The sequence below is a fragment of the Eretmochelys imbricata genome, chromosome 3 (assembly GCF_965152235.1).
Source record: "Eretmochelys imbricata isolate rEreImb1 chromosome 3, rEreImb1.hap1, whole genome shotgun sequence".
NCBI classification, from domain to species: Eukaryota; Metazoa; Chordata; order Testudines; family Cheloniidae; genus Eretmochelys; species Eretmochelys imbricata.
The window spans coordinates 5,918,188-6,040,138 of record NC_135574.1 but is presented as its reverse complement, the minus strand read 5'-3'; the positions used below and the strand labels follow the sequence as shown (position 1 = coordinate 6,040,138).

The following is a 121,951-nucleotide window of genomic DNA, read 5'->3' as shown; positions in this document are numbered from 1 at the left end:
CATCCTGGCTAATAGGTCCATCAATGGCTATCTTCCATGAATCTATCTAGCTCCCTTTTGAATCCCGTTATAGTATTGGCCTTCACAACATCCTCTGGCAAGGAATTCCAGAGGTTGACCATGCGTTGTGTGAAAAATACTTTCTTGTGTTTGTTTTTAAACCTGCTACCTATTAATTTCATTTGGTGGCCCCTTGTTCTTGTATTATGAGAAGGAGTAAATTACACTGCCTTATTTACTTTCTCTATACCACTCATGATTTTATAGACCTCTGTCATGTTCCCCCCTTAGTCGCCTCTTTTCCAAGCTGAAAAGTCCCAGCCTTATTAATCTCTCTTCATACGGCAGCCGTTCCATACCCCTAATAATTTTTGTTGCCCTTTTCTGAACCTGTTTTAATTCCAATATATCTTTTTGTGAGATGGGGTGACCACATCCACACGCAGTATTCAAGATGTGGTCATACCATGGATTTATAGAGAGCCAATATGATATTTTCTGTCTTATTATCTATCCCTTTCCTAATGATTCCCAATATTCTGTTTGCTTTTTGGACTGCCGCTGCACATTGAGTGGATGTTTTCAGAGAACTACCCACAATGACTCCAAGATCTTTCTTGAGTGGGAACAGCTAATTTAGACCCCATCATTTTAGCTGTATAGTTGGGATTATGTTTTCCAGTGTGCATTACTTTGCATTTATCAACATTAATGTGAATTGTCTACAGTGATTCACACCAACTGAAGATTTACGATGCTATTTGCTCTATAGCTATGTTGAGCTATGAGGGGTGAGAGTGTGTGTGTGTATATAAAATGTGTCTATCGGGTGCATATATCTTTGGGGGTGTGTGTGTGTGTGTGTGTGTGTGTGTGTGTGTGTAAACGAGCCATTACTCCATCCATTAAAGGAAATTTAGGTTGATAGTTTTCTGCCTAGTAAGAACTCACTTATCAATAGACACAGCTGGGAAACCCTTATGTCTTTATAGATGTAGTTTTGAAATCCTCACTTCTGTATTGTTTTGTCATTATAGTTCCCACTTTGCTGTTGTTTATTGGCATGGGTCTCTGGTTCTGTGATTGTTTCTGTCTGCTGTATAATTAATTTTGCTGGGTGTAAACTAATTCAGGTGGTGGGATATAATTGGTTAGCTAATCATGTTACAGTATGTTAGGATTGGTTAGTTAAATTTCAGTAGAATGATTGGTTAAGGTATAGCTAAGAATATTACTATATAAATTAGGGGCAAACAGGAAGTAAGTTGGGATTCAAAAATAAGGGAAAAGGAACTTGGATTTAAGCTTGCTGGAAGTTCACCCCAATAAACATTGAATTGTTTTCACCTTTGGACTTCGGGTATTGTTGCTCTCTGTTCATGCGAGAAGGACCAGGCAAGTGGGAGAGTGAAGGAATAAGCTCTCTAAGACTCTGGTCTGGATCATTTATTTCAGATTAAGTTCAAGAGCATGGAAAGAACAAACCAAAGCTCCGGCTTGGTGGCTCCCTGGGTGAAATTAACTTGTCGGCTCTGTCCTCAGCAGAGAGGCTACGGGCTCCATGGGAATGATCCTCTCCCCAAGGGGGGGACAGCTGCTGGGGGGGGGCAGCTTCTGCTACCTCCTGTGCCATACCTCGTTTAGCTTCCAGCACTGACGAGCTCCTTTCACCTGCGCTAGCTCACGTGAAACACTGGCTCTTCCTTACAGTTGTAAGAAACTCTGGTGTGCTAGGAATAGCTGGACCTTCCCTTTGCGGCTTTGACAGGGCAGGGCTCGCCCGCCAGGCCATCCAATGGAAACCAATTTTTGGGCCTGATTAATTCAGTGCTGCCCCACAGGGTTCAGCAGGGGGCAGAGTTCAGCAGGGGGCAGAGTAGGCTCATGTGATCCATCCCACCTTGGACCGACTAGCCATATACAATTTTTTCTCATGAGACAGAACATGAAATTCAATGTGCTAGAGAGAAAGGGGGGGTCATATGGGTGAAATTTAAAGCAAGGGAAGCCAACGTCTGGGAACTCCTAGGCTGCCTCTTCGCTCAGAGGGGTTTGGTCCCCCTCCCGCCCCCCGGTTATTAATGGAATGGAGTAAATCAAACCAGCTGTAAGAAATGGGCTATTGACAGGGTGAAATTCAGCATGTGCAGAAAGATTGAAATGGGATGTAAGAGACGCGGGCAGCTTGTGTGATGGGCCAGCCTCAGGGGGCGTCCTTAAACCCTGAACATCTCGTCTCTGAATAAACTAACAACTGGCGCTTCTGTAGCCCCCTTCACCCTGAAAGCGCCAAGGCATCTTACAAACTGCCTGGATCTGATGACCTCTTGAGGTCCCTACATTTCTATGATTCTTTACCCATTGCTGCCGGATCCAGTGTAAACTGCAGGGGGCGCTTTATGCTCCCTGGGGTTCTCCATGCTCACAAGTGCTCAGGCACTTGGCTCTATTGTTACCCGCACACTCCAGGGCACCCCACCTTTACCCTTCTGTGGGCTCAAGGCGTAACCCACATCCTTTACAAGTTCCCTGGGCTATGGCTGAAAGGCACCCACCCTTACCCAGTTCCTAGGGCTGACAGCCACCCATACACCGTTCTAGGACTCAGGGTGTAAGCTGGTTAATTTAAGTACCCACCCTTACCCAGTTCCTAGATTTGCAGGGCCTTGTACCAGTGAAAGAGCCTTACACAGTAATATCCTTAATCTCTATTTGCTAACAATTACCAACAGAGAATGTACATGCTAGGCATACGATGCTCACCACTCCCAATAAGGCTGATGAACTGTTCCTGGTGGCCAGTCGGGATCAAGTAGTCTGGGGATTCCAGCTTCTGCACAGTATGATTGGCAGGGTGTTGAGGTCTGGCAGCTCCGATCTTGGCTTGCGTCCTGGAGTTAGGTTCCAACATACTTCCTTTTGGACCCCAGTTTATATAGTGAAACTTGAGTCCTGCTTAACCAATAATTTTAAACGAAAGTAGTGCAAAACAGTGTTGTTGTTGTTGGTTGTTTTTTTACCAATCCTAGCTCCATTATGAAACAGGTCTTAAATCAACTAACGTGGTGGGGTCTGGTTGGTTAAAGTCTTGCAAAACTAGTTATGCTATAGACAGAACCAATGAAAGAACCAGACAGAAACGATACAGATAAACAATAGAGAAGTAGGGACCATAAAGGCAAAACAATGGAAGTATAGATTTCATACTCACACTGTTGATAAGTCATTCCTGGCCAGACAGAATGCTATCAAAGTTTTCCCTAAACATCTTAAGATCTGTTTCTTTATGTGGTTAGGATGGGTACTATTAGGACAGGGGACTTCTTAATAGCCTGATATTACATTGTTTTGGTGCAATTTAGATGGAATGTGAGGATGTGACTTTCTGCTTCTTAGGTCGTGGCTACTGCTATCCTAACGTGGCTACAGAAAGGGGCCTCAGACCTTAACTATGAGGCAGAAAATCCAGGAGCAGCAGCATTGCCCTGCTAACACCTCTCTGGGTTGTTGGATCTGGGTTGATAATAAGCAGTCCACAAGCTGGGAGTGGGCTGCAGGAATTCAGCTTGCTCCTCTTCCACTAAAGCTCTTGGGTCAGAGCCATGCAGAGTGTAGGTCAGGATTGGACTGGGTGGGTGTGGAACTTGGGTTTGAATAGGATGCCACTTGGGGAGGATTTATTGAGAAAGCTGGGAAGGGAAGGCACAGCTGATCTGTGCACGGTGAACATAAGAATGGCCATACTGGGTCAGACCAAAGGTCCATATAGCGCAGTATCCTGTCTTGCAACAGTGGCCAATGCCAGGTGCCCCAGAGGGCATGAACAGAACAGGTCATCATCAAGTGATCCTTTCCCTGTCACTTATTCCCAGCTTCTGGCAAACAGAGGCTAGGGACACCATCCCTGTCTCTCCTGGCTAATAGCCATTGATGGACCTATCCTTCATGAACTTATCTAGTTCTTTTTTGAACTCTGTTATAGTGTTGGCCTTTACAGCATCCTCTGGCAAAGAGTTCCATAGGTTGATTGTGCATTGTGTGAAGAAATACTTCCTTTTGTTTGTTTTCAACCTGCTGCCTGTTAATTTCATGTGGTGACCCCGAGTTCTTGTGTTATGAGAAGGAGTAAATAACACTTCCTTATTTACTTCTCCACACCAGTCATGATTCTATAGATCTCTATCATATCCCCCCTTAGTTGTCTCTTTCCCAAGCTTGAAGCAGCCAGATGGTTTAACATCCAAGGGATAAAAGGATCTGCTTAGTTTTTAAAGTGAATTTCATGCTGGTGAAAAGTGCTAGATAGAGAGCCCTGGAGACTGAATCCAATTAATAGGTGCAAGCTGGCAGCGGCTGTGCAAGCTTCTCCTATTGTTGCCCCATCCAAAGTGTCTGACCTGGAGGTCCCACCACTCGAGATGAGGGGGGAGTTCAATCTCCTTATGGTTCTTTGCTTCTCTGCTGGAGGCAGTCATGAAGGTGTTGTTTGCAATACAGACCCTGGTCTGCTAGCTACTGGGCTGAGTCCCACCGAACTCATTTCACCTAGCAGCCACTGAAAAGACACTGTATTGATGCTTTCTGCACCATCTGCTCCATCTGCCGTCAGCAGCAGCTCTCAGGGAGTGAAGAACAGGCATGGTTATAAGTGTTACGGAGCAGAGAAAAGAAACGCTCCGAGCACCCGGAATTCCAAGGGTTTAACTTAACTCCACAATAAGAACCAACTCAGAGCTCCTCAGGACACAAACTAAACCGCATGTGAAACTTCCCATAGAAGTTTGGGTTGAGATTTTCAAACTTGGCTGCCCTCAGCAGGGCACCGGGGAAGTCCTATGGCCTGTGTGATACAGGGGGCTGACCAGATGATCACAATGGTCCCTTCCGGCCTTGGAATCTATGACCCATGTTAATTTAGGCACCTAAATAAATGGCTAGATATTCAGAGCTGATGAGCAGCGGCAGCTCCCACTGTGGGAAGTTAACACCTCTGAAATCAAGTCACTTCATTAGGAGCCTAAACTAACATGGACTGTGATGCCCAACCCAAGTAGGAATATTTTGTCCTTAGTTAAGCTTCTCCTATCCCTTTGGTTTCACCCACTGATTCCGATCAGGACCAGGTGCCAAAATCTGAGAAGGGCCATCTTCTTGGAGCCCGATCCAATCCCCATTAAGGTCAATGGAAGAACATAAGAGCAGCCATACTGGGTCAGACCAAAGGTCCATCGAGCCCAGTATCCTGTTTTCCAACAGTGGCCAGTGCCAGGTGCCCCAGAGGGAATGAACAGAACAGGTCATCATCAAGCGATCCATCTCCTGTCACCCATTCCCAGCTTCTGGCAAACAGAGGCTTGGGACACCATCCCTGCCCATCCTAGCTAGGTCCATCACTGGCTACTATCTGCTATGAACTTATCTGGTTCTTTTTTTATTTCTGTTATAGTCTTGGCCTTCACAACATCCTCTGACAAGGAGTTCCACAGATTGACAGACTGTGTGTTGTGTGGACAAAAATACTTCCCTTGGTTTGTTTTAAACCTGCTACCTATTATTTTCATGTGGTGACCCCTAGTTCTTGAGTTATGAGAAGGAGTAAATAACACTTCCTTATTTACTTTCTCCACACCAGTCATGATTTTATAGACTTCTAATATACCAGTCGTCTCTTTTTCCATGCTGAAAAGTCCCAGTCTTATTAATCTCTCCTCATATGGAAGCCTTTCCATACCCCTAATCATTTGTGTTGCCCTTTTCTGAACCTTTCCCAATTCCAATATATCTCTTTTTGAGATGGGGTGACCACATCTGCACACAGTATTCAAGATGTGGGCATACCATGGATTCATACAAGGGCAATATGATATTTTCTGTCTAATTATCTATCCCTTTCTCAATGAGTCCCAGTATTCTGTTTGCTTTTTTGACGGCCACTGCACATGGAGTGGATGTTTTCAGAGAACTATCCACGATGACTCCAAGATCTTTCTTGAGTGGGAACAGCTCATTTAGACCCCATCATTTTATGTGTATAGTTGGGATTATGCTTTCCAATGTGCATTACTTTGCATTTATAAACCTTGAATTTCATCTGCCATTTTGTTACCCAGTTTTGAGAGATCCTTTTGTAGCTCTTTGCAGTCTGCCTGGGACTTTTCCAGATCATTTATGAATATGTTGAATAGGACTGGTCCCAGTACAGACCCCTGGGGAACACCACTATTTACCTCTCTCCATTCTGAAAACTGACCATTTATACCTACCCTTTGTTTAATATCTTTTAAGCATTTATCAATCCATGAGAGGATCTTCCCTCTTATCCCATGACAGCTTACTTTGCTTAAGAGCCTTTGGTGAGGGACCTTGTCAAAGACTTTCTGAAAATCTAAGTACACTATATCCACTGGATCCCCCTCATCCCCATGCTTGTTGAACCCCCTCAAAGAATTCTAGTAGATTGGTGAGGCAGGATTTCTTAACAAAAAACATGTTGACTCTTCCCCAACAAATTATGTTCACCTATGTGCCTGACAATTTTGTTCTTTACTATAGTTTCAACCAGTTTGCCCGGTACTGAAGTCAGGCTTACCGGGCAAACTGCAGTTGCAGAGGTCACCTTTGGAGCCCTTTTTAAAAATTGCCGGCACATTAACTGTCCTCCAGTTGCCTGGTACAGAAGCTGATTTAAATGACAGGTTACAGACTGCAGTTAGTACTGCAATTTCACATTTGAGTTCCTTCAGAACTCTTGGGTGAATCCCACCTGGTCCTGGTGACTTATTACTGTTTAGTTTATCAATTTGTTCCAAAACCTCCTCTAATGACACCTGACTCTGGGACACTTCCTCAGATTTGTCACCTAAAAAGAACGGCTCAGGTTTGGGAATCTCCCTCACATCCTCAGCTGTGAAGACCGATGCAACGAATTCATTTAATTTTTCCATAATTTCATTTAAATTTTCCTTATCGTCTTCGAATGCTCCTTTGGCATCTCAATCGTCCAGTGGCCCCACTGGTTTCTTTAGCAGGTTTCCTGCTTCTGATGTACTTAAAATTTTTTTTGCTATTACTGTCTGAGTCTTTGGCTAGCTGTTCTTCAAATTCCTTTTTGGCCTTTCAGTTCAAAAACATCTTCCTCAGGATAACATTGAATGTGTACAAAGCAATGGTTATCACCATCACAACATATGGCAGTGAGACATGGCAACTTACCAAGAAAGGTCAGCAAAAGCTGGATGCATTTCATCACAAATGTCTGAGAAGAATATTGGGGAATAACATATAGAGGTAGGAAGACAAAAGAAGTCAGAAAAATGACTGGACAATGCACCTGCTCACAAATCTGCCAAAGAAGACCTCACTGGCTGGGACACGTGCTGAGGATGGAAGAAGAATGCTTACTAAATACCGCCCTCGAATGGGAGCCAGAAAATGCAAGAAGAAAGAGAGGAAGACCTCGAATAATATGGAAATGAACAGTTCTGAATGACATCAAGCACTTCAACATGAAAGGGGAAGATTTGTAGAGAAGGGTAGTTGAAGAGGCAAGGATGGCAAATGTGGGTAGCCCAGTGTGCAGCAAAGCACAGGATGGACTATGGTCTACGGTAATTATATTTTTACATTTCACTTGCCAGAGTTTATGCTCCTTTCTACTTTCCTCACTAGGATTTAACTTCCACTTTTTTTAAAGGGTGCCTTTTTGCTTCTGACTGCTTCTTTTACTTTGTTGTTTAGCCACAGTGACTCTTTTTTGGTTCTCTTACTATGCTTTTCAGTTTGGGGTATACATTTTAGTAGAGCCTCTATTATGGGGTCTTTAAAAAGTTTCCATGCAGCTTCCAGGGATTTCACTTTTGGCTCTGTACCTTTGAATTTCGGTTTAACTAACCTCCTCATTTTTGTGTAGTTCCCCTTTCTGAAGTTAAATGCTACAGTGTTGGGCTCAGCAGGTATTAGCTCCAATTCACTACGGGTTAGATCCTCAGCTGGTGTAAATCAGCCTGTCTGCATTGATTTCAGTGGAGCTATGTCAGTTTACTCCAGCTGGGAATCTGGCCCCTAGGCGCAGAGCCCTTACTAGGCTAGCAAAGAGCCCCCTTAGACTAAGATCAATCATATTGTTGGAGGGCGGTATTCTGGGCTGCATCGATCTAACAGGTCCCCTCCTTTGCTAACTCCCCTGATGCACAATAATAAATGGAGTTAACTGGAAGTTTTCTAATGGAAGGCTTTTCCAAGGGAAACCAGCCTGGTTTCCTCCCAGCTCATCTGCCTTGCCATTGACTGCGGAGCCTGAAGTCAGGGCTCTCAGGACTTCTGGCCCTCCTGCTTCTGCTGGGACTCTTAGGGCTGCCAGGCTTCTGGCTCGCCCACCCGGCAGGTGGCAAGCGATCTGGGCAGCTCGGGGAGCCTTGTCAATTTCATTTAGAAGAGGTCACAATGGCGTTTTTCGAAGTGAACATTTTGTACCCACCTGCCCACTCCCCACTTCTCCCGTTTGATGGGAAGTTTCACAATTGCACGCTTTCATGCCAATGAATTTCATGTTTACTTTCTGAATTTCCCAAGACACGGGAATTCTGGATTCCAGCCAGTACTAATAGCAGGACTTAGTACTGACGCAGGGTGTTTCTTCCAGAGACCTTGAAACTCTTCAGAAATGCGGGAGAACAACATAATCCCCGCTTTGCAACTGAAGAAGATGAAGCAAAGGGAGAGGGCAGGACTTGCCCAAGAGAAGCAGGACAGAGATTGGAATAGAGCCCAGGTCTCTGGTCCTTGATCCTTAAGAGTACAGTAGTAGGCTCTAGATTACCAAAATAGCTGTTCGGCATGGAATGGTGTGTGGAACTGGGGTTGTGTGTGTGTGCTGTTGCCCTCTAGATGCAGACCCAAAGAGGTATCCTGTGTGTGTGTGTGTATCTCTGTCCCTGTGGATGGGGTGCTGTGTGGGGATCCCAGTATCCTAAGGGGAGTCACTGCCCCATGGTTGGGGCTCTGTGCTGTTTTATCTGGTGTCCTGGGGTGGTGCTGTGGCCCTGTGGATGGATGGGTGCTGTGTGTGGGGACCCTGGTGTCCTGGGGGAGTCCCTGTCTTTATGGATAGAGGAGTGCTGTATGTGGATCCCAGGGGGTAGCTGCTGCCCTTGTGGAGGGAGAGGGCTGTGTAGAGGGGATCTCAGTGTCTTGGGGGCTCAGTGACCTGTGAATGGAGGGGTGCTGAGTGTGGGGGACCCCAGTGTCCTGGGTGCTGAATGTGGCCTTGTGGATGGGGGGGCAGTGTGGGGAACCCTGGTGTCCTGGAGGAGTCACTACCCATGTGGATGGGAGGGGGGGTCACTTCATGGGGCTCCCTGGTGGGGAGGGTCTATCATATCCTGCATCCCCGTGGGACTCATTCTTATCTTCCCCATGACAGTGTGTGGCCCTGCCCCACGCTGGCACAGCCCGATGGAGGGGCAACTAGCGGCCTGTAACCTGAACAATTATTACACTTATAAGATTATATATTGGCATGCAACATGCACTGTCAGCTAACAGCTTCTTTTCCAAGAGGCCTACTTAACTGAGAACAGGGAATGTGCTGAAACAAACAGAGAAACATTATTTATACTGACAACGCTAACTGAAATCCTAGGAAAGGATCAATAAGCTTAACACTTAAACAAGTACAGTAAAGTGGATCCCTGCATTTCTCATACTTACAACTTGTGGAGACCGTTGGAAACAATGATAGAAGGGAAAGTAAGTGGTGCCCATCAGAAGAGAGGTCCTGATTCAGTTTACACTGGTTCAGGGACCTGATGAACCTGGGAACTAGGTGGGGTATTTTATACCCTTCCTTATGGCTCTAGTATGGCTATATACCAGATCTGATTGTTTACCTTGATTATAATGAGGTCAATAGCTGCCTCTAGCCATATGTGGCCTTGGGCATGTCCATAATTAAGCTTTGAGCATTAATATTCACTATTTACATTATTTTTAAATAATTCCTATACATAAATGGGGTCTAGCTGCTTAGGTGCTGCATAGCAACCAAATTGCCAAAGCTCCCCCAGTTCTCTTCTTGCAGAACTCCGGGGTACACTGGACCTGTGTGGTTATCGAACCACTCCCACAAGGCCTTGTGGTATCTGACGGGGCTTCCCTTCTTAGGTCAAAAGAACAGGCATCAAGTTTAAAACAAACAAAAGGAAGTATTTCTTTGCACAGACAACCTGTGGAACTCCTTGCCAGGGGATGGTGTGAAGGCCAAAACTATAATAGGGTCAAAAAAAGAAGTAGATACGTCCACAGAGGATAGGTCTATCTATGGCTATCAGCCAAGATGGTCAAGGAGGCAGCCCCCTGCTCTGGGTGTCCCCGAACCTCTGGCTGCCAGAAGCTGGGCCTGGACCACAGGGGGTGGATCACTTGGCCATGGCACATGCTGTTCATTCCCTCTGGGGCACCTGGCATTGGCCCCTGCCAGAAGACCGGGCTCGATGGACCTTTGGTCTGACCTGGTCTGGCCGCTCCTACGTTCTGCCTGCCCTCGGCTGCTGAGCCCCAGCCCCTCCCGCCACCAGCCCAGCAAGCCCCAGCCCCTCCCACCACCAGCCCAGCAAGCCCCATTGCCCCTTACACGCCTCTGCCTCTGTTTCCCCCGCACGCACGTGCCCAGCGAAGGAGCCACGCCCCCTGCCAGGGCTGATACTGCTGTCATGCCCCTGCACCAAGCCACCCACCGGTCACCCTGCGTCCCCACGGGCTCTAGGACCCAGAGGAGCCCGGCCCTCAGGGCAGGGCGGGCGCGCCAGAAGGGGCGTGGCCCGGGAGGGGGCGGGGCCCGGGCAAGGGGCGGGGCCCGAGGCGGTGCACTATGGCAAGGGGCTGAGGGGGTCGCGGCTCGTCAGAGCGGCCCAGGCGGTGGTCATGGCCCTGGCGAGGCGGCTGGTGCTGTTCGACGTGGGCGGGGTGCTCTTCACCCCCAGCCCGCTGGGTTTCTTCGGCCGCTACGAGGCGTCGCTGGCCCTGCCCAGGTAGGCGCTAGCCCCCGCCCGCCCGCGCCGGCTTCTCGGGGTGCCGGGGGAGTGAAGCCCATAGAAATGATGGGTAAATTTTGTGTGTTTTGGGGTCGCCCGCACTGCGTTCTCAGCGCCCCGGCCTTTGCTCCACCGGGCGGAGTGGGTTGGGGGGTGCAGGGCATGTGGGGGGTGCAGGGCACTGTGGTGGCTGGGGTACGTGGAAGGCGTGTGGGGGGAGGTCAGGGAACCCATGTATTTTGGGGGGCGCGTGGGGGGAGGGTCAGGGAACCCGTGTATTTTCAACCCCCCTGCCCCCCAAAATACACGGGTTCCCTGACCCTCCCCCCACACGCTCTTCAACTCCCCAGCCCCCCAAAATATATGGGTTCCCTGACCCTCCCCCCACATGCTCTTCAACCTCCCCGCCCCCCAAGAGCGTGTGGGGGGAGGGTCAGGGAACCTGTGAATTTGGTGGGCGGGGGAGTTGAAGGGCATGTGGGGCGAGGGTCAGGGCACCCATGGAATTTGGGGTGTGGGGGTTGAAGGGCGTATGGGGGAAGGGTCAGGGAACCTGTGTATTTTGGGGGGTGGGGGGGTTGAAGGGCGTGTGGAGGGAGGGTCAGGGCACCCATGGAATTTGGGGTGTGGGGGTTGAAGGGCGTGTGGAGGGAGGGTCAGGGCACCCATGGAATTTGGGGTGTGGGGGTTGAAGGGCGTGTGGAGGGAGGGTCAGGGAACCTGTGTATTTTGGGGGGTGGGGGGTTGCAGGGCATGTCAGAGGAGGTTCAGAATGACCTTGACAAATTGGAGAGTTGGTCTGAAGTCAACAAGCTGAAATTCGATAGAGACGAGCTATGCTTAGGAAGGAAAAATCCAGTGCGGAACTACCAAATGGGGGGTTACTGGCTAGACAGGCCGTACTGCTGAACAGGCTCTGGGGTTATAGTGGGTCACAAGTTCAATGAGAATCATAAACATGATGCAGTGGTAAGCAAGGCTAGTATCATTCTGGAGGGCATATTAAGAGGAATGCCGTGGGTAAGATACAGGAGGTAATGGTCCTGCTCCATTTAGTGTAGGTGAGGCCTCAGTGGGGGTGTCCAGTTCTGGGCACCACCCTTTGGGAGAGACGTGGTCAAATTGGAGTGAGTCTAGAGGAGAGCAACAAAAATGTACCTGACCTGTGAGGAAACATCAAAGCAACTGGGCATGTTTAGTCTGGAAGAAAAGAAAACTGAGGGGGAACCTGATAAGTCTTCAAATATGTTAAGGGCTGTGATAAAGAGAAGAAGTGATTTCTTTTCTGCTGAAGGTAGGACAAGAAGGAATGGGCTTAATCTGCAGCAAGGGAGATTAGGTTAGATATTAGGGGAAAACTTTCTACCTCTGAGGGGAGTTAAGCTCTGGAACAGGCTTCCACGGGAGGTTGTGGAATCCCCGTCATGAGATTACTCTCTAAGAAGAGGTTGGACAATCCCCTGTCATTAACTGTCCAGGTTTACTTGGTCCTGCCTCGGCACAGGGGGCTGGACCTGCTGAGGTCCCTTCCAGCCTGACATTTCTGTGATCCTCTTCCTCTTGGATAGAGCAGCGCAAGGTGCTTGGGTGTGAGAGGCTCCCAATTTCCATATATCTTGACCCGAAGGGCTTTTGTTAAAGAATCAGAATGCTTATATGTCCTGGATGGAGGAGTGCTGGGCACTTTTGGGAGATGGGAAGGGAGTGGTACCTGTTGCATATTAGGGGCCATCTGGTGTTCTACTGGGTCTCCTCCTGGGTGGGAGCCATAGTTTCTGGGTGAGGGCCAATGTGGGATCCTCGTTTGCAGGACTTCATTCCACGTTCAGATCTAGTAATTTAGATTTGTGGCCTAAATCTGTAGCTTTCACGTGAGTCTCAATGTCTGTTCCGCGAAGTGCGGCAGTTCTGAAGTTACAGGTTTGATGTATATGTACATGCCTTATGCTTTTAAGAAAGCCAAATTAATTTATAATGATTGGGGGCAGTTCTAGTGCAGAAAAAGAATGTATGGTTTGAACGAATTCATTTGCCCTCATCTCCTTTTATTAGGGGGTAGCAAAGGGTGCCCTGGCTGCATTTCTAATGTCTGATTGTTAATAAACAAGAAGACTTAAACAAATAGGGGTGGGGGAAATCACACTTCAATTTGGGAGCAACACTGTACTTAGGTTAAGGAGAAAAAGCTGGAAAAGAGTGTGGAAAAAAAACTATAATAAGGGAAACAGCTTTCCAATATAATGAGCCAAACTTGGAGATTATATGGAAATTGCATGTCAGTGAATGGGGCTAACGAAGTTTAGATAGATCTCTCTATTTTTGATTTAAGGCCAGAGGGGACCATTATGACCATCTGGTCTGACCTCCTGCAGAACACAGGCTGTAGAATTTCACTCAGTGATTCTTGCTCTGAGCCCACCTGTTCTTGGTTTGAACTGGCCCCGTGCTCCAGGCTCTCTCTCTCTCTACTACAGGTTTGAATGTGGAATGCTGTGCTGGGAACTGGGTCCCACGTTGTTCACCAGGCCCAGATTGCAGGGACTGCAGCATTGCTAACCCCAGGATTTTGGGATGAGAAAACCCGTGCCCCAGATCCCCAACATGGTGTGTTATGGATACATATCATTCTGATATAGAGTTGCCAGTGTCTGGTTTTCGACCGGAATGCCCGGTCGAAAAGGGACCCCGGCGGCTCCGGTCAGCACTGCTGACCAGGCTATTAAAAGTTTGGTTGGCGGTGCAATGGGGCTATGGCAGGCTCCCTGCAGCTTTCGGAAGCAGCGGCATGTCCCCCCTCCGGCTCCTAGGTGTAGGGGCAGCCAGGGGGCTCCGCGCACTGCCCCCACCCCAAGTGCCAGCTCCGCAGCTCCCATTGGCCAGGAACTGCGCAGACGGGGCCATGCCTCTGCTTAGGAGCTGGAGGGGGGACATGCTGCTGCTTCTGGGAGCTGCCTGAGGTAAGCGCTGCCTGGAGCCTGCACCCCTGACCCCCTCCTGCGACTCAACCCCCTGCCCCAGCCCTGATCCCTTACTGCCCTCCGAACCCCTTGGTCCCAGTCTGTAGCCTCCTACTACACCCCAAACTCCTCATCCCCAGCTCCACCTTGGAGCCTGCACCCCCAGTCGGAGCCCTCACTTCCCCACCCCAGGCCGGAGTCCCCTTCCTCACTCCAAAACCCTCAGCCCCAGCCCAGAGCCCCTCCTGCACTCCAAATCCCTCATCCCTGGCCCCACACCAGAGCCTGCACCCCCAGCTGGAGCCCTCACCCACCCCCTGCACCCAACCCCACTGCCCCAGCTTGAACCTCCTCCTGCACTCTGAACTCCTCATTTCTGGCCTCACCCTGGAATCCGCACCCCCAGCCCAGAGCCCGTACTCCCTCCCACATCCCAATCTACTGCCTCAGCCCAGAGCTCCCTCCTGGACCCCAAACCCCTCATTCCTGGCCCCACCCCAGAGCCCTCACCCCCTCCTGCATCCCAGTCCACTGCTTCAGCCCGGAGCCCCCTCCTGCACTCTGAACTCCTCATTTCTGGCCCGACCCAAGAACCCGCACCCCCAGCTGGAGCCTTCACATCCTCCTGCATCCCAATCCCCTGAGCCAGTGCGATGCAAATGAGCGAGTGAGTGAGGGTGGGGAGAGCGAGCGACAGAGGGAGGGGGAATTGAGTGAATGGGGGACAGGGCCTCGCAGGGGGTGGGGCAAGGGTGTTCGATTTTGTGCTAGTAGAAAGTTCGCAACCCTACTCTGATAAGTAAGCTGGAGAAATGCAGGCTTGGTGGAACTACCATTAGGTGGATACATAATTGATGAAACAACCACGAACAAAGAGTAATGGAATGATGTCGGCTTGGAGGGAGGTCTCAAGTGGGGTTCCATAGGGATCTGTTCTGGGTCCGGTGGTGTTTAACATCTTTATCAGTGACCTGGATGTAGGACTAGAGAGCACACTGATCACGTTTGCAGGTGACACAAAGCGCTTTGGAGGATAGAGCTAAGATTCAGAGGGATCTTGATAAATTGGAGAACTGGGCTATAGACAACACAATGAAATTCAGCAAAGACAAGTGGCAGGTGCTACGCATTGGGAAGAAAAAACAGATGCACAAATACAGGATGGGAGATAACTGGCTCGGCAGCAGCACTGCTGAGAAGGAGCTGGGAGTTGTGATGTATCGCAACCTTAACATGAGGTTTTTTACAACAGCAATGTGATACTGTTGCGCAAAAGAAAAAGAAAAGGCAAATGCAATTTTAAGTTGCATTAACCGAGGCACAGCGCGCAAGTCACAGGAGGTAATAGTACCACTCTCCTCGGTTCTGGTCAGGCCTCAGCTGGAGGACTGTGTCCCGTTTTGGTCACCAATGTCTAGAAAGGATGAAGAGAAACTGGAAAGGATCCAGAGGCGAGCGACAAAGATGATCAAAGGGAGGGAACACAAGCCATGCGAGCAAAGGCTGAAGGATCTGGGCATGTTTAGTTTGCAAAAGAGGAGATTAAGGGGAGACGAGAGTGGTCTTCAAATCCTTGAAAGGCTGCCCTAAAAAGATGGAGAAAAGCTGTTCTCTCTTGCCACAGAGGGCAGGGCGAGAGGCAGGGGGTCAAACTCCAGCAGAGTAGATTTGGATTAAATCTCAGGAAAAACTTCCTCATTGTAAGAACAGCAGGACAATGGAGCAGACGCCTGGGGAGGTCGTGGAAGCTCCTTCACAGGAGGTTTTCAGAAGGAGGCTGGAGCCATTTGCCTTGGCTGGTTTAGACCAGGGGTTGGCAACCTATGGCACGCGTGCCAAACACGGCACGTGAGCCAATTTTTAATGGCACGCTGCTGCCTGCCGGACCCGGGCAGACAGCAGCATGCCACTAAAAATCCTGCCCGGTCCGGCCCGCTCTTCTCTGCCCCCTGCTCTCTTCTTGCAGAGCAGGCAAGCTTCCCCCTTCCCGCGCTGCTCCTCCTCCTCTCCCTCCCTGCGGCCGATCAGCTGACGGCTCTTGCTACAGAGGGGAGAGGTAAAAGCCTAGCTGCAGCCCGCTCTGTGCTCTGGGGACCTTGGGGAAGGGGTTGGAATCAGGGCATATCCCCTCCAGTCCCCTGCTGTGAGCCGCTCTGGGCAGGGGGCTGGGAGCACCCCATCACCCCAGCCCGCACCCCCAGCCCTCTGCCCTGACCCCTGCACCCTCCTCGCGCACCCCCAGCCCTCTGCCCTCACCACTGCACCCCCCCCCCCCACAACCCCAGCCCTGACTCCGGTACTCCCAACACATACCCAGCCCCCTGCCCTGACTCCTGCACCCTCGTCACAACCCCCTCCCCTGACTCCTGCACCCCCCACACATACCCAGCCCCCCCACCCCATGCCCTGACTCTTGCACCCCCCACATCCCCACTCCCACCCTGAGCACCAAACAGGAGCTCCTGCACACCCCCCCACCCCCCACATTCCCACCTGCACCCCTCGCACCAAATGGGAGCTGCCCAGGTAAGCACTCCACACCCCAACCTCCTGCCCCAACTCTGAGCTCCCTCCCTCATTCTAGCTCCTGGCCAGACCCTGCACCCCAACCCGTAGCCTGCTCCTTCACCCCCAGCCCTGTTCTCAGCACACGCCCACCCTCATCTCAGTGCAGAGAGAGGAAGAGAATGGCTAGAACCAGGGAGAAGGTAGGTACCTACTCTATGTGGTCAGGGCCGGGACTCCAGACTGGCAGCAGGCTGAGCGGGGCCGGCAGCCTGGACCCTGGCTGGCAGGAGCCAGCAGACGGAACCCCAGACCAGCAGCAGGCTCAGCCGCTCAGCCCACTGCCGGTCTGGGGTCACAGCTGCCAGCCCCACTCAGCCCGCTGCCGATCAGGGGTTCTGGCTGCCGGCCCCTTGCCAGCCGGGGTTCTGGCCGAGGCCTCACTCAGCCTGCTGCCGGCCTAGGTGAATGGAACCCCAGGCCGGCAACGGTCTGAGCGGGCCGGCGGTGTAAGATCAGCATTTTAGTTTAATTTTAAACGAAGCTTCTTAAACATTTTGAAAACCTTGTTTACATACGACAATAGTTTAGTTATATAATATATAGACTTAGAGAGAGAGAGACCTTCTAAAAAACGTTAAAATGTAGTATTGGCATGCAAAACCTTAAATTAAAGTAAATAAACGAAGACTCGACACACCACTTCTGAAAGGTTGCCGACCCCTGGTTTAGACACAACAAATCCTGCATCTTGGCAGGGGTTAGACTAGATGACCCTTACAGTCCCCTTCTAGCCCTATGATTCTGATACCTGTATAACTATAGAGGTATAACTGGTAACACATTCCTGTGAAATCAAGGTTTCAGACTAAAGCCATGTGATGCTCCATGGCTGTGTGCCCTGCATTGTCCTCTCTCAATAATAAGCTAAATAAAAAGCAATTGTGGAGAGAGTTGGTTGAAATGGGCCAAAAAAATAGATTTTGCTATGCTGTGACTATGGTGGAGTCTGTGGGTTTGAGCTCGTTTCCGCTTGGCTTGACCTTTATTAGTGGACATCTTGCTGTGGAAGGTGGAAAGACTCCTATTTGGGCTGGAGGAAGATCTCTTGGTGATTCTGAAGGCAGGCTTTGGTCCTTAATTAGTGAACTCTTGCTTCACTCTCATTGAGGCTGATGGTTGTGTGCAAGGTGTCAATATCAAGAGAGGGAAAATTGCTCTTGTAGTGAGCCAGCCATTCCCAGTCCCTAGTCAAGCCCAAATTAATGGTTTGCAAATGAACTGTAGCTCTGCAGTTTCTCTTTGAAGTCGGTTTTTGAAGTTTTTTTTGTTGCAGGATGGCTACTTTTAAATCTGTTATTGAGTGTCCAGGGAGATTGAAGTGTTCTCCTACTGGCTTTTGTATGTTACCATTCCTGATGTCTGATTTGTGTCCATTTATCCTTTTACGTAGAGACTGTCTGGTTAGGCCAATGTACATGGCAGAGGGGCATTGCTGGCACATGATGGCGTATATCGCATTGGTAGATGTGCAGGTGAATGAGCCCCTGATAGTGTGGTTGGGTCCTATGATGGTGTTGCTAGAGTTGATATGGGGACAAAGTAGGCAACGGGGTTTGTTACAGGGATTGGTTCCTGGGTTAGTGTTTCTGTGGTGTGTAGTTGCTGGTGAGTGTTTGCTTCAGGTTGGGGGGCTGTCTGTAAGCAAGGACTGGCCTGTCTCCCAAGGTCTGTGAGAGTGAGGGATCATTTTCCAGGATAGGTTGGCTCACTACAAAAGCAATTTTCCCTCTTTTGGTATTGACACCGTCTCATCAATTAATGGGAGTGGATCACATCCACCCTGACTGAATTGGCCTTGTCAGCGCTGGTTCTCCACTTGTATCGTAACTTCCTTCTCTTCATGTGCCAGTGTATTTATGCTTGCAACTGTAATTTTCACTCCATACATCTGAAGAAGTGGAGTTTTTACCCACGAAAGCTTATGCCCAAATAAATCGGTGAGTCTTTAAGGTGCCACTGGACTCCTTGTTGTTTTTGTGGAGACAGGCTAACATGGCTACCCCTCTGATACAGAAATTTGGAGTGGTGACATCACAAACGAGGCCTTCATATATAAATTTCATGTAATTAGTTACTACACAGTACTGTCCATCCATGTTATAGGTTACTCTTACTGCTGGTTGTCACCATCTGGTAAGCTTCACTGGACAGGGGACAGGAGTGGCTAGCTTCTCCTACAAACAACTTACGTACCACATTACGTGTTTCATGATGTCTACTTGTTACCTCCCCTTGTATCTTGAGCCAGGTGCCTTGGGCGAAATATCCCTATTCATCCCTTCTGTCAAACCCTCTTTTCTTGGGTCAGGATGTACCTGTGTTAATCTTCTGGAGTGTGATCCCCCGTATCGGTTGTTGCTTAGGAGTGCCTGTGTTTTGCAACATTAGCAGTGCCCTTGCCAAGGTTGTGTATGGGATAGTAAATTTCTTAGCATCTGCTTTAATCCATGGCCTGACTTTGGTTCATGACATGGCTTGACTTTGCTGACTATGGTTTGGGCCTTAGGTCTTGGACCAGGCCTCGTGCTCCAGGGTGTGTCTCTCTCTCTTCCACACCTTTTATCCCAAAGCTCCCAGCTGCATGTGTATTCATGTGCAGCTGGTGAACGCTTCACTCTCCATTGAATTGTAGCCCAGCTCTTGGGATGAATTTGATAGCCGATTTACAGTGCGCAAACAGTTGGCACAGAAAGAAGACTACTGTATCCAGATGCAATTGCAGGGGGATTTCTGCAGTATGTAATTATATCTGGGTTGTAGTAACCAAACATCTCTTGCAGTAAAATTATGTGTCAGAAGGACAAGATAATGATCTTAACTCGACCTTTGAAATGAAAAGATTGATCATCTCTGATTTGGTCACCGTTCCTTAAAGTAAGACTAAATTGGAAAACGGCATTGCCCTAGAAATAGTACATTTCATTTTGTTTCAAGATTGCGCACAAGTGAATCTTTCTTCGTTCAAGATAACAAAGATCTATCAGTAATGTAATTTTTTCTTTTGTGGTAGAGCTTTTAACATGGTACTTCAAGAATCTCTTTCCTTGGCAAAAAAAATCTTGCCACGTGCATGTTAAGATGCTTCCTTAAAAAGAAGCCTGAGATGCCATCATGCAATAAATTAATAATGGAAGTAGGGGGCATATTCTTGCCAGGCTTCTTTTGCCAGGTTACACACAGAACTTAAACTGTAAAAAGCACCCAGGATTTTTAGTCTGCTATGCAGCAAATGCGCTGTAAAGGCAGAAGATGATGCATAGGAAAGCAGATGAGAGACGAGCTGACCGGAAATATAATCTTGTTAAATACCTGGGAGTAAGTGCATCTTTGGGATCATCACCTGGGAGGAATTTTGCCCCAGTGTCCTAACAGTTAACATAGTTGTGGCTGTCTTCGTTACATGTATAATGATAGGCATTTTTTTCAGGGATTGAAGGGTTAAATTCTCATTACCACTCTTTTATAGGCACCTATCTCTGAGGTATAGGAGGGCTCACAGAGTTCAGTGGGGCTACCCTGGGGCCAGAATGTAGCCCTAAGGGGGTAGGATGCTGTGCTGAAGCAGCTGCGTTGGGCGTAGCTCCTCTTACAGTAGCTGGGCTTATTGCTTGGTATCCATTCTCAGCACAAAAAGAAAAGGAGTACTTGTGGCACCTTAGAGACTAACCAATTTATTTGAGCATGAGCTTTCGTGAGCTACAGCTCACTTCATCGGATTCATTCTCAGCACAGTGTTTTCTTTCCTCACCTCAACAAGGCATCTGCATTTCGGGTGAGAAGAGAGGTCATGGGTTAGGAGCCTGCCTTGGGCACAGCAAGGGAGAAGATGTTAATAAAACCCTTGCTCACTGTTACGCTATCCAGTTCAATGCGGTTTGGGGTTTCAGGACAAGTTACTGCTAGTGACTCCCATTGTAAAAACCACCATCAAAAATATTTTATTCCAGATGCAGAAAAAGCAGGGGGCGAAAAAAGAGTTAAAGCATTTGAAACATGAATTATTGAGACGTTGGTTGTAACAGTGTCCCTTGTTCTCTTTCGCTGTATAAAGTATGGGGGAGAGGGAACTCTGCTTGGCAATCTTTTAGATGGGATTAAAGTTGCTATTAATTGTTCTCTTTTGGAGAAAAGTCTAGTTTTGGTGGGCTGGAGTTGTTAGGAGTCGGCGCCGTTTGCTGTAAGATGAAATGAAACCCACACAAGAGTAGCAAAGATCGCAAACACGGCTTCTGTCTCTGGGGCTGACTCTCACTTGCAGCTTTGCTGCTGGAGAAACGCAGACCCAGCACGTGGTCCAGTCAGCCATCTAATACCTGGCAAACTTATCAGCGTTGGGCCCTTTGAGACGTTGCCTGTTGTGGCCGGTCAGCTCAGACTCAGTGCTGAGGTACAGGCTGGCGTTGTCTTGGTGGCTAAGCCAGGCTCTGATTACACAGAAGGCAAAAAGAGAGGAAAGAGAAGCAATAAGATGGGGAAGAAAAATGACGTATTTTTTTTTGTAGTGTGGGTGGGAGAGAGGGAATAGGAAACATTAGAACCCAAGTCTCATATTATAGATGTTCAGGATTCAGCTGAATCATCTGGAGGTGGTGATGTCATCTGGCTACCCCTCTGGCCTGGCCTGGTCAGGATCCCTTTCAGGATCAGGACAATGAAGGTCCAGTGATGTGATGGTGGATTCTGGGGTCCCAGGAAGAGATGGGGGTGGCAGCCAAGAAGATAGCGCTTGCTCCTTCCAGTCCAGTCATGTACTGACTCCCAGATAAACATGGTCTAAGATGTGGGGGCAACCTCCTTGCATCAAAATTAATCATTAAAACACATTTTGAGGACTTTCATTGTGAACATTTCTACGGTCTTTCAGCTTACCAGGAGCCTTGCAGACCCATTAGCACAGTTCTAACATAAACAGTCCCAGTTTTTACCAATCTGTTGGCCTCTAACTTCTGGTGACTTCTACAGTTTTATGTAACAGGCTGAACTGAATTTTTATGATCATAGACAGCTTCAGAGAACAGGCCTCTGTATCACACAGAGCAGAGGTTCTGGGGTTCCACACCTGAGAAGGGGATCTCTATATACACCATTCAATGTTCTGTTAATACAGGGTTGATCATATTGGTGGCGGGTGCATGGAAGAAGAATCTGTTCGCCCTGTGGTGAAGTAGAATCCACTGGCAGGAGTGTGAAACTTCTGCCCACCTACACCCTAGCAGCCTCTTTGGTTAGTACAGTTGGACATTGAAAATCAAGTTTTCCAGTCAATATAATTACTGGTTAAAAATTGACAGATGCTAAAATTAGTGGGCGGGGGGGTTAACTTTAACTTGTCCTTCTGCGCTGCCCCATAGTTCAGAAATCAATATGTGGGAGCTCTAAATGGAGAGGGTAAGACAGTCCCCCAACCTGAAGCAAATACTCACCAGCAACCACACAACAAAAACACTAACCCAGGGACCTATCCTTGCAACAAAGCCCATTGCCAACTCTGTCCACATATCTATTCAAGGGACATCATCATAGGACCTAATTACATCAGCCACGCCGTTAGAGGCTCGTTCACCTGCACATCTACCAATGTGATATATGCCATCATGTGCTAGCAATGCCCTTCTGCCATGTACATTGGCCAAACTGGGCAATCTCTATGAAAAGAATAAATGGATGCAAATCAGACGTCAAGAATTATAACATTCAAAAACCAGTCGGAGAACACTTCAACCTCCCTGGTCACTCAATTTCAGACCTAAAAGTCGCAATTCTCCAACAAAAAACTTCAAAACCAGACTCCAGCGAGAAACTGCAGATTTGGAATTAATTTGCAAACTGGACACCATTAAATTAGCCTGGAATAAAGACTGGGAGTGGATGGGTCATTGCACAAAGTAAAAATTATTTCCCCTTGCTAATTTTTCCCCTACTGTTACTCACACTTTCTTGCCAACTGTTTGAAATGGGCAATACTGATTTTCACTACAAATGTTTTTTTTTTCTCCTGTTGATAATAGTCCACCTTAATTGATTGGTCCCATTACAGTGTGTATGGCAACACCCATTTTTTCATGTTCTCTGTGTGTATATATATCTTCCTACTGTATTTTCCACTGTATGCATCCGATGAAGTGGGTTTTAGTTCACGAAAGCTTATGCCCAAATACCTTTGTTAGTCTCTAAGGTGCCACAAGTCTTCCTTGTTTTTTTAAGATGATTTTGTTAACTTTGCATTTTTGGACATGGATTTTATATTTTTCATATTATGGTCAGGCCCAGACACCCCAGCTGAGATCATACGCATAGTAGTACAGTCCCTACCCTGACCAGCTCGCAAGCTAAGTAAATAAGACACAGGGTGGGAGAAAGGAAGTATCCCCATTTCACAGATGAGGAACTGGGCTATTGCCGCTGCGTGCTTGGCAGAGCCAGGAATTCAATCTGGATCTCCTGAGCCCCATCCAGTTTCTAAGCTACGAGGACGAGCCATCTTGGTACGACGGGGCTGTCTTTCCTCTCACGGCTTGGCTATGATGATTGTCATCCACGTACTCTCTTGCCCTGTCTGTTTTTCTTGCCCCACCTTTGGGGAAACGAACGAAGTTGAACATGCTGTCAAGTGGCGTCAGCCGTTACTGTGTCTAATCCCTGTTCTGATATCCCTGATCCTGGCAACTTGCACTCCCCTATGGCAGACCAGCAAGTGGCCATAAGAGGCCTTGCCCCAGCACATCTGCAAGAAAGGGAACTGGTGCCAGATGGAGCTGACACTGGAACCTCAGAAATGTCGGAGAGCTGGGTTCTTAGCGGAGGAGACCCCTGAAAATTGAGAATTTTGCGGTGCCCTCTCGTTCAGGCAGGCCTAGCCCCCCTCCACTGTGGTTAATCTTTGCCCACAAATCAAGAGCTGAATGTGCAACGCCCTCCCAGTGTCTGGAGGGTGCAAGCACCAGGCTAAGGCTGTGCTGAGCCATGTGTCCCCACACCGGTTGTGCATGCAGCCGCTGTCGGTGGAAACCCCTCAGCGCCAGGGCTGGAGTCTCATAACACTGGTGGGCAGCGGGGGGCTTGCTCCTGGCTTGGTACCTTGCACTGGGCAGCAGAGTGGATCCTGTGAATGCGTCCTTTCAAAGGGTGTTGCAGCAGCTGTGCAGCATTAGTTAAAACACAGTGGTAAAGCACTGGAATGGGTTACCTAGGGAGGTGGTGGAATCTCCTTCCTTAGAGGTTTTTAAGGCCCAGCTTGACAGAGCCCTGGCTGGGATGATTTAGTTGGGGTTGGTCCTGTTTTGAGCAGGGGCTTGGACTAGGTGATGTCCTGAGGTCCCTTCCAACCCTAATCTTCTATGATCCCTCTTTCCCGGTTGTCTGAGCCGCCCTCAGGTCCTTGCAATTGTGAACGTTTAAATTGAAAAAAATGCTTAGAAACAAACACCAGTGTTATCAATCAAAGTGATCGAAAGGTTAAAATTGGATTCTACCAAGCATATAACAATGGCTCTAATGCAGCAATGCAGCAGCAGAGAACAGAATGCCTCCCGGTGCATTACTTAAAACACCAAGTGTCAACAGCACAAGTCAAAATATGTTAAGTAAATATCCGTAAATCAAACTGTCAGGTCTCCAGCAGGACTTTTTATACTATGCTCGATGGAAATACTTTTCCTCGGTTTGTGTGTGTACCGTGAAATTAACACTTACTGTTTTAAAAAAAAAAAAAAAAAAATCAAACCTTTCCAAGCATAGCCATCTTCAAGGATGTCTAAGGACTTAGTGTGGCCCCTGGAAGAAGAAGGTGAAATGGATCAGGGACCAGGGAAGGAAACATGTCAACAGAGCAGTGACTATTTGGGAGCATTGGAACCTATGTTCTTTGGGTTGCTGGCAACCAGAGTGGACAATACACTAGAAAACATGCTGCAGGGGTTTAGCCTGCGTTGGCAGGGAGCTGGGCTGGCTGCGATCTGATTATTTAAACAGTCTTAAGGTCAGCAACAAACTGGAGCGGCCCCACTTGATCTGTGATGTGACTTACCATTCAAAAGGCCTTTATCCTTTTAGTTCCTCCTGTCACTTCTCCTGTTTCTTTTGATGTGTCAGACTTTCCGTTACCTGCTGGATCCTGGCGAGACGGGAGCCAGGTGTCTGAGAAATTGTTGCTCCAACCCTTGATAGAACAAAGTCTTCCAAAATGGCTGGAGGGGTCGGAAGGATTAAGCTAATGAGGGAAGATTAAATGAACTAATGCAGTTTAAGCTGTGCATTTAGCTGCTGCTAAAGCAGATGGGATTGTGGCACTTTCTTCAGGGGTTTTCAGGGCGTAATCGGGGCCGGGGGGAGGCATTAGTTTGGGTGGGGTAGCTGAACGTCGGCTCCGTAGTCTGACCAGCAAGGCTTTGATGCTGGTGGGCGGCCAGTGGGAGGTGAGGGCATCCAGCATCTCACAGGATTGAGCCTTAAATAGGGGCATTTTTTAAAAGTTCCCTCCCGGCCCTCCGTTGTAGGGGCTGGGTTAGTCATTGGTGTGGATGGGTGCCCTCTCTGAGGTCCTGCTGCTGGGAGCCCCCCCTAAGGGGAGGCGCATTGGATCAGAGGCACTGCAAGAATCCTGCCTCTAGGGCAGTGGTTCTTACCCCGGGGTGCACGCACCCCCTGGGGGTGCAAGACGCCCTTTCTGGGGGTGCGAGACAGGCCAGATTTTTTTTAGAAGGTAAATCATCAAAAACACAAGTTAAGCCCAGGCACGTAAGTACAACTACTTGTTTCATCAAACCTGTGTGTTTATTAACATCATACATTTTTTGGCAATTACTGTAATATACGAATAAAAATATATCTAGGTTTAAAGAACTGACCTACTTCAATGATTTTTGATAAGGGGCGCGAGAGCATATTTTGAGAACCAAAGGGGTGCAGGCTGCAGGAAAGGTTAAGAACCCCTGCTCTAGAGGGTGAAAGTGCCACCCTGTGTGCTGCTGTGAGAGGTGCAGAGAATTGGAAGAGAGAGGACGGTCTAGAGCAGGGGTGGGCAAAGTACGGCCTATGGGCCGCATCTGGCCCATCGGACCTTTTAATCCTGCCCCCGAGCTCCAGTCGGGGAGCGGGATCGGGGGCTTGCCCCAGTCTGCATGGCTTCCAGAAGCAGGAGCATGTCCCCCCTCTGGCTCCTATGTGTAGGGGCAGCCAGGGGGCTCCGCACGCTGCCTCCGCCCAAGCGCCGGCTCTACAGCTGCCATTGGCCAGGAACCATGGCCAATGGGAGCTGCAGGGGTGGCACCTGCGGGTGGGGCAGCACGCAGAGCCTCATGGCCGGCGTCGTGCCTCCACATAGGAGCTGGAGGGGGGACATGCTGCTGCTGCTTCCGGGACCGCTTAAGGTAAGTGCCGCCTGGACCCTGCAACCCTGAGCCTCTCCCCATGCCCCGACCCCAGCCCTGATCCCCCTCCCACTCTCCGAACCCCTCGGTCCCAGCCTGGAACACCCTCCTGCACCACAAACCCCTCATCCCCATCCCCACCCCAGAGCCCGCACCCGCAGCCAGAGCCCTCAGCCCTACACCACCCCCACATCTCAACTACTTGCCCCAGCCCAGAGCCTCCTCCCTCACCCTGAACTCCTCATTTCTGGCCACACCCTGGAGCCCGCACCCCCAGCTGGAGCCCTCTCCCTATCCTGCACCCAACCCCCAATTCTGTGAGCATTCATGGTCTGCCATACAATTTCCATACCCAGATGTGGCCCTCAGGCCAAAAAGTTTGCCCACTCCTGGTCTAGAGGTTAGAGCACCAGCGTGGGCTGTGGGAGACCAGAAATCGATTCCTGCTCTGCCACAGACACCTACTGTGTGACCTTGGCCAGGTCACTTAATCTCTCTCCAGTCTCCATCTGTACAATGGGGTGATAGTGCTTGGTGAGGTGCTGAGGTACTAGGGTAATGAGGCCATAGAAGTATCTAAGATAGTCACAATGAGTAGAGTCCTGCAAATCTGCGGATATCCGCGGACCGTGTTTGCGGATCGGATGCAAATGCAAATTTTGTATCCGCACAGGGCTCTAACGTTGAGGCCCCAATCATGAAACAACTACAGTTAATAATAGATTGCAAAACACTTTACAAAAGGAGGTCACGATCATCCCAATTAAGCAGATGGGGAAACTGAGGCACAGGGAGGTGACGTGAATTTCCCAAGGTTGCCCAGCAGTCCCAGTCTCCTGCTCTGTCCACTAGGCCACGCGCTGCCTCCCAATACAAATCAGTGACGGGATGAAATGAAGCAAAGGGAAAATCTGAGATGAACATCACAAAAGCTTTCCTGACGTAAAATCTGCTAGACCACCAATATCCTTTTAGCAGAAGTGATAGAAGCTTCAGCACCTGAGCTCCAGTTCTGGACCGTACAACGTATGGGAAAGTATTGTGAGCAACACTGCAGTGGCAAGGGATGAGCCAAGCTTATTCTTTGATTTAACTTGACTGTAGTTGCACCAGGGATTAATTTAGCCCACTAGCTTAATAGGTCATTTTCATCTCTAATGTTTGACTTAGAGGCCCTGTGCTCTCAAGTAAGATGACGTCTTTTCTGTAAGTGACTTTCCCTCCCATGCTACAGGGTTTTATTCTGTGGCATGCGGGTCCAATGGGTAGATGGTGCGTAAGGAGAGTAATATGCGGCTTTCTCTCTCAGCACTCTGCAGTGTCAACAGGAGACAAAGGAAAAAACGTTTCCCCCACTTGATGAATCAAAGATCCATGGGGAGTGAGAAGCTTTCTTGGCAGTCCCTCTTTAGAATAGAACTGAACTGCTGAATGCGTTCCGGCCCGTGCATGGACAGCGCTCGGTCCTTGTCTTGCAGGAAGTTGTAACTTGACAGCAGCAGCCTGGAGCCAGTTGCTGCTTGTTCGTTCCTTACTGTAATGTATTCATTCATTTTTAGGAACTTTTTGCAAAATGTCGTTGTTGGAGCAGGCCCCAGTGGTCCCTATGCCAGAGCAATGAGAGGAGAGATCACTGTATCTCAGGTAAGAGATCATCTCAGCTGAGCGCTGAGAGAGTTGAGCAGATGGGCAGGGCACGGCATGTGTTGGACACAAGCTGTGCAGATGTCCTGCCAAGACAAGGTTTCTTCTTGGCTCACATGGTGAAGCTATTGCCTTTGGGCCACGAAGGGGCTAGGTTTGAATCTTGACAGCGGTAACTTTGCACTTTCACGCTTAGCTAGTCTGGCCTCAGGATGGGCTTAAATCTGCTATAGCTTGGCAATTTCACCATGAGAAATAGCCTCCACCAGTGGTAGATTAATTACTTGGCTTATGTCCAATGCTATTTAATTAGATCTAAAACACAATGTACTTGGTTTCTCTATACCTTCGGGCTAAGTGCTTTCATTCCTGCTTCCTGGGGGAGAGGGGTCTTTAATACTAGCTTATTGGTAACCCTTAAACTTCATTAGGAAATAGTTAATGCGGAGCGTGTGTATTGACGGGACTCAGAGTTTTTAGTGACTTCCTCATTTTGTGTTGAGATATAACTTGATCTCCTTTGGGTGATGGGAACTCTGTGTTTTTAAGCTGGTTTCTGAGCTGGAAGAGGATTGCAAGAGGTTTGCTGCCTCCTCAGGGGTTTTGCTCCCGGAGAAGTTCTCCATAGCACAGGTCTTTGAGGATATTATGACACAAGGAAAGCTCAGTACTGCTATTCTGCAAGCTGCAGTAACTCTCAGGAACAATGGTAAGTGATGGCTACTTGCTGTTAGCATTCCTTCCCACCCAGCTATGCTACACCAGTAACCACGTTCAGGTGCGATCCTGGCCCGTTCTTGTTACCAAAGAGTTTCTCTTTGCCTGTGTGGACAGAAAAAATAGGTTCATAGATACACTGAAGGGCCATGTCTCAAGCCTGGTATGTCACTAGATTAAAATGTGGTTAGGAAATGAGCTTACTTCTTGCCACTGTGGACAGAAATTGCTTGGACTAAAACCATGTTTAAACCTGGCTAATGTTTGCAGTGAAGACTAGATCCAGTTTTCTTCCTTCCATAGACCCACTGTATTTGATTGCCAATATTTCTCCAAGGACTCTTTTTAGTGCAGTTAGTCTTTGACTTGCATCTTGAAGGCAATGCAGGCAGAATCTCTGGCTTGCCCATGCTAGCGTTTGTGTGGCTGTCTTGTGGACTTGTACTCCACCCCAATGTTTGTCCCCGACAGTGGTACAGCAACCGTGCTGCAGGCTAACTGGTGGTCACCCCATAGGAGGGTTTGGACCAGCACAGTCCCTCCCGTGTTGGGTGTTGCTCAACCACAATGGAGAATAACCATGTTGAAAAATGGTCTTAGCAACGTTGTTCCCATCTGGATCTCTGCTCTCATTTCCCCCCATTGCCCCAAACTCCATCCTGTTCCTTGTGCTCTTCCCATTCCCCTCACTGACTTTCATTTCCTTCCTGGTCTTTCTGCCATGCTGCCCTCCTCTGCCATCATGCAGGTGGTTCTCTTCCTAATCCCTCCTGAATACTTGCTGCTTCCAGCAATCCGTCCTCTCTCTCATCACTAATAACCCTACACCCTGCCTCCCCTGAACTGATGGCTTGTGTCTCATGTCTCGCTTGGATTGCCATCCGTTCCCAGAGAACGTGTCTCTCAGTAGAGCTCTATTCCCTATAAATGCATAGCTGTGCCTGTTACCTTTCTGACCGTGGCTGTTCATAAGTACATAAGAATGGCAATACTGGGTCAGACCAAAGGTCCATCCAGCCCTGTGTCCTGTCTACCGACAGTGGCCAATGCTAGGTGCCCCCAGAGGGAGTGAACCTAACAGGTAATGATCAAGTGATCTCCTGCCATCCATCTCCACCCTCTGACAAACAGAGGCTAGGGACACCATTCCTTACCCATCCTGGCTAATAGCCATTAATGGACTTAACCTCCATGAATTTATCCAGTTCTCTTTTAAACCCTGTTATAGTCCTAGCCTTCACCACCTCCTCAGGCAAGGAGTTCCACAGGTTGACTGTGCGCTGTGTGAAGAAGAACTTCCTTTTATTTGTTTTAAACTTGCTGCCCATTCATTTAATTTGGTGCCCCCTAGTTCTTGTATTACGGGAACAAGTAAATAACTTTTCCTTTTTCACTTTCTCCACACCACTCATGACTTTATACATCTCTATCATGTCCCCCCTTAGTCTCCTTTTTTCCAAGCTGAAAAGTCCTAGCCTCTTTAATCTCTCCTCACATGGGACCCGTTCTAAACTCCTCATCATTTTAGTTGCCCTTCTCTGAACCTTTTCTAATGCCAGTATATCTTTTTTGAGATGAGGGGACCACATCTGTACGCCGTATTCAAGATGTGGGCGTACCATGGATTTATATAAGGGCAATAAGATACTCTCTGTCTTACTCTCTCTCCCTTTTTTAATGATTCCTAACATCCCGTTTGCTTTTTTGACTGCCGCTGCACGCTGCGTGGACGTCTTCAGAGAACTATCCACGATGACTCCAAGATCTTTCTCCTGATTAGTTGTAGCTAAATTAGCCCCCATCATATTGTATGTATAGTTGGGGTTATTTTTTCCAGTGCATTACTTTTACATAATAATGTTCCATCCCTGGCCCAAATGTATTCTGAATTCCCATGGCGCACCCTTCCTAAAGCGCTGGTTGCCGTTGATCTCTGGCAGCAGCAGATAGCCATCATTCATCAGGAAACCATTCCAAATCCTCTAACCAATGAAATCGTGAGGCTTAGATGCGGCTCTTTATTTTCAAAGTACTTCCCTGATATTTACTTACCACCACTTGACTAATTAGATATTTTCTCTGTGCGTTATTACCAAATAAATCAGGCATGCTGTCACCAAGCCAACAACAATTAACTAAACAGTCTAGCAATCTCTGTAACACTGTGTCGCTTTGGAGGGCATTAACTCCAGAGGAGGGGGAAATTATAGTTACTGTGAGCCTGACCCAAAGCCTGTTGGCTTCAGGGGAAAGAGTCCCACTGACTTAAATAGGCTTTGGATCAGACCTGGTTTTCATTAATCCTGGGAGCAGCTGGATTTATTGGAAACAAACAGAAAAACCCAATCCTCAGTTGGGACTAGGCCAAAGAGACCCGAGCAACCGAACCACCGCCTTAGAAAGAGACTGCATCCAAATCTGCATGGAGCGGCTACCTTAGAGGGACTGTTCGGTCTCCCAAAATGAAGTCCTGCCAATTTCTTCAACCCAGTGGCCAGAAGCAGAAACCTCTGATGGTGGCCAGATTCCATTCTGCCTACCTAAATTCCACCAACAGTCTCACTGGGACATGGGATTTGTCTTCACTTCCTGTCCCAAACTGTTGTATAACAGAAGCGTTGTGCTCTTCATCTAACAACCTACCTGACTTTAAGATGGAACTTGGTAAATTTCTGAACAGGATTACTTGACTGGGTGGTGTTAGAAGGTCTTGATTGTGCACCCTTTGCTCAACAGGGAGTCGTCACTCGAATGGTCCCTCCTGACTTCAGGAGTTAGACACCTTGAATGAGTAGAGCCTCACAAAGTTGGGACCTTCGTTTGTAAAGCTCTTTGAGATCCTCTGTGGTTAAAGTGGACATACAGATGTAAGATGTGTAATTGCTGATAGACAGCTGGGTGATGGAAAGAAAAGGATTCTCCTTAATCGTTCCCAGTCGGAATAGCCCCTCGACCCATTTAATCATCTGTCCCGTTACAGGGTTCAGGACGTGTGTGCTCACAAATAACTGGATAGATGACAGCCCTCACAGACACCTCACAGCTCTCACGCTCTCTCTGCTGAGGAGACATTTTGACCTGGTGATCGAGTCTTGTCGCGTCGGTCTGAAGAAGCCGGACCCTCGAATTTACGAGTATGCACTGGGCGTGCTGAAGGCCAAACCACAGGAGGTGAAGGTGCAACTTGCTTCTAGTTTAGGGACAATGGCAAAGACTGCCCAAAGCGACCCAACTAGACATAGGCATGGGGCCTGGCTTTCAGAAAGTGCTGGGCACACCTGTTGGCTGTGAACCAGGGCTTCTCAAGTTGGGCACCCAAAATCAGTAGACACTGATGTGAAAATCTCTTGGCCCAAATCACTGGGGAATCACAGCAACGTCCCCTTCCCCCCCATTCTCCCCAAAACTCTCCTCTTCCTTGACTGACCCCAGGTTCTGAATCTCTCCTGAATTCAGGTTATTTTTCTGGATGACATTGGAGCTAACTTAAAGCCAGCCCGGGAAATGGGAATAGCCACCATCCTTGTCAAGGACACTGATGCTGCCCTGAAGGAACTGCAGGACCTGTGTGGAATTCAGGTATCTAGTGGCTAAGTGCGATATGCATCTGTGTATTTACTGTCTCCTTCCTCTGGACAGAATACATAGTTCAGAGTTTAGATACCACCAAGCTGGGTGCTGTAGAAATATCCTAACCCTATTGTAGATAGGGACTCCTGCTCTTGCCTAGCGTACTATAATTTAGAGCAAAATTTCCATGGAGTGGCTCTCTTGACCCTGCACTGTACATTGTTTTTCTGAGGGATGCTATAGGTGTGGTTGTGATGCTAATTTTATTCCAAGGCCTGTTTTTGTTCACAGACTCAGAATCCCTCGCATATTGCACCTTTAGGCTGAAATGTCATGGGCTTGTCCTTTCAGGGTTCCGGTCAAATTGAGCCCAGGTCTAGATCACTCCTGACTTGGCAAAAACGAAACCCAGATCAGATGAGGCTGCCCGAAAGTAAAAATCCCCTCATTTCGCCCATCTCTGTTAGAGACAGAGGGCCAAATTGGGCTGTCAGTTATGCCACTGTCAATCCAGAGTAACTCAGTTGTAGTGATGGCGTTACTAACGCTGCTGTCAATCCAGAGTGAGAGCAGAACATGGTTCTGTTACGATGCACCTGGGTGAATGTAATAAAACGGGAGGAAGTCGTGGAAGGGTTAATCCTGCTGCTCTAATCGGTTAGAATTCTGTAGAAGAGGTAGCAAGATAGAGGAGGCTGTCAAAAGAACTGGCAGATACAATTAATTTCAAAAGTCCCACAGGTGGATCTGATAAGGAGGTAAAGCCCTGTAATGGATTAAGAACTGTCAGCTAGGAACCAGAGTGAGACTTTAATGAGCACGGAAGGCGGTTAATAGTGTGGTGCCCTGAGGATCAGTACTAAGAGGTGGTTTCTCCTTCGCTAAGGTGCCTAGTGATTGTAATTCTACTCAGCCTTTCTCACCTTTTGCAGTGTTTGACTAATGTTGGCTTATTTAATCACAAGCAGATCATGTTACCACCTGCAGAGCCTGAGTGAAGCTTTCCATGCTTCTCTTGCTCATAGGTTAATACCTTGCAGAGCCTGCCATCTGCCAAGACTCCTTCTTCCTGACCTGTTGTAACGTCGGCTCTGTTGTACGCAGCTCCTCTCCCATCTCCCTATAGAGGGTTCCTTATAGCTTCTACCCTTTCTCTCACCCTTGGGAGAGTTGTCTGGCGTGGTTAATGGTTCACCGAGCTATGTTAGTAGAGGCTGGACTTTGCTGTGCAGAAGTGCACTGTGACTCTGACCTTTATTTTATCACACACAAGGTGGGTGAGGTATAGTTTATTGGGCCAACTTCTGTGGTGAAAGAGACAAGCTTTAGAGCTCAAAAGTTTCTCTTTCACTTACAGACGTTGGCCCAATAAAATATATTGCCTCACCCACCTTGTGTCTGTCTTATCCTTTAACCAACATGGCTACAACAACTGCACACAACATTAGTTTTAAGGCTGTTCCACTTATGTGAAAGTACGTATCACTTACATGTGATGCTTTTCTTCCATAGATCTCAAAGCATCTTACAAGTGTTAAATGTTTGCAATTAGGTTGCTAATACCATGCTGAGGCAAAAATCCGCATTGGGGGTGTAAATTCTTTGACGATCAAAACTGGCAGAATATTTTAAACCCAAAAAGTTAGGCAGCGGGTGTGCTGTGACCACTGCTTGACCGGTATTCTCATTGTTCCCTTGTGCTCCCCACTACCCGTTTGCTGTATCTGCCTGTTGTTTCTTGTCTTAAACTTGATCTTTGCCCCAGAGAGTTTACAGCCTGTATCTTTGTACAGCACCTAGCGCAGAGGGGCGCTGATCCACGATTAGAGTTTCTAGGCACTACAATAGTACAAATAGTAGCAATTACGATTTTAAAAGATTTTTAGTCTGTCTTGTAATGTAGCGGAGAGCTGTGGAGGTGCCTGACGCGAGGTGGTTGGTAGGGGTGAGATTTTCAGCAGCATCCAAGTGATTTAAAAGTATCCGGCTGACAGTCATGGGACTTGTGCTGCTAAAGAAGCAATGTACCTTTTGGAAAATCCCATCCGAGCTGCCCAAATAAGGCTCTAGGTGCCCAATGGCTTTTCATTTGGGTGCCTAGCGTTGGCGTACGTGCTTGAGTGGAAATAGATAGTTCGAAGGATTGGTGGTTGAGCACAAAGCCTTTTTCCTATAGGTCACAAGCTCCAATCCAGACCTGACTGGCAGCTACCACCACTGGGTAGCTGATTGGTAGCTTAGGTTACCACAAAAAACAAACCATGTGTTTCATTGTGTTTCCTACAATGGCAGGTGCCCATGTCATGCAAACCACCACCAAAGTTAGTGCCAATTTGGCCCTCCTCATTGATGGTTTCCCCAAAAGACCAAGCACTGGAAGTAAGAGACCAAGTAGTATCCTTGGTGTACTACAATGGCATGGAAATCTTGTTTTATTGCTTGCTTTTACAGTTCTTATCTCTCCATTCTCAGGGAATCCTCACCCTTAACAGGGCTTGGGGAGCTCTAACAGGTGTACCTTGTGTTCTACAACGTGCATGTAACACCTAGAGATGCATGCAGTCTTCCTTCCCATGCTTTTCCCCTTAGTGTAGGTATTTATGTTTAAAGCCGTGAATTAATTTAATCCCCTTAATCAGAGAGGAACTGAAATCAGTACCTCCCGCCTGAGCTTGCTGGGTGGCCTCTGGATCTGAAAGCTGCCTCCTGGCCTGTTTCCATTCAGAACTGCCAAGGAATAATGGCATTGGATGAGTAAGGCCGATTCCTCTTCCCTCGGCTGTGAGAGCACTCCGGTACTGCTCGCCCAGCCCTGGACTCCGTCATGCAGCCCCGCCAAGGGTTGTCTTAGCCAGTCTGGGTTCTCTCTTCTGCAGATACTGCCAGTCTTGCCTGATCACCTGGGGTTTTCATAACATGGGCAAACGGCTAGATTTGCAGTGGGACCCCAACATGGGTCGCCAGGGCTGATGTTAAGCTTGCTGGGGTATAGGGCGGCGGGGCTTGGCCTTCAGTCCCCTCACCCGGGGCTCAGGCTTGGGCTTTGTCCCCACATTTGGAGTGGTGGGGCTCGGGTGGGCTCAGGCTTTGATCCTCCCTCCTGGGGTTGTGTAGTAATTTTTGTGGTCAGAAGGGGGTGGTTTGAGAAACCCTGAGCTAGACGCCTAATGAGCTATGGCCATTTTGAATGAAGGAAGCTTCCCAAAGAGGGTGGGGCTGGTTTAGAAGGCTGGCTGAGCAGTAGAAAGTTATCTGGTGCAAACAGCCTGTGGCCACTGAGTTGCTGGGCACCATCACTGGCAGTGGGGGTGTCTGGGATAGAACTGAGAACTTTCTTTATTCACCATGTAGCTTCTTGGCCGTGAAGAGACTCAGCCAGTTGCGTGTGACCCAGTGAACCTGACCCATGGTTATGTGCCAATCAAGGTAGGCTGTAACGAACAGTGTGTTGGGAAAGCCATCTTGGTAGTGAGGGTTCCCAGTACTATGGTGTTGAGGGCCATAAGTATTCAGTGATGGCACTCTTCATACATCTGAAGGGTGTTGGCGCCATGGAGGGAGAGGAGCTATATCAAGGGTTGGGTCACAGTGTGTGGTGTTTAACAGCAATGGGCTGAAATTCAAGTAAGGCAGATAGAGACTTTACACGGGGGGATGTTTTCTGACCGTGTGAGACTGTTTCCTGAGGGCCAGGCCGGAAGTCAAATCCTTTAAAACCGGACCAGAGAGAGCACTGGTCTGGTCTCTGCTGCAGAATAGGCCAGGCTACGGGAAGGTGGGAAATGTTTACAGCCAGGGGCTAAGGTTCTGGATGGCCGATGACCCAAGTGCCAGGCGCTGTGGCCGGCCTCCGTATGCTGGCACGCAGCAAGGGGGTGGGGTGTAACCGCTGCATGTAAAACGGAGGGGGAAGGACTGTGGGGCAGGGAATAAACTTGTGCTCTTTGTCTGTTCTTCCCTCTAGCCTGGAGTCCAGCTGCATTTTGTCGAGATGGGGAATGGCCCAGTGGTGTGCCTCTGCCATGGCTTCCCTGAATCCTGGTTCTCCTGGAGGTACCAGGTAATGCCAAGCCAGGCTAATGGCTGGCAGCGGTGCTGTGTGTTATCATCCACCTCTGTGCAGCATCTTGTGGCGATTTGTTACGCAGTAGTGTGGCCTTCTGTGATAAGAAAGAAGGGGGGACTTGTGGGGGCTCTCAAACTTGTGTGACTGTATGGCGAGGGGTGGAGGCCACTTCTGACTCCACCTCATTCCTGGTATGTCTCCCATCGCCCTCTTCCATATGCAATCTAGAGCTCCTCCCTCCATCTCTGTCACCTCTTCCTTCCCTCTCCCAGCCCCTCCTGCTCTGCTGAAATGACTGATCGGCCGGGCCGTGATGGCAACCGCGCTTCCCCCCCCCCGCCCTCGGTCAGCTCAGAGACATGAGGAACTTGCCCTGGCCAGACTCAGAGCAATAACAGACTGTCCTGGCCCAGCAATGCTCCGGCAGGTGGTAATTACCGGGTATTGGTGGGAAGTCCCCTGAGCGCATGATTTGGACTGAAGCCGCAATGAGATCTGCTGCGTGACAGTCTTGGCACACAGCTCTAGGTGTTCAGTGACCTGCCTGCTTCCCGAGAGGGGCTGGGAGCAGCAAGCGAAGGCATAGTGCTGAGTGCTGCAGGGCACTACCTTGTCCTCTCCACTTGGCCCCTCGCTTCTGCCCTATCTCCCCACACTGCTATTCCAGCCTGGGGCCTACACTCAGCTCTGCTGGGCCACCTGTAGCAGCCTGTTGTGGCCAGCGCTCGCTTCGCAGGCACCCTGCTGCCTCTGTGAGCTCTCATGTTGGGTCTCTTAAGCTCCACACAGTCTCTTGTGGCTGACCACGCCTCACCCGGGGCTGGCTTAACACAAGTGATTCCCACAGTCCTCAGGGGCCCAAGGCCACCATGGTAACCCAAGAGTTCAGACCTGGCCCTGGTTGATCTGCCACACAGGGAGCTCTCCCTCTGTCCCAGGCTGCTCCACCTGAAGCCGCCAGTTCCAGGGTCTGGCGTGGCTTCCTTCTCCTGTCAGCCACACCCTCCTCCCACGCCTTCCTGCCTGGAGCCCTTCCTGCTTTGGGAGGCCGCTCACAGGTCCTAGCTGGCTGGAGCCTCAGGTTTCTGGCTCTGACTTCCAAACCGCCTGGTACTGGGGTCTTCCCTGCAGGAGCCTCTCGTAAGTTCTGCAGTTTTCCTGAGCTTCCCCCTTCACTGCAGCCAGCTGCTGCCCTTGATAGGTAATTAACTGGTCCGATCCAGCAGGGCCACCTTAGTGAGCAAGGTTGGCTAGCTCCAGGCCCTCCGGCCCTGAAGGGTCAAGCCACCCTGTTGCAGCACCTCAGTCCTGCTCTGCAGCCCCCTGTTATAGCCTGTCTGGGCTCCGTACCTCTCTCACTGATTTCCCCCCTCTCCCACTTGTGACCTGCAACGTACCCCACCAGTCCAATCCTGAGGAGTTTGTTCACTAAGGATCAATATAAACAACTATCACAATTATGTAGGGACAAAATTAGAAAGGCCAAGGCACAAAACGAGATCAAACTAGCTAGAGACATAAAGAATAACAAGAAAACATTCTACAGCTACATTAGAAGCAAGGCAAAGACCAAGGACAGGGTAGGCCCGTTACTCAATGAGGGGGAAAAACAATAACAGAAAATGTGGAAATGGCAGAAGTTCTAAATTACATTTTTTGTTTCAGTTTTCACCAAAAGGTTAGTAGCAATTGGACATCTAGCATAGTGAATGCCAATGAAAAGGGGGTAGGATCAGAGGTTAAAATAGGGAAAGAGGAAGTTAAAAATTACTTAGACAAGGTAGATGTCTTCAACTCACCAGGGCCTGATGAAATGCATCCTAGAATACTCAAGGAGCTGACTGAGGAGGTATCTGAGATATTAGTGATAATCTTTGAAAAGTCATGGAAGACCGGAGAGATTCCAGCAGACTGGAAAAGGGCAAATATGGTGCCAATCATAAAAGGGGAATAAGAACAACCCAGGGAATTACAGACCAGCCAGCTTAACTTTAGTACCTGGAAAGATAATAGAGCAAATAATCAATCAATTTCCGAACGCCTAGAAGATAGTGATAAATAGGTCACCATGAATTTGTCCAGAACACATCACGTCAAACCAACCTTGTCAAAGAAAACTATTAGGTAACAAGCCTTGTAGATGGGGGAAGTGGTAGATGTGGTATATCTTGACTTTAGTAAGGCTTTTGATACTGTCTCGCATGACCTTCTCATAAACAAACTAGGGAAATATAACCTAGATGGAGCTACTATAAGATGAGTGCATAACTGGTTGGAAAACCGTTCCCAGAGAGTAATCATCAGTGGTTCACAGTCATGCTGGAAGGACATAATGAGCGGGGTCCCACAGGGATCAATTTTGGCTCTGATTCTGTTCAATATCTTCATCAATGATTTAGATAATGGCATAGAGAGTACACTTTTGCAGATAATACCAAGCTGGGAGGGGTTGCAAGTTCTTTGGTGTTTAGGATTAAAATTCAAAATGATCTAGACAAATTGGAGAAATGGTCTGAAGTAAATAGGATGAAATTCAATAAGGACAAATGCAAAGTACTCCACTTAGGGAGGAACAATCAGTTGCACACATACAAAATGGAAAATGACTGCCTAGGAAGGAGTACTGTGAAAAGGGATCTGGGGGTCATCGTGCATCACAAGCTAAATATGAATCAACAGTTTAACACTATTGCAAAAAAGAAACATCATTCTGGGATGTATTAGCAGGAGTGCTGTAAGCAAGACACAAGAAGTCATTCTTCTGCTCTACTCCACGTTGATTAGGCCTCAGCTGGAGTATTGTGTCCAGTTCTGGGCGCCATGTTTCAGGAAAGATGTGGACAAACTGGAGAAAGTCCAGAGAAGAGCAACAAAAATGATTAAAGGTCTAGAAAACACGATCTATGGGAGAAGATTGAAAAAAATGGGTTTGTTTAGTCTGGAGAAGAGAAGACTGAGGCTGGACATGATCACATTTTTCAAGTACATAACAAGTTGTTACAAGGAGGAGGAAGAGAAATTGTTGTTCTTATCCTCTGAGGATAGGACAAGAAGCAATTGGCTTAAATTGCAGCAAGGGCAGTTTAGGTTGGACGTTAGGGTGGTTAAGCACTGGAATAAATTTGCTTAGGGAGGTTGTGGAATCTCCATCATTGGAGGTTTTAAAGAACAAATCAGACAAACACCTGTCGGGGATGATCTAGTTATTGCATAGTTCTGCCTTGAGTGCAGGGGACTGGACTAGACCTCTCGAGGTCCCTTCCAGTCCTACGCTTCTGTGATTCTATGACCCAAAGCACGTTTTTGAACCCACAGCCAAGAGGTGATTGTGCACAAATGTGCTCTGCTGCCCAGCCCTCTTTCCCTCTCACTGATTGAATGTCTAGTATGATGTTCACGTTCCACCTCTAACCCCCGAGGAATCTCTGCCCTGATACAGGGTTTATTCTCTTGGCCTCAGCCTCTGCAATTTGCCTTGGCCTGAATTGGAATGCCAATGCACCACATAAGGCACGTTTCCTCTTTAGTGGCTGACTTTCTCTTTCTTGTCTTGTTCTGACTGTGGTGCTAGCTGGCTTGGATTGTCTTGCCCAGTGTTTGCCTGGCTACAAAGATTTGCTAGAACAGTGTCTGTTGTCGTTCTTATGCCCCTTCCAGCGTATGGAATTCACGTGGCATCTTAGCTTTTGTGACTGGTGTTTCATAGTAGCTATAGTGGCGGATGCTAAAAGGGGACAGTTCAAATAAATGGAAGTCCACTTCCCAGCTGTGGGTGAGCTACAGCAGATGCATGTCTGTTTCCCAAGGTCACGTGTTTCTTTATATTTCTGCTCTAGATCCCTGCTTTGGCTGAGGCTGGCTTCCGGGTCCTGGCTTTGGATATGAAAGGCTACGGAGATTCCACTGCTCCCCCAGGTCAGTCGGGTTTCACATCCTCTCCTCCTCCCTTCAGCAACGAAGGGCAGAGATAAATTGCTCCACCGCCTTCTGGCGTGTCTGTTTGGGTTGGGTCCTAGCTAGGACTATTGTGGTGAAGTTGAGGCTGAATATTGGGTAGAATTCACTCTTGGGTAGAACTGACTCTTGGTGAGAACTATTTAGGCTGCAGGAGTCTCCGAAGGGAAGTAGTGAAAGCCCTGGTTCTTGGGAGAATGTCCTGTCCTTTGCTAAAGTTCCTGGGACTATAGGGACTGTAGGGAAGAATTGCACCTTTGCAGGGAGAAGAACCGGATAGTCTGACACATCTCTTCCCTTGCGCTAACTTCTAAGTCTGTGATGTGGCACAAACTGAACAGCAGCCCCAAACCATCTTGACATGCACTTGGTATCTGTATGTCTGCTGACCCACCCTTGTCCTCCCCCATAACCTCCCAAGGGTTCCTAGAATCTCCTGGTGTGATTTGAGCTCACCCTGGGAATCTATTCCTTCTAGTGTTTGTCTAAGAAGTGGCTTGGAGTTGAAATGCTTCTGAAGCAGGGAAAGTAAATACAAAAGCCTCCCAGTGTTTACCTGGTGTCAAGGAGGAAACCACTTGGCGTGTCAGTTATAAAAGTGCTGTTCACGACAGTGGACTGTTTCAGGCTGTCTTCTTTTAATTTTCTGTCTCTTTCCACCCCTGGCACAACCTTGATGTGAACTTGCCCACAGGATGCCTTGGGAGAATAGCTCAAGAAGAGGTGACTTGGCTGTAGATACCCAAGTTGCCCCTTTAACTTCTAAGCTGAGCAGGGTCAGGCTTGGTTGGCACTTGAATGGGAAACCTTGTAAGAAAACCCAAGGTGGTGATCTTCCTTGACCCATTCCATCCTTGGCCTTGGCTGCGGCTGCCAACAAGTGGTGGTGTTCTGTAGGGAGAACGCCCTGGCTGCTGACAGCTAACACCCTCTTTCCTTGCATGAACTACCCAACAGCTGCTAGATCTCAGTGACTTTGTCACTACCAGCCTGGGCTGGATTTGAACCAGCAAACTAGGAGCGAGAGGCTCTGTCCCCCGTTAACGATCCCCTGAGCCATCTGGAAGCCTGGGGAATGAGGGATCATTGGAGCCATCCAGGCCTGATGAATAGCAATAACAGTGCAGCACGCACTCCCCTGTCCCAAGGCAGGAGGAGCTGAGTGGTGTGGCTAGCTGGTAGAGTGGGTTTGTTATTGCCACCCACCCTACCCTGCTTGCCTGAGTCTTCCCCTGCATGGCTCTACTACAGAGGCTGGGCGTCTGGCTGGGATCCCCAGAGCCCTCCTAACCTGCTGGTTCTAACTGGGTTTTGGTCCAGGCTGTAACCACATTGTTATTCAATATCTGTGTCAAGCCAAATAGCTTTCTCTTGTACAGTGCATCTTCGTTTTTGCTTCAGGGCATTCGCGCACGACTCCGAGAGTGAACATCGAGGCGGGCTGGGAAGGGAAGGGCTGGGGAGCTGGTGGTACAAGGCCCTGTGAAATGCCATTGCTAATCTTGAGGCCTGATCAAAGCAGCAGCCCTCACTGCTTTGTGCTCTGTTAATTTAATACCGTTTCACTATGAACGTTGCTGTGGTGCCCACAACGGACCAGAGGCCAGATTGACACAGGTGTTTTGGCACCTAAAGATGCAGAGAGGCACCTAACTCACTTAGGCACTTTTGTAAGTCCTGTTTGGCGCCTCTTTGTCTTCAGGCACCTAAATCTGGCCCTGGGTGCTTTCCAAACCTAGCGAAGCACAGAAGAACATCAGCCCAAGGAGTCTGCAGTCTAAGGTCTGGGGGAAAAGGGATACTACATACAAGTGATCAGGAGGGCCATGTCAGTACCCTTCTCTGCAGCTGCCTCTACCTAGGTACTACCAGTGCCCGCTGTACTCTTTAATGGCTACCCAGAGCCCACTTCCTTCCAACACCCCATGTTTCCCAGCCCCCTCACATCTGCTCATTGAGTTACACCCACTGCCATGTTTATTGGTAGATCTAAGGCCAGAAGGGACAATGCCAGTCCTCTCCCCTACACCAGCTGTAGACTCTTGCCAGCTGGCTGGTTCCCTCCTCAAGCCCAATAACCGGTGGTTGAACTGATGAGTTCCTTTTTAATATGGTTGGAAAATACTCATTTGCTTCCTGTGGTAAAGTATCCCATCACTCACAACGTTGTTTAAATCAGGCCAGCACATCTGAGCTGCTTGCCTAGGAACTGGTTGAGCACGGCTGGGGCATTTTTCCAGAGGGCTTTTATGTCTGGACAGAGAGTGGATGTGGGGGAGCCAACCCCTGCTGGTGCATGGGGAGCAGCTCCTGTAAGGTCACTGCAGTTAATTTCCTTCCTGCGGTAGGTACAAAGGCCTTGGTTTTCCTAGGATCACAGTCAGCAGGGGTTGGGGACCATAGTACACTCTTGATATGTATTGGTTTTTGCAGGGTCTGGTGCCGACATGTGATCTCTGCTCCTGTTGGTCTAGATTAGCCCTGACCCATTTGTTGTTAGAGCTCCTTGATGCTTTTTTTTGCAAGGCTTTCTAATCTTTGTTTCCATCTACCTAGTCCCTTATAGCACCGTTCATCGCTCTAGTCGCTGAGTGGCTCTGGCTGCTGGTGCCCTGGTCATAGTCCAGCTTGGGAAGTGACAGTACCTGCTATCTCCTTAAATCCCCCCTGTAGTTACTCCTTAATCCTCCACAGCAGGGCTTATAGGAGGAGACTTCAGAATTTGTTTCAGGAGGGCTTCTTGTTTTACCTTGCAGGCAGAGAGCTTTTTCATGATACCGCCTCCTGCCCTTGAATCTGAAATCGGATCAGCACGTCCTTCTGCTGTGCCAGGCCTCTAATCCTGAACCCCAAAGCACTTGACAAACTGCCATAGAAGGATCATTTCCCCCCCCCACCCCCCCGACCTGCTGCCACCACCACTAACATGCACCCACTTCTGGGGTTGAACCCAGCAGCCGTACTTCATCAGTGTCCCAGAGCAGGCCTATGGAAATCCTAGGGACAATCCCATTCCCCCCCTCCCCCGACCCTTAAAGACGGTGCAGTGGCTGATGAGATGAATCCTGGTGTGTACTGACCTTTTGTAGAGCTGGTGGGAGCCAGGGGGCCGCAGCCTGGTACATGGCAGATTTAGAATGTTAAAAAATTAAATGGAAAGGCACTTAACTGAGCTCAATAATTAATTTTTGTTGTTTGCAGACACAGAAGAATATTCCCAGGAAGCAATATGCAAGGTAGGAGACTGTGTCCTGATTTCTGTTTGTGACCTAGGTCTGTGTGTATTATGGAGCTCCCTAGTTAAGGTTCTGACCCGGGTGCGTCTCTGGACGGTAGAAAAGGGTACAGTATGGGGTGGGAGAACAAAGGCAGTTCCATGGCTGCTGTTTCCAACTTCGGGGACCTGTGCTATTGAACTTAGTTCAGCAAGGAGTGCAGTATAAATCCGACTCTCTGCTTAGTGGTTTGCAGTGTCGTACAGTGTAGCTTGCTCTTCTTCTGCCAGGCTACACGTGACACTGCAGATCCTGGAAGGAAAGGCTCCCTCATGCCAGGATGAGGTCTCCTTGTTGTATAATCTTCATTAGTAGTGACAGTAACACTGAGGGGCAAAGATCAGGGCCCATCGTGCGAAGCACTGCATGGACATAGTGAGAGAGTCCCTGCCCCAAAGGTCTAAAAAGACAAAACGTTATCTTCATCTTATAGATGGGGAACTTCAGCATAATTGTGACCTCTTGTAGGCACACAGGGGCTCTGGTTGAGCTGGCAATTTGAATCCAAATCCCCTGAATGCCAGCCCAGTGTCTCCCTCCCAGACCATCCTCCCTATCTAATCTTAAACAGAAGGCTTGGAGTACAGGGCCTTGACCTTGTAGGGATGGGGAGGTGTATTGGATCTCAGGTGACTTTGGAGATCTCTTAGTAAAGGCAAACAGCCTTCTTCTGTTGGCACTTAAGATAGTGACATGTTCATGGCTAAGAAATCTGATTATCTGTTTCTTTTTTCCCCCTCACAGGATCTTGTGGTTTTCCTGGACAAACTGGTGAGAAACCCCCTGTGACTTATGTTTTTCCTTTGCTCAGTGTACAGAGGTGTACAAATCCAAATGGTTTGGGCCACAGCCAGAGATCCTGGGGAAAAGCATTATGAGATGTGTAACTTGTACCCACCGTTCCTCCTTGTTCAATGTTACCCCAGACTTGCTGGGAACAGAAATTGCCAGGGAGAGATGAGAGATGATGGAAATGCCTGTAAAGCTTTATCTCTTGTAATCTTGAATTAAAGTGGGGGAGCGAAGATGAAAGGCAGATCCCTGGTGACTTGCTGAGCAGTTGGAGTGGATGGTTTAATTCTGCCTCTTGGCTAAGATCAAACCTAGTATTAGTTTAATATCTGATACAGCCTCTGCTGGGAGATATTGCTGTGCTTGCCTAAGAGATGAAGGCAGTGATTGCAGTCTCTTCTTACAGCAATTAACCTGTAGACTTGTTGCATTAGACTAGCTCAGCATAAGTTCTTGGGCTTTGCTTTTTACTAACTGCAGAAGTAAATGGTTCCCTGGGCTGATGGAGAAGAGAGGGGGCTGTGTGGATGAAGGGAAGGATGTTACTATCTTATAGAGGACATGCAAAGAATTGCAGACTTGTGGTACGTTCCCCTCGGGTCACTGTGTGGGTGTGTCTGTGCTGGGAGCATGATTCCCAGCTTGAGTAGGCAGATGAGCTAGCTCTGTCCAAGCCAGTGCACTAAAAATAGCAGTACAGCTGGGGGGTAGCGTGGCTGGTGGGTTGGGCTAGCCAGCCAAGTATGTACCCAGGGGTTCCGGGCTGGTTTGTACTCCGGCAGTTACCTGTACTGCTGCCCATGCTATTCCCAGCTACGCTTCTCTTTTCAGCACGATTGCTCCAGCAGAGCTAGTACATGGCTGCCCGCTCAAGCTGGAAAGCATGCCCCCAGCTGCAGTGTAGACACCCTGTGTCTTTCAAGGGGCAGGTAATCCACGCAGGAGCTTGTGCAGCTCGAGACTGTAAGAGCTTCAGCATCCAGCTACTGGGGAATCCCCAGCTGTTTTCTCTCTCCTGGCTTTGTGAAGAAGTGGCTTGCTTTAAAGTGGGTTCCTGCGCTAGCTTTTCACTTCTAGAGAACTGCGCTGATATTTATTTATTTATTTATGATAAGGTTGCAAATGAAGCGCGTTTGGTCCCTGTGGAGTGCTTGGAAGAAGGACGCTCAATTTATGAGATCACTGTACAGTTCGGAAGAGTAATTTGGCAGTTCCTCTAGAAGCTGGAATAACAGGGCATGTTTCAATCATCACTAGCGAGAGGGTGCCAGCGAGTGGCGGCATGGGAGGACTTCAGTATGGAGAGAAATGGACAAGCCTGGGGCTGATACATCTACCGAGGAGATTTAATAAGAGGGAAACATGGTAGCTGTTAACAAAGCAATGAATTGTAACGGACTGGTGAATTGAGTGCTCCTGGTTTTCCTTCCCTCCATGGAAAAGAGGCAGTTAGAGAAACTAAAAGGCAAACATTTAAAACTTGATGAAAGGAAATGTCTTTTTACATAATTAACCTGCGGAACTTGCTGTAACTAGGTGTTGGGGGGCCAAGAATTGAGGACCATGTTTAAGAGAAGTCAAAATCATTGTGGATACTGTGAACAGAGTAGCCCAGCTAGAAGAAGGTATTTAAACAGTCATGCCTTGGGGTGTAAGCCGTCCGCTTGCTGCCGTGAGCTAAGAAAAAAGATAGGTAGGTTATTCCACAGGGATCCTTGCATATTTTTCTGAAGCATTTATTACTGGACACTGTAGCGAACAGGACGCTGGACTTAGATGGGCCCTGATCTCATTCTGTCTGGAATTCATTCAGTATGTCATTAGCCGGTCGGTTGATCCACCTCTAATTCACTTACATGCAAATCCTGTCTCGCTGCCCTTCGGTGATGGAGAACGCTTTTCCCTTTGACACATGGGCGGGTGCGCAGCAAAGCAGCAAATAACAAGGTCAGCAGCTTGACTCCTCTTGTATTAAATAATATACCCTCCTGGCACCACTGGGGCCATTCATCTGCCTTGACAATATAATTAGGACAGTGTTTAGTGGCTTCCATCCCATTGAAAGACTAGAATCAATCCCTACTCCTTTAAATGAGATGACCAGGGTCTGGGGTGGGGAGGAGGTGGGGTGGGGGGAGAGTAGTGACACAGGCAAATGTTAGTGTCTGTCGGGGTTTTTCCCTGCTATATCCTGGAACATCTTCCCAGAGAGCTAGCCTAGCCTGAAGTGCTGTCCTGCTCTGTAAAGAGACTGTTTTTTGTTTTTTAACAAAAACCCGGGGGGGAAAAGGGGGGCTTCTTCAGCAGCTCTGCTCTATGTTGGCATCAGAACTGCAGCTGACCCTCATGACAGTGCTTCTTGCTTCACTCCTGAGAGCCCCACAGGGCCTGGTTACAGGCGAGTGAACTGCAGTGTGTTCTTCCTTGTGCCTTAGCAGAATGGTCTCCTAGCTTCTGCTCACAGAGCCCCACTTGGTGACATCTGTGCAAACCCACTGACGGTCATACAGCTCCACTGAGGGACCAGTTTGGTCCCCAGAACCTGCATTATGGGGGATGAAGCACAAAAGAAGAGGAGCCCGGAGTGACCCCGATCCCAGGTGGATTGGAAAAGCCAGTCTCAGACTGTGTGTGTTTGACCAGTTGCTGAGACCATAAATGCAGCAGCCCCACCACGCTACTTCTAGACATCTCTGAAATGGAGAGGGAGGATGAAGGAATTGCTGTCCTTGTGTACTCCAGCTGGTGTATAACCTGATGAGTGACAGAAGTCTCAGAAATATCGTGCCAGCTGATGGGCAAACTTGCTGCCAACCTTTATTTTCAGGAATAGCGTAGCTTTCATGCTTCCAAATCGTAAGTCTCTCCCCACAGCCCCGGTGCTCTCTGAAACTTCTCTTCCTATTGCATTTAAGCTGTCTGTTCTCATCCCCGCGGTCTGCACATCTTGGCCTGCATTTCTGATCTTACTGCTCCATTCCCCACGTTGCCTTCGTCCTGCCGATAGGACATGTCCCCTTCTTTATCCTTCTCCTGCTCATGTATCTGTGCCTTCTTCCACAACGGAACCCACCATCTTCTCCCCAAAGATGTGGAGGCCAGAAGAGATGGTTCCAACCATCTCCTGCATTCCACGGGCTGCAGAATTTCCCCTAGTGTTTACTGCACCATGCCCAAGGATTTCAGGTTTAAGAGGTCTAATCTCTATTAAGACTCCAATTGATGGAGAGTCCATCCCTTCCGTTGGGGAGGTGCTCCAATGGCTAATGACCCTCCTTGTTGAAAATGTGCATCTTGTTTCAAGTTTGAAATTAACGAGCTGAGATGCAGTGGCTGGGAGCTAAATTCTGCCTTTATCCGCTCAATTAAAGAGCCTTCTAGTAACAGACTCCTCCATGCAGCAGCTGAGAGGGTTGCAATTTTCAACTTACGGATTGTTCTTCATTTTTTTTGCCACAACTTTAACAGTTAAATTTAAAAAATCATTGAATCATAGAACTGGAAGGGATCTCGAGAGGTCATCTAGTCCAGTCCCCTGCACTCAAGGCAGGACGAAGCATTATCTAGACCATCCCTGACAGGTGTTTGTCTAACCTGCTCTTAAAAATCCACAGTGGTGGAGACTCCACAACCTCCCTAGGTAATTTATTCCAGCGCCTAACCACCCTGACAGTTAGAAAGTTTTTCCTAATGTCCAAACTAAACCGCCCTTGCTACAATTTAAGCCCATTGCTTCTTGTCCTATCCTCAGAGGTTAAGAACAATTTTTTTCCCTCCTCCTTGAAACAACCTTTTATGTACTTGAAAACTGTTATCATGTTCCCTCTCAGTCTTCTCTTCTCCAGACTAAACAAACCAAAATTTTTTCAATCTTCCCTCATAGGTCATATTTTCTAGACCTTTGATCATTTTTGTTGCTCTTCTCTGGACTCTCTCCAATTTATCCACATCTTTCTTGAAATGTGGCGCCCAGAACTGGACACAATACTCCAGTTGAAGCCTAATCAGTGCGGAGTAGAGCGGAAGAATTACTTCTTGTGTCTTGCTTACAATACTGCTAATACATCCCAGAATATTTGCTTTTTTTGCAACAGTGTTACACTGTTGACTCATATCTAGCTTGTGGTCCACTATGACCCCCCCAGATTCCTTTCCTCAGTACTCCTTCCGAGGCAGTCATTTCCCATTTTGTTTGTGTGCAACTGATTGTTCCTCCCTAAGTGGAGTACTTTGCCTTTGTCCTTATTGAATTTCATCCTAATTACTTCATACCATTTCTCCAGTTTTTCCAGATCATTTTGAATTTTAATCCTATCCTCCAAAGCTCTTGCAACCCCTCCCAGCTTGGTATCGTCCACAAACTTTATAAGTGTACCCGCTATGCCATTATCTAAATCATTGATGAAGATATTGAACAGAGCCAGACCCAGAACTGATCCGTGCAGGACCCCACTTGTTATACCCTTCCAGCATGACTGTGAACCACTGGTAACTACTCTCTGGGAAAGATTTTCTAACCATTTATGCACCCACCTTATAGTAGCTCCATCTAGGTTGTGTTTCCCTAGTTTGTTTATGAGATGGTCATGCGAGACAGTATCAAAAGCCTTACTAATGTCAAGATATACCACATCTACCGCTTCCCCCCCCATCCACAAGGCTTGTTACCCTGTCATGTAAGTCTGTATTTGAAGAGACTTCCTTATTCCTTTTCACTCTGCTTGGGAAGTAAATAGCAATCCTCTGGCACACATCCCCTCAATGGTTCAGGATCCATAAGTGGGATGCAGAACACGGCATAGCCATCTCCAAGAGGGCAGTACAGCATTCCCTAATGCCATGCTAGGCCATTAGTCCAACAGTGAGCCAGGCTGGATATGACTGTCTGTGAGACTTAGCTGTTCCTTGGAGGATTCCCATCCAGGTACTGGTCCAGCTTCTCTCTCTCCATTTTGTGAGATGTGCCGCTTTTCGTGCCGTGATCAAGTCACGGCTGCTTGCCAGCTCTCAAAAGCGCTTGGCTTTCTCCAAGCTCGTCCATTATTTCCAAAGAGCCTATGGGGAGCGGACGGGATGGCTGCAGGCGGCTCATGCTCATGCTGCAGGCGGCTGGGCCATTGCTGTGGGTGAAAGCAGCCATTTCCTTGCAGGGTGAGGAGTTCTGACGACTCGGTTGAACCTGCAGGGGATTATAGTTTGCCCAATTGCAGAGCTTCTCCGTCAGCAGCTTCTTTCTCTGCGGGGGGAGAGCTGGAAATGGAGGCAGGGGTCACCAAGAAGCCTGCTCTGCATCTTGGAAGAAGTTCTGGGTGGTTAGCACCTGCCTTGTGGGTAAACATGGGACGGGAAGGAGCCCTGCTGAGCTCTACGACCAGCAGGGCTTGAGGGCTTATTTAATCTTCGATCAGGACTCTCGTTAAGGCTGGGGAAGGCATCGCGGACTTGGCTCCCCAGGTGTGTGGGTGCAGAGCATTTCAGAAGGCCTCTGTCGTCGCCCTGGGGTACTGTGCAACCCATTTTTCCCGCTTCCAGTGGAAAACAAAAAAATGAAACTGAAGAGGAAAGGCCGGCTCTTAAGAGCTGGCCTGAGCTTCAGGAGGCCAAGGAGCACTTTCCACCTGGTTGTGGGGGGAAGAATCGCAGTTGTGTGTGAAATTTCTTCCTGGCTAACTGGACACCGACACTAAAGGGGCGATCAAGGGGTTGGCGCTAGAATGTCGTTTTTTGCTGCCAAAGTCACGAGTTCAAAGCTGCCCCTGCTCCGTGGGAGATGAAAGTTATCTGGTTGTTTGAAGGCCAATGGGTTGTTGGCCTGTGTGCAGTCCTGGCTGGACCACTAGCTGCATTGCCCAAAATGTCCGTTGCAACTGATGCAAACTGGGCTTCCATTCTTAGCAGTAACCTGGGATTGAATGAGACTGAACTGCCCCTCTTAGCCCTAAAAGCAGTATTTCCAGGTCAGGGTTTGGACCTGCTATCTGGGGAGTGGGCAGTGCAGGTGGTGAGCCTGCCCTGTGAATGAAGGACTCCAAGGCTGCCAGGCTGGCATCTTCCATCAGTGAGAACTTCACCTTATAATCAGAGAGCATCAAAAATAGTGAAGACTTCAGAAAGAAGGGAATGGTCTTGGATCTTGGGGAGGAAGGTTGGCTTTGCGGTTAAGGATTTGATTGGGACTCGGGAGCTCCTGGGGGTTCAATTTCTTGGTGTGACCTTGGACAGCTCACTAAGGTTATGCCTACGCTGCAGTGGAAGGTGTGATTGTAATGTGGGTTGGTACACTGGTGCTAGCGTTAATCGAGCAAACACAGGTAACAATCCCAGCATGGACAAGGCCTCAGCAGAACACGGGGGCTTCCACGGTGCCCATCCATTTTACCGACACTACAGCCATGCAGCTGCCTTGCCCCAGCCCCCGTGATGGCCTTTCCTGTCCTGCAGCCCCTTCAGCTAGGAAAACTTGCCTTAATGCATCAGTCACAGCAACCTTTCCTGGAGGAGCTCCCTGCTGTCGGCATGGGGAGGGAGCTGGTCTGAGAGCGCAAAGCCTCGTAACCTTTGTGCGGAACCATTCAGGGCTGGTCTCTGAAGCTGCTGTCCCTCCCTCCCTCTTAGCAGGCGGCTCTGTGGCAGAAGAGGGAGCATGTTCTTTGACTCCAGTTAGCTCACAGAGGCTGAACTCCTAATTGAGTGAAGGCTCCATGCCTCGCTGTGGAAAATTGCTCCAGCCTAATTGGTGGTCGTCTCCAGCTGTGCGTCTTCTCTCTAAGGGCGCCTGCCACTTGGTGCCCTCTGTGGAATGGAAACCCCCTCATCTCCCACCCCCTCAGTGCTGAGTCTGGGATTAATAAATTGCCGTGGCAATCGATGAAGGAGCGGGCAGCACGGGAGGTGGGGAAGGGGAGCAGGCTGGTGGTTTTAGTGCTTCCAGCAAAAAAGGGGATTGGGCTTTTTGCTCGCCTCAGCTGCACAAGCATGGCTCGTCATGTTCCCCTTTCCATCCGGGAGCAGGGTGAGACAGTGTGTGTCCTAAACAAGGAGCTGCCGACAGGGACCTGTTAAGAATTCAGGGCTTGGTGTGCTGTAACAGCGGGGCTCGCCCCGTCTGCTGATGTCCTGTCAGCTGCTCATGACAGAGTGCTGGGACTGCTGGGGCCAGGATTTCTGATTTTCTATTTAAGGACTGAAAGGACCATTAGGATCATCAGCAGGGGATACAACAGGTGCAGGGCAGCCCACAGAGAAGGTGATCAAGTGCTTCCATCGACCTAGCTGCCATCAGATGAGGAGATTAATTTCCAAGGACAACACAACCTTCCCTGCGTCCACACTCCGGGCGTGTAGCAGCATACCTACGGCAGCACCCGTAGCGTAGACCTGGCCTAAGTCTTATTGATGTCCCATTTACATCAATAAATGCTTAATACGTTAAGGCCAGAAGGGACCAAAGATAATCTAGTCAAACTTTCTGTGTATCACAGGCTGGCGAAGTTCATCGTTAATCCTGTAATCCTGAGCCCAGAATCTCATAGAAATTACTGTTGCTATTGATGTTGCATGTAAACCCTGCAAAGCGATCCTGGCCTGGAGGAGTGGAAAGAATGTTGGTAAGTGGGGTGGGTGATCTCAAATACCAGATCTAGATCTAAACTTCAGTCCATATCTGTGCTTGGAAGACAGGATCAGAACTCAAAATGATCTTGATAACCTGGCGAAATGGTCTGAATTACATGGGGTGAAATTCAGTAAGGATAAATACAAAGCACTACCCGTAGGAAGGAGGAGAATCAATTAGAATCGTAGGACTGGAAGGGACCTTGAGAGGTCATCTAGTGCAGTCCCCTGCACTCATGGCAGGACTAAGTATTATCTAGACCATCCCTAACAGGTGTTTCTCTAACTTTCTCTTTAAAATCTCCAAATGATGGAGATTCCACAACCTCCCTTGGCAATTTATTCCAGTGCTTAACCAGGCGCTCTGACAGGTTTTCTTAATATCCAATCTAAACCTCCCTTTCTGCAATTTAAGCCCATTGCTTCTTGTCCTGTCCTCAGAGGTTCAGAAGAACAATTTTTCTCCCTCCTCCTTGTAACAACCTTTTATGTACTTGAAAACTGTTATCATGTCCCTTCTCAGTCTTCTCTTCTCCAGACTAAACAAACCCAATTTTTTTCAGTCTTCCCTCTTAGGGAGGTTGTGGAAGCTCCATCGTCGGAGATTTTTAAGAGCATTTTAGAGAAACACCTGTCAGGGATGGTCTAGACAATACCTAGTCCTGCCGTGAGTCCAGGGGACTGAACTAGATGACCTCTTGAGGTCTCCTCCAGCCCTACGTTTTTATGATTCTTGGAGACTAGATTCCAAAATCATTGCCACAGACACCAGTGGGGGGAATCAGTGATCATGGAACTGGAGAGAATAGAAACCAAAGAAGTGGGCTCACAACTGGTGACCAAGAGGGGAAAGAGAACCAGGGGATGTTCACCCTTTCAAAGTATCAGTTCTCAGATACATTGCAAGTCAGCTACTGAGGTTCCTGTCTCTGACGGGATGGAATGGAAAGCTACAGTGGACCCACCTGATGAGCATCCTGGTGGTAAAAAGCAAGCAGCTACCAAGAAAGATTCTTCAACCGTCCTAAGAAGCCAGTCATCATCGGTGGAGGAGAGCAGACAGACTTCAGAGAAAGACACAAGGACAGCAGGACTGTGTGCTGTCTCCCTGGAGAGAAGACACGGGATTGCGAAGTCATCTGGTGATCCAGTCATGGTGATACACACTGGAACTAATGATATGGCATCATGTGGAACTATACAGATTATTGAACACTTCAAGGATCTTGGAGGGGAGCGGAAGAGGAGGAAAATCCAGGTGATCTCTTGCTTGTGGGACTGGAAGGATCTCTGAGAAGAAGGCAGAAAATACTGGAGATGAACTATTGTCTGCATGGCTGGTATGAAGTGAGAGGGTTGGTGGAGAGGGGCCATATTCCGGTGAAAGAAGGGCCTGTATCTCATGGGTGGGGGGATGCTAGTCTCAGTTGGAGACTAGCTGGAGCAGCCAGGAACGTATTAAACTAACAGGGAGCATGCTAAGGAGGCAAATGAGGTACACGCTCAAACTCAGTGTCGAAAACAGATTGCACCAATGTGTGCAAAGGATGTGAAGAGAATGTTTTTTCAGTTGCTTTTATACCAGTGGCAGGAGGCTGGATAACAAGCAAGAAGAATGGGAAAATGTCATTAAGAAGAAATTTGATGATATTAGCGCTGTGATGGGACAATTAACATGCCCTTTACAGTTTCTAATAATTATAGATGGTGATTTTCTAACACAAGGTATTGAACCAGCATGAGATAATCTCTGTTTTGGACCTCGTTATGATGGATACAGAATTCGTCACTGGCAAGCAGGATGGGTAATTATAGGCTGGTTAGCCTGAAATCAATTCCATGACAAATAATGGAAAAGCTGATATGGGATTCAACTGATAGAGGATTAAGCATAGGAAGAGAATTAATGCCAGTCAGTGTGGCTTTATGGAAAATACAGCTTGTCAAACCTGATTTCATTCTTTGGTTATAAGTTTGGTTGATAAATGTAATTGCATAGATGTAATATACTTAGATTTCTGTAACATGGTTGATTTCTTACCGTATGACATTCTGGGTAAAAAAATTAACCCTATACAATTTCAGTCCACTCAATGTGTGCGTGGTTAAGAGCTGTCTACTTGATGGATCTCAAATGACACCAACGAGGGTGTTTCTAGTGGGGTTATGCAAGGATTGGGACTAGGCCTCATGCTGCTGAATGTTTTCATCAACGATCTGGCAGTAAATACAAAGTCACGACTTGTAAAATTTGCTGCTGACCTGAAGATTGATAGAAGGGTAAATGATCAGGACAGGGAAGTTAGCACAATCTCAATCACATGGGAAGCTGGGCCCATTCAAGCAAAATGTGACTTGAATTCAACCAAATGCAATATTATACATGTAGGAGTAAAGAAGGGGGACGGGGGGAGGACTGTATCCTAGAAAGAAAAGATGCTGAGGAAAATTTCAGGATCCCCCAGTGGGATGTGGTGACAGAAAAGGGCTATGGCAATCCTTGGGGCGGTGAATGGGAGTGGTGAGTAGGAGCAGAGAGATGATTCTACCTCGGTCTGCTGCACGGGTGAGACTGGCACTGGAATACTGCAGCTAGTTCTGGTGAGCACATTTTAAAAAGGATGTTGACATATTGGTGGTGGAGCAGAGAAGAGCAACACAGAAACTGAATGGCTGGAGGCCGTGCCTTCTCGTGAGGGGCTCAAAGAGCTGAATTTATTAAAAAAAAAAAAAAAAAGAGAAATTCAGGTGTGACTTGATTCCAGTGTAAAGTAAATACCAGGTACTGAGGCTCTTTAACCTAGTGGAGAAAGGCAGAGCAAGAGCCAATGGCTAGAAGCTGAAACCAGACCATTTCCAACTGGAAATAAGGCAGATTTTTACCACTGTGGGTGATTAATTATTGGTACAGACTACCAGGGGACGTGGTGGATTCCCCTCCTCTCTTTAGCTCTTCATATCAAGACTTGGCTGCCTTTCTGGAAGATTTGCTTTAGCCAAACACAACAATATAAAACCTAATTCTTGTACAGCATTATTTTTATCAACAGATCTCCAGGCGCTTTACAAAAGAGGTGTCGTTATCTGCCTGCGACAGGTTATTGGGCTCAGTACATGGGTGACTGGGTGAAATTTAATGGCCTGTGTGGCAAAGCAAGACAGACTAGATGAGCACATGGTCCCTCTTGGCCATCAACTCTATGAATCTTACGGAACTTCTAGCTGGAAATGAGCTGACTCCACCAGCTCTTTGAGCAGATCTAGATTCAAATTCTTCTTCCTGGGGCTTCTCTAGGTGAAAGTCTTAAGGTTTTGTGGGAGTTTTCAGGCAGCTTCGGTATAGTTCAAAAAGCAAAGTGCTGGGATAACAATTGTGCCGGGGGTTGAGGGGTCAGGGTTAAGGTTTTTAAAAAAATATTTCTTTCTTGTGTTCCTTCCCATTACCATAGTATCGAGTGCTTCACAATCTGTAATGTATTCATCCTCCCAGCACCCCTGGGAGGTAGGGGAGGCTGTTATCCCCATAGCACAGGTAGGAAACTAAGGGTACATCTACACAGCAACTTGACACCCAGGGCCGGCTGGTGCCAGCTGGCTCGGGCTCACACTGCAGAGCTGTTTTTCTGCTGCGTAGACTTCCGGACCTGGGTTGGAGCCTGGGCCCTAGAACCCTGCAAGGTGAGAGGGTCCTAGAGCTTGGACTCTAGCTGGAGCCTGGAAATCTACACAGCAATGAAACAGCCCCGCGATCTCCAGCTGGCTGGCACGGGCCAGCTGTGGGTTTCTAGTTGGTGTGTTGACGTACCCTAAGGCACAGAGAGACTTGACCAAGGTCACAAACAAAGTCTGTGGCAGAGCAAGGAATTGAACCCTGGTCCTCCTAACTCCTAGGCTAGTGTCCTAACCATTGGACTCTACTTTCCTCAGTGAATGTTTTTTCTGTCTAGACTTTTTAAACTAACGACTGAACTGCTGGGGATTTATCTAAATTATCTTGACTGCACGTATCTATTGTTTAATGCTGACACTTGACACACTTGATGTCTGATTACTTTGTTTCTTGGCAGCCTTAACTTGGAGAGTGTATTGACCCTGCATACCTGCTTATAGGGCTGAGCTGTCATGTCTTCTGTGGGGCAAATTGATCAGAATTCCCTACACTGAACATAAGTTCTGGGCTGGCCTTTGTGCCCCTCATTCCGACGGTTGGTTTGTCCTGTCACAGCGTTATAATTAATCCCCTTTGTTTTCAGTTTAAACTGATTTTTACTGAAAAATGCCCAGGTTTTACAAAAAGTATTATTCATTTTTTTCTGATTTTTTTCACCCTACTTTTGTATCATTCAAATAGATAAAAATAACTTGGTTTTATTAGGAAAATACAATACGCTGCATGAGATATGTATTTCGATAATACACGTGTATATGCCAGGGGTGGGCAAACTTTTTGGCCCGAGGGCCACATCTGAGTGGGGAAATTGCTTGCAGGGCCATGAATGTAGGGCTGGTGCAGGAGGGAGTGCGGGGTGTGGGAGGGGGTGCGGTGTGCAGGAAAGGAATCAGGGCAAGGGGGTGGGGCAGAGGAGGGGTGCGGCGTGTACAAGGGGGCTCAGGGAAGGGGGTTGGAGTGCAGGAGGGGGTGCACAGTGTGGGAGGGGACTCAGGGCAGTGGCGCAGGGAGGGCTGCGGAGTGTGGGAGGGGGCTCAGGGCAGAGAGTTGGGGTGCAGAGTGCTGCAGGGGGCTGGGGTGCAGACAGGGAGCTCAGGGCAGGGAGTTGGTCTGCAGGAGGCGTGTGGGGTGTGCTTCCGAGAGCGGTGCGGGGCTCATGGGGGTGGCAATCCCATGGGCCTGATCCAAAGCCCCAAGGGGCCGGATCTGGCCCGGGAGCCGTAGTTTGAAGGGACTCTAACTAGATAGGAACAGCCCTCTGCACAGTGGGGCTATGCTTAATCTTCATAAACACAGCACACCAGTGAGCCTCAACCCTCACCTGGAGGGACCACTTCTCTGGCCAAGAGGTGAACGTACTCGCCCTGGCCTATTCAATCCCTGACCACCTCTCTGAGGCTGCCAACAAAAGGGACCAACAGCAGTGATAGTTTTTGTGATGCAGACACCTGCCTGCTTGGTGGGACTGGGCTGAGATCTGCCAAACTCATTTCACACAGGTGTGCATTACACCATTATTCCTCTGTGCTAACAGCGCAGTGGTACCTGCAAGGGACACCCGTTTACTTAGATTGTAAAATCTTTGGGGGCAGGGGCTATCTTTCTGTTTGTACAGCACCTGGCACAGTGGGGTCCTGAACCATGCCTTGGGGCCCCTAAGCAGTACTGCAGGGTACTGTATACCCAAAATATTTTACTGGGACCAGTGCTCTTCAGCATATTCATATATGATCTGGAAAAGGGTGAGCAGTGAGGTGGCAAAATTTGCAGATCATACAAAATTACTCAAGACAATTAAGTCCAAAGCAGACTGTGAAGTTTTAGAAAGGGATCTCACAAAACTGGGTGACTGGGCAACAAAATGGTGGATGAAACTTGATGTTGATAAATGCAAAGTAATGCACATTGGAAAACATAATTCCAACTATACATACAAGCTGATGGGGTCTAAATTAACTCTTACCACTTAAGAAAGAGATCTTGGAGTCACTGTGGATAGTTCTCTGAAAACATCGGCTCAGTGCAGCGGCCGTCAAAAAAGCGAACAATGTTAGGAACCATTAGAAAGAGAGACAACGAGACAGAAAATGTCATAATGCGACTATACAAATTCATGGTACCTTGAACAGTTTTGGTTGCCCCATCTCTAAAAAGATATATTAGGATTGGAAAAGATACAGAGAAAGGCAACAAAAATGATTAGGGGCATGGAACAGCTTCCTTATGAGGAGAGATTAAAAAGATGGACTTCTGAGCTTGGAAAAGAGACATCTAAGAGGGGATATGATAGAGGGCTATAAAATCATGATTGGTGTGGAGAAAATGAATAAGGAAGTGTTGTTTACTTCTTCAAACAACACAAGAGCCAGGGATCACCCAATGAAATTAATATGCAGCAGGTTTAAAACAAACAAAAGGAAGTATTTCTTCACACAACGCACAGTCAACCTATGGAACTCCTTGCCAGAGGGTGTTGTGAAGGCCAAACTATAACTGGGTTCAAAAAACAATTAGATAAGTTCATGAAGGATAGGTCCATCAGTTAGCCAAGATGGTCAGGGATGCAACCCCATGCTCTGAGTGTCCCTAGTCTCTGTTTGCCAGAAGCTGGGACTGGACGACAGGGGATGGATCACTCAATAATTGCCCTGTTCTGTTCATTCCTTCTGAAGCACCTGGCACTGGCCACTGTCAGAAGACTGGATACTGGGCTAGATGGACCATTGGTCTGACCCAATGTGGCCATTCCTATGTTATGTTATCGATAAGACTATAAGAACAGTGTCCCCATATATTGTAAACATGTCCCCCAGATGGCAATCCCCATCCTGCAGTGCATAGGGAAATGTGACTGCAGGGCATGTTTGTGCCCTCGACAGCAAAGACTCCAAGGAAATGCCACTCACCCTCCAGCAGCTACAGCCAGTCGCTCCCAATAGATAAAATGTTTGCCATCCTCTGTACGTTTCTGAGCAGAAGGCAGCCGTTGCCACAGATCTGAACGTGGCCGTGGCCCTGCCCCAAAAAGTCTCTTAATTGTGTCTGTAATTTTGCTGGAGTAAGGCTCCCCTCTATTGAGAAAAGGTTCAGAGGAAACAAAGTATCAGGGGGTAGCCATGTTAGTCTGTATCTGCAAAAACAACAGGGAGTCTGGTGGCACCTTAAAGACTAACTGATTTATTTGGGTATAAGCTTTCGTGGATAAACCCCCCACTTCTCTCTTCAACTGCTCATCATAATTTTCTCTTCTCCGGACTTCAGGCCTATTGTGAGCAAGTGCACGCTAAGGAATGCCGCGGCTAGGGTTCTCGCTGAGGCTAGGGTTATTTGATCAGGCTACGCCCGTTTTAAAACTTCATAGTGTCCGGAGGCTTGCTGGCCATGTGTATATTTGAAAACACCTTGTGCCTTTTGGGAACAACTCTGTTCTTTTTCATTTCAAGGAGCTGGAAGAGTCCGCTCTTCCTGTCCGCAGTGGGTTTGATCCTGTGAGGTGCTGAACACCTGCTACTCCTGTTTGTGCTCATTGTGAGTGAGGGGTTGGCCGCACCTCTTAGGATTGGGGCCTTATTTATGGCCGTCATGAAACAAGGAGTCATGTGAGTTTTGGAAGGTGGGTATGTTGACCTGGTCTTCCAAATATGAGCTGACCTAAGCTTGGGTAATATATAATCTGGGTTCAGGCCTGTGTACCTTCAAGACATGTTAAGATGTTTAAGAAATCAACAATTAAAGCTGTAATGTAAGTAAGAGTATGTAAAATGAATGTCTTAAACAGGCTGGGCCATAAGTTAGCAGTTAGCATAATGCCTCGAGTTAGCATGACTGATTGACCCAAGGGTCATTAGATTGAGCAATATAAACATAGTAACCGCAATAATAGTCTGGTTTTAAGAGTTTATTTGAACCTTTCTGAGCAGGTTTGAGACTGCATTGACAGGTCAAAGCCACTGTGAAATGCATTGGCCTGGCATGGCCATACAAGCAGCTAAAATTGGTCCCCACAGAATACCAGACATGGGCAGGGTCTGAAACTTAAGCAGATATGGTCCCAGACATGTGGAGGAAAGGGAAAGGGACAGAAAAGAGGAGTACACCCGGCCCTTAGTTGGGATGGTCGGACCATGGGAACCTTAACACCAAACTCGAGGAAGAAGGGTTCCCTCTTCCATCTTCATTGTGTGTTCCCCGTAAGATGCGTCAGTCTGTGTAACATGGGTTGTTCTGTTCATGCGTTCGTGTTGTGATTATACTTATTCTGATCTGGGCTTTAATACAAATCTTGATTTCTCTGCATATGCCTCACCAATCTCAAATCTGTGAGGCTATTCTTTAAGTCCATATCCGCTATCTTTTACTTTTTCTGCAATCAAAGATCTGCCAGTTTTTGTTCATGTTCAAGTTGCTGCTTGTTTCTTACTGCTCCTGCTTCCTGATTGCTGACCGTTAACAGATTTTTTTCAGTTCTCTGGGGCCTTTTTCTTAAAAGACAACCCCTTCTGTGAGCATAATTCTTCAATTTCTGTTAATTTCTGTCAAGATCTTCATATGATCTGTAGCTGATTTTTAACCTTTAAAAACTCTCCAGTATCAAAATTAATTTTTGACACACATGTGGTTCTGATCCAAAAAACCCAATTAACCTGTGGTAATTTGTATCCCAGTCAGACTACGCCACCGTGACCAGAGTCCTGGGTGGGGAGCACGCTGAAGTTGCTCGATTAGGGCAAACTGCAAAGAATGGGACAGATAATCGCCAAACCTGGTGGTTATTCCAATACTTAGATTCACCCAGCTAGCAACAAAACAGCTTCTACAATACCATACTGGTTACACAGAAGCCAAAACACAGTTTCGTTAAAGCAATCCAGCCTTGGGCTTCCATCCCAACAGCCACGTCAAATATGATGAAGATTATTGAAAATCTTGTTCATCATATAAAAAGTTCTACCAGTCCCAAAGGATCGGACACGTTACTCCACAGGTCAATGAATATTTCAGATCTTACCCAAAGATATGCTTATAGCCAATTCTTATTAACAAAATTAAAATTTATTCAAAAAGGAGAGAGAGAGAGAGTATTGGTTAAAAGATCATTATACATACAGATATGAATCGAGTTTGTCGACCAGTTTCATAGTAGAGACAGTGAACTTGAGTGTTGCAAAGAGTTCTTTCAGAATTAGTCCATGGATATAGTCCAGTGTTCCATATCAGGGTGACCCAAAGTGAAATTGGAGACCTCAGTCTTGTGGCTCAGTGCTTCCTCTGATAAAGCTTTAGCAGATTTGAGATAGAAAGGATCAGGACCCAAGAGTCCCCTTTATAGTTCTGGTGCAGCATGCAGTCCTTGGTGAAGAATAGGCAATCATTTTGGCTTGGAAGTAGACCCATTTCCCAAACATCCCTGGTAATTAGCTACATGGATTAACATAAGGCAGTTGCTTATCTTTGTCATTTTACAGAAGATTTACCACCGACTTCAAAGAGGAATTAAGACAGTGATATCAGTACATTTAAATGTTAAGATCTTCTTTTGATCTCTGAATTAACAGAATACAGCCATAGACAGGAACTATTTGGTTACATTGTCAACCTCTAACAAGATATATGTAAACACACAAAAAGCACAACTGTTTACTACTGTGTCTCTAAAGGTTGAATCTGGATCAATTAGCCTGCAAGTTGCTTAACCCTTTTTTGGCCCAGCCTCACAAGCCACCTAAGAGATCAAACCTGGTATCAATAATTTGGGCATTTTGCATCTCAATTACAGGTAGAGTTTGGCTTGAATTGTATCCTGCCCAGTGCAAGCAGTTTGGAGAAGGCCTGGGAGGGAAGTAGCATTTTCTCATACATTGCTATACAGCCATGTTTTGAAGTATCCTGCATCATGTGGTGCTCTTCCCTACACTCAAAAGCCCGTGGGTCGTGTAGATGGACCCCTGTAGACCTGGTGGGAACAAGCCCAATTGGCTTTGCTTGGTTGAGATTCCACTCTTGGCCCCTGCCTCTCTCCATATCTGGCTGCACGTATGTACTGTTCTGTATTCCATGTGTAGACAACCTGACAGATGCTCATCGTTTCTAATTGCTGTGCCCCCTGTGGTCTTTACTACTGAAGGAATTAGCTGTCTGGGATTTCACAAGTGCCAAAGGAGCGTAGCAAACAGTTGGCCAACTCTCTGCTAGCTCCTTTCTCTAATGCATTCCTTGTGAGTCCCATCATCCTGCTATGTAGGTTGCCAGCTTTCCCTCCAAGGACACGTGTGCTGCTGAAAGAGAATCCAGTGTAAAGCAACAGGGACAGGATTAAAACCTCTTTGCCATCTGCAGGTTCTTCCAAGGAACGTGACAACTTTTTCGCTTTGCTGCTTGAAGGAGAAGTTTAATTGCATCTTAAATACCCACTGGCTAATTGGGAACCTTCTGCTACATAATTTTTAAACAATGCCTGAATCGCTTGATAAAGAATCAACCCCGCTACAGCTTCCCCCTCCTCTGTGTGTTCTGGACGTTTCTGAGTAAGCAGACTTCCCAGTGGCAGAAAGGTTATGTCATTAACTCTTTGCCTACCAAGAACTCTGTAGCTAGGCTGGGTCAGTGTGTGGATGGGCAGTTTTTAAGGAACCCCCATGTGCAGCAGGAAGTGTCTTTCACATTGAGCACTCTCTTTCCTTTAATTGGTAGGGAAGCAGTGCCCCGGCTTGGTGCTAGGGGGCACTGTTGGAGGTGCTATCTGTTGGATGAGACAGAAAAGTATTTGTCGTCCTGGCTACTGGTGGTTATTCAGGGTCCCAGGGCAGCCTATCTAAGAGCTGGGCTTTGGCTAAAAAGCCATTGTTTTGGGCATACAGCTGCATTCTGCCAACCCTAAAATGTCCCCCTTGTAGAGTGAACAAGGCTGTTTATCACTTTGTTCTATAATTGTGTAGCATTGATGTGTGATGTTAAGTGGCTGCCATGTTTTACCCCATACGCTGCTGCATTTAGGTGAGGGGCAGTGTGGTCCCTTGTGTGGCTGATAATGTTCCTTGGGGTCCTTCTGGATGAATATTCCCAGCTGCTACGGCTGTCCCCAGGCCATGAGACAATCTCTTCCCAGCCTCACTCCATTCAGTTTACAGACGCTGAGAGCCAGAGGTACTTTCATCTCTTTGCCGCTTTAATGTCAAGGGAGATCCCTTGAGTTAACTACCAACCCAGGTCAGATTTTGAAATGGCAAACTAGAGATGAAAGGCTCCATATCTCATCTTGAATCCCTCAGGAGTCCTTCCTCCTGCAGACATTGTATCAAATGCTCTGTAGTGCCTGGCAGCACTTGATGAACTGTTCAAAGCATCCTTTCCTTTCTCCTTACTTGAATGGTTCTTCCATTATTTTTCTTGCCCGTTCCCCACTCTAAAGGCCCTTTCTCAGCCGCCCCCTTGTCACGATCCAGATGGCAGTGGCAAGCATCTGAAATTTAATTAAACGTGGACGCGCCATATAAGTGCTAACTGTTAAATCTGTGTGGCTAACCCATTTGTGGAGGTGTGTGCTCCATGTTTCACTTAATTCGCTTGCAGATGAAATGCTCTTTGCACCATCTGCTGCCCAGCTATAACTGTATGGGGATGGAGTTTAAGAGCCGTGCTACTGATCCCAGGAGGTAAGTAATCTAAAAAATGTTTTGCAGGAGATCGTATCAATCTACGTTTCTTGGGAGGCCCTAGGTACTTAAAGCAATTGGGACAAAACAAACTTTGCTTGCTCATCAGATAACGCTCGCTTTTTGAAAAATCATGTATTTATTCACTCGTTTGTTTGATCCTTCCCGAAAAGGAAAATCTATTCTGTCTCCTAAGCAGTCTGATTGATGGGAATGCTGTTTGTGTGCTTAGCTCCTACCGTCAGCTGCCCAAATCCCAGCAGCCTAGCCTGGAAATTCTCTGCAACATTTGCGGTGGCTGGAAGTGGTGTTTAGCAGGTTGGTTTAATTGTGCATTGTGTGTCTGAGGATCTCTTCAGTGCAATGCTGGTGTTTTTATTAAACTATGTTTTGAGTGACCGTGATTGCTTAGTATCAGGGGGTAGCTGTGTTAGTCTGTATCCACAAAAACGACAAGGAGTCCGGTGGCACCTTAAAGACTAACAGATTTATTTAGGGATAAGCTTTTGTGGGTAAAAAACCCACTTCTGGGTCTGAAGAGATGGGGTTTTTTACCCACAAAGGCTTATGTCCAAATAAATCTGTTAGTCTTTAAGGTGTCACCGGACTCCTCGTTGTTTTTGTGATTGCTTGTGAAAGCACAGCTTTGAGCCGGGTGTGTGTGTGTGTGTAAACAGAACAGGAACCCTATAACAACGGCATGATTCAAGAAATGGAGGAGACTGATTATGTCCATCTCCCCCAGCCAATGCAAGATTGTTCCCTATAGTATAATATCTAGGGTTTTTGCCAGCCTGTTATCTATATTGAGCAGTGCTACTCAAAGTGGTGGTCCGCCGACCGGTGCTGGTCCACGAGCCATCGGCTGCCGGTCTGTGTGCATATTGGGGGGAAAACAATTGCCGGTCCCCCACATCAGATAGCTTGAGAAGCACTGATTTAGAGAGCACTTAGATCTCATTTGGGCCTATTGTGTTAGGTTCTGTACATATCCATAGATAGCCCTGTCTCAAAGAGCTTACAGTCTAAATAAGACTTGCCCAAGATTTCACAGCTGCTCAGTGACAGAGAGCCAGGAATAAAACCAGGTCACCAGTATCCTATCCACTAGACCATGCTGCCTCTCTTTAAATGTCCTAAATGACAGAAGACCCTGACTTTCCTTTGAAGACTCTTCCCTGGTCCATCTTCGGAGGAGGGCAGGGAACTGACCTAAAAGGTCAATGGTATTGCATGAATCTGCCACGTCCATTCATTGATGCCACCCTCATTGCTGGGGTCTCTGTACAGGTGGTACAATGGAGGGGCGTGTGTCACCCACCTACCGATTATTGCTTCCCGCTCTTGCTATTTACCCCCCGAATGTTTGAGTTGCCCTGCCCCTCCCATGAGTGCCCCCCTGACCAAGTGATATCAACCTACCTACCTCTCAGTCTTCCTTCGTAACTCAACCCCTCCAGCCTGCTGTTAGCTTCAGAGGCTCTTTGTCCAGCTCCTTTCTGAGTTCTGGCTTTCCTGGACTGAATGCAGGGTTCTAATTGCCGTGGCCCCAGGATGGTTGCTCAACTTTCAGCTCAAGAGTGACTCACTCCCGGCAAGTCACTCACCCACACTGCCTCAGTTTCCCCAGACTGGGGATGCCTCCCAAGGATGTTAGGAGGGTTAATATTTGCTCTTGTGACCTGCAGGTTGGCTGGCTGCAATGTGCCATGCCTGGGAAGGCAAGCCCTTCAAGGAAAGCTTCCGCTGGTTCAGGGTGTGGCAGCCTGCCTGGTGAATAGAATGGGTCTTCGTCTCCCCTGTGCTCCAGTCACGCTGCTGGCTGTCCCCCAGGAAAGCTCAGGGTATCACGGTCTGAGCTTTACAGCTCTCAGGGTTCCATACAGTCTCCCCAAGCAACCACCTCTCTCTATGAGTAGGACCTTCTGTAGCCGTAGCACCTTCCAGGACTTTTAGAGGGACCCTACCGCGTGTGAGATCTGGGAGCAAAGCTTGCCTGGCGGCTGGCCCACTGCTCTAAGGGACTTCTTACCTCTAAGACATTGGAGCTACCTCAGTGCTTGTAGGAGAAAATTTGGGACCTAGCTAAGCCCAAGACCATGAATAATCTCTCAACTTCAAGGTAGTAGGTTAAATCTGTGACCTCAGGGTAAACTTTTTCATCTAGTATGACCTTCAGTTTCTATAAGCCTGGAAATTTGGCTCCTGCTGTTTCCTAGCTTTGTTAGGATCTGTGATGATCCATTTAATGCATTTTTCCAGGGCGGTGAATATGGACAGGGTGAAAGAAAAATAATTAGGAAGATAAGATGGAGGAATTGAGTTTGTCATATAATTGATGTGCAGACTCAACTGCAGCACAAGGGTTCCCGGGCTGATAAGTCAGATCTTACATGTCAGCCCTTCTCTGACACCACCGCAGTCTGCCAGAAACCCAATTAACATTTCCTTTCAGCAGCGGCTGTGTAGAAAGCATCATGAAAGGCTTTTAAAAGTGAAATGTCACAAGGAGCCAACCTCTCCTTCCTAGCCTTGATAAGCCCATTGTGGCAGGCCCTGCTGCTGTCATCGGGGTTGATTAGGTTCTCAGCGTGGGGCGGTCTTTTCTTGGTGGGTGGGTGCCCAGGGCTGGGATAGATCAACATCTTTCCATCTGGCGCTTTACAAAAGGGATTGTATTAAGTATGGTATGGAGTTCGGGGACAGCTAGTTCCCCATGACAAGCTGACTCCAGGAAGAGAGGGACAAGTCACCTAATGATGGAACACTCGCCATACTTGGAGTGGCAGATATTTCCGGCTGCTGATTGTGTGCCCATGTGCTGTTGAGTGCCCCTGAGCTAGGATTGCTGAGCCATGAACCATCACCGTGTTGCAGGTTGCGTTGTCATTAGCACCTGTACATAGTTCTACTCCTGCTTTGTCCGGGAGTGTACGAGTCTGTGCATGGAGCAGGGCCGTGGAGAATCAAGCCTGTCCAGTTCAATTCAGGATCTCTTAGAAGGCTGTTCTATAGAGTGTTCCCATGAATGCATTTCTAAATCCTACTCCAGGGGACTGCAGCAAGAGATGCCCGAGCCTCTTCCATTGGGCCCTTTTCCGTTCAAAGGCTGGGAATGCTTAGTGGGTTCTTCGGATGGCCTTTTCACACCACGGTCCATGTGTCTCCTGTTATAACTGTTCAGCTGTTAATTTCACAACCCCATCCACTGCCAAGCTGATTTCAGTCCAAGACCAGTGTTCATGTCCACTTCATTATTCAAATGCTGGCTAGAATCCAAGGTTCGTTACAGACTAGAATGCTCCCTAATGCAACTCATTTGACTTGAGAGAGGTATTGGTAATTGTTAAAAGCGTATCTTACTGTACTCTTTTCTAGCCCCATAGAGAGAGGGTGCTGTAACTGGGATGTTTCTCTTTGCTGTGTGTACCCAGATGGGTTATTGGGCTCGCTTGCAGTTTGTGGTAGGGTTGTATGTAGCATTGGGCTGCACATGCTGTTGGTTTGTTATGGAAGGGTTGCGTGTGGGAGCTAGGTGATGCGTGCTGGTGGCTTAGTATGTCAGGATTACGGTTGCAGTTCACCAGTAATCTGCAATCTCCCCAGTGCACCTGGTTACTCCTGGAAGAATTCTGTGCCAAAAATTAAAAATTTTGCAGAATTCTTCATATTTTATTTGTCAAAATAACATATTATAATCATGCCAGCTTCAATTATTTTGGTAATTTATTTCAAAACACCTGTGGGCACATATGTGTGTAACAATACAGACGACAAAAAAGATTCAGGAACTGTTTTTTGACAAATAGATTCCTTACTCGGCATATTAAGAGAGAGCTTTGAGTAATAATTCATTTAAACTGCAATGCAGAAAAGTATTTCCCGCACCCCTCAGCAGCAGTGCAAAGGCTTGGGGCAGTCAGGGATAACGGAGGAGCTGAGGGAGAGGAACTTAATTGCCGGGAAGAGGGCCTGGGAGTGAACCTGGGGGTTGTTGGGTGTGGGTGGGATAAGTATGGAACCTTTTGGGGGGTGGGATTGTTACAGAGTTGGGGAGCTTCTCCCAGGCAGACCCCAGCTGACCCCTAGCCTCTCCCATTCAGTCAGGCACATCTGCCCCTGTCCCCAGGTATCCCTGCACCCCACTCAGCCACCTCTCTTCTCCCGTCCCTGTGTCCCTGCACCCTCCTCTCCCATGCAGCCCCTGCCCCAGTCTGTCCCCTCACTCGCCATTCTGAAGCCCAGTCCATGTAATCCCCCAGTAGCCCCATGTGCCCTGCTCTGTCTGTTCTTCCCCCCCTCATCCTGTGCCTCCTCACCTGGCCCCGTGGTCAGGGTGCTGTGGGGAATGCAGCCTCTCCTCCCCCGTATTGGCTGCTGGGCTGCTATGGCCAGTGAGCCGACTGCCCTCTGTTCTGGTGCCACAGCAGCCCCTGGTGGGCGAAAGGCATAACTGCGGCGCCTCTCCCCCAGAATGTATTTTCTGCTGAGGGAAAAAATATCTGTGAGTGGGCAGATGAATTCTGCATGTGCCCAGTGGCGTAGAATTCCCCCAGGAGTAACCTGGTGGCCAGATAGGCTGTGACTGTGTGTGTGGGTCTGTTCCGTGCTACTCCAGCCAAGATTCAAGCTGTGATTCTTGCAGGCTCCTCCAGGTGAGTCGCAAATGGAGCCCTTTCTTGAGCTGAGTCTTAGCCGATATGCTAACTTGGCATCTTACAGCTCTGTGGATGCATTTTTTGCAAATGCCAGGTTTCACTTTGTGCTCCTACCTGGGACAGGGCCCCTTCAGTCTACGGATGGAATTGACTGCTCACGAAAGTGATGGGTTGATAGGGGACGAAATATGGCCCAGAGGTCAGGGTGCTGGCCTGGGACTCAGGAGGTCTGCTTACAGTTCCTTCCTTTGCCAAGGAACCTTAGGCCAGTCATTTAGTCTCGGTAGAATGGGGTTAGGAGCACTTCCCCCCTGCCTCACAGCAGTGTTGGGAGGTAGCATGGGAATGGGGAGAGCTCTGGCTAAAGCCAGGAAGCGACTCTACATCTCCTGAGTTCCAGTCAAGTGTGACCATCCTCTTCTCCTCCATTAGAGGAGAGGAAGAGAGGATGCTCTTGACCATCCTCTTCTTCTCCCGCCCCCATCTTCCCTCAGATCCAACCATATTTCAGTCGCGAATCTGCTTTGGTGAAAACAGGCAGCAAAAGTAAGCCACAGACTTGCTCTTAGTCATCAGCTCACGAAGATGCAGCGAGAGCAGAACCAATATTCGTAAGCTTTTCAAAGTGCAGGTCCTGGCGCATCAATATCTGCTCCTGATTTCCAGGACTCCCGGCGAGGAGGTGCCAGTTTATTGGGCTGTTCCTCAGTGACTGCTACCTAGACTTCAGAGCTGGCCAATCCATTTGACTGTATGGAGAACGATCAGATTGTTGTGAAGAGGTGGAATAAATCTCTCTGCAGTCTGTGCATTGTAGGCTGGCTGGATTTAAGTCCGATATTGATTAACCCAGCGTTCACACCATTGTTCACGTGCAAATGTCACACGGGGCAGAGCTGTGGAAAGATTTGCCAATAAATGTGGCTGGTCCTAGGAGTGAGGCTGGCGGTTGGGTTATGTTGCCCTTGGGCAAAGTACTCTACCAGATTGTTTAATATCCCATTCATGAATGCATACACATATGTGGACAGATTCTGCCGTTCTAACCCATGTTTTACACACCTGTCAGGTGTGGTGGGGGGGGGGGGCGGAGTTTGCTGAATTAATCAAGAAGGACCCTTACTCTTTAGGTAAATGTGACTCTAAAAATAGCTATTAAAATTGGAAAAGGAGCAAAGAAGGGCAACGATCAATCCTGATCTGTGCCATTTCCAGGTCCAGGCTCCCCGTCCCCAGCTCTGCTAATATCCCCAGCCCCAGCTCTACCCCATCCTAGCTCTGGCCCTTCATCCACATACCCCTATTGGGTCCAGTCTTGGGCCACCCCCATGGGCAGTGGGTATCACAGGCCAGGGGAGACTGAGCCTCCCCAAACAGCCAGGCGTGGCTCCACTCACGCTTCACCCAGAGACCCCTCCTGCTTCTCGCTCTTCCCCTGTGGTCTGGGCTCGGGTGGGCCGGCCTGTGGCCCAGGACTCAGAGTGGCTGGGACCGGTGCCCGGCAATCTGAGGCTGGGGATGCTGGGGCTGGTTGAGTGGCCCAGGGCTGGTGGCCATGTGTGGGTTCGGGGGCTCCAGTGGGGGATGGGTGGGGAAGAAGGGCTGGGGGCAGGCCTCCCCGAACGGGCAGCTGATGCGCCACCCATAGCCACCTCGTACATCGGCATCACTGACAGCGTGCTCAGCTAGGCCCCTGGGTGGGGGCGGAGGTGCAGCGCGTCCACAGCAGTGGCTGGCCAGCGCAATGCCTCCGTCAAGTGCCCCTTGTGGCACTGGGGCGATGTGCTGGCTAACGGGACGTACTATTTCTGCGGCAGAGGTGGATCCGGTGCTGTGCCAGGAGGGGCGACGACACAGCACTAGGCATAGTCCCTTCTATTCCAATCCTCGCTGCCTGTGCCGTGCACACAGGGGTTTCCCCGAGCCGCCTTCCCTGCCCCCCCGGTGGGGCTGTGTCTCCATGGTATGTACCTAACATAGGGTGACCAGATAGCAAGTGTGAAACATCGGGACGGAGTGGGGGGTAATAGGAGCCTATATAAGAAAAAGCCCCAAATATCGTGACTGTCCCTATAAAATTGGGACATCTGGTCACCCTAACCCACAACGATGGAGCTAGCATGCCTGGGAGGAACTAGAATCCGCAGAAGGGACTGGAAATCTGCTCCCCTTGCCCTTCCCTCTGTCTCCTGCGCTGGGAGACGGGGACTGGGCGTTAATCTGCAGTGTAACTTCTGGGTCTGAAATGGCTGCTCTGTTTAAGCACTGTTCAATCTCCATTTCGGCGCACGGGCCGTTGCTGTGAGCCAGCGGTTCCATATGGAGCAGCTCTGCTCAATAGCTCTGGGTAGCTGCTCCCCTCTGGTTAGGGACGGTTAAGGATCATTTGCCTAGAAGGCCCTGCAGTTTCCTGATGGATTGCTTTTTTTCTTTCTGCAGCCCCAACCCGATACATTGTCATTAAACCCTCCCGGCCCGGTGACCGCTGCGGATTGTAAAACCTTTTGACAAGCCCTTGATCTTTCTTTCTTGCTGCTGCAGCAGCTGGCGTCTGAGCAGTTGCACAGCTTGGGGGAAAAATGCTTCACAAAGGAGCCTAGTTTTAAATCAAAATCTGCTCCGTGCGCCCCTGCCGGAACGCACGGTGCCGATGAGGCTCTGGCAGTGGCCAGCCGTAGCCGGAAGGGGACCACACTGAGGGTCTTGAGTAGACACAGAACAGCAGCTTCCCTGCACCCCTGCGAGTGTCCCCCATTTAGAGGTGGGAGAGAAGTCTGTTCATCGGCTGTGACACGCTGAGTTTGTAACCTGTCAGCTGAGACTGCTAGCAACGTGCCACTTCTGCGGGTCGTTTTTGGTGTGCCTGTTCCCCGGGGAACACAACTGAGACCCACCAGTTCATTTCACATCAGCCCCTGGACCCCAGCGGACATGAAGAGGGATGGTTAAGGCATGGACTTGGGAGACCTGGGTTCAAGTCCTGGCTCTCCATGTGACCTTGGGCAAGTCACTTTGAGGATCTGGGCTCAACTCCCATTGATTTCAATAGTGAAGCACCTAAATACCACTGGGCCTTAGTCCCTCTGTGCCTCAGTTTCCCCTCTGTACTATGGGACTAATGGCTGTGCCCTGCCTCGCAGGGGGGTTGTGAGGATAAACGCATAGAAGATCGTGAGGCGCTCAGGTATGATGGAAGTAGGGGCCATGCAAGTAGCTTAGACTAGCAGAGAGGAGGCAGACAGGACAGTGGCCTGGGTTCATTTCGGTATCCAGTCCCCTTTTAACTAGGAGGCAGTGTTGTCCAATGGCTAATGCACAGGGATCTCTTCCCACCTGTGCCACTGATGAGTTGTGTGACCTTGGGTGAGTCACTTCCCCCTCTCTCTGCCTCAGTTTCCCATCTGGGGGTAATGGTGCCTCCATTTGTAAGTGCTGTGAGCGCGTCAGTGAAACACAAAGTAGTAGGAGTTGTGAAATCCGGACGTGACACCCGGTCCCCGCAAGGGGGCTCAGCTCCCCAGGGGGTTCTGTGCCCTCTGAAGAAGCTCGGTACTGTAGCAAGGCTGGACGGGCAGAGGAGGAGAGAGAGTCTGGCCAGGCCCAGCCTCTATCAGGACACACAAATAAATAACATCTAAACAGGGAGCACTGTGGTTTGAGCTGTATCTTGTTGAAACTGATGCGACCGTGGTCCTTTCAAGGTAAGGCCGGGCCTGGCCAATCGAAACTGGAACAAATTGCTTTCCTCGTCCTGCTGCTGTTTTGCAGTTGGTTTAGTGGCCTCTCCTGAGAGCCGGGTCCCCTTTCCCTCTGACCTTCTGTGGCAAGGCCAGGCCTCCTACGATAAGAGACAGCTGCTGAGCCCTCATTGCGAAGCCGGTGTTTTAAGAGGTGGTGGCTAACAGCAAGGCTTAGCTCTCACGTAGCACTGTCCACCTGCAGCTCTTCAAAGAAAGGCAAATATCGCTATCCCCATTCTACAGAGGGGGAAACTGAGACACAGGGCAGGGAAGCGAGTTGCCCAGACAGTAGCAGAGCTGGGACTAGAACCCATAATATCCTGACTTATTCCAGTGCCTTGTCCTAAATCTGTTAGAGATCTGTTCAGGCTAACCTATAATAAGCCCCTCTCAGACCCCAGTAAGAGTGCCCCTGTACCCTTTTGAACTGCTTTAACTAAACTGGTTTAAAGTCACACCTCTGGTTGGATTGTGAAACTCTGTGTATGGACCAGGCCTTACCGAACTAAGCTTAAGAGCAGTTTAAAGTAGTTTGTGTGTTTACGCGAAGGATTTGTCCTGCTTAAATTGATGATTTATGCTACTGCAAATTTTCTTGCCCTGCCTTTGATTTGTACCCACTCGCCTACACGTAACTGACCCTGCTGCTTACGTATCCGCTTCAAACTTGGCCACCTGATGTAAATGGAAGGGAGGCTAAATTCCTGTAAGCCACATGCCGAGAGACACAAGGAATGCAACTAGCAGGAGACGTAAGGCGCTACGTGGAAGAAACCCCTCCTCCCAGCTCCTTTGTAAGTTACATCAATAGAGGCTCTTTTACACATTAGCACAGCAGTGTCAGGAGAGCTACGGGAGTGAGACCATCACAGACTCCAGCTGACACCATGTCCCAGGTGCCCTTTGAATCCAGCCTTTGGCCTTAAACTTCCCAGCCAGCAGGAGTCAGGAGAGCAATTGATTCATCTGTAAAAGACCCAGCAAAACTCCAGCCAGCAGCTAAATGAATTGCACTTGACAGCCGGCTTGTAGGTTGGCGGGAGGCTAGCTTTGGTTCCTGTGCTTGGCCCCAGGCTCTGGGTGGAGTCCGGGGCATTGTAAATGGAAGTTTGTCCTTGGTGATAACAGACTGGTACGCTGGATCGAGGGTTTGCAAGGTCACTAGTAGGCTGGTTTTCACTCTGGGTGGGCTACCCAGCCTGCTGGATTAGGAGCTAAGTGCCAGCAAAGAACTCTGCTCCCTGGCTTTGCTAGCAGTGATTGCCACGGGGACGGGATGAAGCAGAACTCCCTAGCTTTGCGGCTGCATTGGACCCATGCTCTCAGAGCTTCTGCAGCTGGACTGTGGAAATGCGCCTCCTCTGGCTGTCCCTTTCCCCATCCTCCCAGGGCTGGGGAACAATGAGCATTGGCCTGTTCTGTAGTCCCTGGCCCACCCCTCCCCGATGGACAGACCCCTGGTCTGGCGCAGAGTGCTCTGAATGTGTAGGGAAGAAAGACGTTGCCACATTGGCAAGCTGAGCCGCACTCCTCTCTCACTCTGGCTGCTGGAGAGCTTCCAAATGTCTCCTTGTCCCAAAGACCCTTCGTGCCCACTGGTAAGTGCTGAATCACTCTCCTGTGTTCCTAGCCAGAGTATCTGGAGTTTCTTCTGCCCTGAAAACCACATTTGCTCCCCAAAATCACTGACCCATTGACATGCTCACAATGACGCCTTCCTTGTTTCCTGTACTCCTCTAGGGCATTTCCCAGGCAGTGTTCATCGGCCATGACTGGGGCGGAGCTGTGGTGTGGAACATGGCCCTCTTTTACCCAGAGCGAGTGAGGTAAGTCACCATCGGATGTCTCCCCTATAATTTAATCTCCAAAGAGGGGGGGTATCATGGAATGAGCTTTCTGACTTAGTCATGGGTTGTTGTTGTTTTTAATCTGTCCTGAAATTAGATTATTTTTGGAAGAGAATGCTGAGAAAATGCTCCTGATTCCCACTAATGTGACCAGAATGTGTTTTTTTTCCCCACCATATAAATTATCACCACAGTCACCAACTTGACTCTTGAAAATATTTATTTGCTCAAAACTTGGTTAGAAGCGAGGTTCTACTCTGAAAAGTGACTGTGTACAAAGAGGCCTCTGCCGACTCACCAGATCTACTCCCTGTTGTGAGTGTCTGAGGCAGAACTGTTTGTTTTAGGGGCGAAAGGTTATTTTTTACTGCTCTTTACTCTCGTTAGCCCTCGAGAGCCAACACAGCTGAGAGCAAGTGAGCTGGATTCTCTTCCTCTGGGGGCATCATCAATTGCACCATTAACAAGATTCTGATCAGTTACACCTGTGTAAATCGATGGCATTGCTCAGGTGCTACTGAAGTCCTTACCGGAAAGCACTGGGGTTGCACTAGGTGTCACCAAGCACCCAATTTTCCTCACAGGACCTTTAGAAGTGGTGGTCCCATGTGAGAAGGAAAGATGCCAGCATGACTCTGAGCCCAGCTTGAGTTCCCAGTGCTGGCTAGTGGAGGAAAACATCTGTGTTCAAACTGAGCATGCTTGATGGAGTCACTGAGGCGTAACAAACGTGACCTCTCACAAAACCATTTGTAGGGACCCTTTTCAGAATAGAGCCTCACTAGGTGAAGCTAGTGATGGGAAAAGTAGCCGGGATGCCAGCCCAGGAGACAGTTTCTCTGTTTAGCCACTGAACAAGTGCAGCCTGAGGAGCAGCCCAATCCAGTGAGTTTTCTCTGCACATCCTCCTGCTGGTCTGCCCCAACCTCTCTGGTCTTAGACTCTGATCTCTCGATGTGGATGTAATGCATGTTGCCACGGTAAGGGTCCTAGAGCCTAAGCCAATTCCCGGTGAATTATTCAGCCAGTTGTTGAAGCTGGATCTGAAACCAGCCTGCAGGACTGGGGTGATGGTGGCTAGAGCCTTAGTTTGTGGACTGAGTAGATCTGGGATTCAGTGACCTCTTTCGTTGGGCCCTTCCCCACTGACAAGTGATGCTTCACCACAGGGTACGGCTCTGGGCACTCGGGGCCAGATTCTTAGACGGTGTAAATTGATGTTCTGTTTAGGCCAATATGATTATGGTGAATTGTGCCCGTTGCGGATCTGGTCCTTAACATGTTGTTGTTACTCCTGGGGCCTGGGGTGTAATAGGAGTGATGGTCTCTGCTATCCATCTCCCCCGCCCCAGTTCACCAATTGCTGCTCTCGCTGCCCTCCCATCACAGAAACAATGGCTCTGCTTCCCCCAGACTCCTTCGCGGTGGAGTCCTAGTTAAGGAGCTCCATGCGCTTGAAGCTCAGAGGGAGCCCCTGAAAAGGTCCATATCACGCTTCTCTCTGAAGCCTCCTCATGGGCGACTTCCTGACCTATGTAAACGCCCCTGTGTGTGTGCGCAGCCCAATGCCAGTGTGCAGATTCGGAGTCTGCCCTTTGAATCAGAGCATATCGCTCTTGCTTGTAAACTGGATCTTTTGGTTTCTCCCTCTCTGATTCCTGCTGCTGGTGTCTTAGGGCGGTGGCTGGGCTGAACACGCCATACAAACCCGCGAACCCCAAAGTGAATGTCATGGAGATGATCAAAGCCCATCCTGTGTTTGACTATCAGCTTTATTTCCAGGAGCCGGTGAGTACAAGCCAAAGACGTTCTATTTCCAGTGCGCTGGGTACTTGTGGTCCACCGGTTCTGTTCTGCCTTCCTGCCAGTCCCGTGATGTTAGTGCATCAATAGAGAACTCTACCTGAGGAAATATAAACGATGGCTCTGGCTAGATGGCCAGATTTGGAGCTGCTGTAAATCCATATAACTGGATTGTCTTCAGTCTAGCTCTGATCGTTTCTGCCTGTCAAAGATTTAGCCCCGTAGTGCCATAAATGGAGTTGAGCGGAAAAGGAGAACTCACAAGGTAATAAAACAGCTGTAGCGGGGAAAGTTGGCCTGACCGAGATGGTTCCGTTGGTAATCTCTCTCCTTATGATGAGACATCTGCTCTTGGTCATATGCCCCGCTGATGGTATAGTGTGTACCAGTGGGTGCGCTCTGTCCATCAGATGAGATGTTAAACTGAGAAACTGAGACTGATTCTGCCTGTATTTGGTATCTATCAAGGCAGGGGGTTAAAGATCCCATAGCGCTATTCCAAAAGAGGTAATGAACAATCGCAGACTCCTGGGCACTGCTCCCCCCCTCATCCTACCACCCTTGGACATCTCAACCTCTGTGGAAACCAGTTCCAATGTCCAAGTGTCTAGGAAGTGTCATGGGATCGAGAAAGACACTGCAGGGTTTGCGCAAGTATCTGCAAGATTCATGAGTTCCCCTGCTCGCCTCTTTAAAGAACTCTGCGTAACAAATTCGGCGCTTGCCTTCGGAGCCTCAGAGGCTTTGGTCGAAGAGGCTTATCCATGCATTACAGGCACTGGACATGGGCAGTGCCAGGTTAAGGACAGTAGATGCTTGCAACACTAATGGGCGTGTGCGGTGCTCAGGAGCATAGGCCATTGGCCTGGACTAGGCAAGGCTCCCATTGGCCTTTTCCAGCACAGCCAAAGCATGGAAAGTTTCACAAGCCGCCACAAGCAAATCCGAAGTGGGATCAGCGAAGGGCATGGCGGGATTGTCTTCATCACCTCTAGCTACTTTGACACTCTCCAGCGATGACCAGCTGGTAAGTCCTAGGGGACACTGAGCCCGGTCCCCTGCTAGCACAGGCATCCCCAAGTCTCCTGTAGCAGCAGAGTGCAGCCTTAAAGCACTTAAAAGTAGCTCTGCCTCCAGGACATGCGCACCGTGGCGCCTGGCCGCTCTGGCCGATAGCTGCTCCTGAACTCTGCGTCACAACCAGTGCACATGCATCAAGTCCCCTGCTGGGAACTGCGTCCCAGTATGTACCTAGCTGGACTTTTGCGGCAACAGGGGGCGTCCCTGCATGGCCCCAGGGTGAGTGGGGCTCATCCTCGAATCAGATGTAACCGAACTCTCCCTTGCTGCGTGCCCCCTGCTAGGGAAGCAGCCGTCAGCCGCTGCTGAGCCAGGATGGGGCAGCAGGCTCACTTCTACCCGAGCTATTGTGCATCGCTGAGGTGACACGTCCACGCCTCAGCTACTCACAGGGCGGCTGCCGAGGCCACATTAAAGCCCCTGGCTCGGCAGCGGCGGTGGAACCTGTCTGCTTCCTTATTATGTCCCCTGGATGCCCCTTGTGTCCTGAAAAGATCCCTCCAGTTTTTCCACGATCCCCACCAACCCTTGTTCAGGAGAAGAACGGAAGGGACTGGGGCCCGTTCCTGGCAAGGGATGTTGTGCTCTCTCCCCACTGGGCCAGAACATCCTGCTTCAGTGCGGCTCTCCGACCCAACGGCTTATGGATCAAGAGCTGAGACTCGAACTCATGTTTCTTGTGTGGTGCCCTCAAAGGCAATGGGTTAGTTCCAGGGCAGCCCAGTATCCCTCTTAGAGACACGCCCACAGCCGCGTGGCTGCGGGACCCGCCACAGCTGGCAGATGTCTGCGTGAACCGAAACCCATTCCAAATGGGCTCTTCCTAGAGAGGTCCAGAGTGGATCGAGACAAAGAGGAGCCCTAATAAGTGCCACGTGCTGGAGCCTGCCTGGGAAAGTCTCTGGCGTTAAAGCCATGCGTGCGGAGTAATTACATGCGGGTGTGGAGTAATTGCAGTGGATTGATGCTGGCGGGTGGAGCTCGTTCGCTAGCCCCAGGGTACGAGTGTGTCTCTTGGGGGCTGTGGGAATGAAGGGCTGAGGTCAGGAGAGGTCCTGCTAGGATAGTAAGGAACAGATACATTTTGGGGAGAACTCAGGTTGAGGCCTTTGATTTGAGTTACAAGCTCCAGGGAGGCAGAAAGGGTAGAGTACAAGTGGTTTTGTTTTACTCTGGGCAGGTCTACACTAGAAGCGCTACATTGGCACAGATGCTCCGCATCTGGTGAAGACGCTGCCTGCCAATGGGAGAGTGTCTCCTGCTGACATAGCACCCGTGTGGATCGCGCTTATCATCGAACCAGAGAACAGCAGGGTTGGAAGGGACCCCAGGAGGTCATCTAGTCCAACCCCCTGCTCCAAGCAGGGCCAACCCCAACTAAATCATCCCAGCCAGCGCTTTGTCAAGCAGGGCATTAAAAACTTCTAGGGAAGGAGATTCCACCACCTCCCTAGGTAACACATTCCAGTGTTTCACCACCCTCTGAGTGAAAAAGTTTTTCCTAATATCCAACCTAAACCTCCCCCACTGCAACTTGAGACCATTACTCCTTGTCCTGTCCTCTTCTACCACTGAGAACAGTCTAGATCCATCCTCCTTGGAACCCCCTTTCAGGTAGTTGAAAGCAGCTAACAAATTCCCCCTCATTCTTCTCTTCTGCAGACTAAATAATCCCAGTTCCCTCAGCCTCTCCTCATAAGTCATGTGTTCCAGTCCCCTAATCATTTTTGTTGCCCTTTGCTGGACGTTTTCCAATTTTTCCACATCCTTCTTGTAGTGTGGGGCCTGAAACTGGACACAGTACTCCAGATGAGGCCTCACCAATGTCGAATAGAGGGGAACGATCACATCCCTCCATCTGCTGGCCGTGCTCCTACTTATACAGCCCAAAATGCCGTTAGCCTTTTTGGCAACAAGGGCACACTGTTGACTCATATCCAGCTTCTCATCCACTGTCACCCCTAGGTCCTTTTCTGCAGAACTGCTGCCTAGCCATTCGGTCCCTAGTCTGTAGCGGTGCATTGGGTTCTTCTGTCCTAAGTGCAGGACTCTGCGCTTGTCCTTGTTGAACCTCATCAGATTTCTTTTGGCCCAATCCTCTAATTTGTCTAGGTCCCTCTGTATCCTATCCCTGCCCTCCAGCGTATCTACCTCTCCTCCCAGTTTAGTGGGAGGTCTCTGTAACTTGCATCACTTTTTCCCACCCCTGAGTGACATAAGTTAGATCGACTTTAGCAGTAGTATAGATGTTCCCTTTGTTCGGATCAGGTGGGAACTCCACCTGCTCAGTTCTCTGTGAAAAACGAAATGTAGAGGGCAGCCTCTCTCGACAGAGGACAGGTGGATAACAAACGTTTAACATGCTCATCTCGTAGCTGGGGGCCGAGCCTCTGAGCTGCGCTGAGGATGGCAAGTGGGTTTCCTCTTGTTGGAGGCAGAAGGCCGAGCCTTGCATCACTTAGAGCATGTTAGAAGTCCGATTAGCTGACTCAGACTGGTGGTGCATGGCAAGTTTTCCAGCATGAATTCCGCCCTGGCCTCACATATTCCCTTCACACCTTGTCTTTTAAATGATAATTAGGCAGATGGCTCCTCCATGTGTTTTCCACCCAAGAAGCAGAGCTGAGCTTTGTTTGTCACGCTTGGCAGGCAGGTGAGGAGATAAAGAAAGAACAGACGGACTTTCTGGTGCTTTCAAGATAGAAAGACGCTCCTGCCCTTTGAGCAAAGAGGCCTTGGCAGAGGGAATGAAAGCAGATGTTCTGAGTGGTAGGCAGGGGCTTGGATGCGCAGGGCCTTGAAGATGAGAGTAAGGAACTGAAGGGAGCAGGGAGCCAGGGATGGGATTTTAGGAGGGGCTAGATGCGGGCATAGTATTGATTCTCACAGCAGAGCGCGGTGGCTGGGTGGGGAGATTACGGTCCAGCCTCACTTTCCTGGAGGATTGAGGAGCTATTGGAAAACTTTGGGGGAAGACGGGGAGGCTCTGAACCAGAAGCAGAGTGATGTCTGGGCCTGGAAGTTACCATCCGGGTATGTGGCTGACCTGTGATTAGTTTGGAGCTGCTTTGCTGACCAGGGGTTTTAAACTGTGTCTTTCTAGTGTGAGATTTACCCAGAGCAGCAGCCAGGCTGCATCAGTCCCCGGTTTGAAACCCCCGACTCTCTGGAATCCTATTAAACTAGGTGGGGTTGAGTTGTCTTTCTGAGCTAGGCAAATGAAGCCGTGTGCTATACACGGTGGGTGTTTCCTTCCAGGTGAGCCCATGAGCATCTCTTCACTTTGCCTGAATGTCCGAGACCACATTCACGAGGGGACTGTGGAAGCTGCATCCCGGCTGCCTCTGCATGAGCAAATGGGACAACTGCACAGACGAGGGCTAACTAAGTGTTCCCCAGGCAGGACTATGGAACAGCCGTGAACAGTCGTTCATAAATATCCCAGGACCACTGCGTGGCGTAATGAAACAGCTTTTAATCACATGCCCAAACCAGCATTCTGTACCTGGCTCTAGGAGCTGTGTCAGATATCCTCTGGCTTTATAATTCAAGACGAACCTTTATCTTTAAAGCTCGTCCCTCTGGCAGGCAACAGCCCCCCGAGCCAGCTAGCAAGGGGTAATCTTTCTCAACATCAAGGGTTTGCAAATGTGTGCTGTTCTAGCCTGACAAATCCCAGGTTTGAGCAGAAATCACAGCTTTGCCTTAACCGCCAGTTTGTTAAACGCCATCAACACGCTGTCTTCATCTGGAAGTTAAGTCTCTATATCCAACTGAAACCTGTTTATGTTCTCGGCTTCTTTCTTCACCCTTCCACATGTGTGACGCCAAATTGGATAGGGTGCAGTGGATCCAAACAGAGCAGTGTTTCTGTCGTCTGCTTTTTTTTAAATGGGATGGGGGGGGGTGCAGTCTGTTCAGCATCCCGTGGTGCATAGCTGCAGTGGTCAGCAATGAGAACTGGACTGCTGTCTGCTTAGCTGAGTGATGGACGAATACCTTGGCTTAACGAGGGCGGGAGCTGTATACGCTTCCAAGTACACAGCTCTACTGAGGCACCTCAATTCTGGCCTGCAGCACCCCCTGTTCTTGCAGTGCTGGCAGAATTACACCCCTGCACTCTGCACAGCTCTGCCAACATAGCTCAGTCCTGCGCCCCACATGACCCCAGGCTCCCCCACACCCTTTTCTGCTGATGCACCTTACTCCTGACCTGCAGCACTCCTGCTATTCCAGACCAGGGTTCCCTGCACACATGGCTCTTCTCATGGCCTTTGATCTTGACCTACAATTCCCCCTGCTAGGCCAGCCCTGCCCCTCATCTCCCCGAAGCTTACCAGGGCCCCTGGGTGTGGTGTGGCCCATGGGAATGAGCACAGGACTGGGAGTCGGGAAATCTTGAGAATTACTGCTGCCTCAGGAGGGACTGTATGAGTTTAGGCTGGAATTTTTAAAAGAGCCCCTTGAGGAGTTAGGTGCGTAACTCCTTTGAAAATCCCAGCCTGGCCGCAGGTTTGAGGTGGTGAATCACTGTATGGAGGAGATAGGGGTGTGTGAGACCACTAGGGCTTCAGGCTTCCCCCGGCTGAGGACTGAGGGGAGGACTCCCCTTTTTCCACCCCAGTGTGCAACAGGTCAATGGATGGAGGGAGGTGAGGGCCAGCAGAAGCAGGACAGGCTTGGGAGAAGCGGCAGGCAGGGGTGGCAGGACCATGAGACCACCATCGAGATCTGTGTAGGCACTGCAGTAAGAAGCAGACCTATATCGCTACAGCGTTCTACAACGCAGGTCGTGAAATGCGTGGGAAGCTGTGACACTGACTGGTTTCACTTCCTAAGGTCTCAGGCCAAAGAGTCTCTTGCTTTCGAGGAGTCTGGGGTCTCGTGCCTGGGTTATGTAGGGAATATGAATGAAAACCCAGTCAGAACCCCTAGGCTCCGTGCAGAGAGCACACAAGACAGGCGTCCTCCTTGGGTCTGATGGGAGCACGCAAGCTGCTTCCAAAGCTTCGCGCACCAGGGCTGCCGTCCCTGCTAGTGCTGGCTTCAGCTCGGATTGGCTTGTGCAGCTTTCACAAGAGCGATGAGAGTTAAGAGCCGGTGGTTGCAGGTACGCATACCAGTGCCTACAGTCCGCCCAGCTGTGCCCGCCGGTCCCACGGATAGAAACGGCAGCTGCGAATTTGTGCCTTCAGGGAAGAGAATCTGCTTTTTTCAAATCAAGCCTGAAATCAGACTTGCAAAATTTTAATTCCTCCTTTGCCAGCTCCAAAACTCCACTTTTGATTAAGCTCAAGACGTTTTGGCCACCCTGTAGCTAATGGCTCCGTTTGTACGTAGTCTGAGGAGCTCGCAGCTCAGCTCTGGAGAGGGGAAAGTTGGCCTTTGTGCTCCTCCGCTACCGAGCTGGCTGGGTGCATGGCGTGCCCGCTATCCCTGGCAGCAGGAGGGGAGTGGCATAGGGAACTGCTCTGCTGGCTCTCTGGCACTGGAGCGTCCCCCTGCTCTGGGCTGAGCCACCCATGGCTCATTGTAGCACCAGGATCTGCCAGCACCATGATGCGGAGGAGAATCACTGCACTGCAGGATTGGGGCCCAGAACACTAAGTCCCCTTCTCAGGTTAGACAGCATGAGCCTTGTCTCATGGAGCGTGAGTGTCGTCCACAGCTTCCGCCAGAGATCCCCTTGCAGTCAGGGTTGTGCGATCAGGTTCAATGTTCCTCGTAGCAAACTGTCTTCTGGGGATACCTCTTATGCTTTCTGACAGTAGGGAATTGACTGTGTTCTTAGTACTTGTTCTGCAGACTTCAGCAAACTCGGGGAGTTGGTAGTTAAGATCCCTTGGGAAGCAAGTCTAAGGGGAAAAACAATTAGACAGTTGGCAATTTTCAAAGAGACGTTATTAAGGGCACAAGAGCAAACTATCCCACTGTGTAGGAAAGATAAGAAGTCTGGCAAGAGACCACCCTGGCTTAACCAGGTGATCGTCAATGATCTAAAAATAAAAAAAAACAGAGTCTTACAAAAAGTGGAAGCTAGGTCAAATTACAAAGGATGAATATAAACAAGTAACACAAGTATGTAGGGACAAAATTAGAAAGACCACGGCACAAAACGAGATCAAACTTGCGAGAGACATAAAGGGTAACAGGAAAACATTCTATAACTACGTTAGAAGCAAGAGGAAGACCAAGGACAGGATAGGCCTGTTACTCAATGGGGGGGGGGGGAATAACAGAAAATGTGAAAGTGGCAGAGCTGCTTAATGACTTCTTTGGTTCGGTTTCCACCAAGAAGGTTGGTGGCGATTGGATGTCTAACATAGTGAATACCAGTGAAAAGGAGGTAGGATTAGAGGCTAAAATAGGAAAAGAGGAAGTTTAAAAATTACTTAGACAAGTTAGATGTCTTCAAGTCACCGGGGCCTGATGAAATGCATCTTAGAATACTCAAGGAGCTGACTGAGGAGGTATCTGAGCCATTAGCGGTTATCTTTGAAAAGTCATGGAAGAGGGGAGAGATTCCAGCAGACTGGAAAAGGGCAAATAGAGTGCCAATCTATGAAAAGGGAAATAAGGACAACCTGGGGAATTACAGATCAGTCAGCTTAACTTCTGTATCCAGAAAGATAATGGAGCAAATAATTAAGCCATCAATTTGCAAACAACTAGAAGATAATAAGGTGATAGGTGACAGTCAGCATGGATTTGTCAAAAACAAATCATGTCAAACCAACCTGATAGCTTTCTTTGACAGGGCAACAAGCCTGTGGGTAGGAGGGAAAGTGGTAGATGTGGTATATCTTGACTTTAGTAAAACTTTTGATACTGTCAGGGATGACCTACTCATAAACAAACAGGGAAATGCAACCTAGATGGAGCTGCTATAAGGTGGGTGCAAAACTGGTTGGAAAACCGTTCCCAGAGAGTAGTTGAAAGTGGTTCACAGACATGCTGGAAGGACATAACGAGTGGGGTCCCGCAGGGATCGGTTCTGGGTCCAGTTCTGTTCAATATCTTCATCAATGATGTAGATGCATAGGGAGTACACTTATAAGGTTTGCGGATGATACCAAGCTGGGAGGCGTTGCAAGTGCTTTGGAGGATAGGATTAAAATTCAAGATGATCTGGAAAAACTGGAGAAATGGTCTGAAGCAATTAGGATGAAATTCAGTAAGGACAAAGGCAAAGTACTCCACTTAGGAAGGAACAATCAGTTGCAGACATACAAAATGGGAAATGATGCCTAGGAAGGAGTACTGCGGAAAGGAATCTGGGGGGGTCATAGTGGACCACAAGCTAGATATGAGTCAACAGTGTAACGCTGTTCCAGAAAAAAGCAAACCTCATTCTAGGATGTATTAGCAGGAGTGTTGTAAGCAAGACACAAGAAGTAATTCTTCCGCTCTATTCCGCGCTGATTAGGCCTCAACTCGAGCATTGTGTCCTGTTATGGGCACCGCATTTCAGGAAGGAAGTGAAGAAATTGGAGAGAATCCAGAGAAGAGCGACAAAAAATGATTAAAGGTCTAGAAAACATGAGCTGTCAGGGAAGATTGAAAAAATGGGGTTTGTTTAGTCTGGAGAAGAGAAGACTGAGAGGGGACATAACCATTTTCAAGTACATAAAAGGTAGTTACAAGGGGGAGGGAGAAAAATTGTTCTTCTGAACCTCTGAGGCTAGGACAAGAAGCAATGGGCTTAAATTGCAGCAAAGGGTGGTTTAGGTTGGACATTAGGAAAATCTTCCTAACTGTCAGGGTGGTTAAGCCCTGGAATAAATTGCCTAGGGAGGTTGTGGAATCTCCATCATTGGGGATTTTTAAGAGCAGGTTAGGCAAACACCTGCCAGGGATGGTCTAGATCAGTGCTACTCAAAGTGGTGGTCCAGGGACCGGTGCCGGTCCGCGAGCCATCGGCTGCCGGTCTGCGCACACATTGGGGAAAAAAAATTGCCGGTCCCCCACATCAGATAGCTTGAGAAGCACTGGTCTAGATAATACTTAGTCCTGCCACGAGTGCAGGGGACTGGACTAGATGACCTCTCGAGGTCTTATGATTCTATATACCATTACTATTAATATCAATGGTTTTCTACATGTTTATGTATGATACGGTATATCACCACCTCCACCCTCCACCTCCCTCATGTGTCCTGATATTTTACTGTTGGGATCTGGTCACTCTAGGAGGGGGTGAGCAGGGACACCGTGAAGGGCATGTAGTGAGAGCGAGTTGATGAGCACCAGCTAATGGGAATTGCATTTACACTTCAGCCTCCTCTGCATGTGGTTTCTGGGTGGGTGGATGAGAGCATCTGTTTCTTCTGAAGGCAGTTTCCAATCTGGATGGGCAGAGAACATACTTTGAAGTCTGTTCCTGCCAGACAGTGACCGGAATTAATAGCGACGCAAAGAGGCTGGTGAACCAGTGCATTCCCTTTTGAGATGGTTGGGAGTGAATTTTTTTATTAGTGCTCATGAAAGTGACAGATTGATGATGCTGGCCAGACTCAGGTGTTGCACAAACCTTTCACACAGCTCAATTACTGCACCCCAATCCTGTCGTCCCCCCTCCCCCCCCCAGCATCTCCATTCCAGTCCTGAGCCTGGCACTGCATTTAGTCAGGCTACGTGGACGTGGAAGCGGTTGGTATTGGGTCTGTTTCTGAGGACGAAGGGAAATTTGGGGTTTCGAGGGCTGTTCAGCATGTCTCGCCCACTGCAAAACTTTGTTACAAAAGTGAGGATGGGGAGATCTGTCTTCGCTGCAGTTAGTCCAGGCTCTTACCCAGGCATGGCCCCTAACCAGCTTCCCCTCCCCACACATATATCCCTCTCCCGTGAGTGTCATGGTTCTTTCTTCTCAGGCTAGCTGGTCCCGTTCGGGGTGTGGGGTGGAACCTATGTCCCGCTTTCACTTGGGCTGGTAGCCCAGGATGCAGGCTAAATCGCTTGGTGCTGATAGTCCTCCAGGGCCTTCCCACAATTGCCCCTGTGTGCCCAGCAGGCCAGGCAAGCTCTCCCACGCTTCAGTGGGGTGGAATCATAGAGCGGCTTGGTTTGCTGCAGTGCAGGAACACATGGGCTGCGCCCCCAGAAGTCCTCACGGTGCACGTGGAGAAGCAGAGCACTAGGGGGTGGCAGGAACTTGAGCAGGGCTTTGCAGGGTGGCTGCACGCCCAGGGCTTGGCTGACTGCTGAGGGGGAGAGCGGGAGCCCCTGGCATTTAACAAGAAAGCAAAACCTCGAAAGGGGCCTGATACAGCCTCAGGAAACGCAATGTCAGCTTCTGGGCTTCAAATGAATATGCGCATATGTTACCTGTTCCCCTCTGATAGGCTCCTTTAGGCTTGCCAGGCTTGCAGTGAAGGACACATCGCAAAGTCATTGTGGAGTGAGGTTCTCTCTAGCTCGATTCTTACTCGTAGCAAGGCCGGAAGGGGCCGTTGTGATCGTCTGGTCTGCCCTGCTGGCGGACACAGCCCAGAGAACTCCCAGTGGTCCAGCAGCTGAGCATTTGGATATTCACGGGAGCGCAGTATAGCCTGGCAGTGTGGCTCCTATCCCCGTTCAGCTAGTATTGGGGGGTGAAAGCACCTAGATGCTATGGGGCTGGGCAGCAGTACAAACCCTAGAACAGCCTGGGGCTTCAGGGCCACTGAGGTAATCCCTCCAGAGCCAGTGTAAATAGGATTTCTGAATGCAGGTGCCATCATTACAGGGCTCGCTGCCCCTCTGTCCCCGCTCTGGCCTCTTCAAATGCACGCTCTCCGGTGCCAGGCCTTGGGTCTTTACCTCTCCTGGGATGAAAATCCTGCAGTTCTCCACTCTCAGACCAGGCCCTGGGGTTCACTGTGCTTCGCCAGCAGGTTCCGCCCCTGCACTTCTTCCCTGAGGGCATCTGTGACCAGCAATGAATAGAGTGACCAGACCCGGGATTAAACCAAAGTATCGTTTAATCTCAACAGTAGGAGCAAAGCTAATGGACGTGTAAATGGATTTCAAAACACTAATGGTCTGTGCCTGTGTCTGTTCTACCTGGAGGCGTGCCTCGGAAGGCCTAACTTCTTCAGACCCCCAGCAGGTATCTGTGTGGGTCTGCCTGTCCCCTCAAACAATAGAACCCTGTCCCTAGAGAGAGTCAGTTTTAGCCAGCCAGAAATCCTTTGTCTTCTCCTCCGGGGCTCTTTTGTCCTGCTCCCCAAAGCTAGCTGTGTGCATTACTCCCTACAGGAGGCATGGCTGTGCCACACGCCTGCCACACATCCCTGCGCCTGGTACTAGCTAGAATAACACCTTCAGCCTGAAGCAAATATAAATAGGGCTGTGACAGGCTGGATTTATTTCCCCTTGTCATGCCAGGCTGCGTCAGCCAGACGGTTTTAATTCTGATTGCTTCCAAACAGCTGGAGAGCCAGGGCCTGTCATTTATTATTTATTCTCTCCTTTCGCCGACTAACGATTCCGCTGGGCAAAGCTAAATGAAATTACTGCGTATTCCCTGGAAAGCCTGCGTCAGCTCCCAGCTGCGCGCGCTCCCCCACTCCCACCACCACGGCAGCTTCCCAAGGAAGTGGAGCCGCTGCCATGCGGACGTCAGCCTGGCAGAGCGTTGGAGGGAAGCAGCAAAGTTGCAGGAAGCGCTGAGTGGGCTCAGTTTTGCCTGATGGGTCCAGATTTCCACAAGGGGTAATGGAGAGCAATTGTTATTCCTACACTCCTTTATGGATGCAAAGCCTGGGTGACCTATCAACAGCTCCTCAAGAGTCTGGAGAGGTACCACCAATGATGCCTCCGGAAGCTCCTTCTCATCCAGTGGGAAGATCACCACGCTAACGCCAGCATGTACCCAGAAAGATAGCTTTCTTTGGCAGGGTAACAAGCTTTGTGGATAGGGGAGAGGCGGTAGACGTGGTATATCTCGACTTTAGTAAAGCTTTTGGTACTGTCACGCTACCTTCTTGTAAACAAACTAGGGAAATGCAACCTAGATGGAAGGATGCAACTTAGGAAGGAATGATCAGTTGCACACATACAAAATGGGAAATGACTGCCTCGGAAGGAGTACTGTGGAAAGGGATCCAAGAGTCATAATGGACCACAAGCTAAATATGAGTCAATAGTGTAACACTGTTGCAAAAAAAGCAAATATCATTCTAGGATGTATTATCAGGGTGTGTTGTAAGCAAGACAGAGAAGTAATTCTTCTGCTCTACTCCACGCTGATTAGGCCTCAAATGGAGTATTGTGTCCAGTTCTGGGCACCACATTTCAGGAAGGATGTGGACAAATTGGAGAAAGTCCAGAGAAGAGCAACAAAAATGATCAAAGGTCTAGAAAAAAAGACCTATGAGGGAAGATTGACAAAATTGGGTTTGTTTAGTCTGGAAAAGAGAAGCCTGAGAGGGGACATAACAGTCCCGGCCTCCTTCCCAGGTGCACCATGGGCCAGTCTTCTTTGCACTGCTGAGATTAACCATGTGGGAACCAGGGCACCTGACTTGGTGCTTTTGCGATGCAGAGAGTCCTTAAATTGAATGGGCACTCTACTTAGGACGTCACTTGAGGAACCAGGCCAATGGTAGTGAGTGTTCATGATGGGCAGAATTAGGAACACAGGAATGGCCAGTCTGGATCGTCCCAGGGATCCCCCCAGTCCAGCATCCCACCCTTCAGTGGAAGGGGCAAAAAAAAACCCTAGGGGTAATTAGGGAGTAACCTGCCCTGACTAGAAGTTTCTCGCTAACCTCCATCAGTCAGTGGTTGCCCTCAGCCTTCCCGTTCTCTGGCCCATGGCTATTCTCTGTCCTCTGCTCCAGGCAGCAGCCCCTTGCTACTCTTTTCTCCTTGCTGGGCTTCTATTTCCAACTGTCTCTTTCTCCCTTCAATCGTTTTGCCACTTTGGCAGCCCTCTTGCACTTTCCAGGGCCACTAGGCATCTGGGGCTTCAGAGCGCGGGACCCGTAAGAGTTTTAGTGGCGCCATCACTTCCTGGCCCCCTCTGCATCCAGTCAGTTCAAGTGGGAGGCTCTTCCGGCTGACGGACGTCAACACAACTCTGGGGCGCAGCAGGCTGACCCTGTTGGGAGCCCCATGCTGCTTCGCTGCAGAGGTGCTACATCGTGGGCTCCCTGCAGCTTTTCCCTGGCGTCCGAGCATCCTTACTCTCAAGGGTTCCCTGTGCACGCGTCAGGGCCTTCCCTTCTAGCTTGCAGGCGGCAGCCAAGAGCAGTGCGACTGCTGTACGGTATGGAGCCCCCCGGAAAGCGGGTGATTCAAATGTCTTGGGAGGTTCATAGGAGATTTGGCTGTTGGCAGATGTAGCTGGGCTCCTGGGGGACAGGGCATGTCTGCGTTACGTAGCAAGATGGGTCCATCGGCGATGGCTGATACTGGCTCTGAGAAGAGCAATCCGTTCCCGGGTGCGGACAGCTTTCTTTCAGATGGGAACCGATAGCTGAGTGTTTCTGTGCATGTAAACAACGCCATGAGGCCCTGCTGGTGGAGGGACCGTCCCTCAGATGAGACGTGAACCCAAGGCACTTGTGGTCATCAAGGAACTCATGGTGCTTTTCCCAACAGCAAAGCAGTTAACCCGTTTGCCCTGGGTAAATTCCACACTGGGTAATTGCGTTCTGCCTCCTGGAATTGCCAGATTCTTGGTGTCCTACTGCGATGGAGTGAATTGGTGCTGCGGGCTGCCTCGTTCCATGCCAGTGCTGGCTACAGTTCAGTTCGGGCCAAAATGATTCTGATCTAAGTGGCTTACACAACAGTAAAGTTCCTCTCCTAGAAATTCAGTGTTGTAGACAACCTGTAGAGGATGCTCCAGGCCTCCCCCATATCTCTCATTAGGGAGAAGTACATAGTGGTGAGTAATACTTATTTGGAGACTCATGATTTGTGGTTCAAGATTATGGTGGAGTGGGAACAATGCCATACTAAATGCCATACTTAAACAATGCCATACATGTACAGGAAAAGTGGTCCAATAGCATAAGATTTGGGAGTCTTGGGTTCAGTTTCCTGGTCCGTTCTTGTGTACCCTTAGGCAAATCACTGAGCTGCTCCATGCCTCAGTTTCCCCTCTGGAAAAGGGATCATAGCACTGCTCTACCTCACAGGAGTGTTGTCAAGATAAATACATTTAAAATTGTGAAGTGTTTCGAGATCTACTGATGAAAATCCCTTTAAGAGTTGGGTATTGGTTGTCGTTAGCACTTAGATAGGGGTTCTCTCTTAGAATCGCAGAATGGACATCAGTCCACGCCACCTCCACCAATCAGATCGATGTTACTGTATTTTTTTACCCTATGGTCCATCCTGTGGGAGGTGGATAATGAAACCTTGAGTCCCATTGAAATAAGGTAACCCCTTCCAATCCGTTACATGGAGTCAGAAGAAAATGACATCCAGAAACGCCAGGCTGCAGGGTACCACAACATCCAGAATCGAACCTGGCCTGTGTCTCCTGCAGCCTAAAAAACACCCTGACATGGTTAGCATCACTCGGTACACAGCAGAAAAAATCTGACCCTTTGGTTGCTTCTCCAAACTGCCTGAGCCTCTTGGCAGGGGCGACGGATTCTTCCTAAAAGTGGGGGGGCCTGAGGCCCCGCCCACTCCGTGGCCCTGCCCCTTGGCCAATCTGGAGCTGGGCTGGGGAGCCTGGGCCCCTCTATCTGCCCGGGGTGGGAGGACCCAAGAGCAGCCCTCAGCCTATGTCCCCAACCCCTGGGCCTTCCACCCAGGGCAGGTAGAGGGTCTGCGGCTCCCCACAGCTGCCTGGGCTCCCCGGGCCGCTCTTACCTGGGCTGGGCTCCAGCTTCCTGCCTGGCTGGGCCAGGGCCTCGGGGCGGGGAGAGGAGGGGCAGAGGGCCGGGCCCATGGTGAAAAGTGGACGGGCCATGCCTATACACTTTCAAAAATGGGCGGGCCTTGGCCCCCCCCATTCCAGCACCCCTGCCTCTTGGGTCTGCAAAATATGGTGAGAAATCTGGGGTGCGCGCCCGCCACCCAGCTTTCTGTCTTGTTTGCTCTCTCTGTGAGGCTTTAAAATTGGGGTTTTTTTTGTATGAAAAGCAACATTCTCGTCTTTTCCCAGGCGTTGCTCACAACTGCAGTCTCCTCCCCATCACAGATTGTCACTGCAGGGCAGGACAGAACCCCTCATTGTGTTTAACCCTCTCTTCCCCTGTTCTCAGTACATGCGAAGCCACTGCACATGTGAGCCTTCAGACTGGACTTGGTAGACAAGACACGCCTGCCCGCCCAATGCATTATCGGCCCTGATGGAGCTGTGGGGAACCTGCAAAAAAAAATCCCCCAGCCCCAAAGCTGATTAATCTTTCCCCTTCTCTCTCCTTCTAAGAGCATTTGGATTTTCCCCCAAATGAATTCTTCTTTTAATAGGTGCTTCATTTTAATTGGCAGCTTGAGTGAGTGAAAGCAGAACTGAAATGCAAGCAGGGCCGTTCAATCAGTTCCAGCCGACAGCTCAGGCGTGTTAGCAAATAGGCAGCCCAGAAAGCCGGGCACCAGGACTATTGACTGGCTTCTGCAGGGTCTTAGGATAACGTATCTTTAAATGTGTCAGAGCCTCGTACCTTTTGGGTGCCAGTTCACATTCCACCTGTGTTGGTGGCCGGAAGGGGATTGGTAATGTGTTATTGGAGCCTTTCACTCTTTAGGTCACCAGCTGGATTGCAGCTCACCTGGATGGCCACCAGAAGTTTTCACATCTGACGTCTGCTCGGTAGCCCCTAAGTTAAATGAGTTGGGGGGAGGGGGCGGTGTCTCAGTCTAGTCCCTAGCGGATGGGTGTGTATGTTACAAAACTGCTGTCATGTCTGGCACTGTTGCTGGCATCCTTGTTGATCTCCTCCAGTGGGCCAAGCAGAGGACTCGGAGCCAGGACTCCTGGGTGCTGTTTCCTACTCTACCTCTGATTTGCCGTGGGACTTACACGGAGAATGAGTGGGGAGAGAAGTTAAGTCCCTGTGAAGTGGCTGTGTCCCCTATTTTGCTGAGGCGGGGTGAGACTGTTTGTCGGGAGTGGTAGAGCTCCCTGGACCAGCGACACCATGGAAACGTGGGGCTGCTCTGCCCTCTGCTGTGCTGTGCCATGTACCCATTTCACATAGGTCACTGAACAGCCGTCTGGGTGACCAGAGATAAAAGGGCCCTGAGCTCTCCGGTCCCCTGACCATGGGAGATCCAAGTTCTCCTAACGTAGCGTTTTGTTGTCTTTTGAAATGTCACCATCCTAGCTGCGCTGATAACGACCAAACACCCCATTCCTGGGAAACAGGTTCCGTACTACCCGGAAGGCCTCTTCCCGCCAAGCCGCCCGCCAGGATTCTGGATCCTCTTTGGAGAGGGTGATTGAAAGCAGCTGCTGCTGTTTCTCTTTCAGGGTGTTGCTGAGCTTGAGCTGGAGAAGGATCTGAGCAGGACATTTAGGATCATAATCCGATCCATCAGAAAGGAGGTAAGGGCGGGGCATGCGGCTGGGCAGGGCGGGGCTTTGTGTGATCTTTATCCCATAACTGGGGTCTGAAGGAGGAGAAGCAGAGGCTGATGATCCGGCCACAGCCTGCACCCAGCACTGAACCCAAATAGCTGCCGTGTTTGTGGCCAGGGAGTCTTATAACCCTGACGATGAAAGTACACAAGGTTAACTCTCTGCTCCCATCTCTCTCACCTGGGGAGGCCTGACCATAAATTCCGGCGGGAGGGGTTTGGCATCAAGACTCAGCTGGAATTTTTGCCAACTGTTGCAACCCCCGACCCTGCTTTCTGCCACTCCATCCAACGGTGATGGGCCCGCTGGATGTTTGGAGAAGAATGTTGGCATTTAGATCATGGGTACGTTTCAGAGTTAACATGCTCTGTTGAGATGAACAGGGTGTTAATTCACACCTTTCTTGAAGACAGTAATTTGGGCTGTCTGCAGACTCAACCAAGGCACTGGTGTCTGCCTTACCTCCATTTCACGTTTGGAAGACCGTGTTCTCACTAGTAAGGGCTTGGGATGTACTTTAAGGAAACATGCTTCAATTCTGTCCCATGCTTTTGTGGCTGGGGGTGGACTTGGTGGAGGGCGCAGGGCCTTGAGCATATGGCACAGCCTGAACGCTCTCCAGGGGTTACATCAAGTCTCTTAATCTCCTTCTCGGAGCACAATACAAATAACTTCATTAACCTAGAACAGAGGCAGTAAATATTTATCAGCAGCTTCAGGGCAAAAACCCTTGATAGAGCTTTATAATTTAAACAAAATTGAAGTCTGGAAGGCAGAAAGATTCATAGTTAAGGCTTATTTTTTAATCCGGCTCAGTTGCTAACTCACTGTCGGTTGCTCTTTGCCATCACTAACTCAGGGATAATGAGATTTACCTGATATACAGTGTAAATCCAGGGGGGCCGAAGGGGGAGCCACATGCTTGAAGCAGGGACATATGGCCCATTGCTGCCGTTCTTTGGCTTGGCTTCCAGGCCTTTGCAGAGCCAATGGAGTAACAGTCCGTCCTGTGAAAGTCCAGGGAGTGAGATCAGCCTGGGAATTGAACCAACTCTCTTGCATGCCACTGGGGCATCGGGGTTCAGGCATCAAGTAATGACTGTTTTCTGTCCCAGCGGAGAGTGAGTGTGCTCCAACAGCAGCGTGGGGCGCTCGGGGCCCGCTCGCGAATTACTGGGATCCTCCTTCGCCCCAAACGCAGCATCTCGTGCTGCTTGGGGCTGGCTGGGTTAGAGCTTTCTGCAATGTCTGCTCCAAGCCGGGCAAGCAAAGCTCTGGGTAGGACTGTGCATGGTCTGGATAGGACTGGGCCAGGTCCTAAAATCCAAGCAGCCTCATTACAAAGAGCACCAGCCTCCGTGTGCGCGGATCAAATCCAGCGCTGCTTTGGTCTGTTGGCTCCTGGCTTCGGAAGGCCCCAGCAAGCCCCTTCCCCGGTGGCTCTGGTGGCTGTGCTTGGTAGCAGAGCACAGGGGAGGCCCAGTGCTGCTGTGGGCCACAAAAGCACCTTCATATGGAGCTTTGGGGAACCATTTCACAGCCTGGCCTGTCACTTCCCTGCAGCCGCCCTGCAACGCCAACCTGTCACGGTGGAGTTAACCAATAATGGTACGTTTCCAGGCTCGTTAGCTTCCTGTCCAGGTGCAGCCCTCGTAGGAGATGGAGCCAACAGCTTTAACGAGGAGCAATGCTGCATAGCCTGGCCTCTGCGTGGGGCAGACGGAGTCATGGAATCACTGGGGAAAAGAGCTGTTGGGATTTTTCTGCCCTAGTAAATGTCAAGACAAGCTGGATAGGGCTCCATATTTAATGTCAGCATGCCAGGGGGTGGAGCATCCTCCCTGTGGCCCCGCCCACTCCCAGCATGGCTCCTGTGCTCGCGTAAGTGTCTCAGTCTGGCCTGTAGAACTGTAGGAGCCAGAGATGTGGGGTCAGAGTCCTGAGGTAGGATTGTTCCTACAGCACGGTCCCTAGGGCCAGTATGAAACATACCAGCACGGGGGTGCCCCACCCCTCCCCATGGAGTCTGTTCCACCGGCAGATCCGTCTTGCTGTCCCCGGAGCTTTTCCCAACTTTTGTGAATTTCACCCCATTGCTCTGTAGCCTCTTGGGTCACTTCAACTATTTATGGCCCTGTTCTCGTTGCCTCCCGCCCCTTCTCCCTCCCCTGACCCTCGCACCTTGATTACTGCTCAGCCAAGCTATGCACGTAGCTTTTTTAAATCCAACCCCATACATCAATCCCTGGCACCACATAATTGTTCCCAAGGCTTTTCTCCGAGTTCCCCTCTGGCCGGCTGCCCTGGGAGTTAATTATCTCCTGTTAATTAGAGCCACTTCTCTTGCAGGACCAACTGCCTGTTCCACTCAACTTCACCAATATCCGGGAGCAAGGTAAGGGTACGAAATGGGCCGGGTGGGAAGGAATTTGTTGTCCCGTTCCCCAGTTATCTCCCAGTCTTGTTGTTAGCGGCGGAGGCGGAATTCTCTCATCAACAAAGTTTCAAACGCTTGCCAGAGGGGGGTACTGCCAAGCTGTTCCCAGGGCTCCCTCCCCTCCTCTCCAAGCATAGAATCATAGAATATCAGGGTTGGAAGGGACCTCAGGAGGTCATCTAGTCCAACCCCCTGCTCAAAGCAGGACCAATCCCCAACTCAATCATCCCAGCCAGGGCTTTGTCAAGCCTGACCTTAGAAACTTCTAAGGAAGGAGATTCTACCCCCTCCCTAGGTAACGCATTCCAGTGTTTCACCACCCTCCTGGTGAAAAAGTTTTTCCTAATATCCAACCTAAACCTCCCCCACTGCAACTTGAGACCATTACTCCTTGTCCTGTCCTCTTCTACCACTGAGAATAGTCTAGAACCATCCTCTCTGGAACCACCTCTCAGGTAGTTGAAAGCAGCTATCAAATCCCCCCTCATTCTTCTCTTCTGCAGACTAAACAATCCCAGTTCCCTCAGCCTCTCCTCATAAGTCATGTGTTCCAGACCCCTAATCATTTTTGTTGCCCTTCGCTGGACTCTCTCCAATTTATCCACATCCTTCTTGTAGTGTGGGGCCCAAAACTGGACACAGTACTCCAGATGAGGCCTCACCAATGTTGAATAGAGGGGAACGATCACGTCCCTCGATCTGCTGGCTATGCCCCTACTTATACATCCCAAAATGCCATTGGCCTTTTTGGCAACAAGGGCACACTGTTGACTCATATCCAGCTTCTCATCCACTGTCACCCCTAGGTCCTTTTCTGCAGAACTGCTGCCTAGCCATTCGGTCCCTAGTCTGTAGCGGTGCATTGGGTTCTTCCGTCCTAAGTGCAGGACCCTGCACTTATCCTTATTTAACCTCATCAGATTTCTTTTGGCCCAATCCTCCAATTTGTCTAGGTCCCTCTGTATCCTATCCCTGCCCTCCAGCGTATCTACCACTCCTCCTAGTTTAGTATCATCCGCAAATTTGCTGAGAGTGCAATCCACACCATCCTCCATATCATTTATGAATGGACCCGACTTCACAAGGAACCCTACAATAACAAAGGATTGGTTTGCTTGCAAGGGCTGGGCTACGCTCGCAGGTATGTTATTGTAGAGTTGTTCATTGGACGAAAGAAAGTCCAGGGACACGACAGAAGGGGATGGAGGAGAGAGAGAAGGTGTACGGAGGAGTGGATAGAAAGAAGCGTTGAATTGTCCCATAATAGTCCATATTGTCCCATAATAGTGCAACCCTACAATAACACCCCAGCGTGTGCAGCCCAAGGCTTGGGAGAAACCCTGCAGTAACAAACCGGCCTGTGTGCCTGCAGGGAGGAGAGAGGCTGGTATTAAGAAAGAAATGGCTTTTCTTTGCAAGCTGCTCTGGGTAGATCATGCACTAGGCGAGGGTGGGAGTAGTGAAATCTATGAACCAATCTGAGAAACACCCTTCATCCTTAATTAAAAGCTGGGCAGCAGCAGGGAGGCCTTGGCCAGGGGGACAGAGTGGAGCGGCTGAATGATAACCAGAGCCCCTGAAGGCAACGCTTTGAAACTCCTATCTCCCTTCTTGGGTTTCTTCCCTTTCTTGCAAATCCACTTACGCAGCGCTTTCTAATCAAATCACCCACCAATGCACGCCGCAGAAGGGCGCTATAAATAGCAGCAGCGATAAGCATTCATTACGCAGCTCCAGCTGGAGGCACGTGCCCAGAAACGGGGCTCCTGCAAAAACCTGCTGGAGGGGTGGCCTATGCAGAGGGCTGCAGGGTTCTACTCCGGGCACTGAGGGCCGGTCCAAAGGAGAAAGATGCCCTGCTAGGACTTGAAGTTGGCTTCGAAACCAGCCTAGAGCGAACCTCTGTGTGGATTTCAGTGTGAACAGCTAATCTGGGTTTAGCTGAAACCTGTTCTCAAGCCATGCAAGCGAAACTGAAATAAAGGAGTCTCACACCAAAAGAAACGAGACTCGCAGCGAACGAGGAGTGTGGGCCCGCCTTTTGGACCAGTTTAACCGTATTGGTTTAACGTCACACTGTGAGTTCTACCAGTGCCGTGTTCTCACCTAGACATGCCAGGGCTGCATGCGAGGCTCACATGACCCCCGGGACGGATACATTCTGTGAAAGCAGAGTGGTAGGTGCAGTGAGTTTGTCAGGCCTGTTAGGCGCTGCTGTTACAAACTAGAGAACCCTTTGCCAGCTGGCACCACTGGGCCTCTGTCCCACTGCCCCTGTAGCCGTTGGGCCGAACATCACGAGCTCTGGTGCATAAAGTCGAGGCACCTAAATCCACGTTTAAGTGCCTAAATAAGCGGTGTTGCGGTCACAGGCGCTGAGCACCCTCCGTGGGAGCTGCAGCTGCCACGCGCCTCTGGAGAGGAGGCTGCTCCTATAGCTGTTTAAATGAGGAGCCTGAACTCCTGGGCCGGCAGGAAACTCACACGCCATCCACCCGTCACCACAGGGCTCCCTGTCTCGGCCTAAATCCCATTCACACAGCGTCACCCGGCTTTACAACTCGGCACGGACAGAGAGGGTGGGTGCAGGGCGTCTGCAGAGGCACTCTGCAAGCCCTTAGTCCTTTGTTGGAGCCACGGCCTCGGGATCATTTGCAGTTGATCCTGCCCATGACGGTGCCTAGCAGATGTTCTCACCCTCTCTCTCCTTTCTCTCTGCAGGAGGGCTTCTGGCTGGCAAGCCAGAAGACCCACCTCCAAGCCAGATCCTACAGGGAGCGGATCTCCAGTACTTCATCCAGCAGTATAAAAAGTCTGGCTTCAGGTAAAAGCTAAGCTAAAGAACGAAGCAAGAGTCTGGCGCTGGCGAGAGGGAGGTAACTTCGGCTCTGTCTGGGATGTTCCCAGGGAAGTTGTTGTAAGGCCCTCGGCTGTTTCATTTGCAAACAAACCGCTCTGTCCCCTGCCTGGGGCTCCTGAGAATCTCCCCACTGCATGGAGGCCTTGCACGTGTTCCCAAGTGGATCCTAAGATGAACCACCATAGAAAGCCCAGCAAAGAGGGCTGTGGGGGGTCTGCCCTGGGGTCGCAAGGAAATACCAATTCAGCCAAAATCTTGGCCCGCCGATTCAGCTGCGCCTCCCCAAGGAATGCAGCAACCGAGAACGTCTCGGGGATCCCTACTAACGATTTAAGTCCCTCCCACCTTTCTCTCTCTGTCTCACCCTTAGGAGACCACTGAACTGGTACCGGAACATGCAAGCCAATTGGCAGTGGGGCCTCTCTGCAAAAGACAGGAAGGTGAGAGCTGATCCTAGTGCTGCTGTCCCTCGGCAGCTGTCTCTGGGCTCTGATCTCAGAGCAGGGGCCGGGAGCTGGGTTCGCATTCTCCATCCCGGACCCTGGGCCACTCGCAGATGAGGGAACGTGCTGGGGGCAGCCCGCGGTGCCTTCGTTACCTGGAGCAGAATTAACAGTAGTGTCGGAGAAAAAAACCAGAGTTCTCACTCTCGGGTTGGGTGCAGCAAATCAGATACACTTTATTACCTCAAGCAATTGCACAGAGGGAGAGAGTGCACTTGGACACAGGGTTTCCCCCACCTAGGCAGGTCTCTACAAGAAAACAGTTAGAGCAAGTGTTTATACCTTTATTACAGACAATAATAAGCAACAACTGCATATTGTTTATACATATTCCTTCATGATATCTTATTTTTCTTACCATTTCTCTTACAGTCTGCATTCTATTCTTATCTAATACAAGGTCACAACAGCCTCTTTCACAGTTGTTTTCCACTCGCTTTGCGCTATCCCCGCTTCTACAAATCTCACGTTTTTAAAGCTAGAGTTAGCCTGACTCCTGCTCAATAGAGAGGCCTGCATCCAAATTCCCTTTATCTGCTTCCACAATAGCTTGGTAACAGGCGCTAGGCTCATCTGTCTATCCTCCTCTAGGCTTGCAGGCACGTTGGGATCCAGCATCTGGAATGTCTGTGTTCTCTGCCAGAGGCAAAGTGTTGGCAAAGGGCAGGGTGCCCTTCATGGTACCCCCATGTGGGAGCCTGACCTGGGGATCCTGTGGGTCTGTGGGTCATCCCGCAGTTGGGACTGGGACACACCCATCCCCACTCAGTACATCCCATGGAGTGAACTGGCAACTGGTTCCTTCTCAGCCTCTAGGAGCATTGTGCCTATTCCCCCCAGGGCCTCCTTTCCACGCAAGAAAGGAAAAGTTTCCAGAGGGTGGGAATATGGGGCTGTGGAGGGCTGAAATCCCTGTCACCTGGTCAAAACACCCGGAGTCAACCAACCTCCACTGGCCAGGAGCGGGACGGGGTGCTGCAGTAGGTTATGGACTTAGGGCCAGATTTGTAAAGGTACTGTGATGCCTGCTTTAGGTACCTAAATACCTTTAAGAATCTGCCTGACCACCCCAGCAGGATTTGACCACAGTCCCAGAATTTGCTTTCAGCAGTTGCCAAACTGCCCTGCCGCAGTGCCCGGTGTTGTCCTGCCCCTTCTTGCTTTCCCTTATTCTCCACGCCGGAACTTGGGGTCAGCCTGGCGGTGCTCGGAAGAACAGGAGTTGGCACTCACGCAGCCCTCTTCCTCTGGAAATCTCAAAATGCTTTACAGAGCTGGGGAAACTGAGGCACAGAGAAGTGAGGTGGCATGACAAGGTCTCACAGCAGTTCTGTACTTTAACCACTCAGCGAGGCTGCCTTCGCAAGAGGGCAGTACCAGCCACCCAAAGGGCACTGAGCGGTTAACCAACTGGCTGGAGCAGTGAATGCGATGCTCAGACATGCGCCGGCTCTGTGACCTCGCTTCCTTTTCAGTCTCAACAAATATAAACGACAACTCTTGAGTCCATGGGTGGCCTCCAGCCTAGGGCACTTCCTCCACTGCAGATCAGCTGAGGCATTGATTGGCTGGGTCGTGATTTATATTAGACAGTGGTCATGTCCCAGCTGTTCTCCCTCGCCCCCAGGGCAGTGTGTGACAGCATGTCCCTCTGGGGTTCTGGTCTCGCTTGCATTGTCCCTGCCCTGCTCTCTTTGGGTCAGCAGCTACCCTGGGGAATTCAGAGAAGAGGGACAGAAAAGGGTCATTAGAGCCCAGCTACTCCCTCTGTCCAGCTGTTTTCTCGGGGCTGGTTGACGCGGGAGGTCAGGCTGGTTGGTCAGCGTGGTCTCAGATCGAGGAATGATCGTTTGGGGCCAGTGCAGAATTGCTCTCTACAGTCTGTCTGCTGGTGCTCTGGCTGGGATGGCCACAGGGCTTGGACGGGCATAAATTATCCTAACTGGGGCAGTTCAAAAGGGCTCCTTGTACCTCCGGATGGGCGAGCATCCCCGAGTGATTTCCTGTACAGTAGAGCAGAAATGCCTGCCAAGGTCGCAAAGCTTTGGGCTTCAGCCTGTAGCTCTCCCTCAGGGGCGGTGGGTATCGAAGCCTCTCCTAACCCATGCTGCGGCCCCACCCACACTCCCCCTCTCCCCTGAAGCCAGTGAGGGCTCAGATCCAGCTGGAGGCCTGGAGCTCAGGGCTTCGAGCAGCCAGTGGCCTGGGGGTCGGGGCGGGTGGGCCAGGGCTCCTCCATCCGCAGGGGTGGGGGCGGTTGGGGCTCTCATAGGTGGGGGGGGCAGGGCCTTGGGAGGAGGTGGGGGGGCAGAGGACTAGCCTCCCCGAAGGGGGGTGGTTCACGCGCCGCCCATGCTCTCCATACACTGGATAAATGGATTGAAATTCAAGTGTGGTTATCTGCAAAGGAGCAATTGCAACAAGCCCTGGGGCTCCCCTTCTGCAGGTGTTTCATGCGCACCATTGTGCGTGGCCTTTGGGCAGCGCATCATCACCTGGGGAGGGAGGCAGGCAGGCAGCAGAGTGGGACAGCCAGGTGGCAGGGCTGCCACTTCTCCAGACTCACTGCCGTATGGCAGCCCCTGGCTCTCCCAGCTCCTGTCCCTGCCGTGGCTTGTAAAGGCCTGTTGGTCTGAGAGCAATCCACTCTCCCTAGCCGTGTTCCCCGTCCTTGCAGATCTGGGCTCCTAAGGTGGTGCAGGAGGCCACGCAGTGAGCCGGGCAGCTGCCAGGTAACCACAGTTCTTGTCCCCTGCCCACCGCACTCCCCTGGAGTCCAGGTGAGTCTGCCCCACTCCGCACCACTGGTAGTGGCTATTGATCGCTACCCCGCTGGGGAAGGAGATTGTTTACAGAGCGGACGATTTGATCTGGGGGCGTCTCGTTTCCTAGCCCTGTCTTGATCCCCCTGCAGATCCTGGTTCCAGCTTTGATGGTTACTGCTGGGAAGGACTTTGTTCTCCATCCTAAGCTGAGTAAAGGCATGGAGGAGTGGGTAAGTGATCAGCATTATCCACCCTGATAAGACGCTGCCTGATGGCGTCCTGGTTCCCCGGCGGCCAGGGATATCCAGTGTCGTTGGGCTGACGTCGGTTCCCTCGGACTCCGTCCCAGTTGAATGCATCCCTCGTAAGTGGCTCATGCTTCACGTGTGAAGCAACTGTGGGGAGTTCCCAGAAGCAGGAGGGCCTTGAACCAAAGCCTGCAGCTTCCTTGACTAACGAGCTGCATAAATCCCGTAAGCTGTGCCAGCTGAGAAGGGCGATCAGACCTCATACTTCAGGTCACGTGCAGGGGTCAGGCCGAAATGCTCTTCGAGCTCGGTATAGCACCACACGCCTGGGCCAGGGAGTTGACCTTCCTCTCAGGCGTCAGGAATTGGCCACCGCTGGGGTCATGGTGCCAGGCTCGATGGGGCTGATCCCATACGGCCGGTCCTAAGCAGCAACCTGTTCTAAAAGCCTTTGTACCTTTGAGGGGCACGGCAGCCTCTGTGGAGCGAAACCGTGTCTCATTGTTCTTCTGCACCTCTGTCCAGATTCCCCAGCTGACCCGGGGCCACATTGAAGAGTGCGGACACTGGATTCAGATGGAAAGGTACCGCATGCACAGCGGGGGCGGGTTGGCGAGCGGTTAAAGACCCGCTGGGGGCCTGAATGTAAGCGCTGCTTGGAAGCCAGCTCTCGCTCCAGTGACCTTGCGCAGAGCGAGCTTTCGGCAAGTCTAAATAGGTGTGGTGAGGGAGTGGGGTGCCGTGGCTGGTGTTTGCTAAAGGCTCGGACGGGTCTGGTGACTGAGAACGCTCGCAGCCCTGCAAGCGGAGCTAGTAAGGGCAGTTAGCTCTTGTGGTCTGATCCGTGAACTGATTTGCCCACAGGGATCATCACGGATTATTCCCCCTGCACCCCCGGCTCGATGATGAAGCCTTGTGCAATTAGCTAAATGAATTAGTGACAAGTATGAGCCTATGCTGGAGGGACTAGACCAAATGGGTCATGGCAGATCACTGCGTATTTGGCTCTGATTTTCAGTGGGCTGAGCGCCCCCAGCTCCCATTGACTTCAGAGGGAGCCAGGGTGGCTCAGCACCTCCATGAATTAGGCCTGTGCATATGGCAGCATTACCGCCCGGGGCCACAACACAGCTCCTGACTTTGCCGCGAGCCTTCGTCTTCATCCCATGGCCCAGCACAAGAATTCGGAGAGGCTACCCCCACCGAGCCAGCTGCTTGCGGCACTTAGGCAAAATCCCCCGGTGAGGTCAGTGGAGGTTCTGCCTGCATGGGGACTGTTGGATTTGACCCCAAATGCACGTCCCGCCCACCAGCTCACGAGAGCGTTCATTACCGCCCCGGTCGTGCCGCACGGGGAGCTCCCCTGGGCTGCAGGGCAAGTCTTCAGTGACATCAGCCCAGCTGGGACCTCCGGCAGCTCATGTGCGATCCAAGCATCCCTGCCTTACTGTGCTGCAGCTTCCAAGCTTGTTCTCTGGCAGCTTGCGATTGTGTAAAGAATGGTGCGGTCCAGCCCGCTGGGGGGCGTGGGGTTTTTTTATGAGCTCTATTAAAGTAGCCTCATTAGCTTAGCCCATGTCCTCAGCTGGCCTTTATTTCAACACAAGTAATTATCAGCGAAAGAGAGCCAAAGATGAGCCAGGCTGGGAGGGATCGTCTCACAAGAACGGATTAGAACGGCTAAGTGTGTGCGGCTCACATACCCGGTGACGGAGAGGCAATTACCATCAGCATCTCCAGGTCACTGGAGGGGGAAGGGAATTGTGGACGGTGAGGCAAGCGGGCCTGAGCCGGAGTCATGGGGGTTCGTTAGGAAAAGGCAAAAGTTAGTCAAAGTTCAACCTATACATTCTGTGGTCCTTATATGGCCCCTTTTACTGGAGTGTCTGAGTACCCCAGTCGCGAGCATTGTGAACTGGTGGGTGCTCTCCGGCCCCGGGAAGTTCAGACAGTAATTGAGGTACTAATATTTATCAAAAGGACTGTGTCACTATTTAATGTATCCTGATCTACACCCAAAGTCTCTAGTTCTCTTACCTCTCTGGCAAGGCCTCAGTTTCCAGGGGAGGCTTCTGCACCGAGGGTCTAGGAGGAGTGTGAATGGCAAATTCAATTTGACTTTCGTTTAGCAATAAACCATTATACTACATTTCCCTCATGGAGTACGTTCTTATCTCTGACACTGATTCCTCCTAGTGCAGGGTGAATGCATTTGAGGGGCTACTAGTAATGCTCCTGATATTTATGTCATGGGATGTGGGCTCCTCCAAATTCTCACAAGAATAGTGTATCTTAGCTCATCCATCCTTTATCGGACTACTTCGTTTCTTCACATTCTTCCTCGGTATATTTTCCATTTTAAATATGGGCCAGAATGGCCATCTCCAGGCTTTCTTCTAGGAAATGCAAACAAGTGTGCTGTATGCAGTGAATACAGGCACCCTTTCTGAAGTTTACGCTGCTTCTCTTCCCTAGAGCCTTAGAGAACGTGGGCACTAGCTACCGAGCTATGGATTTGTACTAACACTTAGCTCTACAGTCTGGAACACTGAAATGGTCTGCAAAGATCCTTCCTCTAAGAAGTGGAAGCGTTACACTGTAAATTTAACAGCTGTAAAGAGTTCATAGACTTGGGAAGAGGGTGCATTTATTTCATTTTAATTGCACTGTCCTGATAGGGGCCAGTCTCCCAGGTGCTCTCGTATTAGAACCTGCCCCCCCAAACCTAATACATTTTCCCCAGCAGGTGCTGATCTTTTCTTCAACCCCTGCCCCTTTCTGCCCCTGTTTTTCCTTAGGTTCTGCTTCAGAGTGCATCCTTCCTCATCCTTCTCCCCCTCTTGCAAGGAACTGGGTCTGATTTATGTAGGCCCAGACACCCTCCACACACACACACACACACACACACACACACTGCCAGCAGTCTCTGAGAGGACTGGATAATTTGTCAGCTCCTTTTTTTCTTCTCTCCCTCCCAGCATGTGACCCTTCACTCTGTCACAAACATATTTATCTTCACACACCCCTGGGAGGGAGGGCGTGACTAGTATCTCCATTTTACAGATGGGTAAACTGAGGCACAGTGAGGTTAAGTGACTTGCCCAAGGTCACACAGGCAGTCAGAGTTGAGTTGAGCTCAAGTCTCTGCCGATCACCCTAACTGCTGGCCCATCCTTCCTCCCAAGGAGTTTGAGAAGCCATCTGCCTAGGGAAGTGGGGGGAGCACCATCACTTGGGATGTGTAAGACGTGCTAACCATATTGCTACCTCTACCGTCCCCTTCCACAAGAGCAGCGAGTTCTTTCTTCCCCTTAGCTGTTGCTGACTTTTAGCAGGACATTGCAGGTATTTGAAAGGGCCTGGCCCAAGCAAATAGAGGCCCACAATGGGAGGTGGGGGCCAAAGGTGTAAATTAAAGGCTCCACCCTTTCTTTAATTTAAACCTTCATATCATTGGAAAGGAAACGACACAGCTGAGATTCCTTTACCCTTGCCCATCAGCCAGTGGGTGAAACCACCATCCCTAGGTCTCTGTCTCTTGTCTATGTAAGTCTCCATTCCGTTTCTCTCCTAGAGCTCAGCCCCACAGAAAGGATCCATCCTCCCAAATTACCCACCTACCCCTTCTTCATGCCCCAGAACCTCTGCACCTCTGAGAGAGAGCACTTCATCTTCTCCAGGGAGGCTTCTTGAGAAATAACTCCCCACTGACTGCTCATCCATGACTCCTTGAATTAAATCACGGGTCTGCCTGAATGTCAGAAAAGCTGTAAAAAAGCCGATAGACTGAAAGGCAGTTAAGTCAGCAGGCGCAATTGGATTTCTGCAAAGTGCATGTGTAATATGATAAATACTAACGGCCGATAGATAAATCTCTCTGCAGCACCACTTGAATCAGACTCGGTTTCTGCTGTTTTACAAGACAATATAAAATCTCTCGTCAACTAAATTGCAAGGCGGAATATTCTCCTGGCTTTACAGGGTACGAATGCCAGTGTTAAGAGTGTCTAGTGCAGTAAAGGTCAGAGTCGTTAGACAGTCCAAAGGCTGGAGAGAGATCAGTGCTGAATAATGTTACTTTCTATTAGCACGTATAACAGAACAGGCTCACACCTCTCTCGGCATGCACCGGCTGCCTGCAGAGTGGGTTTGTAATGGAAACTGCTCCTTGACCAGAACTAGATTGTAGCGTTTTGTACTAAAGCGTAATAATTTATATGTGAGGTTTGAGTGCCTGATCCAAAGCTGCATGGAGCGCCTCCCATTGACAGGCCCAGAGAGCAGTGACGTTGCAGGAGAAGGATGTTAAGCAGAGACCACCTTGAAAAGAACCAGCAGAGGATTCGTTAGTTGCCTGCATGACTGTTGGAATGGATTGAAGAGCTTCCTCCGCTTTCCTCTCCCCCAGGGCGGTTTGAATTATTTTGCCATGGGACCTGAACGCTCCTTAAATTTTGGGAGAGTTTGGATCCCATCTGATTTTCCCAGCTGGTCTCACTGGGCCTGATTTGTCTTCTGAGCCCCATTTGGTGTAAAGCTGGGGTAACTCCATTCAAGTCAAGGCAGTTCCACTGGGATACAGGAGAGGAGAATTGGGCCCATAAGCATTATGTGATAGTGCATCAGTAAAGAGTTACAGCATTCACCCAGCGTTTTTTTGCTTTCAAAGACTAATTAGTCTCTGCTCCCAACTCCCCGTATGATAGACATTATAATCTTCATTCCACAGATAAGGCAGTGGAAGCAAAGAGAGATTAATTGGCTTGCATCAAGCCCCACACAGGTCACTGGCAGAGGTCTAGTCATGTTAGAACTCAAGGTCTCCTGGCTCCTTCTCCTTCAGTTCTGTATGCTCGCATGCACCCATGTGGAGTATCACACCTTGGTATGGTTGTATAGTTCACAAAAGCCCAATCACTGCACTGGAACGTGATTTTTTTTCAAGTGTTCAGGTTGATTGCAAAACCAGGTTTCCTCAGATAAGACAAAGTTTGAGTTCCTCGTTCAGGATGACACACCGATGAACTTCTGAAACAAAGCTGGGTTGGAGTCATTCACTGGCCAACCAGCATCTGTACCATCTCCTTGGGTGAAAACTTGCTTCTTCCTTAGTGTTCAAATAACTCAGGAATGTCAGAATGGATGTTTTCAAAACTTAAATGGTTCCATGGCTGTTTAATGTGATTACATCTTATTTATTTTGTTTCTCTCTTGCGTTCTGGCAGAAGTTCCTCATGTTGCAAACTCATCACATGTTTGCAGTTTAGTGGCTTCTGCTTGTCTCAGTTTTAAGCTCCCAACATGTAATTCTTGGGAAATCCCTTGAAAACTGCCTTGTGTATGAACCAGACTTCACACAAACTATGCTGACTGACACCATCTGAGGATTTGGCTCTAAAAGCTGAATTAAATAGAGAACTCTAGGATGCCAGCAACATGCAAAATGCAATCTTCAGGGGATTTCCCAAGGATTCCAGACATTGTGACAAGTTGAAGCTACGAAAGCACAAATTGTTGGTGAGCTTGCAACATGAGCTTGCAAAACCAGCAATCTGTACTCTTAGTATTCCCTAAATTGGTTTTTAACTGTGTGAAAGGGCAATGCTGACCTTGCTAGATCCTAATAGAGTAGATCAAAACATCACCTCAAAAATAACATTTATTTCTTGCTCGATGCTCTATTTGTGGGCTTTGTTCTCACCCCATGCCAGTCAGATCTGTAGAATAATCAACCAACGGAAACCCTATTCCTGGATACTTCAAACTCTACCAGATGAGGCACTGGCGAAGATAGTAGAAGGACCAGTTCTGCATTGATCAATGGTCAATATGACTTAGGAAAAGCTTTAGGTGCCGCAACTGGGGAGCTCAGGTGTTGGTGATAGACCCCAGTGTAAGGACCTGGATGTGGGGAGGGATAGCTCAGTGGTTTGAGCATTGGCCTGCTAAACCTAGGGTTGTGAGTTCAATCCTTGAGGGGGCCATTTAGGGATCTGGGGCAAAAATTGGGGATTGGTCCTGCTTTGAGCAGGGGGTTGGACTAGATGACCTCCTGAGGTCCCTTCCAACCCTATGATTCTGTCTATTCTATAGATAGATCTGGTGTCTAGTCCCAGTTCCTTGGGTGTGATTTAGGGCAAGTTTGTTAACGTACACGTGCCACAGTTGCTTCATCGGTAGAATGAAGATCAGCGTTGATGCTTAACTCGGGAGTGCTGTGAAACACTTGGGAGATCCTCAGCTGGAAGGTGCTGAACAAGTGACTGTTAATAACAGGTCTTTTCCGTCTTTAATTTCTCTGAGAAACTCTAACGCCATTCAGTCCACAAGCATTTGTTCTGAGGAGTGTTGACTCTTTGAGCTAGCAGCTCTCACCATTTGTACTAGAAAGAGATTTTTTTTTTAAAATGCGATTAGAAACATGATTTAAACGTCAAGGTTCCGTGCTGACATTTCTCTAACTGTATTAAATGCAACCTCTATTTACCACTCAGTCACTGGCCCCGCCAGCCATCCTGGAGCCAACATGCATGGACTACTGACAACAGATGTCAAAAAGCACTTGTATGAGAGAGCTACTATGTGATTGGCTAATGTGGAAGACAAGTGATCCTCTGAGCCAATCAACAAGCAGCCTTTTGATCATGGTCCAGTGAGTAATTCTGAGATACCAGCATCCGTCAGACAAAGGGGTGACAGTATCTAGCACTGACAGGTTTCAGAGTTAGTCTGTATCAGCAAAAAGAACAGGAAGACTCCACAAAAGCTTATGCTCAGATAAATGTTAGTGTCTAAGGTGCCACAAGTCCTCCTGTTCTTCTTATTATCTAGCACGGTCGCCCTCTGAGACTGGAGTCAGCAGAAGCGATGTCTGTCATCATCAGTGTCTATCACTGGAAATAAATACTTGGGGTTCACTCCATCTGGAGGCGATGCCCTGTCACTTTCCCAGTGACATTGTCTCTTGGGTGGTTCTTTTACTGACTGCTATCAAGATGTGCCCAGGACGTGGAAGATCATTCATGTCCTGGGGGGAAGGGGGAAAGGGCTGCTTGCTGAATTGTGGCTGTAGCAGATAATTAGACACCTTCTTGCTCTCTCTCAATCCTGCTACTGAACTTGGCACCTTTCACTTAAAGACTTCCTTTTGCTTTACAGCACTAGCTTGTCAACCCTCACTTGCACCGTCTTTGCCATCCTCTGTTGATCACGCCACTCTGGGGTGGAGTGGGCTGCTGTAGCTGTTTGGCAGCACTGCTATACCAGGCAGCACTGTAGGGTGGGAAATGAATCCCATATCCAAGGGGAATTTCAGGGAGGCAGAAGGGAATCACCCACACTGGAATTTGTTGCTTTCCTCTGATGTTGGCCACTGCTGAACAAGGTGGGCTGATTTGGTCTGTCTCAGATGTTTCCGCAGCACCTCTCACCATGGTATCCAGGCACCAACCCATTAATGCAAATGTTCTGCTTCTCTTTGCATGAATCCTGGGTGTCTCCAAAAGGAGGTGTTCAAAGCCTAGGAGGTAAAGGAGCCTTCAACACCCAGTTCACTGACCTATTTTTGACAACCACAGGGACTGTGACCATCTTACGGGCCTCACAGTTCAATCCTTGAAGAAAAATCACAGCCTAAGCTTTCCCCCACATACCGGCTGAGGTCACTGTGCCCTATTGCCAAGCATCGTTAGAGCCGAGCAGACCGAGCCCCCCGCACCCTTGTGTCTGTCACATGCATGTGTCTGCTTCTCACCACTGGATAAAATATCAAGTATCTGCATGGATGGGAACAAAATGATTGACTGGTTCATACCGAGGAGACAGTAGGTACTGACAAGTGGGTCTTCCCCTTTGAAGACGTCTAGCAGGGTTGTGTTGGCTGATCCATTGGCCTGAAATGGATTTGCTGGAGGATTGATGCAGACCCCCTCCCATGCACATTCCAACTTGGATGAGAGGGAACAAAGGTCAGTGAGTTAATGCTGACCTGTGTTTCTCTACTGGGAAAAAGCCAGATGATGGATTCATATCACAGGATGAGGAAATACTTTCCAGTCCAGCAGTAACTCAGGAGGATGTTAAACAGCAGCTCCTAATGATATTAGACATTTTAAATTAGCAGCTCCAGATAACTTGCATCCAAGAGTTTTAGAAGAGCTGACCAAGGAGCTCACTGGTGTCAAAACTGGGATATGGATGGTCTGACCTAGCGGGTAGAACCAGGAGTCTGGGCTAGTGGTCGGAGCAGAAGTAGGGCCTGATAGTTTGAACAGGAATCAGGGGTCAAGCCAAGGGGTCAGAGCTGGCGTCGGAAACCAAGAGTCAAGTTGAAGATTGGAGCCAGAGTCAGGGATCAGGAGTCTAGCTGAAGATCGTAGCTGGCAACTGGGATCAGGAATCAAGCTAAGGGTTAGAGCTGGGACCAATGCAGGGAATAAGAAAGAGCTATGTTGTAGCAGAAGACTGGGTACTACCAAGTTGCACAGACAGCTTCCTGGAACTCCTTCCATGCTTAAATAGTGCACCTGGACCAATCAGAAGTTGGTGGGAGGTGCTACCAATCAGGTCCTCTGTGGGTGGCACTTCCTGTGGTCCTTAGTCTCCCAGGCTTTATAGTGCTTTGATTGCCGCTCTGCCACGTGGTAGCATAGATGCTTCAGTTGCTCAGAGCCCTGCAGATCTGGGTTCTAGCCTGAGTGTCCCTCCAGTCTGGACCATTAGGGTTGATTTTTTTTCAATAAGTTGTCGTAACTCCCCCGGCCTTTAAAAAGGGTAAACGGGATGACCCAGGTAGTCTCAGACCTGTCAGCCTGGCATCGATCCTGGGCAAAACAATGGAGTGACAGATAAGGGACTCTAATAATAAGGGCAGAGCTCTTCTTGACCTGCTGCTCACAAACTTGGAAGAATTAGTAGGGGAAGCAAAAGTGGATGGGAACCTGGGAGGCAGTGACCATGAGATGGTCGAGTTCAGGATCCTGACACAAGGAAGAAAGGTAAGCAGCAGAATACGAACCCTGGACTTCAGAAAAGCAGACTTTGACTCCTTCAGGGAACTGATGGGCAGGATCCCCTGGGAGAATAACAAGAGGGGGAAAGGAATCCAGGAGAGCTGGCTGTATTTTAAAGAATCCTTATTGAGGATGCAGGGACAAACCATCCCGATGTGTAGAAAGAAAATATGGCAAGCGACCACCTTGGCTTAACAGTGAAATCCTTGCTGATCTTAAACACAAAAAAGAAGCGTACAAGAAGTGGAAGATTGGACAAATGACCAGGGAGGAGTATAAAAATATTGCTCAGGCATGCAGGAGTGAAATCAGGAAGGCCCAATCACACTTGGAGTTGCAGCTAGCAAGAGATGTTAAGAGTAACAAGAAGGGTTTCTTCAGGTATGTTAGCAACAAGAAGAAAGTCAAGGAAAGTGTGGGCCCCTTACTGAATGAGGGAGGCAACCTAGTGACAGAGGATGTGGAAAAAGCTAATGTACTCAATGCCTATTTTTGCCTCTGTCTTCACGAACAAGGTCAGCTCCCAGACTACTGCACTGGGCAGCACAGCATGGGGAGGAGGTGACCAGCCCTCTGTGGAGAAAGAAGTGGTTCGGGACTATTTAGAAAAGCTGGATGTGCACAAGTCCATGGGGCCGGATGCACTGCATCCGAGAGTGGTAAAGGAGTTGGTGGCTGTGATTCAAGAGCCATTGGCCATTATCTTTGAAAACTCATGGCATCGGGGGAAGTCCCGGATGACTGGGAAAAGGCTCACGTAGTGCCCATCTTTATTTAAAAAAAAAAAAGAAAAAAGAAAAAAAAAGAAAAAAGGGAAGGAGGAGGATCCGGGGAACTACAGGCCAGTCAGCCTCATCGCAGTCCCTGGAAAAATCATGGAGCAGGTCTTCAAGGAATCAATTCTGAAGCACTTAGAGGAGAGGAAAGTGATCAGGAACAGTCAGCATGGATTCACCAAGGGCAAGTCATGTCTGACTAGTCTAATTGCCTTCTAAGACGAGATAACTGGCTCTGTGAATGAGGGGAAAGCGGTGAACGTGTTGTCCCTTGACTTTAGAAAAGCTTTTGACACGGTCTCCCACGGTATTCTTGCCAGCAAGTTAAAGAAGTATGGGGTGGATGAATGGACTATAAGGTGGGTAGAAAGTTGGCTAGATCGTCGGGCTCAACGGGTAGTGATCAGTGGCTCCATGTCTAGTTGGCAGCCGGTATCAAGCGAAATGCCAAAAGGGCTGGTTTTGTTCAATATCTTCATTAATGATCTGGAGGATGGCGTGGATTGCACCCTCAGCAAGTTTGCATATGACACTAAACTGGCAGAAGAGGTAGATACGCTGGAGGGTAGGGATAGGATACAGAGGGACCTAGACAAGTCAGAGGATTGGGCCAAAAGAAATCTGATGAGGTTCAACAAGGACAAGTGGAGAGTCCTGCACTTAGGACAGAAGAATCCCATGCACCGCTACAGACTGGGGACCGAATGGCTCGGCAGCAGTTTCTGCAGAAAAGGACCTAGGGGTGACAGTGGACGAGAAGCTGGATATGAATCAACAGTGTGCCCTTGTTGCCAAGAAGGCCAATGGCATTTTGGGATGTAGATGTAGGGGCATTGCCAGCAGATCGAGGGACATGATCATTTCCCTCTATTCGACATTGGTGAGGCCTCATCTGGAGTACTGTGTCCAGTTTTGGACCCCACACTACAAGAAGGATGTGAAAAAAATTGGAAAGCGTCCAGTGGAGGGCAACAAAAATGATTAGGGGTCTGGGGCACATGATTTATGAGGAGAGGCTGAGGGAACTGGGATTGTTTAGTCTACAGAAGAGAAGAATGAGGGGGGATTTGATAGCTGCTTTCAACTACCTGAAAGGTGGTTCCAAAGAGGATGGATCTAGACTATTCTCAGTGGTAGCGGATGATAGGACAAGGAGTAATGGTCTCAAGTTGCAGTGGGGGAGATTTAGGTTGGATATTAGGAAAAACTTTTTCACTAGGAGGGTGGTGAAACACTGGAATGCGTTACGTAGGGAGGTGGTGGAATCTCCTTCCTTAGAGGTTTTTAAGGTCAGGCTTGACAAAGCCCTGGCTGGGATGATTTAGTTGGGGATTGGTCCTGCTTTGAACAGGAGGTTGGACTAGATGACCTCCTGAGGTCTCTTCCAACCCTGATAGTCTATGATTCTATGATAACAAAGAGTTTAAAGGAGGGTAATAATTAATGCCAGTAAACATGGATTTATGGAAAATAGATTTTGTCCAATTCATTTTTTGAAGAGATTACAAGTTTGGTTGATAAAAGCAGGAGTGTTGATGTAATAGTATTCAGTAGGGCATTGGACTTGGTACAATGCTTTGATTGAAAAATTAGAACAATAAAATAATTAACGTTCTGTTTAGTCAAAAAGGCATTTTTGGGTCAAATTTTCAGCCTCTTCTAATTGGCAGCCTGCATTTTCCCCACGTTAATGCCACTTTTTATTAACAACTGGCGGTAACGAGGTATCATTTTCTTCTAAACTTTCCATGGGAAATAATATTTCCCCACAGCAAAGCAGGACAGCTGTGAGATCTGTTGGGCTACGGAGCAGTCTCCCTCGGAAATGGATGGAAGCCTAATTCCTTGGGACGTGAAACTAGGCTGGAGAAAGCACAGTAAGGAGTATTCCTAGCTTCACGGAGTGTTTTTCTGTTTTTGTTTTTACAGGGCAGCTGATCTGAATAAGATCCTCATCAAGTGGCTAGAGGATGTTCACGACAATTCTTTGCTGCAGAAGATTTCGAAACTCTGAATTTGCCCTTGGAAGATCTCAACGTCCAGCTTCCTGCTTCATTTGAGTATCTTGCTGCTTGTGCAATGGTGAGGGCCCTGCCAGTTTCGTACTGGGGGCAGCTGCACTCCCTATAAGCTAGGTTTTGCCTCTGGGTTTTGGTTTTCAAGCTAGCCAGCGGAAAAGGTGGGGAAGCCTGGGCCCAGCGAGCCACATCAAGCAGGATAACGGCCTTTCTTTTTGCTTGCGTCTGAATGCAAGCATCTCAGCGAGGGATTTTAGCATCAGGCTCTGATTTGAGGCAGTTCTCCTGCATGTGTTGTGATGTAAGACACTGACCTCTCCCAGCAAATGAGGAGGCCAAATCGAAGTCTGAAAGCCGCAGGGAGCAGTAAATCGAGAGTCATTATATACTTAGCAAATAAAGTAAACTGCAGAAAAATAGAGGGGCCAGGCGGGGCAGGGGAGGAAATTTCCTGGCTAGAAGTGACTGAACATTTCAAGCTAGGAAATAGAGTTTAGAGGGGATGGGTGACTTCCCAAGTGACTCCTGCATCTACAGCTAATTCAGTTAGTAATGATTCTGAACCACTCATCTGAAACCCTGTAAATGTTTTGTAGGGTTAAGCTTCCACCTCTGGCATTCAAACTCACTGCTCTGGGTTTGGTTGGCTCTGCCCCCAAACCAGAAAGGCCTGTTTTCTAGTTCAGACATGGCCAATGCCTTTGCGATAAGAGATGAGTGGAGGAGTTTTTGTCCCATGAAATCTCCTGAAAGCAGCTAGCGCCTCTTGATGTCCACTGTTCAGATTGGAGACCAGTGATGTCAGTTCTGACCTGGCCGCGTGCCCAAACCTTGGACCCTGGCCAGCTGCTAGTCAAGCCCTAAGTGCTGCCTTGCTTGGGCACGAGTGTTTATTTTCCTTGTGATTGAGGCTTTTGTTGTCAATTTAAGCTGTACATTTGAGGGTTTCATACGGGGTTGGCTGGATACTAATCGCTCTTTTATGCTGCTTTGAAAACTCACTTCTGCTTTTATTATTTCAAGCGTCTTTTGTAAACCAGCAACTGAAATAAATCACAGAATTGATTTCATGGCATCCAGTGTTCTTCCAGTTGGGGCCCGGTTATGTTCATGCTGGTGGATATGCTTTGTAAGGCGTGTTTGCAGTAATTGTCACCCCTCAGTGTTTTTGGAAGATGCTCAGTGGGGTTAACAGTGGAACCCAATGGATAACCCCACAGATTCGAAGGCATCCTTTTCAGAAGGGAGCCTTGCTGCAAGCCAGAAATGGGGTGGGGTGTTCTCTTGAGGTGAGTAAGTGTTGTGCTCTGAAAATGGGGGACTAATAACACAAAGCTTTCAACTGGAATCTAGATCTCCGCTCTCCTTCCCATAACATAAGAACAGCCATACTGAGTCAGACCAAAGCTCCATCGAGCCCAGTCTCCAGTCTTCCGACAGTGGCCAATGCCGGATGTCCCAGAGGGAATGAACAGAACAGGGAATCATCAAGTGATCCATCCCCTGTCACCCATTCCCAGCTTCTGGCAAACAGAGGCTAGGGATACCGTCCCTGCCCATCCTAGCTAAGAGCCATTGATGGGCCTATCCTCCATGAACTTATCTAGTTCCTTTTTGCACCCTGTTATGGTCTTGGCCTTCCCAACATCCTCTGGCAAGGAGTTCCACAGGCTGGCTGTGCGTTGTGTGAAGGAATTCGTCCTTTTGTTTGTTTCTGCCGCCAGCCTGCCCCATAAACAACCCTGCACCTCTGGTCATCTGCTCCACACTCACAGCTGTGTCGCTGCACCTGGGTCCTGACTTGCAGCCCCCCTGCTATTCCTGCAAGTGTGTGCACCGCACAGTCACGTAGGGAGTGTTTACCCTGCAGCTGTGAGCGAGCCGTCTAGCCTGGCAGACAGACTTGCACTAGCGTGTAAAAAGTAGCAGTGTGAACAGTGCAGCTCCGGCAGAGACTCAGGTTAGCCACTCGAGCTCAGCCCAACGGGGCTGGGTGGGGTGGGCTTGGACTCAGGGCAGGGGCTAACCCAAGCCTCTGCCAGAGCCGCAACATTGGGGTGGGCAAACTACGGCCTGCGAGCCGTTTTAAACCGGCCCGCAAGCCTCACCACGCGGCTCGGCAGCACTCCGGCTGGGGTGCTGGGTCGGGGGCCGCACCATGCTTGAGGTAAGTGCTGCTTGGAGCCTGCACCCCTCAGCCTCTCCCGATGCCCCAACCCCTTGCCGCAGCCCTGATCCCCCTCCTGCCCTCTGAATCCCTCAATCTCAGCCTGGAGCACCCTCCTGCACCCCAAACCTCTCATCCCCAGAGCCTGCACCCCCACCCCAATTTCGTGAGCGTTCATGGCCCACCATACGATTTCTATTCCTCGATGTGGCCCTCGGGCCAAAAAGTTTGCCCACTCCCACTCTACAGCCACTCTGCCAATGTTTAGCCTGCGAGCTCGAGCAAAGTCATGCAGGTCTGTCTAGCTGCTCTCGCAGGCACATGGCTAACTGCAGGGTAGACGTACCCAGAGACCTCCGATTTCAGTAGGATACGAGTGTAAAAAAAACGTTTTTCTCTCTCTCCTGCCCAGGTTTCTAATTGCTCTCAGCATCCTCTGTTACGTGAATGCCTTTGCCAGTATTAGCTGTGCTGTGTTTTGCAGCATCTGTGAGCTTCGTTATTCTGCTTTGTACTTCCACTTACAGCTCTTTAGTGAAGGCAAAACCAGCGATCATTTAGCCTGCATTCTGCTAGCATCGGTGCAATGGGATTTCAAGTAGGCGAAAGGACGGTGTCTTCATGGTAAGCTGGAGATGAGTGACCCATTATGTAAAGAATCAAAGGCGCAGAGCCATGGGGCTGCGTTTGCTGATGGCCTCTCATCAAGGAGAAGTAATTTTTTCCATTCCGTGGTGCCAGCTCCTAAAGGGTCCCTGGAGTTTGATCTTAGTTCTTTTTCTCTTCCCTTCCCCCTCCCTTTTCTCTTCCAACCCACTTGCTGTTGAATGCCACAGGCTCAATAATTGACTGCAAAACTGTTCCACACACACTTTCTACTCTCTCCATCACCGGAATGTTTAGGCATGTTCCAGCAATGCGTTAAACATTGTGATTGACAGCCGGCTGGCGGTGGTCTCTCTGATCCAGCTAGAGACCTCATTAGTAATCGTCTGGGGGTGAAAACTGTCAGATTGGGTCGCTTCAGGATGACTTTAGACATCAAGGCTCAAATCCTCAAAGATATTTAGGCTCCTAATTTCCATTGATGTGACTGGAAGTTCGGAACCTAAATACGCTGGAGGCGATAGGCCCCAAGTGCCTGCCCAAAGAAAATCAGAGAAGATACAGCAGGGTCAAACGGGGGTGAGGCAGATCGTGGCTCCTTTCTGATGTTCCTGTGCCACGACCAAGCCCTGCAGTGCGCCGCCCCAAATGGAGACTGCCGACACCATGAATGTGCCACGTTGTAGGGTACTAGTAAGCGAAGGGCACCTGGGATTTGAATAAGGGGATTTTCCCTGCTCAGCCGACGCTTCCGGGCTGCCCCAAATGGCAATAGCCTGCTCAGCTGTCATTCAAACCAGCTGTTGGAGCTGGTTGTTTGGAAGACAGGGGAATTGCTCCCCGCTGCCGGGTTACTGATGAGGTAGATGGGTTGCACCCTGCCTGCCCATCCCAGAGGCCAGCGCTGCTCTCCCCTAGGAGAGAATAACCTTGGAGGTGCGCTCCCTTTCCACGGCTTCTGCTGGGGCTGCTGCTCGGTACTAGCTGCAGTTCTATGGTGTTTTACAACGGGCTCACCCAGCCACAGCGACGGGATAAAAAGCCACCAACCCATTTCAGAGAAGCCACTGGATGTTACGGAGTTTCAGGCCTTGGATTTGGTTCAGAGGGATGAAAGCCAAGAGCTTTATACTGCACCTTCTGAACTACAAGGACTAGAGGCAGGTGTGGTGTCACCGCCCAAAGGAGAAATCCTGCACCTGTCGCCCAAGTTCCCAGGACTCCCCCAGCCCAAGTTCTGTGGCCTTGAGTCGAATCCTCAAAGGAGCAGGCGCCGGGGACGAATCTTTCCTGGACGCTCGACAGCAGCTACTGCGCTGCAGCATTTGAATTCTTAAAGGCAGAAAAGGAGTCAGAGCGAGACATGAACCCTGCTCATACTTCCCCCCGAGTCATTTATCCCTAATGCAGATGTCAATAGCTACCTATGGAGATACTTGTCTGATGGATTAGCCTGGCCCAGTTACCAGGGAAAGAGCTGTCAGGGCTTCATTTGTAAGGTGAGTCTAATGCAAGCTGCAGCCTGTGCTGGAGAAATGCAGCGTCCAAGGCTGCTGTTTAATAAGCATTCGCCTTCCCCTCGAACCAGCCATGGGGTTCATGTCAGGGACACAGCTGGGCTCGAGTTTCCACAGCAAGGATGTGAGGAGCAAGGAAGCCTTTCCTTTCACATGCACCAGTGTTCCTCTGCATGATGCTGATCCTCCCTCTCTCCTGGAGGAGCCACAGACAGAGACAGTTGTAATACAGAGCTGATTGCTGCCAGCTGACTGCCCGCTTGGGAAGAAGATCAATAAATGAAGCTTAGGAAAATGACGAGAGTCCATCCAGGAGGAAGATCCATCCCATCCTTGTCTGGGGTGGAGAGTAAAAAATGTTTGGCAAGGAGTTCCTGGTCTGATTTAGCCACAACCCACACCTCCCTCACCTAATACCACAGTTGAGGAAGAAGACCGTACTGGTTAAAACACTGACCTGTTTAGAAGGGAAGTGAAGGCTATAAACAATTTTAAAATTTTATATATAGCACATGGAAGAAAGGGGAAGTTGATAAAAATAAGTATCAATCAGAAGCTAGGAACTGTAGAAAACTGATAAGGGAAGCAAAGGCACATAAGGAAAAATCTATGGCCTGCAGAGTTAAGGACAATAAGAAGTTTAAGTATATTAAGAACAAAAAGAATCTTAACAATGGTATTGGTCCATTACTAGAGGGAAGTGATAGAATTTTCAATAATAGTACCGAAGATGATGATGATGATACCACTCTTCCTATTCCACTGTTATCTCAGATGGATGTTAAACCACAACTACTGAAGTTAGAAATTTTCAATCAGCAGGTCCAGATAATTTGCATTCAAGAGTTTTAAAAGAACTGTTTCAGGAACTCATTGAAAAACAGGTTTGGGGGAGTCCGTAAAGTAATCTATTTAATGCCCCATTAATCTGTTTTTCCTAAGGTATGAGTCACCAGGGTGGTTAAGGAAATACTTGAAGGACACAGATAAGGCCTTCCAACAAGTGATTGACCCAGGCAATATTCTTTTCCAAAGCAAGAAACCTTGTTATTGATAGGAATAATAATCCCTAGCACACTAATCATCTAAAACCATAAATCAGACACAGATCCCTTACTGGCGTTCTGAAAGCACAAATCCTGACATGCAAGTTAAAGAGCATTCAAACCGCAGCATCGTACAGTTGAAATGATTCTGAGTGCCACAGTCTGTTACAGATGGCCGGTCTGTAAGAGATCACTCACTTCTTAACGTTATACTTTAAATTGTAAACATGTAAATTGCAATTAAAAGGCCCACACGTCTCGAGCGTACACATACTAACACCACGCTACATTATACCGTGCTCTGTTCCACCCATAATTATAAGTGACAAGCTCACTCTGTGCGTTGAGTGGTTGTCAGCAGGCTAGTATAAGAAGAGCTGCAGGGCGTGAGGTTAGTTCCTTGCTGGAGCTGGAGGAGTGTGGGTGGTGTGCCTGGCTGGCTGAGGGAGCTACAGGACCCTGGGCAGGGCAGTGCTGGCAGAGACCAGAGGGGTGGGAGAACGCAAAGGAGCTCCAGGCTGGCTGCTGGGACTGAACCAGGACAAGGCCCCGAGGTAAGGGTGAAGAATGTGCTGGGGCCATGGGGAAGTGGCCCAGGGAATTGTAGCAGTGACACAGTTTATTTAAAGGGATATGGCACGGCTGCTCGCTGTAGGGTCCTGGAGTAGAGGGTTCGTTCCCCCCCCCCCCCCCCCACTGGGACAGTAGCCCGGACTTTGATACAGCCAAGAAGGGGAACTGAACTCTTTTAGGTTTCAGAGTAACAGCCGTATTAGTCTGTATTCGCAAAAAAAAAAGGAGGACTTGTGGCACCTTAGAGACTAACCAATTTATTTGAGCATGAGCTTTTGTGAGCTACAGCTCACTTCATCGGATGCATACTGTGGAAAATACAGAAGATGTTTGTTTTTATACACACAAATCATGAAAAAATGGGTGTTTACCACTACAAAAGGTTTTCTCTCCCCCAACCCGACTCTCCTGTTGGTAATAGCTTATCTAAAGTGATCACTCTCCTTACAATGTGTATGATAATCAAGGTGGGCCACCTTGATTATCATACACATTGTAAGGAGAGTGATCACTTTAGATAAGCTATTACCAACAGGAGAGTGGGTTTGTGTGTGGGGGGGGGAGAAACCTGGATTTGTGCTGGAAATGGCCCACCTTGATTATCATACACATTGTAAGGAGAGTGATCACTTTAGATACTCTATTACCAGCAGGAGAGTGGGGTGGGGGGAGAGAAAACCTTTTGTAGTGGTAAACACCCATTTTTTCATGATTTGTGTGTATAAAAACATCTTCTGTATTTTCCACAGTATGCATCCGATGAAGTGAGCTGTAGCTCACGGAAGCTTATGCTGAAATAAACTAGTTAGTCTCTAAGGTGCCACAAGTACTCCTTTTCTTTGAACTCTTTTAGTGGCCCCAGCTCTTCAGGCCCCAGAGTGGTGAAGAGTTTCCAGGAAGGGAGCTGTTGGTGAGATGAGTCACTTCGCTGTTCCCATCTTTGGTAACGAACAGATAAGGAAAAGCTTGCGCCCAGAGTTCAGCCGGAGGGTTGTTCTCCTGAGGAGAGGGGCTCCCAGGAGAGCTCCTAGGAAAGGAACTCAGGGAGGGTTCTGCCAGATAGCTGCAGGAGGCCTGTCTGGGAGAAGAGTTGCAGTTAGCAGGAAAGTCTCTGCTCCAGGGATGGGAATCGAGGTTGAGTGTGACTGTGGGTAAAGGCCCTGGGTGTCAGACTGGTACACTCGGATGGCGTTTGTGTCCCGGATAAGCAGTCTGGGTGAACGTCTTGCTTGTCTTTTTCATTAAACAGTCTCAGAAGGGGGGTGTTGTTTGATACCTAAAAGCCTTGGTGAAGTTTTGCTAATTCCCCAATTGGGGAATTAGCATAGCACCTGGACGCAAGAGGGCATGGGGAGGTGTCCTGCACCTTTTACACTATTCAAATCCCCTGCTCCCTGTGACGTGCACCTTAAGGCAATTAACTACCAAACCTACTATGGCACTGACATGTCTGAGAAATACCGGCAACTGGAGAAATCTGAAAAGATTGAAAAAAAATGAATCTAGTGCCAGCCTTCCAATAAGTAAATAAGAACAATCCTTGCAATTGCGGCTCTATAAATCTACCTCCTCCCCCTGTTACCCCCCCGTTTTCAGAACCCACAGCAGTGGTAACTTAAAACTGTTTCACTCCAGGCGGTGTCCGGAATAAATCAGTCGGAACACAGCACGTCCGGCTGATGACAGATTGATGAAAGTAAGCGTGCTCTAGCTAAAACTACTAATTATTAGATTTAAGCAGCATAAGCAATAGGTTTAGAACATCCCAGATAATTACCTAGAATCTGAGATGGTATTGAGTAATTAGCAGCAGGTCAGCGATGGCCTGTCGCTTCCCTGCTGGGGAGTATGATGTCAGAAATGTCTCTCTGGCTAGCTTCAGAGAACTGTTCAAAGTACACTCTATTATGTAGTCTTTTTATAACTAACTTTTACAAATCACACAGCTCATAGTGACCCCTGCTGGGTCATCACTTCTCCTAACTTCAACAAACATTCCTAACCATCTTCGTCATAACAAGCTTCTCTGGCAAAGGCGCCCCAAACTCATTATTTTCTTTCAGCCTCAAATTGTTGCCTCTTTTCTCCCCTTCTCCCATTAATGGAGACTGCCAGCTTGCAGCTAATATTTGACTTTGTCTCCAGAAGCTCGACTTGTTCAAATAAACCCTTAATGAAGTGGAGTTCTGTTTTATTAATTCATGGTGCCTGAATGCATGCAATATGGTTGCAATTAGCTTGATACAATTCTGGGGCAACACCCCCCTAAAAAATGTAATTAATACGAAGAGAAACAATTGCTGAACATCTATGGGATAATAGAAACCGAGAAGCAATAAACTGCACAGGATTTATAAAGAATAAATCCTACTAGACAAACCTGATTGCTTTTTTGATAGGATTACAAAATAAGTGCCTTGAAAGGCATGCAGATGCTGTAATGAATTTGGAATTTATTAGAGCAGTTGATACTGCATCTCATGAAATCTTCCTTGAAAAACTATTTCAAATTGGCTTGGGAAGGGATGTGGTCACGCCCTTCTTCTTCACTCAGCGCACAGTCAACCTGTGGAACTCCTTGCCTGAGGAGGTTGTGAAGGCTAGGACTATAACAGGGTTTAAAAGAGAACTGGCTAAATTCATGGAGGTTAAGTCCATTAATGACTATTAGCCAGGATGGGTAAGGAACAGTGTCCCTAGCTTCTGTTTGTCAGAGGGTGGAGATGGATGGCAGGAGAGAGATCACTGATCATTACCTGTTAGGTTCACTCCCTCTGGGGCACCTGATATTGGCCACTATTGGCAGACAGGATACTGGGCTGGATGGACCTTTGGTCTGACCCAGTATGGCCGTTCTTATGTTCTTATGACTGAAAGCCGCCGGCAAGAGCATAAAGATAAACAGCAAAGGGTTGAATTGTGGGGTGGGGTCTAGTGAATTGCTAGAGGGAACAGTGTTAGCCAGGGTCATATTTAACATTAATGACCTGGAAAGGGGTTAATGAAATTCACAGCTGATACTGCTGTAAACTGGGAGGAGTTGCAGATAACCCAGAAGACAAGGGGATAGTGAAGTGGACTTGGAGAGCTCAGAAACATGGGCAGCAAAGAAATGAAATGCGATCCAGTTTGGAGGGAAATAATCTAAAACACAAATACCCAAAGGGAGCATGGAAACTGGAAGGCAGGAATGGTACAGGCAACTGTACTGTACCATGGACAACAAGCAGACAAGCAGTGTGATGTGGAAGCCAATAAGGCCAATGAGATTTGGGACTGCGCATGCAAAGCAAGTGGTGGGAGGTAATGAGAGGTATCCCTCTCTCTGGCTCCAGGGCAGACGCACCTTGAATATTGCCATCATTATCCAGGTGTGGAATGAAACTGACAGATTGGAGAGAGTTCAGAGGAGAGCAACAAAAAGGGTCCAGGGACTGAATTCCAAGGTAGGAGTTAAAGGGTTAAATAGTGTGTAGCTTGGTGACGAGATGACTGAGGTGTTGGACATGAGTCTGCGAATATCTGGAGGGAGAAGAACTGGGTACTGTGACACCCATGGATATTTTAGAGCCACGTTAGCTGCTGCAGAGTTAAGGTTCTCCTAAAGCACCAGGTGGGCACGCGGCCCCCAGCACCGGACCATGGGGTGGCGCATGGCCCCCCAGAGCACTGGGCAGGGGTGCGGCCACCCCCCTTCAGTCCCAGAGCACCACATGGCGGGCGGCCCCCAGCCCCGGAGCACCAGGCGGTGCACGGACACCCCCCCCCCCCCCGGCACCCAGCCCCGATGTGTGGACCCATCTCCCCCCAGCCTTGAAGTGCTGGGTGGTGCGGTCTCAGGGCCGGGCCCCCCCCCCAGTACTGGGCAGCCCCAGCTACACCAAGTCCCACCT

At 49.2% G+C, this 121,951-nt stretch overlaps 1 protein-coding gene across 2 annotated transcripts; it reads left to right on the top strand.

Annotated features, from left to right (window-relative positions):
* The first annotated feature begins 10,896 nt into the window (after positions 1 to 10,896).
* Positions 10,897 to 113,203, top strand: EPHX2 (epoxide hydrolase 2). 2 transcript variants are annotated; one of them, XM_077811491.1, is made up of 19 exons: positions 10,897 to 11,027; positions 27,483 to 27,567; positions 28,117 to 28,276; positions 31,265 to 31,455; positions 31,741 to 31,863; positions 35,206 to 35,280; positions 35,819 to 35,914; positions 39,757 to 39,835; positions 43,076 to 43,110; positions 43,894 to 43,920; positions 73,016 to 73,101; positions 74,799 to 74,910; positions 91,424 to 91,498; positions 93,881 to 93,926; positions 96,690 to 96,792; positions 97,199 to 97,268; positions 100,246 to 100,326; positions 100,870 to 100,928; positions 112,061 to 113,203. In XM_077811491.1, the coding sequence occupies exons 1-19, from the start codon at positions 10,921 to 10,923 to the stop codon at positions 112,143 to 112,145; spliced, it is 1,695 nt and encodes a 564-aa protein (XP_077667617.1). In that variant the 5' UTR covers positions 10,897 to 10,920; the 3' UTR covers positions 112,146 to 113,203. The 2 variants fall into 2 exon arrangements, with proteins under 2 accessions (XP_077667617.1, XP_077667616.1); XM_077811490.1 differs by having other exon boundaries at positions 31,265 to 31,461.
* Positions 113,204 to 121,951: the final 8,748 nt, after the last annotated feature.

What these genes read in the sequence shown, in the direction of transcription:
- EPHX2 (XM_077811490.1), top strand. Translation starts at nt 10,921, where the DNA reads ATGGCCCTGGCGAGGCGGCTGGTGCTGTTCGACGTGGGCGGGGTGCTC. An exon ending in AGTAACTCTCAGGAACAATG is followed by an intron (nt 28,277 to 31,264) that starts GTAAGTGATGGC and finishes GTCCCGTTACAG; the next exon opens with GGTTCAGGACGTGTGTGCTC. An exon ending in TATAAAAAGTCTGGCTTCAG is followed by an intron (nt 96,793 to 97,198) that starts GTAAAAGCTAAG and finishes TCTCACCCTTAG; the next exon opens with GAGACCACTGAACTGGTACC.